The sequence below is a fragment of the Gymnogyps californianus genome, chromosome 10 (genome assembly GCF_018139145.2).
Source record: "Gymnogyps californianus isolate 813 chromosome 10, ASM1813914v2, whole genome shotgun sequence".
NCBI lineage: Eukaryota > Metazoa > Chordata > Aves > Accipitriformes > Cathartidae > Gymnogyps > Gymnogyps californianus.
The window spans coordinates 29,584,088-29,725,951 of NC_059480.1; the positions used below are offsets into that span (position 1 = coordinate 29,584,088).

Here is a 141,864-nt window from a genome sequence, read left to right on the forward strand (position 1 = left end):
CCGCAGCTGGAAAATACCCCCTGCTCCTGCACCCAGCCTGGCGCCAGCCCTCACAGAGCAGACACGTACCTGCGCTCGGCTTTACATAGCTCTGCGTCTGGCATTAAACATTCATGCTCCTTATACAGCGAACAGAAAAACACGGACTATGACCGGCTCTAATGAAAGTTTAATCACGGTGTGACGGTGGGAGCTGACTGTGAGCCCCGGGGGGTGACCGGCAGAGGGGACTCGGGTGCCTGGCAGAGGCGCGGGTCTGGGGGAGCCGCTCCCCGAGCAGTCCCAGTGCCTGCATCCCGCAGCATCGCCTGGAGTGCAGGCGGCTGCAGATGGGTGACAGGGAGGAGGCTGAGCACACCGTGCCACGGACAGAGCTAGAGGAGATTGCCAGAAAAATTTCAGATCTAAACAAATGGAGAGAAATTTTTAGTTTCCATGGGTAAGATTTTTATTCTGCTTCATTATCACGTGTTTTTAATTCCAGGTGCTTTTTTAACATCATTTTTTAAGTTATGTTTTATTACAATACTTATGTGACCATGGAAGAAGGTCTTCATGTACTCAGTAAAGCAAATACTACAGCTTTTACTCTTCCTTTCTTTGGGGGTTCTTTTCTGGCTGGTCTCCTGTTTCGTCATACGTTAGCAATGCCTCTGTAGGTTTTTTTTAATTTGTATTTTATTTCCCTTTTCAGTTTGGAAATCAGAAATACAACTCATCAGGTAACTGTTTCTCTAAAAGGTAACATTTTGTATTTGTCTAGTGGTTTTTGTGACTGTTCCACCAGGTTAGCGTGCTGAGGAAATCACACATCTATACATGCAGCACAGCAGACAGTTTTATGGAGATTTATTTCTTATGCTCCTCCTTTAAGAAACATGCATTTTCTTCAGCTATTTTAAAGGAATGTCTTCCTCATCTAAATCAAAGTGGCAGAGTAGTCCAACATAAAATAACCTTTCTGTCTAAAAGTAACGGTTTTCATGGTCAATTTTAGAACACAGGCAAAAAATGTAACAAATTAAGATCTCTTAAATATAAGTATTTGGAAAACCTGCTGTGTCCTTTGGTTGAAAAGCACTGAAGTTTATTCCCTGTAATTCAGACAAACACAACATTACTTTATACTCCAATCATTAGCTTGTAGGGATGTATTCGTAACGACTGAAAAAAGCTCGAAGTCAAACACACCAATGCTCCCTGACAGCATGTGTCCTGGTTTCGGCTGGGACAGAATTAACTTTCTTTTTAGTAGCTGGCACAGTGCTGTGTTTTGGATTTAGTGTGAGAATGATGTTGATAACACTCCGATGTTTTAGTTGTTGCTAAGTAGCGTTTATCCTAAGTCAAGGATTTTTTCAGTTTCCCATGCTCTGCCAGCAAGCAGGTGTGCAAGAAGCTGGGAGGGAGCACGGCCAGGAGAGCTGACCCCAACTAGCCAAAGGGGTATTCCATACCATGGAATGTCATGCCCAGTATATAAACTGGGGGGAGTTGGCCGGGAGGGGCGGATCGCTGCTGGGGCATCGCTCAGCGGGTGGCGAGCAATGGCATTGTGCATCACTGGGTTTTTTTTCTTTTTTTTTCCCCTCTTCTTTTTTCGTCTTGTTATATTCCTTTTTATTACTATTATTATTATTATCATATTTCATTATTATTATTATTGTTAGTATTATATTTTACTTTAGTTTACCACTGGGAGCAGGGGGGCAGTGAGGGAGCAGCTGCGTGGCGCTTAGCTGCCGGCTGGGGTTAAACCAGGACAGCATGCACCCTGCCTCCCCTGCCCCTCTGTAAGCTCATCACGGGGTCATTGCGCCCACCTCACTGGGAATACTGGGGCGGGCGGGGGGGTACCTTTCGGCGCAGGCGAGGCAGCAGCCGTGGGATGATGCACCATCTGCTCCTCTCTCCGTCCAGCGAGGCCAGGGCAGCGCTGGCGATGGACCACCTGGAGCCGGAGAGCCCCCGGGGCCGCAGCCGCCTCACCCCCCCTCCGCTGTCCCCAAACCCCTCCTGGTCCCTCCAGACACGGGCGGCCGGCCCATCTCCTTGGAAATGGCAATGGTGAGCAGGCCTGCTGAATTAAGCATGAGCTGTAATTTAATCTCGTTAAAAGAAGGAGACTCGGGGAACCTTACCTGGCGTTACGGGAAGCTCAGCGTATTGCTGGGCCGAAGGCTGCAGCCTGCTGTTAACTGTAACAGAAGGATATGATCGTAATGATTTATTTATGAGACTTTTAAAGAACATGGTTGCAACACAACCTTAAAACTGATATACTATAATTCTCATTAGATAATAGGTCAAATGACAAAGCATAATGTTTCCCCACTCTTCGGTGCTCTCCCAGCAAATAGCCTCAGAACAGGAGGCAGAAGTTCAGGAGATCCATAACATATTTCTACTCTCACCCAAATACCTGGTTTTGAGCGCACTGATGACGGGTGCCTGCTGCCCCTGCCCGTGTGAAGAGCCTTCGCCAGAAGCTCGGGGGGTTCTGCAGGTGATGGCAGAACGGTCTCCAGTGCCGGCCTTGCTGCCCGTACCTCCCGCACCAGACCAGTCCCCTGCCACTTCAGCACAAACTCAATGAAAAGCTCAAGGGCTTAATACCGGAGGTGAAAGCCTGGCCAGGGCTGCGCTACTGAACACACATCCAAAAAGGTCCTGTCCTGAAAAGATCTAGATACACAACCATGCTTACTGTCAGCTGCACACGTATCCGTCTGCTCCAGTTCATGACCCACTTGCACAAATCACCCACATCGGAGGCAAGCAATTTTTAACAGGAAGAGCCACGATGTCCGTTTGGTTTCCTTTGCTCAGCAAATACATCATTCACCAAAATTAAAATTAATTAGGAAAAATGTTCCAGGCGGGCCGAGGCAGCCTCCACAGGCTGGGGGTGGTGCGGGGCAGGTTCACCCCCCCGGGCACCCACGCCTGGGCAGGACCCTCACACCACCCAGCGAGAGAGGGAGCGGGGCAGCCGGGGCCATCACCCCCCGCAGCCGCCCTGGTGAACAGCACCCGCCTGCCCACCTAGCAATGCGCCGGCGTTAAAAGTTACCATAAACGAAACTCATCTGTATAGTTAGAGATTGCAAGCATATCTATTTTAGGCGGAAGCCACGTGATTTTTTGGGGCTTTCTCTTTTAATTCAGCTGCCAACCCAAAAGCTGGCTGTGCGTGCCAGGATGGGTCCTGGACACGGGACATGCGCAGCAACGGCCGTGCCTGCCCCCGGAGCGGGAGGGCACAGATGAACCCTCCTCTGCCTCCCACCAGCGCTGCGCTGCGCCGCGCCGCTCCGGCCGCTGCCGCACCGGCGCTTTATGGGGGGTTTGCAGGGGCAAACATCGGTGTTTAGTTCTGTCCCCAGAGGTGCCGCTGATGTCAGCGAGCGCCTTGCCCAGGTCTTCCCCCGAAAGGTGTAGCGTATCCAAATGCAAATTATTTACACACTGCAACTGTACTTCACAGGAGTGGTTGAATGCTGAGTGAAGTAAGTCGCTGAATTAACCACAAACATCACCTTCGCTTTGAAATTATGGGGCCTGATTCTCAGAAGACGATTTTACACTGCTCTGGCTGTGAGCACACACACTGAACCTGTATCCCGAGGCCCCTCTGACGTTAAAGATCCTCCATGACGCCGGGACATGAAGGGAGCTGAACCCAGCCCGTCTTTCTCCTTCTCCGCAGGGGCTGCGAAAGCTGCTATTTGGAAACGTGTTCCACGTCTTCACCTGTGAATGGGCAAAAGCGTACTTCAGGTTTCGCGAGCCGTACTCTGACCTTGCCTATGCTTTGGAGGCAGAAAAGGTAAATGTTTCAGCGCAGCGGCTGGCACTGTCTCCTCAGTGTCTCAGCCACTCACGGGAGCTGGCAGCCAGCGCTGGGTGCCTCAGCAGTGCACACGCCTGTACCCCGCACGCCTGCACCCCACGCTTGTACCCCATGCACTGCACGCCTGCACCCCACGCCTGTACCCTATGCTCTGCACGCCTCCACCCCACGCTCTGCAAGCCTGCACCCTGCGCTCTGCACACCTGCACCCCACGCCTGCACCCTGCACTCTGTATGCCTGCACCCCATGCTCTGCACGCCTGCACCCCATGCTCTGCACGCCTGTACCCCATGCTCTGCACGCCTGCACCCCATGCTTGTACCCCATGCTCTGCACGCCTGCACCCCACGCCTGTACCCTACGCTCTGCACGCCTCCACCCCACGCTCTGCAAGCCTGCACCCTGCGCTCTGCACACCTGCACCCCACGCCTGCACCCTGTGCTCTGTACGCCTGCACCCCATGCTCTGCACGCCTGCACCCCATGCTTGCACCTCGTGCTCTGCACGCCTGCACCCCATGCTTGCACCTCGCGCTCTGCACCCCTGCACCTTGAGCTCTGCACCCCATGCCTGCACCCCGCGCTCTGCACGCCTGCACCTTGAGCTCTGCACCCCATGCCTGCACCCCACACTCTGCATGCCTGCACAAATGCATGCACCCCATGTTCTGCACGCCTGCACCCTGCTCTCTGCATGCCTGCACCCCACGCTTGCACCTCGCGCTCTGCACGCCTGCACCCTGTGCTCTGCACCCCTGCACCCCATGCCTGCACCCCACACTTGCACCTCGCGCTCTGCAGGCCTGCCCGGCTGAGCTTTCTCCCCAGGGCAGGTTGCGGGGGCTTCCAACCGTGGCCACGCTCCGCAGCTGCCCTGAGCAAAGCTCCAGCTGCCCTCGCAGGGGAGATGCTGAAACGTGTCTGGAAGCGGGGTGAACTGTCCTGGTCCAGCAGCACGCTGCAGACACTAACTTTAAATACCACAGTATTAAATGCTTCCGAGGTGAAGGCTCAAGAGAGAAGCAGCAGGTTGTTGTAGGTGGGCACAAATAAGTGGTGCTTGCCTGGTTTTTTGGGGAAATTAGTTACCTACTTCTTACTGCCCCACCTGGAAATCAAATAGGTGAATTTACCTACATTTTCATTCACTGAAAGAGGGAGGTCTTCTTCTTCCTTATTTAATACTGCCCCCCAAAAAGCAGAAGACCAAGATACACACTTAAAATTGCAAATACCCTTAACCCACCAGGACGCTAAAATGCTTTTTACAAATGCAGGTGAAACTCTCTGAGTTCAGAGGCTCTGCGACTGCAGAGAGGACGACAGCCCTGACGTGTGCAGCCAGCACGGCGGGGAGCAGGCATGGTCACCCTTGTGCACGGCCCCACGTCAGCCCCACGCTGTCTCGAGACCCCGGTCCCCTTGCTGCGAGGCTGGCGGAGAGGACAAATAAGCCATGGTGCTTCTAGGCATACGTGGTACCCGGAGCTCGGAGCCCTTCCCTGCGGCTGCAGCGCCACAAGGGAGGGACCCCTGCCCAGGACCTCCCCTCCCCACGAGCACACAGCTGGGGCCGCCCTGGAGTCTCTTCTTGCGTAAAGGCTTCTTGGGTTTAGGCACACAGGATCTTTTTCAATTTACTTTTCCATTTGTCTCAGGAGTTGTCAGCAGCGCTTCTGAATTCCCATGGGAAAAAGAAAAATTAGGCTCCCGACACTGACAGCGGGATGGCTCACACTGGCCAGGGACTGCTGTGAGTTCCAGGAGATGGACGCAGCACGTGCTAGTTCAGGCTCCTTGGCACTGGGGAGTGTTGTCTTTCTGTTTCTAGGGGGGAACAAGAGCCATTCTGATGGCTGTACAAGCACACATCATCAAATACCTGCTCTTCGTAAGAAACACAGAATACACTCACCTGGAAAGGTAAGAAGCTGAGCCCTCCCATGGGACATACGGAAACTATTTCCTCACATTATTTGGACTAAGACAGACTATCACCAGCCTCTAGGTTTAACCAAACTAGACCCAAGTTCAGGCTTGCAGCTGCAGGTGGGGATCTGCACCCAGGAGAAAAGCCTTGTCTGACTCCCAGGCAAGGCTTTGTCCCACCACCAAAACATTTGTTTTGGTAACGGTGGTGCTTGCTCCCTCGTCCCACTCCCTGGCGCCGCGGTCACAGCCTGCGGCAGCACGTGGGCAGTGTCGGCGCTGCACGGCTGCTCGCCAGGCTGCCGGCCAACGCCGGCCCCGGGTGCCGAGCACACCGTGGGTGGCATTGGGAAGGGGAAGGCAGAGCTCAGCCCTCGGTGCCGGGGACACCCACGCGGCAGCCCCAGCCGGGATGAAAGCCCCCACGGCAGACACACCGCTCCCAGCGCACGGGAAGCACAGCCGCACCACCAGCCCAGCGAAAAGTGGAAATTTCAAGGACGATGGGCACAGCTCGACGGGCAGCTGCCTTCTCCACAAATCCCCTCGGGTCTTTGCGTTCCCACGTGTTGTGGCTGCACAGACCTCACAGCCACCCCGGGTAACTGAGGCGGGGCAGGACCCCTGGGGTCCCATCCAGCCCGCGCTGGGAAGGGGCCCGTGTCACACTCACATTCAGCCTCAGGGCTGGGGGGCTCTCAGCATCCCTGAGGACAGACCCTCGACACAGACCCCCCCAGCCCCCCGCCTCCCTGCCCCTGTCTCCTGCGCCGCAGGCTGTGCCGGGTAAGCCGGCAGGAGCAAGGGGAGGCGCTGGCCGCGGCCCTGGCAGACACCCTGTGGGCAGCAGGAGGAGGTGGGAGAGCCGTGATCTGCCTCGTCGCCGCGGCCGTCCACGTCGCGCCACGCGGAGACTACAAAGCCGACAACTTCACGGAAAGGGTGAGTACGAAAACGCCTTCTGCAAACAGGATTTTCTTTAAAGACACGTGTGGCCTGAAATTTTTAAAGGCAAGAAACGTGAAATCTCATAAACCTCTTCCCTAACTTGTGATGCACCATGAACTGTGAGCGCTTTAGACGCACGTCCCAGCTGCAGCCTGTAAGACACTTCTGCCTCCCCATAGAGGCTTCAGGTGAGTCCAGAGGCTGCTGTTCCCTCTCATTAAAGGCTGATCTTTCTTCTCCCGCAAAAAGGAGAAACCAGTTAATGTAAAGCTGTTCCTCCAACTCTTTGTATAGAGCTGAACACCTCGGTTTAGGAAGGGGCAGAGCAGACTCTTGCATTATTCTTTCATTTGTCTAAAGGAAACACTGGATTAAAAAGCTCAGCTTTTCAATAGAATTACTGTCTCCTTTACAACATCTTCCCCTATGCTCGTGCCTGACAGATCCAGCTGTTTGAGTTCTGTGAGAAAGCAGCAGCTCAGGAGTTCATCTTTGACCATATAAATTGTGTAAGTATGGGATATTTGCTTTATTCTGAGTTTTGTTGCTTGCTTACATCTTATCCCCCATTCAAAAGTGAACCTTACGGAGATCAACAGTATCACCTTCAGCGTGTTAACGTACAGTTAGTTCATGGATCATTTCTAACCTTTCCTACGGGAAGTGATCCTGCTCCCACTAAAATCCCCGGGACTTCACCCACCGATGTCAGCACTCTCAGTCCACAAACACTGGGTAAACAGGGGCAGCATTTTTTGTGCATTACTCAAATACAAAATACGGTTCCTTGCAACTTTAGCAAAAATCTGGGAAAAAAGTGTACAAAACCAGTTTAGCCAATAACTGGAAGTTTCTTCTTTCTTTTTTTTACCTGACCCTATTCAACAAAATTAGTTACAAAATCTTCCCGGAATGACACCTTATTCATTTGGCTCACCATACGCACCTAAGGTTGTATTAAAGCAGAGGAATTGTTTTAATTAAACATCATATACCTGCCATAATTCCTCCCCTGTGATTACTTATTTCTCTTTCCAGTTCAAAGGCGAAGGAAGTCATGGAGTGATCCTATTTTTATACAGTTTACTTTTCTCTAGGTCACTTGAAAGGTATGTTCCATTTTTTGAACATTTTCCTCTAGTTTAGTTACATCTTCTGAAACGGTCTTTTCCTTGTCTTACTTAAACGTCCATTCTTAGTCAAATGTGGAGAAGCAACTGTCCAAGAGGCAGATGCGGACCCGCTGGTGGTGTTGTACGGATACGGATATTGCATGCCCCGAGTATCCAGGCGCAGGCAGGAGGGGCAGCCACGAGGAGAGAAACCCTTTGCACACACAGCAAAAATAATGCACTGTATAAAACCAGGAGCTACCGCACTGACAGCAATAGCCACTGTCACAGTCAACTAAATTTCAACAGGAAAATCAGAAGAAGTTTATTTAAACACAGAAGAATTCTGCCCAGTGTGACTATGCTGGCAGAGGCAACTGATAGGGTCTTTCTAAACCCAATGTAGTTAGATTTGGGTAAAGATGCTTTAGAAAGGTACAGAGGCGTATTTACACCAATATAAAACGTATTTCATACTAAAGTGACGTTATGATAGCTACTTAGCAAAAAATTGCACCACTACTTCAAAAAGTTGTGTTCAGGCTACGCCTGGGTGTAACTGAGCCCTTTCAGCAGTAATCGCACCGAGGGAAATCCCGGCTCCGTCTGCAGGGGCTTTGAATCTGACCCGCAATGGGAAATCTAATAGGAACACATCTGAAGTGCAAGAGCTCCAGCTGAGCATAAACCTGCTGTCGGGATAGCACTGCTGTGCCAACAGCAAAGAGCAATAAATGAGTCTATGGAATTTCTTCCCGATTCCTGTTGATCAGACAGTGATGTACAACGATCACCCCAGGCACTGATCCGGACACTACCGTAACACTTTGTGCTTGGTCGTACAGGGTCCAAGAAGATTTAGACTGCACAGCAACTCCTCTGTTAAAATTCAGTTTTGGAAACATCACCTGTACGCAGGTAAGATTAGTCTCCTTTCTCAAGTTTTCTTTTTTTATTATTCCCACATTTGATTTAGGAAAAAATTCCCACTTGTTAATCCAATGAAAAAAAAAAAGCATAAGGCATAGAAAAATATTTTGCAAATTTTCATCATGACTGTCCATTTAAAAAACGGATGATGATGACGACGATGATAATAATAACAGTAACAATAATAACAAAGCCACAGGTAGTCTGGCGTTCCTCTGCTCACGCCAGGCACGGCACAGCTGGGAGCGGGACGCCAGCCGCCATTTCGCAAAGGGCTTTCGCTCCGCTGCCTCGTGGCGTGACCGTGGGCCGTTTCCCCGCAGGCCGTCCTCAGCCTCCTGCTAACGGGCCGAGCGAGCCCGCACGAGCTCGACGGCGGCCAGGAGCCGGAGCCCGGCGGCGGGGCATCGAGGCACGGCGGCGGCGGGGCCCGGTGGGCTACCTGCGCTGGGGCAGGGCGCAGGCGGAGCGGCAGGTGAGAGCTGGCAGGGCCCCGCGGCCGGGAGGCCCGTACCTGCTGTCCACACGCCAGGCGGCAAGGCTTCGGGGACGAAGGCGGCATTCGACGGCGAGGCTTCACCCCGCTCTCCTCCCCAGGCGTGCCCCAGGCTGCGGACACCCCGGCTGCCGGTCTGGCTGTGCAGCGTCGCCGGGAGGCACGGCGTTCTCTTCGGCACCGACGGCCTGCTCCTCTCCGACTGGAAAACGGAGAGAGTCTTCCACCTGTACTTCTACAACGGGCAGCGGGAGCAGACCAAAACAGCCCACCTAACGATAGGTATGCCCCCGAGCTTACCGGGGGAGGGCAGGAGGTACGGATGTCACATACAGACCACGCATAGAAATGTGTATGTGCATAGCTAGGTGGGTCTACTTACACATACAATTCAGTGTTCTGTATTTAATATACACATACGTACACTGTACATAATATTAACCTTTCACGGAATGTGAGGAGCCTACTCCAAACAACGGTGTAAAAAGACACAAACAAAAACCCGGCTCTGAAAGGACGGTGGCCATTTCGGAAGGGGTAACGCTCTCAAGCAGGTGGTCCCTTGCTGGGAAGAGCTATAGGAGTATTTTCTACAGAAGTAGTAACTCCTGAGTCCCTGCCTAAACTCCGGCTCACTGACACCCCCCCCCAGCCCACATCTGGTTCCTGGGCATGGGGGATGCTCAGCACCGGGTGAAGCCGAGGCCGTGCTGTTCCCCAGTGCCAGGGGGGCTAAGCAGGGCTCCGGTGGGCAAGCGCTGGGGGGCTGAGCGGGGCTCCGGTGGGCAAGCACCGGGTGAGCCGCCAGTGGGACAGAGCCCGTCCCACCCGCGGGGACGGCCACCGGGCTCACCTCCCCGGGCGCAGAGCCCACGGTCTCATCCCAGCACGGGGGCCACTCAGGGCTTCGCCACTTTTTGCCCTACTCCCAGATGTGGCCAAAGAGTTTTTGTTGGAGAAGTGACAGTTTTTCAGGATACAAGATGCAAGATGTGGCTTCTTCTCAGTACGGATGTACTGTTTAAAACCGTGTTTCACCTTCCATTCCTATTAAGCCCCCATCAGTCCAATATGAATGCCCTGCTGACTCAGTGTCCTAGAACAACTAGTAGGAGAAGGGAAACCCAGAGACACCCACCCCTCCCATGGGACAAATCCCAGGAGAGAACGTTCCTCTAAGGGCAAAGTTTAAATACAACAGGAAGCGGAATCATTTCATGATTCATTCAAAATTTTGAATAAACCTATTTCTAATGCAGCGATGCTGGCATGCACATGGGTTAACAGCCTATTTTCAGCATCTAACTTAGACTTAAGTTGATATTTTCCTGCCCAGCAGCCAGGTGCCACCGCGGCCCTCATGTTCCCTCTCAAGTTTTAAATCCACACCAGGAGGAGCAACAAGTTGCTCCTTGTAGCAACAAATGGGTTGCGAACCGGGCTGCGTGCTTAGGATGGAAGCTTCTTGTTTCTCCGTGCCACTGTGCACCGTTTACCTTCACTTTCTGAATGCCCAGCCCCTTTTCCTCGCTCTCCTTTCACTACGGCATTTAAAGTAAAGTAAGAAACTCAAAACCACCACACTAAAGGCTAAATTTGCAGGAAAGAATGGTGAACCGAGATTCACGGCCATGATACGCAGCGCGGCCGCAGATAAGGATGTGCGCATCTGTTCAGAAAAACAATATGCAAACGTACCCTGCGAGGAGTCGAGAGCTGCGTTTAGAGCGCCTGAATTTCCCAAGGCGGGGGCCCGCAGAGTGCGGTGGGCAGCCCCCACCGGCCCGGGGAGGCCGAGTCAGTGCTGCCCCGAGCTCCCTCCTGGGGCAGGGTGGGCAGCACACCTGCAGCAATGCGGCCGGTTCTGCTTTTAACCTTTTCTAAAACTTTTTTGAGGGGGGTTGGGTTTTTCAGACTTTTTTTTTTTAACTGCGCTTTCCCTTTCAGACACTCATTCGCATCCCTGGGAAGAGGACCGAAGTGGGGAGCCAAGCAGCCCAGGGAAGAGGCGTCCGTCCGTGGAGATGGCAATCAGGACCAAGTGGGCGGGCGCAACCGTCAGCTGGAACGGGACGGACCCCTTCTTCTGAGGAGTCTCTCTCTTCTGAGTCTCCCACTCGCTGCCAACTCCACCAGACACTGCAGTCTGGAGGAGAAAAAACGCTTTCACCAAAAAAACAGCCTTTGGCGCCTTGAGCGGACGCCCTGTTCGGCAAGGCATTACACCCACCGTGAAAGCCTGCGCCAGTGAGGAACAGTCGCTAGCGACAGTGCCTCACTGCACACATTTTCCAGGTGGTAGGATGCAGGTTCTTCTGCTTCCCACGACAGCTGGCAGCAAAAGGAAAGAGGGCGGCAATTTGCTTTCCTCCCATGCCAGGCAGAGATGTTAAAGAAATCAAGGTGTCTCTTAAGAGTGCAGTGGAAGTGAAATCAATATTAAGCGTTGACAATACTGTGTGCATCTAATTTATTTAACCCAGTGCGTGCAACTAATTTAGCTGTTTGCAACGAGTAAGGTTTCCTCCCAGCTCTCTGCAGCTGTGACTTCTGCAACCGGGTCTCTCTCCTGCTTCAGCGACAGCTCGAGCGCAGACCCCGGCCAGGTTGGCTCACAGAGCTACCCTGCATCCCGTGCACCAGCGGGAAGCACAGCTCGTACATGGGGACCAGGGCAAAAGAAAGTCTCATGAGGTGCTCCTTGCTGTGAATTCAGCGATTTTACTGACTCCAAGCGTGGCCAAGTCCTGGCACCCTGCGGCAGCTTGGCGAACACGGGCAGGGCGCATCGCTCCTCGCTCCCGTTAACCACTTTCCACTTCCTTTTTTATGGACATCACCCAAAAAAGACCAATTAGTCATACCAAAATGTGTATTGCTAATGACAACTGTACTGAGAACAATAAACCTTTCTGCAAGTGACCCAGAAGTTTGGTTTAAATGATTTAAATTTTACAAAAAAAAAAAAAAGAAGTGGTCACAACCAGCCTGAGATTCAGCCCAGCCGGGGCGAGGAGCCTGCTGGTTAGCAAGCTAATGTGGGATCTGCACTTCTCATTGCCCCCCTTCTTCAATTTCCGCTGAATCCAGAGCTCCCCCGAGCGCGTGGCATCCCCGCTGCAGAGCTGTGGGTCAGCCGAAGCGCTGCAGTCCCCGGGCGCCCGCAGCCCCGGTGACACCGTGACAGGCGTGCCACCGCCGCCCAGGCATGGGCACCGCACAGAAGGGCCTGGGGCAGGGCTGGGAGCACCCAAAACCCGGGGGACATCGGCGAGACGGTAGCCCTCCGTGCCGGCCGCAGAGCTGCCAGCACAAGCCAGAGCCAGAGGGTGCTGGCAGGTGACAGGCAGCCCGCCCGCAGGCAGGAGGGCACCCTGTGCCCCCACCCCACCAGAACCTCCTGCCAGCCCAGGGAGGCCACGCTGCCCACCCAGCAGCACCCAGGGCTGCCTGCGGCGGCTGCGCGTCAGAGCCGGGAACAAGAGGGTGGAGAAGAGCCCGCGCTACCGCAGGGGCCTTGCAACGGGACGCTGCCAGACAGCACTTATTTTAACTGGGGAATACCCAGCATGTGCTTATGCAAATAATGAATTAATAATGAATGAATGAAATTGTGCGGTAAATGCAAACGAAGCTCGTTCACCCAGCACAACGTGGTAGGTTGCAAGGCTACGTATGCCATATAGTAGCTAAATGGGTTACTACAGAGATAAAAGGGTGCCAAGCCTTCCAGAGCTGTTTTCCACGGCGAGGCGGCAGCGCCGGCCCTTCCTCTTGCTCCCGATGAGCCGTGGGGACGGTCAGCGCGTCTGGCCCTGCCTGCACCGGCTCTCGCTCGCGCTGCAGAGCAGGGCCCCAGGGCTGCCGGGTCTGCGCCAGCCCGTCACCCTGCCGTGACCACACCGGCGACTCCAGCCACCGGCGCAGGCCGGGGAACGGGGCATCAGGAGCAGGGTCCCCCGTGCCTTCGGCTGCGCCATCGCCCCCAGACCCCCCCCGGCTCCCACCCCGGCCCCTGCTCACCCACACCCCGCTGCTCCCTGTCCCGCTCACAAAACCGGGTGCAGCAAATGCCTGTCTGATTGCTAAAGACAGAAAAAGGAAGAGAAACCATGCTGCACCAGACTGCAGGAACACATGCCCTCGCTGCCTCCCTCGGGCTTTCATCCTTCTGCCCCCACATCTTCATGTCTTTTTAGAACCTTTGTGCAGTGCAGGGCTAAATTTAAGCTGCTAATTTCCCTCAGTGAGAACTACGCCCTTGCTCATGTCTGCGAGGTAACATCATGCTTATGGGTGCTTTAAAAATAAGAAGCAGTAATGACACAATCTGGCTATTAGTCAAACTTGTCTGAAAAACCCCCACAGCTCCGCCACCTCAGAAAGATCTGTCCTCGTGACAGGGACAACAGCTACAGATTTTCAGTTCTAGTCTGGAAATTTCATTGCAGAAGACAAATAAACCTTGCAAAACCCCCCCCACATCCCACAGATACTCAGGTGTGCTGTCATGCCCTGAAATACAGGAATAGTTGGGGGGATCAGGGGCTACCTGGCAAGGAACGCAAGCAACAAATCCCAACACACACAAACGAAACTCATGCCACGTTTTGGCACCTCGCATGAGTCGATCTCTAGGAGGAAACAGGTATCAGAGTCTCTGGTAGCTCGTGGACAAGCTGCAGGTTTTTACCTCCAAGGGAGCCGCACAGAAGGAAGAAACGGGATCAGCTGCATGAAAAGGCTTTTGAGGCCGCACATTACCTCCGGAGGTAAACTCTCCGTCAAATTTCCTGGCAGGTAGGGAAGGTGTCAGCTCTTCCCCGCGTGGACGTGTCAGCATCCGTAAGTCTCAGCTGGGCGCTGCCGCTTGCCTCCCACCGACAGGCGATGGGCTCTGAAGCTGCAGAGAAGACAAGCAGAGCTCATTTCTCTATTTACCACTGTTTTACAAATCATGTTTTTACTGCCAACAATTTATTCCTATGGCGTAGACACGGTAACCTACGGCGTTGCAGGGAGCCAGGCTACGGTTATCTCCAGAGACCGGTGTCTTTGTTAGCGGAGGATCAATAACCCGGGAAGCCAGTGGCAGCCTCAAACCTTTCCGGCACTTACTCGACCAGCTCAGAGTCTGGCTTGTGCTTTCCCATTTATCCCGAGCAGAAGAAATGGACTCTATTCAGAGTATCTTTAAACCAGACACCAACCTCCTAAGAACTATTTTGTACATTGTTTATTTAAGAGGAGTCTTTGGGGCTGCTAAAAAGAAGTGGGATAGTCACATTCTGACATTTAAAAAAATAATTATATATCTCTTAAAATAACATATTTTTAAATTACCCTGTATTACTGAAAGCACAGAAAAAACACATTTTATTTGTATAAACATCCACACCATGCCAGTCTGTTTGTGAAAAGGTTCTTATTTTTCCTCTTCCCTATACCACAGAATATATAATAAACCACAAATCAAGTAAGAGCTCTTCTCCAAGACCACAGGACTATTCTGGCCTTGTTTTCACACCAGGCCATGGGATCAGGGGGGGAAAGGACTCAGCACTCAAGGATGGAGACTAGAATCTCAGGGCCTATTAACTTCGATTCTCTCATCTCAAAAGACACACTCATATGCCTATGGCAGAGTTTCTCAACAGCTTTTACAACCCACGTTCTCTGTTTTGTTTTGATATAACCTATAGATAAGGTTATATAACCTATAGATAGAGGGAAATTTCTCAAAATCTTAATAACTCGGTAGCCTTTTTCAGTCTATATATTGTATGGCCATATGATTTCTAGAGAAAATGGTACAAACATCTCAATTATACCACGTCTGAATCTATTAAACTTTTTTTTTCCCAGCAGTTAGTTATCAAGAGTTTGGCTTTCTGTTATGAATTCAGTTTTAATTGGAACCGGTTTGGTAAGCCATTGGTGAAGATTTTAAGCATAATTTTATTCCCAGATGCCAAAATACTGTCATTCTTTGAGAGCGTGGGGTTTTTTTTAAACTACTCGGTGTAACTCACCAATCTTTCCTTAGTGCCGTCTAACTTCTAGGGCTCGTGGAGAGACGGCTGTCATAGGCTTCATTCAGTGCAGTGCTTGGTTCCTATAAAAATACAGCAAGAATCCGGGTGCTCATTCCCATTTGTGCTTTCCCGGGGAGGTCCACCCTATGATCCTGTTAATTTGCACCTTATGAAGTGCAAGGCCTTTTCATTACACCCAAATGCACGGTGCATTATTGAATGATCCCTCAAAACAGCAAAGGAAAACAACCTGTAAAACACTCTGTCAGGAGAACTGTATACAAAAGGATTTTTTCTCATTTCTTGGCCTGTGCCATCTTGCAAGGTCTAATGGAACTTTACAAACATCAGAAAAAAAATCAGACTTCGGCTAATAAGGCACCTCCTTTTTAATGGAAGTTGAGTGCAGATAGTTGCCTTAATTGAAAATTCCGCGAGGCCGGGAGTCAAGGATGAGTCACAGAGCTGCAGATCCCGATGGACCTCTGATACCAACACCACTCCAGCGCAGCGTTAAAAACGCTCACTGCGGGTATCTCGGAAGAAAGTATTGCTTGTTTGAGGACAAGCAGCCTCGGAGCCAAACTGCAAGGAGAACGCTTGGGAAAATAACGTACGTGAGAAAAACTCACCCATTTTGCTGGCAGGGGAAATAACCTTGTGTGAGGGGGCCCGTTGCCGGTCACCCCGACTGGACACGCTACACAGGGGCACCGGGCAGGGCTGCGTACGACAGAGGGGAGAATCGCGTCTGCGCCCAGAGCGAGGAGAGCCATGGCATCACAGGGGCCAGGGGAATACTGGACAATAAGCCGATATACACCTACCCCTTTTCTAACGATGACTCCACCGCCCACAAGCAAACACTCGTCTTTATTCCTCAATCTTGCTGTAATAGGAAAGGGATTGTGGAAGATTTCTGTCCTGAGACTTTGGCATCTTCGCCTCTCCAGTGTTACTGAAACAGAAGATGTTTAAAGTATCACATTTTTTCCCCAAACTTCTTTCACTTGGGGAATGAAAACGGCCCAACTTCTTTCCTTGTCTGGTCCCCGCATGTAAAACCAGAGCTAAGAAAATACCTCATTCTAAATAACATTCTAAATAACATTCTAAAACAGCCCAGAGCATCTCTTATTGCTCTTTCTCACGTTTTTACTCCTGCAACTCAAGTACGATGAACGCAAGTACAGCAAACCCAAGGAGGGGAGATGCCCCTCGCACCTTTCCAACCACGCTCGCAGGGCGCCCCGCCGGCACCTGCCTTTGGGGCTGCGTACGGAACCACACGTGCTTAATTACCGACAACGACGACACGTGCTTAATTACCGGCGACGACGACACGCGCTTAGCATCACCGCGGACAGCTCCGTTTACCCAGGGCAAGCCGCCCCCGCTCCGGTGTCGTGTCGTCCGTCCCCCCCCCCCCCGCAGCATCCCCGCCGCTCGGCGGAGGCCCCGCCCGCCCGGAGCATGCCGGGACCGGGGCGGAGGCCACGCGCAGCCGCCGCTTGCGTCAGCGCCGCCTCCCTCCCTCCTCTTCCTCCTCCTCCCTCCGGCGGCCCGATGGTGGTGGTGGTGCGGAGCGATGAGCCGCCAGTCCTCCGCCGGCCCCGGTGCTAGCAAGCCCTGCGGCAAGCAGCAACACGCCTCGTCCCCCGCCGTACCCGCCGCCGTCCTCCCGGGTCCCGGCGGGGCTTCTCCTCCCCGCCGCCGCCGCCTCCTCCTCCTCCTCCCCCGCCGCAGCAGCAGCAGCAGCAGCAGCAACAGCATCACGAGCTGACCTCGCTCTTCGAGTGCCCCGTCTGCTTCGACTATGTGCTGCCGCCCATCCTGCAGTGTCAGGCCGGGCATCTGGTCTGCAAACCATGCAGGGACAAGCTGAGCCTCTGCCCCACTTGCCGGGGTTCCCTCACCCCCAGCATCAGGAACTTGGCCATGGAGAAGGTGGCTTCGGCTGTGCTCTTCCCTTGCAAGGTAAGGGGCTTCGGCAGGGGGATGGGGATGGGGGGGGGGGGGGTCCGCCCGGACCCCCCCATCCCCATCCCCTCTATCTTAAGGCTTTTCCTCTAGGTCAAAAGAAAGGAGGAAAACTTTTCTTTTTTTCTCTCCTCGGTGGAAAAGTTTGGGTGGCAGCGGCGGCTTGCAGGCACGTTAGGTCCCCTGCGCGAGAAGCATGGTGGATAAGCTTACTCATTTGGGTGTTTTCCTGTAAACACGGCCTCGAAGCGCGTTGTGTTTTGTTTGGTTTTTTTTTTTTTTTTTAACGGCGAAGAACCGTGTGATCCTCTTTCAGCCCAAAATCTTTCACTCCCAAAACCCCGGGAAGCAGCTCGGGTAGGTAACAGGGTCGTGGTGGGCCGCGTCTGCGCTGGCCTCGGATTTGCACGCTGAGGGGAGAGCAGGCTGATGCAGAATTTGCCGGTGGGTTTATGTCTCGCCTTCGTTGCTAGTTTGATACAGAAGTATTGCAGCTTACGAGAAGACTTTAAGGAGCTTTCTAAGGTTCACCCGACGTGACCAATAGCAGGTTCACTTGGCAGTTCGTAGAAGGTGATTATTTGGCATTTACGGTAATGCCCACGCTGAAGATACCCTAGGAGTCCCCTCCCGCAACAGCACGTGGGACTCGTCCAGAGCCACTGCAGGCAGCAAAGCTGTAGCTCTGCAAAGTCTTCATTTTCTGCTGGTCCGTGTCCCCTTCCTCCCTTTCTTTTTTCCCCCGTCATAAACACAGAACAGAAAAGGAGGCGCTTGCTGGCCTCCATTAGCCTGTTTCATGGTTCTGTAGGTTTCTAAAGTAAAATTAGATGATGGGAGCGCCACCAGCCTTTAAAAGCAAAATTTCTAATGATTCTTTCTAATTCACTGAAAATCCTGCTCTAAATTTTGTCCTAGTATTTGGCATAATCAGTAGATACAAAGGTTAGACCTTCCTCCGCCCGCCCCCCCTAGTTATTTTAACCTATGTTGATGCTCGGTCTTAAAGTGTTTTATGGAGGTAGCAGAAATTCTGTTTCTGCCTCTCTCGTTAGTTCTCTGCAGCCCTCCTTTGGAAGGGCGGGGGCTGGTAAGCTGTCAGGTCCGTAATTACATCTGAATTATTCTTTTTTCAAGTCTGTTCTGTCTCAGCACTATTTTAAGTATTCAGATTAAACATTTAAGTCTCTTTTTTTTTTTTTTAAGTGAGTTTTCTATTTAAAAGAACTAGGTGAACCGCTCTAAAGTGCGTATCCTTTCTAATAGACATTTACCAGGATGGCAGATAGGTACACACAGGCAATGCTGAGCAGGTCCTTTTTATGTCCTGCTGGAGCCCCTTGATGCTCATACCTCCGTAATATCAAAAGCACTTTAAAACCACAGGCTGAAGCGATGGAGGGACAGATACAGGAACTGCTGGAGCCGTCGCTGATGTGGAATATCAGAAGAAAGTTTTAAAATACAGAGCTGTCCGTGGCGAGGTGGAGAGCCGTGGTTAGGTTGGCAGTTGGCAGTGGGACCGATGGAGCCGGAGCAGGCACTGCCGAGCTCCGGCGGCGCGTGGCGAGCTTTCTGGTGAGAGCTGCGAGCAGGCACTCGCCACCTCAGCCTGGAAGAGCCAGTCCCTAGCAGCAGCTTTCCCCGGCCAGCCCGCAGGAGCATCGTTAAGGGTGCACAGGGAGTAACGGCACCTCCAGAGCGAATCGCCTGTGCCCATTCCTGCAGCATGGCGTGGTCGGTGGCAAGAGCCCCGTCTGCCTCGGGGGGCTGGCTGGGTCACAGGAGGGGACGGTTGTCGGCGTCTCGCAGAGCTTTTGATAGCGTGGGGCTGTTCCACCGCTCACCCTCGAATGGGAGTTAACCTCACGGTGGCAATAACAGATGGAGCACAGTGGTGGGACACAGGTCTTCTCTGCCGAACACAGCAACACGTGCAGCGAGCCACACGCCCAGCTGTGACCCAGTCTGAGCCCAAGGGAATACAAACAGCCAGTGCGGGTTTTTCACTGAAATGCTGGCCTAGTTCTCATTTTCTGAGGTGTCTCGTCAGTCTCATCAGGGAAAACCAGTTGTCACAGCTTGTCCTAAATGAAACGGATGCATCCAGGCTGCAGCGGCTCCCCGGACCAGAGTCCTCACAGCCCTTCCTTGCACCGAGGTGCAGCTCTGCTGCCCTCAGGGTGCCAGTCTGTCCAGCAGCCGAACTGCCAGGCAGGACTCCCGCCGGCTCCTCCCCACGCATTGCGGGTAAACAAAGTGTGGGAGAAGGAAGACAAAGCCTACGGGCTCTTCCCCGTAAAGAGGAGAAGATAAGACGTTCCTAACTTTACCTGTTAGACGTTACTTTACTCACTTGGTAACAGAAAGGTTTCTTAAGCCCTTAATTGATGGGATTGGCTTCTTCACCCCTTGAGGTTTGCTTTCTCCATGGGTCGCGGAGTAAGCACCAACAAAGAGAAGGATGTCTAAGAACAGCCCCCACCCCATGTCCCCCTGGGAGAGCTGAATAGCGATCCCTGTGTCTGTTGGGCAAGTTCTGGTTCAGGTGTATCAGCTGTAAACACTTCTCCCCTTGGGCATTCTCTAAAGATAAATAATAAGGCGGTGGCTAGCACATGTCAACCAGCTAAGTAAAGAGCGTTTCCAAAAATTCCTCCAGGTATTACTCCTGTGGTTGACATTGTGCTCTTCAAAGCAGTGACTTGGAGGAGGAGGGATGCTGGTGAGGTTTGTAATGGCTGAAGCAAGTGCTGTGGACCAGGCAGCTCAGCATCTTGGTTACGGGGTTGTGAGTGTTTCGTTTCAACCCGGGGGTGTTTTGGTGGTCTCTGCAGTAACCCAAGGCATGGGTCTGTGCTGGTCAGCATGTCAGAGGCTGCCGCTGCGGCAGGCAGGAGGCCACGGACTGGGCTCGTGCCGGCTTGGGGCTTGGTTTGATTCCTTGGTACGGCGCCTGCAAGCCAGTTCAGAGCTGGGGGAGCTGGAGAGGGACTTTGAACCAGCAGTGGTTGGTGTGCCGCACCTTGCAGCTGCCCGGTGAGATGCTAGCGCAGGCAGGAGCCCCTCCGCGGCGCGTGGGAGGGGACGGCTGGGGCAGGGCAGGGGGTGGCAGCAGCCCCTGGCCCCAGCTGTGTGTACGGGGGGGAGCCGGGCGGCGCTGCCGGCCCGATGTCGAGCTCCCCCGCGCCACGCTGCTGCGGTCACACCTGTGAGTTGCCTAGCACGAACCCAAAAACGCGGCGCTTGCAGAGCCCCGCATCCCAGACCGTGCCGCAGCGTGACCCGTGCGGGAGCGTGCGTCCTCCCTGTGCACCAGCATCCACTCGCGAGCTCGCTGCCCCTCGCTCGTTGGGCACCCAGAAGCTCCTCGCAGAGGCGTAAATAAGTCTCTGCTCCTCTTCCCTCACACGCCCTCTCTTTTATGTGGATCTTTTCTGCCGCGAGCAATTCCTGCTCTGCTGCTTTCACTGTTCCCAAGAGCTGCGAAGTGAAACTGGCACACACGAATGCTTTTCACTCTTACTTCTTGGGCCTGGAAACAGCCACACGCCGTCGGGCTGTGATTCTCAGTCGGTGTTATGTAGGTCGCAGGCAGCCAGCGAGGAGGTGGCCCACCGTGCCCCTCGGCGGTGGGCGTCCATCGGGTGCTGCAGCGGCACCAGGGCTTTCGGCAAGAACCGCGCCGCTCTGCAGCCGGCGCGCAGCAGCTGACCGCGCGCCGGGGCCTGGCCCTGGTCTGACTCGCCTGTGGTTTCCACCGCGTTAAGGGAACCTGACGTCAGCTTTCAGAGAGCGGGGGGGGTGGAAAAATAGTCAGAGCTCCAGAAGAAGTGAAAGAACAAATAGAAATGGTGGTCTGTCCACAGGAGGTCCCTGCACTTCTAGAGACAACTGTGAATGGTACTCGAGATAAGTAGGACTGAGACACGACCGAGACGACAGAAAATGGGGATTTGGTGTTGCCCGTGGCTATAGCTGCTTTGAGGGTGGTTGTTCTTAAAATGCTTTAAGAAGGAATTACAGTTATTGCATCTCTGCGCTTTACAGGGCTTCTGGCAAAAAATCTATAGGAGGCTTTAAATCTTAAAGTCACAGTAAAGTTACTGAAAATATTAAATGCCTTTTAGTGCTTCAAGCAATGTGCAGAAGATAAAATGCACATCATAAACACTCAAACTCCTAATTAATGAGTCCCAAAAGGAACTAGTTGTTTTCTTTCATCTTTTAAATAAGTGCAAGTGGAAAATAATATAAAGGTGCTCTCTAGTGATGAAGCTGACTTAATTTGGATACAGGTTCTTTCGTAACTTTGGGTTTTTTGTCCAATACTGGCTATGAAAGAAAATAAATCTTATGAATTGGAAGCTTCCTGGACAGACACCAGAATCCATTTTCACAGCAGTTGTGTGAGGTACGCTGTGATCGTCAGCTGCTAAACTTGGAACTGTGACCTGGCTAACTGAGCAGCGTAGGGTGGGAGAGGCATTTCTCGATTTAACCGCTTCATCCAAAGTCTACGAGAAAACAAGTAGAGTTGTGAGTGTTCTCTGTCGTCATCGGCAGAACTGCCGTCCTCATGTAACCACGAGCACTAGCCAAGGTCTGTGCCCTGCCGTGTTTTGCTCGCCTTTCGTGGTGGGACTTGACAAACAAAGATGTTCATGCCTGAGTGGTCTTGGCGTGGCCATGGAAATGACGTGGGACCAGCACTCCTCATCTGCCCTGTGTAAAACTGTAGGCAGTTCCTGCTTGCGTTTCAGTGTATAGTAGCACTTACCTCCAACATACATGGGCAGAAACTCGCCCAGCACTAAGGAAAGACTATCCAATAGCAAATTCAGTGTTTGTTTACACAGTGAGAGGAGCCCGGTTGGGCAGCTATATGGATGGCATTGAGCAATGTATGATAGGGAAAAAGAAAAAACAACAACAACAACAAAAATACACCCCCACCCCCCCCAAAAAACTCCTGCATAGTTACACCAGTGAATTCTCACTGCTGTGATTTAATTCAACCGAACAATAAGTTTTACTTATAGTAAAGGAAATTACTTTTCTAGTTACTACATACATTAAAAAAATCTAAGTGTGCAGGGCTTAATTTCTCAGTGGACTGAAACCCCATTCTTACCGGCTTTCCTCGAAGCGGTGATGCTCTGCATCTTGGAAGCTAGGACAGATACCTCGCATGAAGAGAGTCTTCCAAGATCCTTGTACACAGCCATCTCTAACTGGAGATACTGCCGTGTTTCTGAGTCTCCAGATGGTTCTGGTCCTTTTGAAGAAAAGTGAATCCAGTAAATTCATTGTACTGTACTCTTACACTTTGCTTTGTGGAAAAGCCTTTCCGCATCTCACAACCAACACTTTGTATTTGAGAAGTGGAAGGCATAGTGAGACTGTATATAAACTAACAAGTCTGAGGTAATACCAGACTAATCACTATCTTTAATTTTCTTTAGACAGATGGTAGGAGGTAGGCAGAACCGCTCTGTGTCCTTAGACCACTGCTGCTACACCATCAGTTCAAGGGAAAGCATGACAGGTTTCCCATGGAAGCAAACAACTTGCAAACAGAAACTGCACACTCACGTTATTATCGTATACAAACTTACTCCTGTATATTGTCCAATGCTGCCTCTACAGCCTCGTCAGAGCTTTTCTTTAAGTTAAAAAAAATTATGTCATTTTAAAGATTTTAAGCAAGTATACTAAACCTAAATAAGGTCACACTTCCTATTTCCAAGACATAGTAGACTCTAATAAAGCGGTGGGTTTTTTTTGCTGATAAAAATGCAGTTTATTTTGTTTTTAATCGAACGGACATCCCTTACACACAGGAGTCTGCTTCCATCACCCTACCTGCGCATGTGCATAGAGCTTGCATGCTCTATGTGAAACGACACAACGTTCGCTGGTCCTTTCCCAGGTGAGCTGTAACAGCAGACCCAGCACTGCTGGCAGAGCAGAGTTTATAAATGCACTCTGCCGGGCAGCTGGCTGTGGCCCCAGCCGGTTTCCTCACTGGTGCGAGGCTCCGGAAGGCGCAGAGGCTTGCTCTTTTCTGGGCTGGACCTCACTGTGCATCCCTGGGGGAGCTCCCTAGGATCACTGCTAGACCGGGCTGAGCGTCTGTACCCAAGCTTCAGTGAATGCTTCGGAAGGCTGGGGGGATCTTAAAAGCAGGGACAGACGTTTTACAAAGCACTGGAGGAGGGAGAAGCGCGAGAGGATCTCAGTCCTTGTTGGGTCCCTGAACATTGCTGACACACATACAGAAGCAGGCAGGCCTCTTCTTCCCAGAAGCATTATTTGTATCTCAGGCTACTGAGGTATACTAGAGGGAGAGTCTGCTGGCTAGAGCAGGAGGGATTTGGACTTGGCAGTCTATTCCCAGCTCTGCCACTGATTTCCCACGTGGCTTCAGACAAGTTACTTTAATCCTCTGTCCCTGCCTGCCTTTGTTTACAGGGTTGATAATACTGGCCTGCCTCTGCTGAGCGCCTTCAAGCTTAACTGATGTTTTCTGAATGCTTTAGGACACTCGGAAAGCTATCCTGTCAAAGCAAAGTTCAGAGCAGCACACGCAGAGTGACACGTGGCAAAAACATGGCATGCTAAGTCTAGTATATAGTGATGAGCTCTGAGCTGACTGTTTCCTCTTAGGAAAGAGAATACAGTGCTACACAAACAACTATGAAAACAAGTACATAATATACGTTTCAGCACAGAATACTAGAAATGATGATAAGGGCGATGAAAAAGCAGAAAACAGGCACGCCAGCCCGGGCATTAGTGGCACGCCTGCACTGTTAACGCTGCGCGCAGCCCTGGCTCCCTGTCTCAAGGACACGGTAGAGGTGGAAAAGGTGCACAGGCCAAGTAGCTCAAAGGTACTGTATAACCTGTACACAGGGAGAGATGAAGCAGGCTTTTGAGGGGTATGATAAGGATCAATGACATTTGCCAAGCAGCACGAAGACAGCAAGTCAGCTTTTGCTGTTCACGGTCTCCCGCTGTTGGTAGGGCTCCTCACCAAACGAAACCCGCAGGGATGGGTTTGGGAGCACACAAACGCAGGTACTTCTCACAGCGAAGGGCAAAGCCACCACTATTTGCTCGTCTTGTTTTTACACGCTCACTTCTGTAGTCACCGCTGGTCGCTCTCGCGTCGACGCCTGGTTTCGCCCAATTAGCAGCTGGTATGTTCTTACTGGTTTTGTTAATGAGGTTGGGCCCGGAGCTGCTCTTCAACACCTTGCACGACTGAAGTGGTAACGGGGGTATGAACGTGGGAAACACCAGCAGGCTGGTGGGGCTGCAAGCCCACACGTACCTGGGCCGCTGCATTATGTGGCAGGGCAGCAGGCATGGCAGACCGCGTGTTTGCCGTGATGGGGCTTGTGCCTTTGGCAGGAGGACGCCTTGTTCCACCGCAGCGCCCTGCAATAAAGCACTTAGCAGAGGATTAAGCAGCAGGGGCAGACACAGTAAGTGAAGGTTCCCGTTAACTCTTTATGGCTTATAAAACAAGCTCCTCCAGAAGCGCAAGGTCGAGCTTCTGTCCCAGTATTCCCAGCGCTGTGTTCGCAGCATGGGTGATTTGCATCTTGGGCATTTAACCCTCTGAGCTGAAACTTCTTGCACACGTATAGCCCAGAAATCATCATTTATACCTTGGTTTTATCTGTCCTCAAGGAAGTGTCGTAGCATCTGTAAGCAGCCATGCACGCATGTTGTAACCTGCGTGACAGTGTTAGCAGTGGTGTCGGTATCGCTACAGATGATACCTACAGACTGGGGGAGCTGTGGTAGTTAGACGGTACTTATTTGTGTGCTAGCTTTATGCTCAGTGAAAAATCGTCCTCTCTCTTCCCGCTTCTCGCAATTGCGGTGTTGAAACTGTTCCAGTGTTTAAAAAAAGCTGTGGGGAATCTGCATTTGAATTTAATGGGAGTGCTTTTGCTCTGTGATGGTAATAAGGTACATCTATTAAAAATACTTCACTCTAGTAGCTGTTTGCTGAAACTAGAATCCTTTGTTCTTTTTAAAGAAAAGAAAAATCCAAACCAGGACTACTTCAGCTGATCTGGACCGATCAGATCTAACTACAACAGCAAATCTAACTACAACTCAGCCTTACAATCCATTTTATCTAAGTGCTTGCATTAGAAAAAAACAACCACAAAAGACAATAAGAATCCATTTTTAAGTGGAAACAAAAATAAGTAAAGCTCAGCTCTGAATCGAGGGCTAAATAGAAGTATCTAATGTAAAATTTGCAATGAGAACGAGAGTTCTGGTTGATCACCAGTGTTTCGAGTTGGCAGGTGGGAGCAGCGAATGCTAGTGCTGGTGCCTTTCCTGACGGCTTGTATTTGGTCTTTTTCCAGTACGCCACAACAGGCTGCTCTCTGACACTCCATCACACAGAAAAGCCAGAACACGAAAACATCTGTGAGTATCGTCCCTACTCCTGCCCATGCCCTGGTGCCTCCTGTAAATGGCAGGGATCCTTGGAAGCCGTGATGTCCCACCTCATGCACGCCCACAAAAGCATTACCACCCTTCAGGGAGAAGACATCGTTTTTCTTGCCACAGACATTAACCTCCCAGGGGCGGTTGACTGGGTGATGATGCAGTCGTGCTTCGGTCACCACTTCATGCTGGTGCTGGAGAAACAAGAGAAGTATGAAGGTCACCAGCAGTTTTTTGCCATCGTGCTGCTCATCGGCACCCGTAAGCAGGCGGAGAACTTTGCGTACAGACTGGAGCTGAACGGCAACCGCCGCCGGCTGACCTGGGAGGCAACGCCCGGCTCCATCCACGACGGGGTGTCCGCGGCCATTATGAACAGCGACTGCCTGGTTTTTGATACGGCTATAGCACACCTTTTTGCTGACAATGGAAACCTCGGCATTAACGTGACTATTTCCATGTGTTGACCGTGATGTATTTGCGTAGCTAGCGAAACCTAGGCTGTCTGGACATAGTGCTTTACATTCACCACGGGTTTTCTTTTTGTTCTGTTTTTTTTTAATGATATTCAACTATGTCGTCATGTATGCTAAGGTTCCTAGCTAGCCAACATTTTTAACTTTGGAGAGAAGAGGAACAAGCGTCTCCTGTAGGTAAAATGAGTGGGAAAAGGTCTTTTTAAATTCTTGGGTGCCTTAGGAAGATTCCACACACAGAGTCACCTTTTCTAATTTAATTATATTTTATTTAAAGAGTGCTTCCATTAGACATGTGGCTTAAGAGACTTGAAGGACTGCATTCCTGTTTAGAGCGCACCTAAAAGCCCTTTCAGCAGGAACACAGATGTGCTCTCTCACTGGTGAGCTTTCATAACAGTTTTTAGTAGGCGGGAAAGGAAAGAAATAATCCAAGCAACCTCTCACAAGAGAGGTTGTGACTCAAAGGGGAACAATAGGTCCTTCAGTGTTGATACTCCATTTCCTGCTACCTTACTAAAAAGGGATGGGCATTGGATCATTTGCTGTGTTTTTAAAAGAAAAACGGGGAGGAGGGGCTGGGGTAAAGCATGGCAGGTTTGAGAGAGCGTGGGAACTGCCGGCTCCTGTCCATTTTAGGGGGATCAGTGAGCCCAGCACACGCACAACCGCTCACAGCCGGGTACAGGTGAAGGCAGGAGGCACACATCTAACGTATCTCAGTCAGCTAGAGCCAATAATACAGAAATATACTCGAGCTGTCCACACGCAGCTTCCCTTGGAGACATACTTGACTATCGATTATTGTAAAAGACTAATAATATAGCAGGAGCTTTATGGCCAGTGTCGTGTCATTTGCTATTTAAGTTTTGTTGCCATATTTACTTTTATTTTGTAATAAATATTTTGCAAAAACTAGACTGCATAGCATGCTGTGCTGACACGCGCGTGCGTGGCAGCAGCTGTTGCTCCCCGGTTACTTTGCGCGCTCTGCCTCCCTGGATCTGCTGGGCTTCCCCTGGCACGGGCTAGCTCACCCAGCGAGCAGCAGGATGCCGCAGGGCCTGAGGGGGTGCTCGCCCCCGCTGCCGCCCAGCCCTGCTGCCGGAGAAGGCCACTTTGCGGCACGAGCAGGAGAACCGAGTGGGGATTTGAGTCCCAGGGGCAACAGTGACAGCCCGACCCGTGCAAACTGAAACCACAGTCTGTCACCAAAGCTGAATCTGCCTGCAGCTCCCCCGCTGCGACCAGAACCTTCTGTCTGAGTCACTCAAGAAAAATACTAGCTCCACATATGGCTTTGCTGAATATTAAGATGTTTGCCATTTGGAAGAGGGAATGAGTTGTGAGGTGATACAGCCTGCCGAGTTATTCAGCGGTAGGAAGCCTCACGGTAGTGGAAAACTACATGTAAAGTGATGGATGAAGCTTGGTGTGAATAAATACAATGCATAGGGAGGAAAAACAGTCCTAAGTGCATCCCTCCAGGGAAGAGCTCTTCGGAGTTACGACGGAGTCCTATGCAAACGTCACCCGATGCCTGGTAGCAGTCCCCAGAAAAGCACACGAGAGGATGACAAGGACCGCATCAGCGGAGGAAAGCTTGTTCCAGCCTTGAGAATTTGGAAGTGACCACAGAAAAAAACCTCCCAAGGAATTACTCTAATCTTTTCATATCCAATTCCTACAAAGATACTACATTTGATCTCATTTACACTGTGCTGGCAGAACTCCAGCAGCAGAGTGAACTAATTTACTCCTGCTTAAGCAGGATCAAAGCCAAGCTCTGGCTCTGACAGGCGTTAACACCCGTGCTTTCAGCAGAACTTGTTAAGCAAGAATTCCTAAGGATTTGATTCATTTTCCCATATTTCAGCAACATTTATAGTGGAAGATAATTTTTCTTACTGACAGTTGGGACATAAGAGCTTTTTTGTGTAAAACAAAACTCTGAAGTGTGTCTTTGATTATAGCAGGGTTAATGAAATTAATCACTCCAATGTTGCCTATAACCCACATTAGGTAAGTTAACCCACATTATTTCAGTAGGTCTTTCCACACCATTCAGTTCTGAAGGAATGGCAAACTTCTGTTCTATCTCACAGCAAAAAAAACCCCAACACCTGGTATCTTTTCTGACTGAAACTGAATTTAGGATAAGGAATACCTCAGCTGGTACTGCCAAAAAGTGGTGGTTTTCCCCTTCAGGTCAGTGAATGAGCAGGTGACGTTCGTTCCGGCACTCAATCAAAGCGTTTCAGGTTTTCTTCCCTACGCAGCTGGGTGCAACGCAGCTGGTACGACTTCCCAAGGGTGATGGCCGAGGGCCGGAGGCAGGAGAGGCTTGCAGGGCACCAGCACCTTGCCAAGGGACGTGGCATCATGTCAGTAAGTGTGTGAAAGTTCCTCAGAATATTCAGAAAAAAGTTACCGAGGCCAGCCTGGTTTTCTTAGCAGAACTCCTGACCACCAACAAAGCAACCTGACTTTGCAATGGACGGGGAAACATAGCCGGAGAAAACTCTGCCCCGGGGCCGGCAGCAGCAAGGGAGCCGCGGCAGGCCGACCTGCCTGCCGCGGGGAGCTCTCCCACCGCCCAGCCAGGCTGCAGCGAACAGCATGCGCCCAGCAGCCCCTCTCAGCTGCAGCCCAGCACCGCCCGGGAGCAGCTAGCTGCAAGCGGCGATGCAAGCGACCGAGAGCTGTGCCTATGAAGCGGTTTTTCTGTCGAGTTGCTACACTATATTGTTGACAGTTCTCCCTAAAAACAGTTTCCACTTTAAACACAAAAGGAAAGTGCCAAAACTCCTAGGGACTGCTGAATTTATAGCAAGAGTATGGCACAACGTGCGTGGTTCCCGCCTGCGGCTGTGCCAGCGTTGGGCCGTGTGCTGTTAGGACAGGCTCTCGCCTCCCCCCATGCCGCAGCACTGGCCGCACCGCGGCCACAAGCGAAAGCTGTGGCAATACCAGGATCTGCACCAACCGACCATGGAAGCAATCTTCCAGGGCCCCAGAGCTATGGGGAGCTATCAGCACCAACGCCAGCTGAGCAGCGTGTCCAAACGCTGCGCTAATACCACTGGCTGCACCTTAACGTATTCTTTCCATTTTTAAAAATGAGTAACTTACTTTGTGGTAGAACTCATGTGCTTGTAAGACAGCTGCAAATCCTTATATGAAGTCCAGATAATGTAGCACATATGCATTGTCCTCAGGTGAATCTAAAGCCCGTGTTTGTTTGCACGCGACTTATCTGAAGAAAATTGCTTTCTTTCGTTCTGCACGCTGTGAGTGCAGATTCCTTGGAGGGATTCAGCAGCGCCTAGTCCTACAGCAGGCAGCAGCAGCAGATGTATATCAAGCCTAATGACGCAAAGGTAAGCAAGCTGTACGGGCAGGTGTTTCAGGTGCCGTTAGGAGTTCACGTCCGAGCAGGCAAGCCATACCGGCTTTTGTAACCCGCGTTTCACCTTCAGCCCAGCGCCCATTTCACGCGGAAGGCTGCAGCGCAGCCCCGGCGTGCAGCAGGGTGCCGGCAGCGGCGGGAGGAAGGCCGGGCGCCTGCTCCGGCCGGCGGCAGGGCGGGAGCGCAGCCGCTCGACAGGCACCCTCACCGCGGGTTTCTGCAGCTCCCGCGCAGCTGGGGGCACCCCCAGCTCCCTCGGGGGGGGGGGGCCGGTTTCGGCTCTCCACGCCTGACCGCGGGCTCCCGGGGCGGCTCTCCCACCCGCCGCCCCTCTGCTCCGCCGTGGCGGGCACGCAGGGAGCCCCACCGACGCCCCAGACCCCCCAGCTTTACGAGGCGCCCACCGCTCAACACCTGCCCACGACCGCCGTGCAGAGCGGCCCGCGGAGGGAGCACCGGCCCAGCGCCCGGTCCCGGGGCGGGAGGGCCCCGGCGCCAGAGCCGGCCCGGCCGCGCTGCTCCCGCCCCTCAAGCGGAGCCGCCGCCGCCGCCCCCCGCCGCCCCGGCAGCCTCCGCGCCCGCCGCGTCGCCCTGGAGACGCCGCACGGGGCCGAGGCCGGGCCACGGACGGGGCGGACCGGTGCGGCGGGGCCGAGCGGCCGCCGGCCTCGCAGGGGCGCGGTGCGGGCGGGACAGCGCGGGAAGGCCCCGCCGCCCTTGGCTCTCTGAAGAGAGACCGGGCGGGCCGGTGGTGCGGGCTGCGGGGAGACCCGAGGTGAGGGAGATCGCCCGGCCGGCACGCAGGTCTCCAGGCGTTACACGTACCGGCCCGCTCACCCGAGCGGCTGCGGGAAGGAAAGCGGCCGTGAGACCGAGCGGCGGGCCGCGGCCGCCCCGGCGGAACGGCGCCTGGTGACGGCCGTGAGATAGATAGGATGCGGCAGCTGACCTGCGGCCAAGCCCCACTTACGATATCTAAAGTGTTCGGATTTTTAATTAAATACATTTGGGAAAGTCCCCTTCATTAGTGTTACCGTCACGGGCAGCTGCTTTGCAGCCATTGTGTGTGACTAATAGGTGGGTTTGTGTCTTCAGTTCAGGGAAATGGAAACGTCGGGCAGCGTCGAACCCCCTGCGACGCAGGAGCCGCCAGGAATTTCAGTGTCGATGCAGGCAGAAGCTAGCTGGCTTCATGAACACGCCTACAGAAAGTCAAGTAAGAAACAGCTTTGTTCAAGAAAGAGGTTGCTCACTTGTATTGTCTTTCACTCGGGCAGCCTCGTACCCCAGTGTCTTTCATGGAGGACGCGTGACTTCTTTTACTTCGCAATTTCCCAGAGATCCTTTTGCAACGTGGCGGCAGCCCCCGGGAATCCCTCTCTGCGGTCCCCTCGTTAACCTCTCTGCAGAGCCACTTCTAAATGAACCTCTGGGTCCCCGTTAAGCGTGCGGGAACGCTCTGCCAGGCAGCAGGCGTAGGAGTGCTCAGCAGATGGCAGAAATAGCATATTGTATTCCTCTGAGAGGTACTGGCAAAGCCTCCAAGGAGAGCTGAAAATATATCCACCTTTTTTCTCCTCCTGCTCAGCTGAGTCATCCCGGCACATGACCGAGTAACCAGCTCCTTCGGTTGCCCGTTCAAGTACAGCATTGTACCTTAGCACACAGCATATCAGTGGTAGTTGCTGCCTGATCCCATCCCTTTTGGGCACCACATCAGACAGCCTCTGTGCTTTGTTTTCAATGCCAGGCAGCCCTCCTCTGCAGGAGAATGTCTCCTGCATCTCACGTGCCTCTGAGAGCAGGGGGAGTGATTTGGGACACAAAACGCAGCACACCAACTGAAAGTACTGGGGAAAGCTGCGTGCAGATCCATCCCAATAGAAAGGGGACATGCACAGCCCACGACAGATAAGCATCGCTCTCTTCTAGCCTGTGGAGGACATTTGTTTGGAAATGCACTGTGAATGTGTTTGCCAGAGAGAAACATTGTAGGCTTTGTACTTTAGGTGGAGCTTCAGAAGTCCTTGAGATGACTGTCGCTCTAACGATCAAAGTACAGCATAACCCAGCTTGTGCCAGCGGTAAATCATCTGCCTGGGTTTGGATGCAGCAGCGGTAGATAGAGATGATACAAAAGCTGCAAAGCCCGTTAGAGAGGGCAGAGTAAGAACGTGGAGTGTCCACCTGCTCTGCGCACTGCGCCCCGGGTACCAGGCTTCCCTGCGTCCCGCCGTGCCACGGTGCACCCAGAGCCGTGCCCCGGCTGCGCAGTGCCACTGGTGCAGTTTGCACTCCCTGAAGTCACTTCTCAGGTGCGGTTTATGGTCCGTTACTCTCTGTGACACAGCTTGATTGCAGAGGGTGATAACTATGTGTCTTTGAACCGCAATTTAAAAAAAAACAAAATTCAAGCAAACCAGCAGCCACATCATTCAGCCTTCTAGAAGTATAAGCGACTCCCACAGCATCGCTTTCTGCTTTTCATCCTGTGTTGGTGCATTCACTTCCAGGCACATTCCTGAGCTGTGGTTCCCACTGCAGGCCTGGGAGCTGGGTGTTGACCTGTGGCTGTTGTGATTTTTACCCTGTCCTTTTTAAATACATGTTCTGACTTTTTCATGCTTTCCAAAGAGAAGGACTTAGAAAGGATTTGGTATTTCAGCCTGCCCAGAGTTTCATCTGGCTGAGTATTTTCTGGAAAGCAGGACAAGCTTACTTAGAAGGGCAAAACAAATTGTGTGGCGACAGGGGGAACTGACATTCGAGATTAAAAGAACTAGGAATGTGTTTAGTTTGCCTGAAGGGGAGGCTCTGGCAGCTGGCATGCTGGCCATGTCGATATTCAAATGGAAGGTGATGTATGTGGGACAGCACGCAGTTGTGCACCTGAGGCGGCTGGATGTCGGTAGCGCTGCCTGCCGAGAGGGAACCTGGGACTGCTGAGGACAGTGATAGGCACCCGGTGATTGAGATGTTTCCTGTCGCCCCAAAGGCCAAAAAACCCTTCGTTGCACTCACGCAGCATGGCCTGCACTTGGAAATGAGAAAAAACTTCAGTCGTCTCTACAGCTCTTTCTTCTTAGGGCAAGAGAGGCTGGAAATGCTTTAGAGGATAATGCAATATTAGATTAGTGCTACAAGTCACTGACCCTAAGCAATAAGCCGTCTCCATGACTTCAGTGGGACGATTCTGTAAAGCCCTGATCCAATGTCAGTGCCCAGTTCCAGTCCCTCAGGCGTTTGGGAGGGGTTACGCGCAGATCCAGAGCCGCCCTTCTGAAAGCGTAGGACCCAGTCTGGCAAGAAGGTCTCGGGCAGCCGATGTGGTTGGTGAGAAAAGGCTGGCATGCTGAAAAAGGAACAAAACGAATGTGTCTAGAAGATAAGCTTTCTGAGAACACAGCACCGCTGTTCAGTAATTCTCATTATCGCTATTACTTGCAGCCCTCTCAGAAGAGTTCAGCAGCTTAGATGTTTTGTGTGACATGGAGGTAAGGACTCACCCAGGTTGCATATATGCATTTTATGCTTAATGGTTTTACCCCTGAACAAAGATATGACTCCACATTGCTTTTGGTATTTTCCACTTTTGAGTTCAAAGAAGATTTTGTGAAGCTGTTCAAGAAATCGCTGCGCACGCTCCCCTCCGTTGGCCTGCCTCCCCTTCTGGCCTACAGACCCGAATCGTCACGAGAAAACATACAGATCGAGGTGAGTCAGTGGTGGGTGTTCCCTACTGTGTGGCTTTTTTTGTTTATTTTAATTCCTACGATTCCCATGCAGGAAAAATAAAAATAATGCCCTTTGCCAAGCCAATGCAGGATTTCCTTTATGAAAGGGTTTTTCTTTTGTGAGGCTGTTGAAACGATGCTTGTTGTGCACACCTGAACAGCAAGAGGCTGTGCAACTCCTCTCCCCACCGCTGCATGTTGAGAATTTCCTAGCAGAAGATTCTGCCCTTTGGCTAAAACAGGGATACAAAATTTATATAAATACCAGGTATACAGTCAAAGAATACAAGCAGGGCATAGAGTTCCCCGTAACCCTGAGAAGAGTAAAGTCATCAAAGAGAGTTAATCCTAGGCATGAGGTGGGGAGCAAGGGAATTTCCAGGAACTACGCTCGAGAGAAGCCAAGTATTTCAAATTAATATGTTCAGAAAAGGATTACAATGACAGTGCTAAACACGTAGTACAGTAAATGACATGTAAGGGAAGCGCACCAGCTAAGCGGCCCAGAGCAAGTCCCCTTCACCCCTTGCTGCTGCGGCTGGATGGCTGCCGTCTCTCCGAGGAGCGCCGAGCTAGGTGTGCTGCCCTTGGGAGCGGAGGCGTCAGACACGAAATTCAGCAGCGTGCTCTTGCCAGCTGCATCTTCTATAACTCAGTTTCAAAATGTGTTTTCAAAAAATAGATATTTCTTTCAGAATATGTAGTACCCATCCTCAAAATATATCCTGCAGCAGCCCTGATTTGCATGTGGTCAAATATGCTCAGCTCTTTTGTCAACAAATCTGCTGGTGGTTCCTCATAAAATTCCCCACAGATTTTCCTATGATCAACAGTGCAACAACATGGGAGCTTTTTCCCTCCAAAGCCCCAAGCAATGCATTTGAAAGGGTTAATGCATCAGAGTGCTTGACTACAGCGTTCTGCATGCTCTGAAGCTTTCCCTTGGAAGGAATGGGTCTCGTAAATACTACAGTCATTCCATTTCTTTGAGGGTTTTTATTTATTTGTTTACTACAGATCGGCTTTGCTTTTTGGTGTTTTCCTGAACCTAATGTTTTGAGTTAAATCATTCCAAGATTATCACAGACACAGAACTGTTTTAACTGCTCTTACACGCTTTATAACATTACATTTTGAGCGGAGCCCTCCTTCCCCAAGACAAAACGAGGATTTGCGTGCTGACACCATATTTCTGTCCTCCCCGTGTTCTCTCTCCCCACCTCCACTTCAGACAGAGGAGGACTCCGCTCCGAGCTGCGAGTACTGTGGCAGCCTGCTGAAGCCGTTCCCTTCCTTCCAAGACGTTTGCCCACCGTCACAGGATTATGAATCAGTAAGCTGGTGGGAAAGATTAGCAGAGGTTTGCTGTGGAAGGGCCCGCTCTCATGGCACCGCTCTTCTGCCTTTCAGAAATTCTGCTGCGAGCGTAATCGAGACCTCTACGAGTTCATCGTAAACGAGAGGAAGAACCACGAAGGCGCTTGCAGCGTTCCCGTTGCTGTCGGCCCCCATGAATCCCACGGCACCGAAGCTGACAGGCTGCTGTCAAAGGAGAGAGCATACCAGAGGTACCGTGAAATGACTACAGGGAGAACTGGGGATCAGGTCTGGGTAAGGAGCAACAGGCGACTCCAGAGGGAAAAGAAGCGTTAAGAAAATGAAACTGCAGCAAGAGGGAGTGAAAGAAGAAAAAAATTTGCTTTAGGCAACACAAGTTCATGTTCTATCTGGACCCTCTTGGCTTTTCTCTTATCAGGCTGTATTAGAAGGTGGCGAGGTATGTGCTAAGTAAAGCATTAATTCTACTGGTGACAGACGTAATATCTAGAGACAGGTAGAACCAAAAACGTAATTGCAGCTGTGGGAGGGATAATATTTGGGTCTAGCTTTCACCTCAAGTGCTGAAACAAAGCTTGAACTTGTATTTCTCTATTTTGCTGCATAAACTGTGACAAGCATTTGGATTCCAATTTCCAGAGTCACGAGAACTCTGCAAGTTTGACTTCTGCTGGGCTGTTCAGCAGGAGGCCCAAAGCTTATACAAATACCTAAGCCTATGGCATTGGCTTAAAGAAAAGTAAATCAGCATACCTGGAAGTAAACTGTTAGTTTCCTTGAAGATCCTTTGCAGTCTGATGGTGTGAGTACCTTGTATTATGTACAGAGCATAAACCAAAGCCGTTGTCAGATGCTGTCAAATTTATAGGAAGCTAGATAAGAAGAATAGTGGAAATATTCTTGGAGATTAGCTGTTTCCTTGATCTTGTGGGCAGCTCTCCTTCTCTTTTACATAAAATCTTGACACAAAATCCATTACAATGTTTAGCTCTGCTGTCAGTAGAGCTGATGCCATTGCAATCGTGGAGTCTGTTCGCTGGTATCTCTGTATGGGAGCAATTCCTTTTTGCTGAGGTATTATTATTTTGGTGATACTCCATTGCCTCTAACTGTTATTCGCAATTATGCGAGTGGAGAGAAAAACAGGTCCAGAAACTTGTGTTCCTACAGCAAGGATATCCAGTACTTCCAGCTTTCAAAACAGGATAAATGGAGTGTATATCAGGAATGCTTTCATTTTCCAGGCAGCAGGAGAGACAAATGGCCAGACAGTTAGCTTTCCTGGCAGCAGAGCCGACGAGTGTAGCTGAATGTGAGTTTGCATTTCCTTATGTATTTATTTGTCTATTTATTACAACAATGAATTCAATGGAATTGCTTGTCTCTAATGCTCTCTAATTGAACAGGGGAATTTATACAGCGACGTGTTAGTTCATTGTCAAGCGTGCAATCCCATTAAATTAGATACTGCCATATTAAATAATCCCTCACACGAAAAAACAAAAGCAGTTACATTCCCATTGCACAGAGAGGATCTCCTTGCTGTGACTTGCAGTATTTATATCTGAACATTTCAGCTGAGAGGCACAGAAATTGACCTTAGAGAATAGTAAGTTGGCAAAGCCGAGCCCTTGGAAGGTAGGAACTGCCAGAATCAGGGTGATCAGCATTTTGCCTCATCAGGTGAACACTCCACTAACTCCTAGCCCACGCTGTGGATGACTGAGCAGCCCTTTGGACCTAGCTATAAAATCAAAGGCATTTTGACTACGAACAGATGAACTAGACTTACAATATGGGCATATTTTCACAGAGGATGGCAGGGCACTGAGGCTTCTGCAGCACCAAGGATTTCAGATCGTCAGTCCTCCAGAGCACGGAGCTGTGAATGCTATCCAAAAAGTCATTCTTTACTCACACAGATGTGTATATATACATAATTGAAAAAACTACGTCTTTTGTCATAATCCTGTTCTCTGAAACAGCTGAACACTTCGGACTGTCCTTGTTAGATAGAAAATACCCCGAGACAGACTCCCAGGAGGGAGCATTTCAGCCAGAAATTCCCACTCCCCCAAGTTACAGCCTCCCTGCAGAGGTGCCAGGCAGCCCCCACCCGCTGCGCTCCCTTTGCTCTCTAGGTTCGAATCAAGCTGGCACGATTTCCTACCTGCTGTCCCGGGAGCCCCCATCGCCAACGGGCCGGACGCTGGTGCCTGGTGAGAGAGCGGCAGAGCCGGAGGAGGAGCCCGTCTCCTACAGCATCACCTGCTGCGATTTCACCCGTGTGGGTGGAAAGGCAGGTAGCTGCTGCCCGACAGCGAGGGGCTGCGCCTCGGCCGTGTCCACGCTCCGGAGCGGCTGGAGCCTGGCATCCGCCTGCCTTTAAAGGGCAGTTGGTGCAGGACTGCTCTCATCCATTTTATCGTTTCTGTTCCCATCTTAGGTAGTGAAGAATGAATTGTTGGAAAAATACTACAAACATGGAGGGAAATTCCTTACCGTGCTTCCAGATGGAACAGCGCAGTTATTGTATCCTTTACAGCGTTCATTTGCCTGCATTAATCCAGGGTTGTAACTGTAATGTTAAGTCTGTCCTAGTCTGCTTTGTCACCAAATAACCTGGTCCACCACTCAGACTCGCTTCCACAGTCCGAAAAAAAGCAGTAGTGAAACCGCATACATAGCTCTTGGTCTGAAGTTTTTCAGATCAGCCAGTAGCTTCGATGAAGGACGAGCACTTGTGTCTTTAATACCCAGCTTAAGAAGTGCGCTGGCCCAGTGTTCAGACCCACTCCCGAGCTCTGGCCACCCGTGGAAGGGCACTGCTGGCCTAGGTAATACGTCAATTTTTATACTCCAAAGTAGCGCTCTGAAATATTTAGTATGTAATAATAGACCAACCAGACAAACAAAGGGGTTATGAACGCCTTATCTGACGACAGCTATCCATCTGGAAATCTGGCAATCATTGTTGTACGAGAGAAAAACCGGCTCATTTGCATAGTACAGGAAGACAAGCCGAATAATGCCGAAATACAAGCAGTATTTAAGTCCAATGGCAGAGGTACTTGCTATTATCCGAACGGAGCTGTGTGGTAAGTTCATGTTGGCCAGAGCAGTTTTGCTCTCTGCCGTGCATTTTAAATTTCAAAGGTCATAAAGGGTATTTTTAATAACATTCAAAAATTAAAAGACAAATATAGCAGCTCGTGGGCCCTGCTTCAGGTGCCTCCCAGAAGAGCAAGGCTGTGTCTTGAGATGGAGGGTTAGATCCCAAATTAGCTGTGCCTCAGTCCCGTCCCTCTGGGGAACGAGGGGCATAGGCCGTGGGAGCTGCAGGGTGCAGAGCTCTGATTTTCCTCTCTTCTAGGATCAACATGAGTATTCAGGGAGGGCAGTATTTGGACCAAGCAGGCAGCAGGGTGAGAAGGTGGACGTGGCCGAACAGCGTCATGTCATCAGGACCCCAGGTCCCGCTGAGCCCCATCTTCATCTCCCTGAACCGGCACGTGGGGGTCAGGATCCTGGGCCAGGACAAGATCGCCGTTTCCTTCCTCGCCATGGGGCAACAAGCAAAATTCAACGTGGGAACCAAAGTGCAGGTATTTCTCAAGCGCACAGGCAGCTCCACACAAAGCTGCTCCCCACAGCAGGAGCGGGGCGGCCAGCGAAGCTCCCATCCATGGGGAAGCACGCTCATCCCACGGTGGGTGCTCTCCATGTTGCCCCATGGTCCTGCCCCCCAAAACAGCAAACAGCGAAGGCGTACCCGTCCTCAGTCCCATGCAGACGGGGGGCTCGCCAGCCCCGGCAGCCCTGCCTCTCTGCAAGGGGCTGCAGAGTGTGGGAAGCACTCCCAGGCAGGTCCCCAGTGTCCCTGGCTGCGTCCCCAAGGGTCACCCTGGCTCTGCCGCAGGGAGGAGAGCCGCGATCCATGTGGGCAGGGTGCGTGGCAGCTCCCTTCCTCCACGGGCTCCTGCCTCAGGGGCAGGTTTGTCTGCTGGGGAGAGACCAAAGCCCCGAAGCCCCATCCTGCGCTGCTGCGGCTCTGCTGACACCGTTCGCCTCCGATCCCCAGGTCAGTGATGTTGGCCGGCTGCCTCCTCCCGCCCGGCTGGGCGAAGATGAGCTCCTGCTGCTTGCCTTCAGGGTGAGGATTCTGCGCCTCTTTGACAGACTGCGTGGATGCTTAAACTTTCCTTCTAATGAGCAATGGGACAAAATTAAGCCTCCGGCGTACCTTATCACACAGACTTTAAAGATCTTACAGCTTTGCACAACTTCTGACATAAGCGATGAGCTACGCAGCTCGGTCAGGGCGATAGTAAATGCTGAAGTCTGACCTGCACGTGTGTGGTGTGAAGGCAAAATGAGCCAGAGATGCTCCCTGAGGCTGCAGCGCCTGCACACGCTCAGCAAGGTTTCGCCCGCAGCCCTGCCCTGCCGTGGCGCGGAGTGAAGGGCAGCCTGTGGCCGTTCTGCACGGCCCCTCTCCTGGCGCCATCCCACCCCAAGGGGGTCTCGCTCAGTGTGAGCGGGGCTGTGGAGCAGGGAGAACCAGACGATGTTTTCTTGTCAGCCCACACTGAAGTGTGTCTTGGGCATGGAGGCATGAAGAGGGGCTTTGCTCGGGGCAGAGTAAATCCGTGCTTGATGTTGGTGCATTGCTCCTGAGCAACCTCCCTTCTGTCTCCCGGCAGAAACCAGCCCAGGCTGACCAGTTGTTTCAGCCCGTGGATGTGGCACAAAGATAAAAGCAAACAGAGCACAGCTAAGTCACAGCCTGGGACGGGTATACGGGGAGGAGGTGTTTGCTCAGAAGTCACCCGCACAGGCACCGCTCTGCACAGCCAGTGCTTCTGCCAAGGACATGGCACCAGCGGGATGCCCAGACTTCCCTGGCGCAAGCGCTGGATGCCAGCTCAGCCTGCTGCAGGTACGAGACACAGCAGTTCCCCATGCAGAGAGAGGGACAAAAGCCCACAGTTTGTCCAAAGCAATCAAAGGACGTTTGTGCAGATGCCGGGGACAGAAGGCTGTTAACGCGGACAGCAGAGAGCGTGGATGAGCCGCAGCCTCTTGGCAGCAGCTCATAAACGGCTGATGCAGCGGGAAGGCTCTGCTGCACCGGGCACCCTGTGTTTCCCTCCCACTGTGGGTCGCGGGAGCAGCATGGGTGGAGGTGGTGGGGCACAGACCCCTCACGAACCGGTTGCCTCAGGACAACCCTTGCCCAGGTCCCAACGGTTCGGACGTTTGAGGCCAGGGGCTTCAGCTGGCCCTTCATCCTGCACCTGAGCAGCTTTGCGAGGTGGCTCCAGATGTCTGCTGTACGGGGCGTAGATGAGGGGGTTGATGAGGGAGTTGGTCTTGCCCAGCAGGAATAAGGCATCCTTGAGTGGGCCGGCCAGCTTGCAGGAGCTGCAGGTGGCCTGCATGGTGCCCCCCACCAGGTAGGGGCCCCAGGAGAGGCTGATGCCAACGAGGACGATGAGCACGGTCCGCAGCACCTTGAAGTGGTGCAGGCGGGCGCGGAGGGGCCCTGCCTGGGCGCAGGCGTGCCAGAGCCACATGTGCTGCACGTAGGCGATGCTGCCCACTGAGACCTGCAGGCACACCAGCACCAGCAGGGATGGAGCAAAGATGCTGAAGCAGATCGCGTAGAGGTACTCACTCTTGGCCGCGTACAGGATCCTGCAGTAACCTGCGTAGTTGCCTCGCTGGAGGGAGGGCAAGATCAGAGGCAAGTGCCCGAAAAGGAAGGAGAGCGTCCAGGGGACAACAAGGGAGAAGACCATGGGTGTTTTCTTCAGGAGGGAGGGGTAGGAGAGCGGCAGCATCACCGCCAGGTACCTGTCCAGGGAGATCAGGAGCAGGGTCAGGATGGAGCTGTTGCAGGCATCATGCTCATGGCGATGCGCAGGAGGCAGGAGGACTTGCTGTGGTCAAAATCGCCATCGAGGATGTCGTCCGGTGCCTCGGCGATGCACATCACACCCACCAGCAGGTCAGCGGTGGCCAGGTTGAGGATGTAGACGTAGCTGGTGCCTGGCTGCTTCCTCATCAGCTGGTAGACGGCCACGATCACCAGCAGGTTGGCCGGGGGGATGAGGCAGCTCAGGAGGGGGTGCAGCACTGCGTACAGGAGGTTGACCGTCTTCCCTGGCGAGGACGGTTGAAAGAGATGCCCAGGAAAACTTGGCCCCAGCATGGAAAAACCCGACCACGAGGAGACGTGTGGCTGAGCTGGAGGGGTGGGACAGAAACGCTTCAGACCCTCCAGCTGCAGCCCGAGGCCAGGAGCACCTAAGTCAGTCCTCTAAGGGGCATTCTGTCCATCCCAGGAGACCTCCGGGACCTTCCCAGCTGCCACGAGTCGCCAGTGGTTTTTCCAGGGCTCTTGGCCTCCTTCCTACCCATCTGATTTTGCTCCACGCCCGCAGGGGTGCTCTGAGATGCAGAGGAGCCAGAGTCCTCGCCTGCGCTCAGCACGAACTGTAGCAGAGTGAACGCGCCCAGGGCAGGAGCTCGCCGCACAGGCGCTGGCTGGGTCGGCCGGCTCCCGAGCGCGCCTGTGACGCAGAGCGATAAGGAGCAGCTTCGCCAAACAAAGCTGAGGCGAGCAGTCAGCGAGGACGGGAACGCGGGCGGTCCGTGCTCCTCCCAGCGAGCCAGCACCATCCCCTCCTAGCGCAGCGCCCGTGGCTGGGCGGCCAAGGCACCGGTTTCCTTGGGGCGCTGCCTCTTGGCAATCGGGAGGTGTGGGGCCACAGGAATACCTGCTGGGCCCAGCCTGCTGCGTACAGCATCTGCCACGGGGAAACCTCGCAGCCTCCAGACCCCGCTCGTGGATGAGAGCACATGGGGAAGGGGGAACGGCAAAGGAAGCGCCTCCTCGGGCCCCGGGCAGCCGGGGCATGGCTGGGCAGCCTGTCCATACGGCCAGGGTACGGCCGGGCAGTGCTGCCCTGGCTGGTGCAGAAAATCTTGAAGGTCGGTCTGCTAAGGGCATGGGAAATAAGGGCACGTGGGAGACACCAGGAGAGCGGGGCAATGCTTGGAGGGTTCCTCACTGTCCCACCTTTTATCACGTTCTCCTGGCCACAGGTCAGCAAACGCGTATGAAATGAGCTTTTACTCTATACAGCTGCAACCGCAACACTAGTAGAAAGTTGCACAGTAAAGGAATCCAAAAAAATTAAATCCAATTTATGTCAAATTAGGCTCTGGATAAACATACTATATTCATTAAGTTCACATTTATTACAGATTTGGAATTTAAGTCTACCAGTCCACGACAGATATTACTTGCAAGTTCTTGTTAACGAGCGGCATGATGGCTCTGCTAATAGCACTGCAAACGCCGTTTGGAAGGGGCTCGTGCTGCGCCGCCGTCGGCAGGCAGCCGCGCACAGCGCCTGCCGGACTCCTCCGCCTCGAGAAACACCCCATGCCCGGAGCGGGGCGGTGGAGGGGACCGCTCCACTCACTCACCCGGGCTCCCGCTGGTCTCATCACAGGGGTGTCGGTGGGGTGCAGGGCCTTTGGGAAAGGGCAGAAACCGGACGTTCAACAGAGTAACTGAGGCTTAGCTCCACGCCAAAGCCTGTAAACGCAGTCCCACTGGGCAAAATCACGTACTAAGGTTACCCGTTGCCAGCTGCCCCTCGCCTCTCCGTGCCCAGGCGATTTCAGAGCTTTCCCCAGAGACGGAGCAGCGTCCTGCTGCCGCACGGCCCGGCTCCCGTGAAACTCTGCAGGCTCGGGTGCAGTGGCTTGGGTGAAAATCTTTGATTGGCTTAAGTATCTTCTAGATTCTAAATCTTTGATTTAGAAAGATGAAGATCACCCCTGGAAGTTCGATTTTGACCTGTTATGCCATTGTAATTCCAGTTTTTAGCAGGGTTATGTCTGATTTACGCCAGCACGAGACGAGACCTGAACACAGATCTCTGCTGCAAACGGCTCACGTGTAACAGCCCGTTTTTCTGCACTCGCAGTGGGAAACGCGAGACCCGTTTTTTTGTCCTTGCCTAGTCTGCACCCAGCTCACAGCAGCTCCACCCGACCTGTATCCTCGACCCTTGTGCTTAACAAGCCAAGACCAACAAGCTTGAATTTGCCCCTCAGATTTATTATTTAATATCCATTCTGCACATGGGTGAAATCAATCAAGCGTTCAAGCAGGGCTTTTTTAGATAAACAGGTCTTTACACCTTCATTTTAAAATTACAAAGTAGCATTGTGCAGGAGGGGAGAGCAAAAAACTGCAATTTTAACACCAGAATACCACATGGGTATCCGGGCTTCCCGCTGCCCCCCAGCGATGCTGGGTGCCAGGCCCTTCTCCACAAAAGAAAGACGCATTTAGTAAGATGATTCAAGGAGGAGAAACCCTTTCAGGATCACTGAATACACAGAGAGCACGGAAAGCCCCGTGCAGAATAGTTCTGGAGGCGGGGAGGTGAGAGAGGGTGAACAGGACGCAGTGTATGCTCGCCCCAGGGTCTGCACCCCTGGGTGCTGCTGGAGGCAGGCTTCCAGGCTCGGGGCACCTGTGAGCCGAAAAGGCCCAGCTGGGCTTAAGCTTGACTTCAGGAAGCACCGATTCCAGACTAGAACAAGTTCTCCAGGTTAAAGCACCACACATACTGAGTGGTCAGTTGGTGCTTGGCAACTGGTTTATAGGAAGGCTAGCAGGTATCGCTGCCTTTAATGACTGTCAAGGGTCTTTATTTCCATTTTATTGTTCCATTTTTGCATTTGGAAGTGCTCTATGAACAGCAACCGTGGGACTTGGTCCAGCCCGTAAAAACAAGTCTGCTCTGCGCACCCTGCAACCCAGAGCAACTACAGACGCAACCAAAACCCTGCCCAGCCTGTGCCCCGCAATGGAAAAAACTTCCAGTGCATCTAAGGGCCATCAGCCAAGGTTCTCGCGTATCTAACTCCAACACATCGATAAACCACCTTGCTCAGATGGAAGAGAAGGAATGCTGGGGGCAGCAAGCAGATCGTGAGCAAATATCAGCAGGGTGATGCTGTGAACAGCTCATGGAAAATCTTAGCCGACCAACACATCTGTGCATTTATTTGTTTTCTGTCTGATGCCTGAAGTGTGTAACTAACGAGCAACTAAAACTCTATCCACACTAGAAAATTTTGGTTAATCTATTTCAGAAGAGAGGGCATGAATCACCGAAAGAGATGATTTCATCACAGAATCAAAGCAGCCTCGAGGCCATTGTGTTTAACGGCTGTGATGAGCAACACCTTTGTAACAAGTGGCATCGACTTTTCTCTCAGCTGGGTGGACAGAGCTTTGGTTACCTGAACCATTTCTTGCATCAGTCCCTAAAGCCTTGGGGGGGTCAAAGACAATTCTCACAAACCGTGACGGCTGCCTTCATCACGGCTCTGCAGATTCCCTTATCCGATTTCCTGTCCCAAGGGAGAAAACCTCCCTCCCCATCAGAGATAACGTTTGGCAGGAAGGACCCAGGAAGCATGTCAGCTGGTTTCACAAGGGGCACGAAACCCTGTAGCTCGGAGCAGGGACAGAAGACAGAGCAGGAGGCGGGCGCTGACGGACTGAGCCCCCCCGCACAGGCACCGCAGCCGCTCGGCCACCCAGCCTGGAGCAGACCGCGCTCAGCAGACGCAAGGGCGAAGAGGAACTGCAGCCTGCAGCTCACACCGACTCGACTCGGGAAGCCAGCCTGAGGGCAATTCCCGGCCCCACGCAAGAGAACCGCATCTGAGACCTGGCTTTAACCCAGGGAGCTTCCCCCGGTACAACAGCAGCCGAACTCTGATCGCAGCTGAATTTTGGCAGGCGCACGAAGGAGAAGACAAAGCTCTGTGTGTTCCTTCCAGAACACAGAGGTTGTTAGGGGCTTAGACAAGACACACACAAGATTAATGACTTTGGAAAGTAGGCTTTTTATGCATTTTTTCAATTGCAATTCTAAGAATATCCATCAGTGACTCAAACAAGGTACTTCACACAGTACATGAGAACTCTTTATTTAACTTAACTTTCTTGGTTTCTATTTAGGACAGTAGAAAGGCCCAGCTTTTCATCGCCTCAGAATGGTCAAGGAAAAACCTCTTCAGCTGGCCACCACAATTTAAAGAGCAGTCGATCTTAATTTTTACCGAAGTCACAAAATGATGTAACTACTCTGCATATAATTTTGTTTATATAATTTAGTATATAACGCACTGTTCAACTCTGCCATATATTTTGAAAAATATACAAACCTGCTTTAACCACATTAGAGATATTTGATAGACAGCTGTCAGTTACTTAACAGTTTAGGACAGTTATCAGACACTCCTATAACTTCATTTTAAACTACAAAAAGAACATAAATTCATATAAAATACAACAGATTAAACAAACTTTTTTTCCGAGGAAAAATTAGGTATCAACTCAATCTGCCATTGTGTGAAACATGAATATAAAATAAGTTACAATTAGTAATGCCTGCATTGTTGAGCTATGAACTGGTCGAATGAAATCTTAAAAAAACTATACAGTATTATTGCACTCCATGAATGTGCAGTATCTGGAAACACGCCAGCACTGAAAAGAGGTCTTTCATTAAGTTTTTTTTCAGGAGGCACAACGTGGCTGCGAGAGAAGCATCCAGTCTGCACTAACAGCGTGCTGTCTTCAGTACAGGCCTTCATGGGTCTGAGCCACGCTGCCTTTGGAAATCACCACTTAATGCCTGGAAACGGAGACACAAGCGTTACAGTCGGCAACTTCCCCTGCGTTAAACGAGCAAGCCACCTCCAACGCTGTCGGAACAGAGCGCCGAGGCTTTTTCCATAAGCTAGGGAGAACAGCGGGCTATGTATGCTTCGGATTATAAAACCTGAATTACAAGCACTGTCTCTTGGGAGGTCATAACTCACGGCAAGAGAGCACCATTATTATTTCATTCTGGGCGACTGCCTACAAGGATACCGTCAGAATGACATTACATCAGCATGAATTTAGATAAGGAGACCTTAAAACACAAAGTCACTAAGTCTATCAGACTCTCCTAACCTGTAGTGTTACTTCCCACATGGATGGAAATACAACTGAATGGGTTTTTTTGTTGCTCTTTTTCTAAACTCATATCCCATTAAATAAAACTCTACATAAGAACAGTCTTAGCATGCTTTGTCAGCTTAGAAGTGACATCAATCTACTCTGCAACAAAGAATACTGCCCAAGACCCTCCAAATCCATACATACAGGATGTTGGGCTTCAGCAAGCCCATCTGAAAAGTACAGAAAACACCAAACTTTAATACTAAATAATATTTTAAAGATACGAAACAACTTATTTCATGATTAAGATGAATTTTGCTAAATTACTAGGACAAGCCAGACTTAACTGAGCTAACAGGATATGCCTGCAGGAATCAAAAGTCAACTGGTTATCCTATTCCCTGCACAAGGACTTTGAGGTAGCGATCTCTCCGAACTGCTCTCCCTGCTTCAGGAAGCCGCAGGAGTTGGGCAGTCCGTGGAGGGAGGGATCGACAGGGCAAAAAAGCAGGCTTTGAAGTCTGAGCTCCGAAGCCACGAGCAACAGCAGAGCGAGCCCTGGTTACAGAGCGTGCCTTCCTGCAAGGAGTGAGGCTGCCGGCAGTGCTCCGAGCGAGCTCAGCTTTCTCTGAACGTACACCTCCACGCGCTACTTTCTTGCTTACATAAATACAAACTCGCAGAAGCCGAATCATGCTGAACAGAGCTCCCAAGGAGATCTGGGCAGGTGTCTGAACACAGCCAGGTCATTAACTGCCACAGCTGGGACCAACTGATCAGTTTAAGCTGGTGAGACGAGTTGCAACATGTCAGTCGACAGAAACGGCAGCACCGGGTCTGTCACTTGAGAGTGGGCTGGCTGTCGGCAAGGTAACGCCAAGAAACCAGTCTCTCAAACCAAAGCGTGCTTGTGCAGAACGCTGCACCACAGCAAATCAGGACTTCACTTCAGTGGTCTCCTAAGTGTCACCTGCCAATTTTTGCACCAAGATAGTCTTTTTGTAGCACATCAGTGTTCCTATGAAGAATCGTAAGCTAAATGTTTTGAAAGCCACAGGCGACACAGGAACATGGAATTGGTTTGTCATAAAATATATAAGCATGGATGCGAACCCTCTGCTCCTAACAGTCAAGGAGTATTTGCAAAAGGTTAAAACAGTATAGCATGCAAATGGGAGCAAGGAAATGTTCTACTTTCTAGGGTCATGCAATTCAACTAGGTTACAAGTTATAGAGAAATCCTCTGCACACAGCCTATTTTAAGGCACAAAATGCAGTGTGTTTTCTGATCTCTGCACAATACAGTTCACTAACTTAAGGCCTTCTGCACACAGTAACACGCCTTTTTCTGCCCAAAGGAATGCCAGCTTCCAGTTCTGAAACAGGCAGAACAAACCCCAAACCAAAACCTCCCACCCACCAAAACAGTACCTGTGAAATCATACATGTCAATTTACTTAAAGTCACTAGAGCTGGTTCTCCAGTAGAACACTTTTAAATGAACAAAGATACGCTTACAATGTTCAGTCTGCAACATGCGGTCCCTCATATCCGAGTCAACAGACAGCTGGTGACTGGAAGAAGACTTACAAGAAGTTTCAGTGCTGATAGATGGGGCTATGATCGATGATGAGGCATTGACTCCATGTGCACATTGAGCTTCATTTCGTTATCAAGAATTTCTACAAGCTGCTGCATGGAAGGAAGGTGGCCAGACTCTAGCTTAGACCACACTGGAACATCTACCGCAAAACACATGGAGGGGAGAAAAGCACCATTACATTGACAAAGTCAGAGAACACGTAGGGCTAGTTTAAACATAGAATTTAAAAGATCTAGGAAGCTAGGCAAGTTGGCACTATTTTATACTGAGGAAAATATCTGGATCAACAATGCTTCAAACCTCTGGCTATAATAAAAGCCCGTCCAACTAGGAGAACAAAGAGTCTAATGCTTCCATTTAGAAGTACATCATATGGATTTAGAGGTTCAAAATATCCATTGACAGAATGTCTAAAAATAGATTGGTGAGTGGCAGAATAGCATACCGAGTTTTTAAACCATTGCTAAATCTTTGAAACTTGCGGGTCTCATTAGTCTTCATCTCGCTCTGCCTAACGTCTAAGGCTGACCCTCAAAAGTTCTGCTTACCAAGATCTGGCTTGGAAGGTTCCACTCAAAGTAGCTGCAATCGTTATTTCCCCACCCCCGGAAATACAAAAGGCAGCACAGTCCATAAATACTTCAGGGTAAACACAACATTCATTTCTGATGTCGAAAAGTACTCACTCCCTCAAATATCCCTCACTGCTATAGCACTTCGTGAACCCACACCCAAAAAATACCATTGCTGTCGTCCACATAAAACAAAAGCCAGACTAGAACCACATTGTCCCAGACCGCAAACCAGACACTTACAGAAGTCCAGATGTGACTGTTCACGCCTAGGAAGGCTCTGCTGCCAATTCTAACCTGAGATTGAGGACTAGAAGTGCGTCGAGTTCAACTACTTTGACGCAGTACAGTCAGTCTTTAAAAGGTTCTGCAGTACATGACTTGACTTAGAAACTACTATATTGAAATGCATCCTGCACAATCATAAATTGAGATTATAAAGTACAGAGCTAGATTACACGCTTGTACCCAGAGCTTGAAAAATTCTGTACTCCATCAAGCTTACATAATCTTTAAAAATATAAAATTATTTGAAGGCAGAAGGTCCACAGACTCTTAACCTGAAAAATCAGCATTGCTGTCCACTGGTACCGAAAATCTGGGAATAGCAATGGATTCAATAGGACTCCGAGGCTACCACATTACAAAACAGGATAGGGAAAGCATCTAATTAACTGGAGAGTATGCTTCCCTAGTTGATCATTTCTTACTTAATGCACATCACATACAAAGAAAGAACACAATACAGTTACTCCAAGTGACTAAGCATTCCTCTAATAAGTTTTTACACAGCTATTCTAAAATATATGTAACTGACATCTGTATAAACTGCTTTATAAGATGTCTATGATTTTCATCATTTATTGTGATACATAACATCTGAAGTGTCAAAATGGACAGCAATTACCAGGTACCATCACAATTTGAAACACGCCACATTTCCTAACATCATCCCTCATTCTCCCAACACAACAGCTCTCACAAATCTGCGTGTACACGTGCAACACAATGCGACTCCCTTAAACAGAAAGTTCTCAGCTCACCATTCAAAGTTATTTCAAATGCACCTGTTGACATACACTGGTTCTCAATCATGTTGCTCAGGAAGAAGACCATCATACAAGCATAAACCTAGAAGAGAACAGAGAGAATCCCAGACACTTCACCCGTGTGAGCCACAGCTTATTTTACTCACTCTTAATAAGCGCTAGAAGTTTACAGGTGTCTTTGAATTCCCCTCTGCAATTTATCAAGTAATCTTCCAATCGCACAGACACCTTCCTTTCATCCTCTTTTTAAAAAGATTGTGCACATTGCCTTCCCTAGACAGGTACCAGAATAGTTCTGAAACCACCCAACTCACAATCCTGATTCAAACCAAGTTACATCTTCTCGTTCCTTTCCTCCGCAAATCGATGCGCATCTTAACAGCCAGTGTGCAGAAGTACATGGCTACGATGGCACTTGCAGGATGACAAGGGAACGCAACGGTTCCTACATATGGCCTGTCATTGTCAGAGTAATGCTTCAGATCAAAGAACCACAGGCCTAGACACAAATAGCAGAGCAAGTCAAATTGCATTTGTTCACAAGAATCGTCAACCCTCTAGCATTTCTTCGAGCTAATCATCAGGAATTTTTTGTGTCTCTTGGTGCCTCAGGACGAAATGATGCAATCTTCGGCAACGCAGCATCTCCCTCCGTCACCAGCACCTTTATAATTCCCTTTTCACGCACAAGGGCACGTTCACATGGGTTACTGCAATACCAAAGAATTTAGCACGGGAGAGAGAGAGTTGTTTACAACATCACAGATCACAGACGTACCGCAGCGCAGTAGTGTATTTGGCCCATTTAATTAAACGGGATATATTAGAGCTTCTGTACATTCAAACTGACCGGTGACAGAGACCCACTGTACTGGGTAGCTCAGTTTGAGGATCTGTGCACCAATAAAATATATAAAGGTTAATAAACTTATAAATTGCTTTTGTTTAGTAGAACAAATCTGGAATAAGGTTACTATAAATCAGAGTACAACAACATTAATCTGTTAGCATCATCAGTACTGACTCACATGGATATTCATCCCACAAGGTATAGTCTGTCATGCCCAAGTACGTTCTGCAAAAATACTCACAAAATTCCAACTTGATTTTTCTAACCACCATCTAATTGCGTGCCTAATCTATTAACAGTCTGATGAAAGCAACAACTGCAAAACAGTTATGAGACAACAGGAAAGGGAAGCTGTAATTTTAACACCAATGATACCGGCTTGAAACTCTACTCTTGAGCCCTAAAAAATAAAGAGATCTTTTATCATCTTTGTCAGTAACGTTAACCTCAGCTGTTCCTCCGCAGCATCATCAGCTTGGAAAGAGAGATGCTGAGAATCAAATCTGGGTCTGTCAAAAACACGAAGCACTACTATTAATAGTAATTACGCTACTGTAAAATTCTCAAGTATATTTAGTTACAGAAGCCTAAAGGTTCTGTTAAGGCTGCAGTGTATGAAAGTTAAATCAGTAACAATTGTGAAGTACTCCCAGAGCACTCTCATGAAGTCATTCTAAAACTGCTTTTTCAAAACAAAAGAAAGTATGCTGTTTACCTTATTTTCTTGGCCCCACTGCCAGATGCTTGGAGCTTGCATGCCAAAGAAAGCAAATGGATCCTTGCCAACGATTATTAAGCCTATTAATACTAGTTTGAAGACAGACAGGAAGGATGCTATGTGCCTATCAAAAGACAACACATAAAAGTGACTTAGAAGGTTCACAGTTACTACTTCAGCATTGTATAGCTGTCATTCACCTAATTAGAAGAATTTTGTTAGTGTACAATCAAGTGTTTCAGAGGAAATACCAAACTTTTCAACCAAGTTTATCTCGCTGAAAAAAAAATAAAAGCAACACACCTTAACAAAAACACGCATCCTCAGAAGGATACCGTTCTTGTACACCATGCATACAGATTTATTTTTTTTTCCTAAGCAGACCTCAAACAGAAATTTGCTTTCAACTTATACGTGTCTAAACTGGATAATACATTCAGTTGCTTAAAGAAGTTGTTCCATATTATAGAGACACGTTTAATCAACATGCACTACTTCCTTGTAAAGCATTTTCCCTGCAGATGCAGAAAATCCTACATTTTTTTGCAAGAATTAAACCTATAGCCAGACAGCAAATTAACACTGAGGTATTCAATCTTGTGGCATTCTTACCATTGTAACTATTACAGTAATTAGGTCAAGAAGCGGTTCAGAAGCCACCACAGTAACTATGGCATCACTCTCTAGCACATACACAATGGTTTAAATAATAGGCATAACACTGTTTTCGTTTTGTCTTTTTCCAAATTTCTTTGGGATTTCCAGCCCCCTTCCGCCCCAAACTGTGGCTAAGGACATCCCGGCAGTCCCTCTGATGAGGTTAGCTCTCCCCTGACATAGATGTTAGAAACAAACTCTTCCCTCCTCTGCAACCTTAACCTGTTACAGGAATTCGTCACTAAGTGTAGAAGCCTAAGCAACAAATGTGAATTTATGTCCAGATACACCATGAAGAAAAGCTGGAAAAATTCACTGTGAAAAAAGTTAATTACATAATTTACTTTAGATTGGAACACGACAGGCCTTATCATACAGGTATCCAGATGGTAATACTTGCACGGAAAACTAAGGTGGCTTCTGGAAGGGAGAAGATAACCGAGCTTGTATGTAATCATAATGGAAAAAAACCCCTTAAGTTTCCATTTTCAATATTATTTAAGTGTAAATGCGCATGTTCACCACTCACCCTGCTGAGCCTACATATTGGAAAAAAGACAATTAGTACTGCTAGTCATTTGCTTACCTATATATAGGTTGAGGAAGGTAGTTCTCCCCTTCAATTCGGATGTCTGGGTACCGCTGGCTAATAACCCGCATGTACTCCTCAAACACCCGCCTGTAGCCTCAGGAGACACTAAATGCAGACAGGGATTGTCACTGAAACTGGAGTGCTGTATGTTAAAGTCGCTGCTAAACTGGCAATGCCAGTACTTGCACTGTTCATAATCCGTTCAGTTTAAAATAGAACTAAAATTCTTCATGCCAAAGAAGAAAACTGATTTACAGCTAGGTTACACATCAAAAATCCCGACAGCTGGCTAGGCACTTGCTTTTACACAAATTTGTCTTCATGTACCAGCACAGACACAATGTTTTGGTAAAGTCAAGGAATTACTTGTTTCCCCCCTAAAAAGCTGTTAAGTTAGAAAGTCAGCATAAGTATCACCTTGATCTGTCTCCAAAAAAAAGAAAAAAAGAAAGTTTCACACAATGCCGTTTTAATTCCTCACCAGTTAAATCTAACTCTTTCTGGGACTGCCCACAGACAGGTAACATCGCTGCCAGTTATTTCTCTACGCGGATGACCAGATTAACTACAGAAGAGTTAAATATTACAGAGCTGTACTTTGGCTCGCATTTCTACCAGCTGCCTCTGTAATAACTGAAATAAAAATTATCCGGCCCCAGCTTACCGCAAAAGAAACCAAACAAAGCACTTTCTACTGAGCACGCCTTTTGCGGTGCCTCACAGATCCACATATCACAACCTGGACCAGACGCTGCTCCGGGAACGGCAGCGAATATTCTCGTTCCTCCCCGCCGAGGCACCCCGGGGCAGCGGCGGGTCCGGCCCAGCGCGGCGGAGGGAGGGAGCTCCGGCGGCGGCTGCAGCTCTGCCCGTCCTCAGAGCACCACGAAAACACGGCGACAAGCGTCGGGGGCTTCGGTTTTTTCCGCAAACAAGCTACACGTGCTAGAACTACCTCACCCCTTCCTACTCCTACTCGGTTTTGCTCTGGGCAGCTGACACCATCGATAATATTCTTAGAATGCTATAAAGGTGCCTGATCTTCCCGACTGCTAGCACTACAGTCATTAAAAAAACCCCAAAAACCCCAAACAGAAGACCTTCATTACAGTCTTTGCTAAAATCTCAATTCCTCCCAAGTCAGCAGAACGCCACATCTTATATAAAAATGGCCTGAACAGAGCGTTTTTATCGCGGGTCGCCATTTTTTCGGAGTCCTTTTCCCAAGCGCTGTTCGCCGAGCAGCAGCGCTCGACAGCCCGCCCAAGCCCCGGCGCGCAGGGGAGCCCTGCGGCCCCGGGAAGCGGGGGCCGGCACCCGCCGGAGGCTGCTCCCGCCTCCCCCGCGCTCCCCGTTCCCGCCGCCACCACCGCCAGCCTCGCCCGCGGAGCCAGGCCGGCCCCGGACGCTCCCCCGCGGCCGCGGCCTGAAGCACCCCCCCCCCCCCCCCCGCCCCGGGCACCAGGGGCCTTCCGCGGACGAGAGGAGCGAGCGGAGCCGCAGCCGGCCGCCGCTTCCCGCCGCCGCAGCGCTGAGGGAAGGATGGGGAGGGAGAGGGGAGGCGTAGGCCCGGCCGGCGCCGCCATCTTGCCGGGCACCCTCACCAGATCTGGAACTTGAGCAGCGGCCCGGTGGCGTAGGCCATGCGCAGCTTCCTGGCCGGCAGGCCGCCCTGCTCCGCCGAGCCGCCGCCCGGCCCCGCCGCCAGCGCCAGCAGCAGCACCGGCAGCGCCAGCAGCAGCACGGCCGCCCGCATGTCGCCTCCGCCGCCCCCCGCCCGCAGCCGCCGCGGAAGCGCGCGTGCCGCCGCACCAAGGTCACGCGAAGCGCCGCCCCGCTCCGGCGGCCACGTGACGCCCGCCAGGCCCCGCCCCCGTGTTTTAGTCAGAATTTTAGTGTTTTTTAAAAAAAAAAAAAAGAAAAATAATTTCTGGGTTTTTTAAATTAAATAAACGCGGAGGCAGCCTGCCTGCGCTCAATAACAGTACAAGTGGCCGCCGGGCGTTCTGCACCAGCGGTAAAGGCGCACCCGCCGCTCGCCGGGGAGCGCGGCACCATGGCGGGGGGCGCCGAGGGCCGGGGGCGCCAGCCAGGCCGAACCCCCGCCGGGGCTGGGGCCCGGCCGCATGAGGGGACGGAGCGAGGGACCCGCAGCGGCCGGCCGGCCGGCCGGCTCGTCCCCGCGCCTCTGCCGCGCGGAGCTGGGCCGAAGGCTGCCTGCAGGACGAGCGGAGCGGAGCCCGTTGCCGTCTTTCCCCCCGCGTACCCTGCTCTTTAACGGCCACAAATCAAGGGGCCAGAATAAAGGGAAGGGGAAAAGGAGAACTGGAAGACAAGGAAAATAAAAATCAGAGAGTAAAAAACTTGCAAGGGTCAGCACGGCAGCTGCAGTAGCTGAAGCTTCATTTATCCTCAGCGGTGAGTTATTTTTAACAGTGGTGGCACGGCCTCGTTATTTTAAAAACCCTGCCCTTGTAACAGAAGAACAGAAGTACTTTTATTATTAAATGCTCTTTATTTTTATCTACATCCCATTATTGCATAAAGATCACATCTTTTTAAATATAATAAAGCTATCAAACGGGTAAACCTCATCACCTTCCCTCCTCACACCCAAACAAGGAACAGATAAACCAACAGGCTTTCTGTTTTTTAGACAATATGCTTTAAGAACATAAGCACATTTCTGGTTTGAACAGCAGCAGAACTGGCTGATGCGATATTCGTTACTTGTTTACAGTTTCACATGTGCACAAATCTTTAGGAAAGCTTTTCAAAAGGCGAGTGTGCAGCAAACCTGTGGACTTCTGCATCCTCAGGTCATTTGCTGAAACATTTTATTATGTTCAAGTTAACAGAAATTATATTTGTCATGAACTTTGTGTTAACGCCGCACTGGACTTCCATGGAGTTTTAAAGACCCAGTTCTAGGTCTTCCAGTTCCTGAAGGAGAGCAGTTTCTTTCTGAATCTTCTCCAACTAGAACAAAAAAAGCACAAGATGTCACAGATGTAGCTTATTATAAAACAAAACTTGAATAAACTGCGTACATCTTAGCAGTACCTGATTTTTCTCTAGCTGTTTGCCAGCAGCTGCTTGTTCTTTCAGCTGCTCAATTGCCTTCAGTTTCTGTAAAAAAAACCAAACAAAAACACCACACTAACACAAAAATATTGGTGAACCAATAGAAAAAAAAGTCTTAAAAGTTCCTGCACTTGCAATTGCCTGATTTACCAGGAGGCAGGTCTCAATATGGAAGGCACATTTCATTTAAACATCTCCAGGTGCTCAGTCCAGAATTTCCCTCCAATAAAAGACATTTCTTTCAAGAAAAACACCTAGAGAATAGAAGCACTTCTTAGTCTCTGAAACAAACACCATGCATTCTCTCACTGAAGGGCTAGATCCAAATTCAGAAATTACTCCTCCACAATCACTATCCCTCTTCACTGCACATTTTCCTCAGAAAGCCTGGAATATTAATCCAAACAGAGACCACGAAAAGCAGGAGGCAGCCAAGAGAAAAAAGCCCTGATGGATTATGCAGAAACAGAAAAGATTCTCCAGCCTGAAACTAGCCTGCAGCTTCCATTCTGGAATTATTTAATCCAAGAATTTCCAAGATTGGCAGTAAACTTCACGCTCATACCATTCAGAAGTTAGGGAAGAAACCGAAACCACATAGCATGGCTCCTTTCTCAGATCCAGGATCCAATAAACAAGCGGCCCACACAGCCGCTTTCTAAGCACGAACACCTTTACGCTGCACCCCTGCCCCTCAGCTGCGAGGATCGGGCACGCGTGCGCAGCGTTCGTAACAGCAGACTGGAACACTCTTACACGCACCTGTAAGTGGCTCCTACGCTGCTACCCCTGGTAAGATCTTCAGGAGTCCGGGCAAGGGATGACCTCTACTCTTTTACACGATGGAAAAGCCAAGGAAGTTGGTTTACAAATTCAGGAAATTACCTTCTGTGTAAATGCTGTCCTACTGAGCTCAAGTCACCTTACAATCAGACTAGATCTCACAGACAATCTCTTAGAGAAATCTGCTGTTTGTTAGGAAGAAGAAAAAACAAACAACCAACCAACCAACCACCTCTCACCTTTTTTAAATTCTTTATCTTCTTGTCAACTTCAGGATCTCCTGATGTAACGGCAGGCACAGCACTCCGTGGTGCATTCTGTGATGCTGCGGACTGTGTAGATTCCTGGTTCGCATCAGCTTTGGCCTCCTGTAGACAAATAAACACATTATCTAGAAAATATCTTTGATGACAAAGGGACTGAAAAATGTCTTTAATCATTTTAAGGGATCCATTTAGTATTTCTTCTTTCACTAGTTTGCGGGTGTACTCCAAAATTTGTAAGTGACTTGCTTTGATGTATTGCATTACCTATATATATGCTTTCCACAGAAAAAAGGTTATCTACAACAACTCACATGCTGTTTCTTGTTTAATTTCTACTTCCTCAAGACACCAACCATACATAGCGTAGGGAAACACCAGTAATGGTGACATGACAAACACACACAAATATTTTAGAAAGTAGATATATTCATTGTCTCTGAAGAAAGGGCTCAAAACCAATGTAAGAAACTAAAAAATCTTATTTAAAGACATTATTGCTTCAGAAGTTTGTAGAAATTGGAAGGCTAATACCAAAAGCTGATTTTTATCTACCTAGCCAAAGAATGGCAAGCAAAGAGGTGACACAGAACAGGCTGTCTTTGGTCTGCCCTGATAACATGCCTCAGCCCTGACCCGCTGGGGGGACACATCAAAGCAGCAAGTCTGTTCTTACCTCTCACCTAACACTGAAAAAAATTGTGCGGATTGTCTGAAGGTGAAAAGTCAGAATTACTTAGTCTTAACATGGATTTCAGCTAACATTCGCAGCAACTAACCAAAGCTGTTATTTTTAAGTCATCCTTTTGTACCTGCTTTAGTCCGATTAAAAAGCCTACCACGCTCCCCGCAACTTAGCACGTGCAAGATGTGTGGAGGGCTCTCGGTGCAACTAACTAACGGTCACTGCTCTGAGACTGATCACTGCCGTTTGTGAAAACTGATTAACGTTATCCTTGAAAGAACTAGTTTTGCAGTACCTGTTTAGCAGCTTTCTTTGCTTCATGTTTCCTTTGATTTTTGAGAGCTGTTTTAGAGAGCGGCTTATCACTGCTTCCTGACTGTGGTTTCATATTCTGAGGTGGCTCGTCCTCATGCTGCAGGATATGCAAAATTAACAGTTACGAAACCTGTATTCCATGTCGGCAAGCGTGTTGGTACAAAAAACCCGACAGTGAACCCCCAGACCTACTTAAGACAACACCATATGCAAAGATGAACCATAAAGGAAGAGGAAGGAAAAACAAAGAAAGAAAAAAGAAAAAAAAAAAAGTATGTGCCCTTTCTCTTTCGAGTAGCAGAAGACAGTGTGAAAAGGGTTTCACATTCATCCATTCTCAAGTTTGGATGGGACTATTCTGTATGTCCTAAAGATTTCCTGGATTTCTGATAAAGTGACAAAATCATCATGTTTACTATCTCAGGGGGGAAATAAAATCAAAGAGGAATAAACCAGCACAAAATGACTGAAGCTTGGCATTTTGCTTTTGTTGACAGCTTTTTAACTCAAACTCCTAGTGACAAGAAAGGAAAAATGGGTTGCTGGGAGGGGAGATGGGGTGGGGGGTGAAAAGGGGGGGTTGTTTAGTCTGTTGGGTTTTTTAAGAGAACTCTCAATTGAGGAGCTGGATTGTTTTAATGCATATGACATGATTTCTTGCCCCTATAAGTAAACAGAATTATTTTATTTAACGCATCTTTTCTCTACTACCTCTGCTTGTTGATCATTTGCGAAATCAGACATTAGCATGATTAATAGATTCCTCACAAGCCGAGCAGCAGTCTTTCCTTCAAAAGCACAACGCTCAAAATCAAAGCTCTCCACGACTCAAACATCAAGGGTGCAATTGTTAAACGTAGTTAGTTGCTACTCAGCCCACTTTGAAAACTTGCAGAAAGAAACTAATTAGACAAGTAGGTCACTATACTGAAACCTGTTTAAACTGCAGCTGACTTGCTAACAATCAAATCTCTTTCTAGCAAGTAAGCTTACCTAAGGAAGGAGGAAAAAAAAAAAAAGCTGTTGGAGGACAGTCCACCTGTCTAGCAGGGTTTAGGCTGGTAAGTCAGGTCACCCAAATCAGAGGCTTCGATCTTAACTAGGGTATCCAGTTTCACTGTAAACCAAATTTGCAGTTTATTGTTCGCGAGCATGTTGTAGAGAGCGTTTTTAAAGTTTGCAAGTGACTTTGTAAAAGGAGAGTGTTTGGACCAAAGAAATTTCAGTTTTCTAGCATATATTCTGGCAAACAGCGAGCAAAATGTCAGAGGATTATCAAGAAAACCTCTCAAAAAACCCGCACTACTACTGTCAGTCTGATTACTCTTCTAATGTCCCTCATTAAAAATATACCCATACTTGAGGCCAAGCTTCAAAGACGGGCAAATCAATGAAACAGAACAATTTCGTTCATAGGTGAAACTGTCTACTTACGAGCTTGGAACTTGTTACAGGTTTGTTTCTCAGGGCTGGAGGTCTGTACGCTTGAGCAGGCTTTGGCTCAGCACTGGGCAACTCACTTGGAACTGCCTGGTATTTTACTGCTTTGGCTGGGAACACTCCATCCAAGAAGGGCTGCCAGGAAACTTGCCACATTTCTTCATTTGATGGAACTTTGTAGTTGTGTAGTAGAGAGCCAGTGTAGTGCCATATCTTGTAACCGTTACTGACTCGTAGCCTGGGAGCACATGTAGCTGTTACAATATGTTCCCCGTCAGGACACCAAGCGAGGTACGTGGAATCCGAGGCTACTGGTTTGGAAACGAGTTTGTAGTTTTTAACGTCCCACACTTCCATCTGTCCCCTGAGATTTCCAAATCCTGCTAGCACTAGGATATGTCCATGGGGGCTGTAGTAGGCAGCATTGCGAGGACCGGTTCCAAAATCAAACACAGGGTCACATTTCAGATTAAAAACTGTTGCTTTGGCAGGCATAAAACCATACACAGCACAAAACTCGACAGAATTGGGGTTCCAAACTACATCATAAATAGGACCATTTTTTGCTAAAGGAAAAGGAAAATGCAGCTGTTGTTAGGAGATTGTATCTTTTCAGTGCAAGCAAAAATAAAATCAATAGCGATTGTTAACTTCATGCTTGGCTAAAATGCTGTGATCTAATTACTGACAGTGAAAATGAATTCTACTAACAATAGAGGTAGAAACAACATTTTATCTTGTGATAATTTTAGTGAAGGTTTGCAACAATAACTGCAGCCATTCCAAATTACCTCTGTGGGGTCAGCATCAGCACTTTAACAGTAAGCATATTTTTTTCATGTAAAAAAAGTTCCTTTTTTTTTCCCCCCCTCGTTATTCAAGTATGATCTCTCAGGACCTTCTCAAACTGTCCCACTGGAAACCTGCAAACACAGGAGTTTTATACCAGCTGGATACCAGTTTCTCTTTTTTTAATCTAAGAAATATTGCATAGCTCAGCTTTCTAGAGCTAAGAAATATTGATCTAAGTAACCTTTGGACCGTGCTCATGCACGGTATAAGACAGATTTTAAAGTGAAAGAGCACACAAAAAATGGTTTTACACATAATGATTAAAACTTGATATTGTTAGAAGCTATTCTGGGGGTTAGAACATTAGGAGATGCTGCAGAATGATGAATTAGTGATGGAAACTCATGTAAAATATACAGGGGTATATAAAAACCATAGGTCATTATAACTTTTCATAATCTGCATATCTTTACCTGTATTTCAGATAAATGCCAAGTACATTACTGACAATTCTCAAATCCAGGCGTTGACCCAAAATATCAACCTGATTTAAATCATTAATTCCTGCTGTTATTCTAAAGCCTCATTATCTTTAGAAACTAGGCTGTATAATCACACTGTCTGTGTGTCTTCCCCTTTAAAACTTTTTAGATTACATTAACCAAATGCAACTGCAGGGACAAAGGTCTGACAGAAAATCACGTTTCTGCACGTTTCATGACAGGAGGCAGCTGGAGAGATGAGGGCAGCTTTATACGGGCTTCCACAGCTAAGGCAAAGGCTGCAGCATGAGGATGTGTTAGTCAAAAATGAAACACACACAAATGTAGTGTGAAAAAAAGCTTCAAAACTAGACCTCAAAAGTAACCAGAAGATACAAATCCACAGGAAATGAGGCACCACTCACTCCAAGTGCCCACCACTTGCTTTTGTTGGAAAAAACAGTTTTACAAAACAGACATCGGTTTGGTTTTTTCCTTGAAAAGGAATAGCTAAATTAAATGAAAATTGACGACAAACTTCCTGTTAAATAAAGATGGATTGGAAATAACTAACTTCAAAGGGCAAAGAAGGTTTTAATAAGCATGTAATTAAATAACTAGTGTTCTCAATCCAGGAAACTGCTCCCAGAGGGATTCTAGATACTGAGTTATAATCCTGATTATTTTTCCCCAGTGAAGTTAGCAACAAAGGGAAATGGGGCACAGTACTTGCTACAGAAGGCAAACTGGGTAAGTTCTCCCAGTCAGCACTAGTATTGAAGAGAATATATTCACAGTCTCTCTACAGTCACTTCAGCATAGATAGTCTGTTTTGAAGTATATTGGAAAATAGAAGTCCTTTATTCTGTACTGTAAAATGGAAAGTGTTCTAAGACATAAAAATGACGTGTTGGGGAGAAGCAAGTGGATGCGCTCAATTTCAGTGTCTTGTTTGAACTGGAAGTCCATTCATTCATTTCCCCTGTGTTGGTATTTTTTCATTATGTTAAGCTGTTGCTGTTTAACATAAACACCTGTCTTGTTTGGGATTACAGAGAGGCTAGTTTCTTGTGAGTATTTCAAAACACTGGGGATGGGGTGATGTAGACTATCTATGCTGAATATACTTCAAAAAATTGCTCTCACTCTGCCCCGGTTCCTTGAGTAATAGTATCAATTGCATGTCTAAAAGCGCAGGTAGGATTATTCTGTTTGGTAACATACCTTCCTGCCCATTTTGGATTCTCAGACACTAAGCTGGCTCCATTGTCCTGGTGTTTACTTAGTAAACATGCACAATTCCCTTCCTGTGCACATGAACACTCTCCCAAGCAAATTAATTGTATATATTAACTGAAAGTGTGTGCTCGCTGCCTCTCTGCCACTGACATTAAGACAAGTACACCAAAGTCAACACGATAATTCAGCTATTAAAAAAAAAAAAAACAACCAAAAACCAAACCACCTTACTCCAGAGTAAAAAAAAAAAAAAATTCTGGTGAAGGATTTTTTGTTTAGAGTACTTCATTATTTTTTTAAAGATTACTTCATTACACTAACAAAAAACCCCCTCATATATTAAACAAAAGCTGGTGAAACAGCAATTCCCACTACTGAGAGCTATAATACAATGAAAAAATGCCTGAGAGCTACTTACGCAGTTGTACGACCGCGCTTTCTCCATTTGTTGCAATGTAGTGCAGAGTTTGCTCTCCATAGTACGAAGCACCTGTTTTATCAACTTCTGTACTAGCTATTACTAGCACAGCAGTGGCTAATAGAGTAGACATACAGTTATTTCAATACAGTTATTGCAAATTGTATAAACTATTTCACAAACTACCATGAACAAAGAGAAATTAGTTCGATTATGAATTCTAGTTAGTTGCTTGCGTAACAGTGCTGTTATCATTCTCTTCTGAATTGAATTTTTCCTAAACGTCAACCCAAACAGAATTAATATCTTCCTTTCTCAGGTGAAAAGTGTAAGCTAAGTCTTTCATTCACCGTTGAATTATGAGAAAGCAGACATACTTTTGCAGCCATAAAAAAGATAACTCATCTGACTAAGGCAGAAACCAGGCATACTGATCAGTCCTTCAATAAAATGTTTCATCAACAGCTTTTGTATGTACATCTATTTTATCCAAAACTGTGTGCCCACATGTTGTTTCTACATATTTGTAATACCTTCCCTGTATTCCAGACAATGTGGGTTGAAGTAAAACGGTTTTTACAGAAATTATTCTGAAACAGCTCATCGCTAACAAACAGCAAAGCACACAAAGGACTGCGCAAGTCATCCCGACTGGGTATATACAATTTTACACATTAAGAACAGTTTATGCTCTGGTATAATCTTATGTTTACAGTATAAATACATTATTACCACAGAATGCAAAATTAAATTTGAATTTGCTATTCAACTGCAAAATTTACCAACATGTAGAATATTCTCAATTACAATATACAAAATCATGGAAGTCAACACAGGAAAGTTATGAGCACTTCAGGGCTTTCAGAATTGTAACCTTAACACGGCATTGGCATTAATGGCTATCTTCAGTATTTATCTGCACACACAAATTAAACACAAACAACACACAGTAAACAAATAATTAAATCCAAAATGGGTGGAATACAAAAGTTTAAAAATACAGCTGTTATACCTTTTTTGTTCCATAGCATTGTCACCTTGTCAGCTTTAAAGAAACTTTTATTGGCTAGTGCAGACTGAGGGCCACCAAAGTTGGGATACTGATAGAGTCTAACAAATGATGGTGCACCTTTACTGCCCGGAACATACACAGCAACCTAAAACAAAGCCATGAGATTTTATTGCAGATGATATTCTTGGTAGCACAGGGTCTATTCACTACTAGTACGCTGTACTAAAAATCACACCACTTTTTTGAAGAAAACCAAGAAAAAAATTGGGAACAACATCAGAAGTACCTTGGTTGGCTGTGCTCCTGGAGATAACACGAAATCATTAACTTTTTGCAAATGCAGTTTATTTGCAATAGTATCTGCAAAAAAAAGTCACAGATGTGACGATGTTAATGACAAACCATGTTAGCCTGGATTACTTAACTATACCTTTTTATGAGTCTGTATCATGGATAATAAAGAACAGTATATAAAATGATAAAGGATTTATTTTACTAGGCAAACAACCATTGCCTTCCCATTTCATCACACATTTTTATTTACAAAACCAACTTGAACTGAGCCTAGGTTTAAAATCCAGTATTTAGTATTTGGAAGTTCAAACAGCAAGGAAGTTTCTGAACCCCATGTGAACACAGCTCGTGTTTTAAGCAAGAGACAGTGTTCTTCATCTTATCTGTGCTCACTTCAGAGGAAGCAGCATCAGTCACGTCCAGATAACACGCACCATTACACAGAGCCAGGGGTTCTCCCCTTGCAGCTTTACCGGATGATTCCTCCGGATAGGAGGCGTTCATAAAGGCCTGTTCTGTGCTGAACATTGCCCCTTTACACAAACAACTTACGGGAAATGTATCTTTAAAAAGTAAACGAACAGCAGCAACCCACAACCTTACTCCAGCAAGGAAGTCTGCACTGAGCAGCAGACCTCAGGCTGGAACAGACATTCCATGCTTCCCTAGTATAGCTTTGTTAACATCAGCAGGGGTAATTCTCAGGAAACTGCATCTCATGGGCCGTATTTTTAGCTCCCAGAATAAATTCTTGTATCAGCCTTGTATTTAAAAAACAAACAAACAAAAACCCCACCAAACCCACACACCACTGTTCTCCCCACAGCAGTTTTCTTGTATTCCTTTAAATTTTTGTTCTAATTCATTTTTAATCTTCCTGCTTTTTTCTTCCCCTTTCCCTTTTTGACCTCTACTGACTCCAAATATTCTACCACTAGTAGTAAATTTCCTTGGAAAAAAATGCTCTAGCTTCGCAACTTCATTTTTGCCATCAATTTTCATTTTTTAATAGCTCATTGACAGAATAGCCAAAGAAGTAATCATAGATCACGTTCTCTATTGACAATTTCCTGGATGTCATTAAATGAGAAACAATACAGAATCAGGCCTCTTTAATTGAAATTAGATGCATTTCATACTAGATAAGTCACTGAAAAGATAAAGAAAGTGAAAACATACTTCATTAAAACATAATGATTCTGAATTCCAAATTCAAATAGAATGTCGGCAATATTTAAAATAAAAAGCAAGCAAAAGAAGAAATGAGAAAAAAATTTGAAAACAAAAAAAAAAACACCCAAAAGACGATGCCTACATAGACTGCAATGAAACATAGAGAAATACTTGCGTACTAAAGTTGTTGTTTTCAAAGAAGTGCACTTCATTGTTTACATTTCTGGCACAAATGCTTTCATCATCTGCCCAGCAAGGACACCTACATTTAAAGAAAAAAAAATTAGAAACACTGAATGATGCTCATCTTTAGCAGTCTAGGATTTTTTTTCCTCCATTTTTAAAGCCAAGCAAATTCAAACACGATACATGTTTCAAAGGGACAAATGACATCTGCATAGTAAAAAATATACAACTAGACTTAGTTACCGTCTCCCCAGCTTTCTCTGTGGTGCAAAATGATAGTGAATTTATACTAAGAAACAAAGAATTATAACTACGTACAAAGATACTTAGAAGCACAGATACTTGCTTTCAGCTAGTAGCAGGCAGTATTTTGAAAGCCAACACCACACTAAAAGCTCTATTTACCTGGACCAGATTTTGGAAACCAGATTTCTTTGCAAACAATTAGCATCTAGAAATGTTATTTACCAGTTCTGCATCTTTTTCTGGATGAAAGATTTTAAACATTTTCCAGTTTTCACATCATGAAGCTGTAGGTTGGGCACCCCCGCTGTGCCATCTTTAGCAGCTGCAACAAAAACAGGGATTACAGTAGTGGTCTCTGGGGGTTAAATCTGCTTCACCATGACGACATTCCATCTCATGATTCTACAAGCAACCAAACATGCGTAAACTTCTTACAAGAAGCATCCCACCCCCTGAAGGACTAAAACCTAGACTGCTAATGGCTTTACCTATTAACATAAGTCTTTCAGTCTGCAGAAAGAACTAACATTTGGAAGTGTAGGGTTTCTACTCCCATTACAAGACTAGGACCACCACACTAGGACAGCTTTTTTAATGCGTGCTTTTTAATCAAAATCAAAAGCTGTCCTCTTGGCAAATAATGAAGGTATGTTCTCCACTCCTACATTTTGTTCTCACAAGCATGCAATGCATTTTGTCCATCACGCTGCAGTCACAGCTTTATCTGCAAGCCATACAAAATGGTTCTACTGGTTTTAAACTCTCCGTACCGTCCTACTTATTCTGGGTACTACAGCCTGCCTATTTCTACCAATGATTCGAAACAGACCTCCTAACAGTTCTCTAACAGTCCACAGTTGGTGTCAGTGCTGTCACCTGTGCTGCCTTGTCTTATCCTACAACCTGTCCCAGACCACTTCCCGCACGCTCAGCCTACGGCCAGCTCTTTCTGTCTAAGGAAGCATTTACACCGTCTACTTCAGACACGCAACTTAGATGAGACTGAGGCTAGCTAAATCAGGAACATAAACTCCACAGAGAGGCAGAGGAGAGAATAAAGCCCTCTGGACAACGGAGAACACTCAAGTCAGCTATGCCCAGTGGAGGACGTGACTACTCTGAGACAGCTTACAATTTTCCTTGTCTATGCATGAATATAAACGGCTTGAACAGCATATTATGCAAACACGCTCTTTGCACTAAGATCAGTTGGCAATTTTTAGAAACATGTGATTTACTTAATAGAGTAATTGTTAGTATGTGCACTCTGATTTAGTGTTTGTAGGAACGGTCGATACCAGATGCTTTCAGAAGATGGCATCCCTCCCTCCTCCACTATATACTTGATTACCCATATAATTTTCTGTACACTTTCTATACTGCTCATTTAGCCAAGAAATATGCTACAGTGACAAATCAGGTAATTGAAAGCCTGCAAACCGAATTAAAATATGCAGTTACCCCATGTACTTTTACAGCTGGTAAAATACTCACTTGTATAGGTCTGCCATGTTGCTAGGACATTATTCTTTGGTGAGAATTCAAGGCAAACTGCCTTTGGAAGATCAAAGGAACGCAGTAACTCAGCACTGGTGACATTAACAATATTTACTCTGGAACCAAAAGATGCTATTTCAATAAAACATGCTTAGAATAGTTAATTAATAGCCAAGGTAACTTTTCATGTATTTGACTCTTCTAGATCAGTCCCAAATTTGGCCAATGTAAAAAAATTAGAAGAGCTTTTTTCCTCTCCTGCTTTTACTAAATTTTTGCAAGAACACATTTTAAAACCAGATACCCAAGCATAACAGAAACTAAGTAAAAGCACTGGTCAAAACGTGTCACATATTTTTATCTGCAACATTTAAACTGTGAACCAGAGACAAGATACACGCTATCCGTAGAGAGCCCATCCACACTTCCACCGTGCTAAAGTTGAGCAACAGCCAGCAGAAAGATTCTAACTGAATTAAAACACGCATTATCCCACGTATTTTGAAAGGTCTTCTATCTGTAAGGATACAACATTTAAGATTTGGGCTTTTTAAGGTTGGGGGATGCAGGGAGACATGGACAATAAAAAGCAAAGGTCAGACAGCTGACAAACAAGGTCAAGCGGCACCCCTGAACGCTGTATGTTAAAGATCTGCCACGTACGGAATCCAAAGAAACAAAAAAGATCTCATCAAGATGCGTCCAAGCCACTGTTGTTCTCAGAAGCTGCATTAGGAGCCTGTTCCTCACCATCTCACTAACTGCTCCCCCTCTAAGATGAAGGAAGATGGACAGCCCCCAAAACAAAGAGGTACGGCAGGACTGGGAAGATTTGCCATTTGGAATGTTCTTATTTAAAGTATGGGTACTCGGATATACAACCTGGTTGTTTGAAAAACATTTTTCCCCACAAACATTTTCTGGAAATGGACCTTTCCAATTGACAAAAATAAAGTTTTTAATGAAAAATGAAGAGTCTGAATATTTTGAGAACCAGAAACAACAGTGAAAGTAATGAATCCTACATCTAAGTTACCTACTTTAAAAGAAATGGTTAAATGGTATTACTAAATACTTTTGCAGATTTTTTTAACCTGTTAGTAAGAATACTGATATTTCAGAAGAAGCCTTATCACCTCTTTACAGCAGCAACCCCATGATGCACTCTTACGTAAAGGATGATCTCTAGTGAACTCTATAATGCACCTGGTCTATAAAAAAAAGAAACCTTATGATGTTTGTACATAAGGTGCATAGACTCTTCATTTTCTGTGAGCTTTACTAATAGATTAATCCCAGAAAACCAGGTACAATTGTACTGGGAACTATGAACAAAAAAACCAAATAAAGCACGTGCAGGTTCCATGGGAATGGGTGCGTTATAAATATGAGAAAAACAGTAAATATTTCATCTGATATTCAGGAAACAAAGCCACTACTGCGAATAATGCAAAAATAAACTGCATTTAAAGCACGTATGCAAACACTTGCATTAATAGCAATAGCCTTTACACAGACAAGAGCAAATGGGGCACAACTGATCCAGTTTATTTAATACAAACTAAACGATTAGTATCATAAAATGCACCAACTTTTCTCCATTGCACCAGGCAAAGAGGGAACCGTCCTTGCTAAAAGCAACAGCTTTGCAATTTTTTCCAGAGTCCCTAAAGAAATAAGAAACGCACGTTAGTATTCAAACATACTGCATAAGTTAAGGTATTCTTAAAAAAAAATAAAAAGCCACACACCAATTTTCCTGCTGCGCTCCCGAGTAGCACTTTGTAACAGTGCAATCTACTCTGCAATTGTTCAGTGATTATTACCTGGGCAATGAGAAGTCAGGCAAGCATAAAGCCTTCAAAACCATCAATTTTCTGAACTACTGACAATAAGAAAAAATTCACTTATATTTATACATTTTTCAATTCTACAGTCTACCTTTAGTTTTTAGAAAATTATTTCTTTTGTGCAAAAGATCAAAAATAGTGATAATAACAGTACCTTTGAAACGCTGTGCTCTCTGTGAAACTAGGTGGCCCATTCACCATATAAAGCCCTTCGGATCCTCTCACTGGAAGAGTAAACAAATAACTACTCATTTCAAATTCAGAAAATCGTCCAAAGCAAAGGCTTTTTCTAATTTGTGAACCCTGAGACCTGCACGTGCTCTTCCCCTGCTTGCATTTTAGAGTAAACAAGAGAGGGGGTTGTAAAGGAAATTCAGAACGTAACGCGTGCCGAGACACCCGGCTTCATCCAAGGCAGGATTAAAACACAGGACAGAGGCAGCGAAGGGGCCGAGCTGAGCTGAGCTATCGGCCCCAGCACCAGAAGCTCTGACACAACGCACAGGCAACCGAGGCGCCAGTTTGCCGTACACCTCTGCAGACGAAACAGCAACCAGCCAGCACTTCTCCGGAGCCGAGGACTGAAGTGGGACAACTGCCACCGGTCCCAGCCTTCCCGCACCCACAGCCGTGCGATCCGCTCCCCGCTTCGACCGGCACAGCCCTTCCAGTGCAGCCTTCCCAACGGGGTCGGGCTACGAACCGGTTCGTCCCTCTGCCACGGGAGCACTGGTGCCAGAGCAAAGAAAGGAGCAGAAGCGCTGCGGAGGGCAGCGGGGCAGGGCGGGACAGACCCAAACCAGGTGCGTGGCAGCGGGGCCGAGGCGGGGGGCACCCCTGGAACCCCCACCTCTCCCCTGCTCCGGCAGGGCCAGCAACACCGGGCTGCGGGGCTGTGCCCGGCTGGGAGGTGAGTATCCCCAAGGATGGAGATCCGCACTCTCTGGGCAGCCTGCGCCCGCATTCAGTCTCGCAGTAAAATAGTTTTTCTTACGTTTAAGTGCAATTTCCTGGATTTCAATTTGAGCCCATTGCCCATCATCCCCTCACTGGACACCACAAAACAAGAGTCTGGCTTCATCTCGCAGGATGACCTCACGCTACAAAAGAGCTGCACCTGCATAAGGAAGGAGCGTGGGACAACATCTCATCCTGAAGCAGCCGACGGCCCTCAGCTCTCAACCCTGCCGCAGGAGGCACTTTCATGAAGGCTAACTTGCAGAAGCTGAAAATTCTCCACCACTGCAAGAGCCGCACGGGAGTCCTACACAGTGGAGCTCAACAGGGCTGCCTAGATATTCCCCAAGGCGAGGATTAGCTGCCTAAACACAGGAACAGCATTTGCCAAAGAAAGACTGATATTTTTGCTGACACGAGACAGGATTTGCCCTATTGTTGGTCTCAACACGGAAGTTCAACTTGGAGAACAGAAGGCATGAAAGAAGTATCAATATAAAATGCATTTTAAATTTCATTTTTTCAGAGACACTGCCATGCTTACGGCACCACAAAACAAACAAGAAATAAAGACAGATTCATGCAAAATCACGCAGTTGGAATTGTTATATAGTGAATAAACCACAATTTTTTAAGGTAGTTCTATTAGAAGCATATCAGAATTCAAAGTTAAACCACAAAATGGGCAATGGTTACGTAGGCATTAGCTGTGTTTTATGTATTTTCTTGGGACACAAAAGATGCCTACTGAGGTGACTTTTTTTTACTGTCAAACATGACTCAAGAAAGCAAGACCTGTATTAACTTAAGCTGCAGGTGCTGCAGGTGTATTATTTCAAGGAAGCGTTAGGGACAGCGGTGCACGGGAGGTCTGACAGCAGCACTCCCACTCGGCCGGGTCAGTCCATACACGAACCACGTGATGGAATCCACGTGCAGACGCGGCAACGCCTGGACGACAGTAACGTCTGCCACCAAACATCCTTACACTGCTCTTCAGAGCTGCTCTTTTAACTGCCAAGTATCCTTACTTCACCTCTCTCATAGTACTTTAGAGATTAACAAGTGGGAAACATTTTAAGCAATAGTTTATTAGAGTGGAGAAAATACTGTTTTGATAGATTCCAAACCTCCGCCTGCTCTATAGCCCTGTACTTCGCTGGGGGCACACCACGCCCCTAACATACCTCACGGGTACGTTTGAACACTTTAAATATGATCCACTAGCTTCGCAACCCTGCCTTCAGTCTGTCCTCCAGGTCCTCCGTCAGACTCCCAAGAAAAATTAAGAATGAAATTTACAGCAGATTATAGACAGTAGCAAGCAGTCCAAAATCCACCCTGAACAAATACAGCCCCCGCCCCCCCGACACACCCAAGCGGGGATAAATATGCTGGCATTTAAAGCTTAGAAACACAGGAAGGGAAAAATACCCTTCTGTTACAGACAGCTTAGAAAGTAGAAGAGGAAGAAGAGGAAGAAGGACTCTTAAAAAGAACTCCACAAAACGCAGCGATAAGCCCACAAAATGCAGCGAAGATGCTTCGGTCAGCTGCGAGCCCCTGCGAGCTGTGAAGCAGCCCGCAGAGGCCCCGCTAGGCCGGTGCCCGCGTCCTGCGAGTCCCCGGGGCTGCCACCATCCGCTCCGAGCCCCGGGGAAGCAGGGCTGGGCGAACGGGCCTGCCCTGCTCTCGCCCACTCGCCCCGTCTGCTCTCGCACAGCATCTCCGGGAGCGTCTCATCAGGTACCCGTTAGCCGCACGAGAGAAACAGCCCAGGAAAAAGAACAAGCACGTTTTAAAAAACATGCTTTGACGTCCCCGAGCAGCTCCCCGCGGCGGAGCAGGGGGAGACCCGCCGGCGGACCAGCGGCTGCTCAGGCGAGGAAGGGACAGGGACGAGCAGCCGGCAGCCCCAGGGGAAGGCCCGGCCGCGGGGCCCGCCCGTGCCCCGGGCTGAGCGTGCCCACGAGGCAAGAACACGGCCCGGCGAGGCCCGCTCCGGCCCGCCGGGAGCGAAGCGGGGGCCCGGCCCGGCTGGACCCTGGGCCGGGCCCGGCCGCGCCAGAGCGGCGCGCCCTAGGGACGGGACCGGCGGAGGGCACTGGGCCGCCCCGGCCCGGCCCGCCTCCCTCCTCCCGCCACCAGCCCCAGCCGGTCCCCGCGGCCCCGCGCTCGCCCCGCCACCGTCCGGGCCCGACGCACCTGCCAGCAGCGGCACGGGGGGCGCCATCTTGGCGCGTGCGGCCCGGCGGGTTCAGTCTTCCGCTTCCGGGTGAGCGGCGGCGCGGCCGCCCCAGAGACGTCCACGTCTCCGCGGGGTCGGGGGCGGGGGCGCCGGCACGTGACGCGTGGGCGGCCCGCTTCCGCCCGCCGCGGCGCGCGCTGCCCCGGAAGCGTTGACCGCCGGGCGTGCGGGTTGGCGGCGGGAAGGCGGCCCCGCCCGCGGCGGCGCGTGTTTCCGGCGGGCGGCGCCGCGCGGTGCTGACGCTGGCAGCGGGCGGCGCGCGGAGCCGAGCGAGCGGAGCGGCGGCGGCGGCGGCGGCCCGGGCCGGCCGGCGGTCGCACCATGGTGGCCAAGCAGCGCATCCGCATGGCCAACGAGAAGCACAGCAAGAACATCACGCAGCGCGGGAACGTCGCCAAGACCTCGGTGCGCGGCGGGGCACGGGCAGGGGCCGGGGCGGCGGGGCGGGGGCCGGGGGGCCGGGGTGACGGCGGTGCTGTCCCCGCAGAGGACGGCCCCGGAGGAGAAGGCGTCGGTCGGGCCCTGGCTGCTGGCGCTGTTCATCTTCGTGGTCTGCGGATCAGGTAAGCGGGTGCGGGCGGGGCGGCAGGCCCCGGCGGCGGGCAGGCCCCGGCCCGGCGGCTCGGGGCCCCGCGCAGTGCCCGCTGCGGCCCGCCCGCCTCCCCCTGCGGGCGCTGCCCGGCGAGCGCTCCCCTCCTCTGCTCTCTTGCAGCCATCTTCCAGATCATCCAGAGCATCCGGATGGGGATGTGAGGGGCCCGTCGCCGGGCCGGGCCCGTCCGCGCCCCCCCCCCCAGCGCTGCCATGAACTGTCCCCCCCGGCCGGCGCCCCGTCAGCCCCGGTTCGTCGCAGCAGCTGGCGAGGAGCGGTGCTCGGCATCGGCCGCGTCGCATTCCAGGTCCCTTCACGAGTCATTCCGAGTTTTCTAGCCCGTGCCACAGTGCCTTGAACAGCACCACATGTATAAAGCAATAAAATTATATTGTTGATCTACAATGGTGGACCTACTTATTCAGTGAAGTATGCAGTCATGTTCTCTGTAGATATGTTAAACTGTATGCGATGTAGATACTTAGGAATTGACATCTGTTGTAAACACGGGTCTTGAGATCTGTTTAAGTCTCTGTATAGCTGGAAATGGTTTTATTTAAAGTCGGAAGCCAGGATTTTTATAGTAGCCGGAGTACGAATTTGAAGCATGTTCGTAATGAAGCCGCTGGGCCGTGCAGCGTTCTGTAGCTTACCTAAGTGCGTCGTCCTCTCTGTACGCGTAGAGTAGTCCTACTGCAGCATGTGGCAGTGCGCTAGCGCTCAAACGCTTATCGCGACGGAAAACTTTATCCTATACCTCTTGTCCTAATAAATACGAAACGCTTGTTTGTATAGAGTTAGTGGGTGTTACTTAATTAGAAACCGGCATGACCGAGCAGCAGCTGTTTCTGACATAACCCGATGCTGAAGTTTCACAAGCTGCTGAGCGGCTCGGGCCAGAGCTGCTGGCTTACCGAGCCTCTCCTGGCCGCGGGCCGTGACTCTGCTGTAAATACTTCTTGGACAACTTTCAACAAGTGGTGATAGTTTTAAATTTTATGATGTTGTACGGGAATGTTTCGTGCAGGCAGGGGACCCTGCCCCTCCTGCCCACAGTTCTGCTTTTACGTGCGGCATCTGCAGAGTGTGGCATGCCTTGCAATATATATATTTAATCCTATTTAAGGTAAATCCTGCTTTCAACTCGATTTCATCTAACGATGGATCCAGTACTTAACTGCTTCCCTGTGGATGATCACAGTTCCTCCTTAGTGATCCTGAAGAAAAAAAGAAAAGGAAAAAAAAGCCCTCCTTACATCTGGAGAAGGCTGTAACTTGAGATCACAGTGGAAAATGCTGCTATTGATCATATTTTATTGCTGGTGGCCAGGCTTTGCGTTGGCCTCTTGCTGTCTGTTGTGGTAACGAGGGCAGCCTGAAATCGGTCTGCTGTTGTACGCCGTTGCTAAAGGAAGATTTTCTTTTTTCAGGTTTCTTAGCAGAAGACAAATTTAAGATCTGGTTACACTAGGAGTAATAGAAAAAAGTTTCTGTAGAGATTAATTAAATGCCTGTTAGCTGTGAAGGAGCAGATCTTTTGTATGAGTTGTATTTCCGTATGAAATCATTGGGACTGGTGTAAACCAGCGCGGTCAAGAGCATGCCCCAGAACCGAGCCATACAAGGTAACACGCGTTCCTTGTTCTTGGACACTCGTATTTTGTAAGTGGTGGTGGTGGGGGGAAGTATGTATAATCTCTGATTTTAAATAAAGTTCTTTTCAAATGCGAGTTGTCTTCGTTTTGAGGTTGGCAAAATGGTGCCTTACCGAGTGTTGAAACTAGGCCGCTTCACCCTGAGCGCAGCTTAAGTAGCTGCTTCCCCGCGAGGAGCCCCTTTGCTGCAGGAAAACCCCGCGTTCGGCTCTTCGGGGGCCTGGGCCGTGCCGGTGCCGCGGTGCCGGTGCCGCGGTGCCTCTGAGCTGTCGGCTGCAGGGGCTCCGGCCAGGGATGCGACTCGGTGCTGCTCCCCGTCCCCTCGGGGACCGGCCCGTCTCCCCGCAGGGGTTCGGCAGGTGGCTGCTCCCCTGCGTCTCTGTTCTCCCGTCTCTGGAGATGCAGCGGAGGCCTGGGGGGGGGTCTGACCGGTTCCTGCTTCTACAGGAGATGTTTACTTTCACAGCGTAGTAAACATACGGCACAGTGCTGTAGGAGCTGGGTGATGAGGGGCGTCTGCTTTGTCTGCACCCGGCGGCCAAAGCCCCTCTGCTTCCAGGCATCTTCTCACAGTCCTCACAAAAGGGGACTCTGCCCCAGCAGCCAGGGCAGGAAAGGGCAGCTCAGTCATTTCTTGGGACAAGGAGAGGAAACAGCGGTGGGTCATTGAGATCTGAGGCATGAATAGCTTATCTTTAGAAACTGCCTTGAGCGGTGCTCGCTCTAAGGTAACACTGAGGGACGTTGATATCCTAGGTTATTCCTTCCAGGCAATGGGTCTTTATTTTACAACAACTTTGCATTACGCTGGAAAAGCGACTTGATTTGAGCATGTGAAACTACTACAAAATTTCCTTTGCCCCGTAGACTCTACGTGCTTAGAAAGATCCAACTGTGTGTGACACGACACAACTTGAAAAGACAAAAAAAGAAAGAGAATAACCCCCTGCTTGTTTCTAGGCTCCTGTGAGCGGCGGGTGCTCCTTGTGTAGCAAGGAAGACGAGCCATCGGTGGAGAAGGCTCAGGTTAGGGAACATTTAAACAAACTGGGTGTACGCAAGTCCACGGGACCCAACAGGATGCACCCACGGGAGAGATTCCTGAGGACTGGAAGAAAGCGTATGTCACGCCTGTCTTCACGAAGGGCGAGGAGGAGGATCTGGGGAACTGCAGGCTGGTCCGCCTCACCTCATCACCCCGAGGTGATGGAGCAAAGCCTCCTGGAAACCACTTCCAGGTACAGGGAGGGCAAGAAGGTGATCGGGAGCAGTCATGGATTTGTGAACGGGAAAAAGCGCTCAATTAACCCGCCAGCCTTCTGCCAGGAGATGACTGGCTCGGTGGAGGATGGGACAGCAGCAGATGCTGCTTATCTTCACTTTGGCATGGCTTTCGACACGGCCTCCCGTCACAGCCTCGCAGACAAGCTGGTGAAGCAGGGGCTGGGGAAGTGGACTGTGAGGACTGAGCCCCGGCTGACCCGCCAGGCTCGCAGGGCTGCCGCCGGCAGCGTGAAATCCCACTGGAGGCCGGTCACTGGTGGAAGTGGCTCCGCAGGGAAGGGCCTGGGGTTGGAAAGAGCATCACCAGCGGGTGGAGGTCTCCTTCCCCTCTGCTCAGCACTGCTGAGCACATCTGCAGTGCTGCACTTGCTGCTGCTGGGCTCCCAGTGTAACATGGACGGGGACGCGCTGGAGCCCAGCACAGGCCTGCAAAGTCAATCTGATGTACTGGGGGGCTGAGAGAGCCTGGAGGAGAGGAGGCTCGGTGGGATCTGACAAGGGACAGGACAAGCAGCAATGGGCACACACTGAAATACGAGAAATTGCATTTAAACATAGGGAAAAACCCTTATTTTACCGTGAGGGTGATCAGACCCTGGAAGAGGTTGCCGAGGGAAATGGTGGCGTCTCCAACCTCGGAGACAGTCACCACCCGACTGGACAGAGGGCCCTGGGCAGCCCGCCGTGCCGGAGCAGTCCCCTCTCATGAGACTGCAACTTCTCATTTCCAGGAACTGATAGAGCATCTTTTTCAATACGATGGCCTGCAGCGGTACGCTGACCCGGCAAAGTAACGCAGTGCCGCAATTGAGAGAAACGGTCAGGTTCGTCAGTAGAGCTGAACTCGCTGTCCTGTTGAGGTGATGTAATTAACCACGCGCAACTCACTTTTATCTCAAATCCTTGTCTTTTTTTTTTTTTTTCCTGTGAAGCCTTCTCCAGGCTGGCTGCGAGACTGCACTTCAGTAACACGCATCGGGATCGGCGTATGTTTTGCTTCACAAGGCAAGCGGTCCCTCTTCCCCTGCCAAGTCTTTCCTAGCTCGCTGTCGCTGCATGACTTGAACCGCAGCTGCAGTCGGTGCCGCACAGGGGCTGCAGCCGCCGCTCTGGCATTTTACATGCCCCCCCCCAGCATCACATCGTGCAGCACCCGCTGCAGCGGGGACTGCGCTGCAAGGCTCCCTTCGCCTCAATACAGCACGCACTGAACAGTGATTGACCCACTGCTGGCATGAAAAATGTCCAGGGATAAAACTGATCTTGCGAGCCGACGTCAACCATGTATATCCACTCGGCTATAAACACGTGGGGCACACGGAGCTTGCCTGATAGCGCCAGATGTCGCACATTGTCTTAGAACAGCCGCGAGGGAATCAAATAATGCACAGAAAGGGAATAATCCCCCCTTTTGCAACCATTATTACTCGGAAGCCTAACGGCTGTTACTTGGGCAGTCTAAAATAATCGGTTAACGCAGATTGCAGGGGAGGTGGTTCGGATACGTAACGGCAATCCCCCGCAGGAAAGGAGGACGAGCGAGGGGTCTGCTCTGCCAGCCGAGCAAGGCCGGCGTCAGCACATCTGAGCAACAGGGAAGCGACCGCGGGGAAGAGCGCTGGGGCCCGGGGACCCCGCAGAGCTCCAGCGGCGGGAGGCCGGGCAGGCCGGCGGCCAGGGGCCGGGAGAGGGGAGGGCGCGGGCCCCGGCACCGAGGGGGCCGCAGGACCCGGAGCTCCGGAGAGAGGCCCCCGGAGAAGCGGCGCGGCCTCCCGCAAGGCCTCGCCTCCGGCCGGGCGGCACCGCGGGGCAGGGCCGCAGGCCCGAGCGCCCGCTCCTCCTCCTCCGCCCGCTGCGCCGTCCCGTGGCCGGCGGCCGCCATGGCCGGGCGGCTCCGCGCCACAGCGGCGCCCGGCGGCCGCGGAGCGCTTGCGGGCCCGGCGCCGTGCTCGGTGCCGACCGACCCCGGCCCGGCCCCGGCGCCCGCACCGCCTCGCAGGCCGCGGAGAGCGCCGGGCGAGCGGCCCGGGCCAGCCTGGCGGTGGGCAGACGGCAGCCCGCGGGCGGGCCGGGCCGGGAGGCCGCTGCCGTCTCCCCCCCCCTCCCCCGCCGCCGAGGGGTCCGCGGCCCCGGCCAGGCCGCGGGCTGCTGCCGGGAGACGCCGCCAGCCGGAGGCGGGTACCGGCTCGCAGGGCGGCCGGGCCGGGCCGGGCCGGGCGCCTCGTCCCTTGCCGGGCAGCAGCCGCTCCGGGCCCGACCTCCCGTTCAGAGCCGGGCGTGTCATCCTCTCCACCCCGGAGCAGCCGCAGGTCCCCGACCCCTTGGTCGTGCATCCGAGGAGGAACTTTGTCTTAAATAGGAAACCAGTGCTGAGAAAGCACGACAACCACCCAACAGCTGCTTGGGCTGGAGCTGGGGTGCCCAGCAAGCTCGGGCTCCTGCTCATGGATGACAATGCCCACAGCTGGGGCAGGCGTGGGCGCGCAGCTCTCGCCATCGGCTAGCAAAGCAGCATCCTGCTCGGGTCTGGCTCCGACAGATGAACGAGAGAAGACATGGCCTTACCACCCCAGCCACCACGCGACAGAGCCTCACAGCCGGTCGGCCTCGACGCCGCAGAAAGACAGAGAGCCTGGGATTGCACCAAATGTCACTTCTCTAGTGGGCTTCAGACAGGAAAGGGAAAACTTGTGGTCCTTTAACACGAACACAGAGTGTCCACAAGGAGAAAAGCACTTGTTAATCACAGAAGCAGCATATCACATGGTGTGAACAGAAATAAATGCCCTTGCATGCTCATAGGAGAAAAAAAAAAAAAAAAAAAAATCAAGGAAGGACAGCTGTACTGGCTACTGGAACTCAGGAATTCCATCTCAGGGATCCAGGTGACTTGCCTTTCTGGGGCATGTTAATAGAAATGCAATGAAACTTGCTCAAACTAAAATTCGAGGGGGCTGATTTGCTAAACTGTTGCTCAACTGAAATCTTACCTTAGACCACAAAACGGCGTGGATTTGTTACTGAAGAGCAAAAGCTCTTTTTCAGAAGAGACAGGCCCCAACTAGCCCAGGGCTTTGTCTCCAGCAGTGGCAGTAGGCAATGCAATGAAGGAGGACAGGCAAGTTTAGCCACCCTTTACAGTTCATTCCCCTCCTGCTCCTCTCCTCACGTCCAGAAGCACTGTGTAGGGGTGGTAAGAGGGTACATCCCTTTTCATCAACCTGCTGTCCAAGAATTTGCCAAACCCCGTTTAGAAGATCCTACCTGCCTCCACAACAGCCTGTGGCAACCAGCTCTGAAGTTCACTTTCTGCTACATAAAAAAAACATGCACTGCCTGTAGGTGAGATCTGGTGAATAACAGTTCTGTGCTCACCTCAGCCATCACCTTCTCTGGAGACTCTCCGAGCTGCTTGTGTCAGCCTTCCCGCAGCCTACTCCCCTTCAAGCCAGAGTCACAGCCTTCTCAGGCTCTCCTCATTAAGCATTTCCTCCGCATCCTCCATTGTTTCTGTAGCCTCTCCCTGCATGTTCTGTCACATCCTCTTTGAGATGCAGGGGCTAATTCAGAGCCACCACAAAGCTAAGCATTGTTGCTGTAAGACCTTTCTGCTCTAGTGTGCTTTCGGCCGCAGACACACCACGATTGCGCTCTCCCTCCCACCCGTGCCAAGCGTGCACGCAGTCGTAAGGTCAACCCCATTTCAAAGCACTGCAAGTCCGGTAGCTGAATTAATTACTTCTCTATTCGTTACACTGAAAACTATGGAATAATTTCAAAAGACATGTATAACAGGAATATGCAACAGCACTGCTTCCCACACACGGCAGCATCACATCTTAAGAGGCCACTTTCACACGCAGCTCCCTAACACAGTCATTTCCCTAAAAGAGCACCCGAAAGCAATTAGCTGACACCGAGCAGCAGGGAGCAGTGGGCACGGCTGCCGGCGCCCACTCGCAGGGCCAGCCGGACCCCCGAGCGGGGGGAGCGCAGATCTCTTTGTCGCCCAGCCTCACGCGATGCAAACACTGACGGGCACTTGATCGACGTCGCTGGTGCCGTCACACGTAAGGACAACAAAGAAAGGCTTTACAGCGGCGGGAGGCTGGCGGACACCGTGTGCACAAAGCGGCGCAGCAGCCGATACAGCCTGACAGGAACACGATCGTTTGTCAACAAGCCTTTCTTCCCCCCTCTCTGAAATCAAACATTTAATAACATCAAGATGATCTTCTCACGTTGAGGAACTGCTGTTCCTTTCTCTCCCCAGGCAGCAGCCTCAGACTGCCTCTCGGGAAGAGACAGCAGCAATTCAAAGACCCTTTTCTGCCATTTTATAGTGTTCTCGCACAGCGAGCCGAGTTGGCATTTAGAGCCGAATACAACCTACCACTAGGAGAAAGCTAAAACCAAAAACCAAAACCAAACCTGACAGGAGTGGAGCGAAGCAAACAAAGGATTTCTAACAGGATCAGTTTAATCTTTGTTTCATCCCCTATTTTCAGCAGATTTACTAAATGCTGTTTTCTTTCTGAGAAAAAAACCTCTCCAGAACACCTGTGTGTAAGCAGATCTAACTGTCGCTGTGCGGCAGAGCTCGCACAAAAGACAGCTCCACACAACGAGGTCACAAGCGTTACACGAGAGGGAGAGGCGATGCACAGACACCAGCTCCACGGGAACGCAGAAGTCCTTAGGACTGTCTTATCGGCTTGATTCTCTACTTCTACCATCAGCAGGACATTAACAACTTCAGTCATGTTTCAGATGTCTCCTATTTCACTCCTTGAAAATGAAGTGACAGTTACAGTCTTCCCTCCATAAAAGTTTTAATCAACTATTCATCTGAAGGACTTCTGTTCCGAGGAGTCCCCCAGTTTGTCCCTTTTTACTTACTTTACCAGCTACATCCTTACAGCATAGCTGGAGTGAGCTACTGATCACATTGGAGGAAAATACACTTAGCTACTGAAATATTTTGTTTTCCAATTTGCATGCAATGCTCGTTTCACTAAAGGATTTACAGCAGTATACATGCACGCTTACAGCAGGCCAAGAGCACCAAGCTACAACTGCAGTGAAGATCATTTTAGTGTATTACTTCAATAAGTACTTTTTTATATATATATATATATATATACACACACACACACACACACACACACGTGGCTTTCTTGAACAGTGCTGTGAACTGATGCTTACCAGGAAGGTGTGATGCTCTAAGTTTCTGCAACACGGGACAAGGATGCTTCCTTCAGATCTGAAGACACCAAAACTTGCAGTTTCCAGTGCTGCTTCTTTTGTTTTGTTTTACCTAACACACAAACCTGACCAGAGTTAGACATACACAAGGATAAGATACAGCAGCAAACATTTGCAGGCAACCTGACAAAACAGGTACAGGCTCAAGAGTGAACTGGGCTCCAGCACGCTGGGATGACGACTCAGAGCTGCGCCCATGACGCCTGCCTGGGAAGGCACGCTGTGCAGTTTGCTCTTGTAGGTGTTTCTCAGAAGTAAATTCTTGGTTTCAACACCCCAGCACACAGCCAAATGTTAATTTATATATACCAGTGCAAAACCAAAACCAATAGGGTCACTGACAGCATCAGAATTATGCTTTTCCTAGAATAAAAAAAGTCTGTTGCAAGAGAAGCAGTTATAATTTTGGCATTATTCTATTACTGGCTCACTGAAGTTACCTTTCTCCATTTTGTTAAGGAAAAAAAGTGCTACTGAATTTAGTTACACTGTAACAACATCTACAGCCAAAAAAAATTCAACAAAACTGCATTTAATTTCAGAAAATGTGTTAAAATATATATATTTATACATCAATTTGACACACTGCGTTAGTTTACACAAATGATGGTCTCTCTTGAAACTGTATTTATGAAATGTACATTTTTAATTTAAATACTCAGTATACACTGCACTTAATCTGCATGTTGCATTTATTAAATACATTAAAATCTGCAATGTAACAAAACGTTTTCTGCATACGAAATTCAAAACACCATTTTAAATGAACAAAAGATGGCTCACTTCATTTATTTTTTTGTTTTAAACAACTAGTGCATAGCACACTAGCTCAGCTCCACCAACACCAGCTGTTCTTTCTTTTTTATTTGACATTGTTCACAGACTATTACATATTACAATAAGAGTGCTGGATAAAAACATGAGGTACGAAAGTGGTTCAAAGATTATAGGTCATGCAGATCATGCTAGACAGCAAAGAAAGTTGTGAATGAGAAAACACTAAATAAAAATACATAAAGAATGTGCATTATAAAATAAAAAAACAACCTCAATTACACAGCTTTGCTTCTTTGGTTACAAAGTAGGTTGAACAATTTCACAGCTTTTTATTCCCACCCAAAAAAAAAAATTATACGAAATGTCAAAAAGCAGAGGAATCATGGCAATTTCTCTCTATTAGAAAGTAGAAACAGAAATGAGCAAAGTTTTCTTCATCAAAATAGCCCATCAATTATTTATTATATCACAATAACTGGTGACTACCTGTACAGATGCACTATGGTCTTCATACTTACACTCTATACAAAATTTACATTCAAGCTGGATCTTTACTACTGTAAATAAATACCAAAGGTAAATTGCCATTAGTGTTAGAAATATGCCAGGATTCTTTTGTTCAATTATTGCCTAAACATTTTATCTATGAAACGCAATCCCATCTATCATTTTACTGATACATACATTTATTAAAAAAAAAATTAAAAAAGTTCTGTGACATTGTTCATGTACATTATGAAAATAGCAGCCCTGTAATAAATAAAACAAATAAATGAAACTAATGTAGGCAAATGTTACTTATATCGAAAGAACAGTGGCTCTTAAGATGAATTGTTACTTCTTACCAGATAGCAAGGCTCAAAGTAATCCACGGGAAATGGAAACCTTGGAGAGCCACCAAAGCTCCTAAAGACCTCACTCCTGCACACCAAGCAAATGCATTCTTTGCATTAATAACTCCTTCTACGACTTCCCCTGTGCACTGATGACTTAACGGACACCAACTGCACTTCATGATATACCAGTGAGGGACAGCTCTTGCAGAATGATTGTCTAATACTGAAAAGGCCAAACACACAACAGAAGCATGGCTACTCGCTTTCATATAAAGTGGAAAGAACATCAGTGGCACACAAGGACAGACTGCTCTCAGGTTTTTGTTTTCAAAGGAGGCAAGAAAGCTTTACGCTGAGGAGACATTCGGCTGCTGTGGAGGTTGCGTTGGCTGCGGAGGCTGTGCTATCACTGTTTGCGCTTGTGAAGTGCTACTAGGATTGGCCTGTTGGGTTGAAAGTTGGGATAACTGATCATTGTTTGAAAGAGATTTTAACAGTGCGTTTTCTCGTTCAAGTAAAGAGTTTCTTTCAACTAATTCTTTTATTTGTTCCTTCAGGACTTCCACTTCTTCTCTTACTGCATACATCAAATGGCTTTTCACTAGATCCTGTGAAGAACAAGCTTGTTACACCAAGTGAAAGAACAGTTTCATTCCACTCCAACCCCAGGATTTACTATTTTACTGCTTTCACTGAAGTGGTAAGCCTGGAAAACTAAAGCACTCATCACTAAAAATATATGACTAAATGAGCCTTCAAGAGCAAATAACCTAGCCCTTCTATTCACTGTAAAGCAGCCCTTACATCAAAAGCTTTGTTTCCAGTCACCTCAGTTACACTAAAGACAAGGACTAGAATTGCGTTCCAGCTACTCAGAATGAAAGAATCACCTCTGAAGCTTTGAGCTGGAGGTAGGAGTCTGTGTTACACAATCCCAAGCACTGAGGTGTACGAAAACCAAGAAATAAGAAAGCCTTTAAATCAGCAGAAGCAAAAATCAAACAGATATAACTGAAGCTGAACAAAATGTCAAGGATGGCATAGCATAAGTGCCAATTAAGAAAAACTAGCGATGAACTTTGCTGAAGTAAGATACTTTAAATGCGCTATTTATTTTTAGCACCCCTTTAAGTTCAATCAGCTTGTTCACAGAAATGTGTAGGAAAATTCATTTAAGAACATTTCTGGGCCAACAGTAAAGGCAATCATGGTTTGTGGTCATCCCATAGTTGATACAGAGAATCCTTTTTTCAAATGATGGTCTCAGTCTGACCAAAGGGATGTTACAGACTCACAAAAACACAATACAGTTGGAAACTTATGCTCAATGACGAACCACTAATCCTATTAGAAATAACAACTTATTTTTTTACTTACCATTGCCTGTTCTATTTTGTTGTCAATGGCAACAACACTTGCACCAGATGCACTGTAAATATAAGGAGAAAACTTTGTGAGCATTACTGTATCATTCAATTAAAACTATGCACCCATTGGCACCCGCAGGACTCCTAGAACATGCTTTCACTGAGAGGCTAAAGCTTCAGATTCAAGAATTCAGTACACAATCATGGGGTCGTGTCCCCAACCCTGTATTGCCCGGCACAGAGCCCTTAAGAGACACTGCTCCTTCAGTTTATAATTCCTCAGGCTATGCTTATGACACCCATAACCAGAAAAATGCATCAGAATAAACAGTACATGAACTGCTTTGATTCCTTGCCTCATTTTTCAGCTTTCTTCACTGGGGAAAACAGGGATTCATGGGATATTCATGGGGTCCTTACCCCTAGTTTTATTTCTGCTAAATTGCTTTTATAAAGCATCGAAGAAAAAACTGTTATAATGTTTGTTCTCTGGCTTTACTTGAAGACTACTTTCCAGTTAAAAAGTTCCAGGATCAGCACTGTACTTACAACTTTGCAACTGAGTGGCAGCAGTCAATAGAAGAGCAAGACACGACCAAAGCCCTGAACTCCACGAGCGCAGTTACTTGGTTTCAATGAATTCTCACTGGATCATGTTTAACACCCGAGAAATGCACTGCAGTTAGCTGGTTACAGTTAGGGTCAGTCTCGTCCCAAAGACATACTGGTGCAGAACAGTCCAACCAAACATCTCAGTCATCACTACAAGAACGTGTACTTACTGTGCGAAACAAGATGTTGAACTACATCTTTAAATCCCAGGTTACGGCAATCCAGGCCTTAATATTTTTGGTCTGTTTTCAAGTCACAATACAGGAGCACAAGCCAGTCACTCGCTCGTAACTCTCTGGAGTCGGGCGGCTGGGGGTGTCCCTGTTCTCTCGCAGGCTCTGATCTCCCCGTTTGGAGAGGAGCTGTAGCTCTCCCCAGGAGGTCAGACAGGGCAGCCCGCACTGCCGACTCCAGCAGAGGAACACCCCTACAGCAGCCACAGAATGCTCCAGCCACACACACGCTCTGTCGGTCCCGTCCTCTCCACGTCTGCCCTCCCATACTAGGTCTCGGTGGTCCAATTTTACTCTACAGCTCCGTGTCTGACATAAGACGGCAGTTCTTGGACTATTTACCAGGCCGGCCAGTGATAACTACTGATAATGCTCCCCCAGAGATGGAAGTTGCTATCAGCGGTGTGCAGCTATGTTTAAAAAAGTTAACATACGGGAAAAATGCAAGGTTTGCAGTCTTGCTTGGAAACTCGCCTCTCTGAAAATACATAACACTCACTGAAACCAAGTGTTAAGCAAAAACTACTTAAGGCTTTTTAAAAGAGTACTGGCGATATGCTCAGCAGTATTAGTTACACACGTGAAACAAAGCTAAACTATTGAAAGAATATGACACTATTTAGAGAAATCCATTTTAACAAGTCTCACAAGAATTGGCAGTACCTAGCACCAAGCATTTAGAAGTAGAAGGAATCAGCTTTTCGGACTGAGGGAGTAACAGCCTCTATTTCTAAATTGAACAAAGCCTGTAATCTAAAACAAAAGTGCTAAACACCCATTTCACAAGAAAATTGTTCCAGTGTCTTACTGTCTTCTAAGCCTCTTTCAAGCCATATTCGTGGTAAACCTCCTCAGAATAAAAAGTATTTATAATTCATGACAAGGTTAAGTATTCCTTTCCATCTTGAATTAACATGTTTCAGATCTATCTGAAACTGTCAAAAACATCTGTGTTCAAGAGTCATTGAAATCCCCAACACTGCTCCATGTCCCCGACACAGCCTTTCATGAACACCACTCTAGAAGTCAGGTGAGGCAGCTCTGAAGAGATAAAGAGGAGCAAAATTAAAGGAAACAGCACACTTTGTAGTGGGATCTGCTTCTGCATCTTTACAGCTTAACTATACACCTTTTGTCAATACCTTTCTAGTTAAAACTTGAGACTGGGCCTTTGTTCCTCTATTCCTGTTTCAACTATTTTGCAGTGTGATTATTTAAAAAAATAAAGTCCACTACACCACTCAAAGTTAAGGCATTCGATCAGTTCCATGAAAAAGCCTCTCAAGCAGAAGACAGGCAGTCTTCCCCTTAATCACCTGAAACACTCGTACCTGCATGGCATGCTGCAGAAGCACCTTTCCCATGCTGTACCTTGTGCTCCAAATTCTTGCCTGCCTTTCAAATGAGTGCAGTGTTCACAATGTGGGTGTAAGAACTGTCCCTCCCTGTAACTGTGATCTGAATGCAGCCAGAGAAACTATTCGTCTCCCACCCGTATTTTACACTTAAAGTGATACTAATAGACAGTGCTGAAAGCCATAAGTAGTTTAGACGCTACTTCAATATTCTTCTTGCTCTTATCCCCAGAGCAGCTTGCGCTATTATCAAAGCACTGAGTCAGGATTCCAGACCTGCTCCTTGCACAAATCCTGGTGTCCATCCTGCTCGCCTCCGGCAGACAGAGTCCGGGACCACGCAGACCACCACCCGCCCACCCCAGCAGAATTTCCACGCTGACAGAGCAGCCTTCAGTTAGTCAGATGTGGTTTTATCCTGATGACAGTATTTCACTTCGCTTTCTAAAAGCATATGAGAATTAGATTTTATGCTAGCACAATTCCCATATGTTTCTGTCCTTTATTCATTTCATAGTGCTCCCCTCAACAAATAGCTCCTGTGAGACATTCAGAAGCAGAGTGCTCCAGTGCCAGCTATTCTTATGGTACAGTCCAAATATGCTGCCAAATCTTAAGATTTCATATTTTTCTCAAATCCTTGGCTGTTGATATCAAATATCAGTTTGCATAAAAATATTTTATCCCATGGCTGCAGAATGACATTTATAGATACAATCCAGTCCTTATGAAAAGGCCAGGAAAAAAGAAATCTGTTAAATAAGTCTTTTTGGATGTCATAAGCATTCATCACACTGGAAAGAGTTTGATACATTCTGTGAGTGCACCATCCACTGTATATCCAATGTCTCAACTAGCAAATTCTTGAGTTAGAAGTGGAAAGACACTATCTAGCTCTTATAAAGAAAGACTAACTACTATGCTGTGCTTTTAGACAAAGTTGATTGCTCCAGGAACTACAGAAGTCTGACAATTATTGTCAAAGCTGTAATACATAAACAAAAATCCACATCAAGTAACACAGGACAGTTAAAGAGATGCATTAGGCATATAATACTTTTTTTTGTAACTGCAAACTTCCCGCCCTCCCTTCAAGCTGAGCTTTTGCAGCCAACTAGCTACCATACATACACACTGTAATTTAAGAGAACAATTCAGTTTGACTTGGACCTCCAAGTTAAGGCTACGTAAATGAAGGCTCTGACCAAAAAGGTTATACTGGTATACCAAGATCACTCTGAAGCCCATCAAGTACAAGGCAAGGTTTATAGTCAGCAAAAATGACAAAGATTGCCAAGTACAATTTGCCATTTCCAGGTATGGATGGTAAACCTAACAGTTTTCTACCTTACACACCAGATAGGCAAAACCCTATTTAGTCTGAGAAATCCTCATTTTGATTATTCAAAAAAAATCCTAGTGGCTTAAATGTAATTTTTTCACATTTTACTTTGAAAGATCAAGGGGAAAACTAGATTTTGACTGCTAATAATGCTGCTTAGCTATAGCTCACAAGCAGGTATGCAGTGTTTGGAACAAAGTGTTTTATCAAATACTTGCAGCTTGCACCTCAGAATTCTTTGTGTTGTATTTTAGGTGTATTTCTCCTATACGCCTACAACTCAAGAATAGCATTGTAATTTTTTGTTTCAAATGTCTTGCAAACAGAATGACAGAACTGTCTTGGACAATCATGTACATACAGATTAAGAAAGTGGGAAGAGAACTGGTAAGTCTAAGTACACATTTGATTTCTAATGCATGTTACACAATATACAGCAATGACACTTTCCACAATGCAGCACATTCTTAAAAGCCTCGGTATAATTCTGACTTCATTGCTGCAAAAACCTTTTCCTATGGAGACGTGGTACCCCAAGAGTATGGTAAGATATTATTGGAAAGATATTTCAGTATCATCAACAAGCTGTAATATTTTTGAAGAAGTGTTTCATAGCCCTTTTAGCACAATGTATATCAGTGTACAACTTCATTGAAAATACAGATATTATATAATGACCAAACAAGTGTTCTTTGTAAAGCTTAATTTTGCAGTTCAAGAAAGCTTATTTACTATAGACTATTCCAAAACTTGAACAACACTGTTCACAGAACGGGAAAGTGATTAAAGTGATTAATGGAAAAAAATGAGGATGAGTGGATCAGAAGACAGCAAAAAAGGTTAATGTCTTAACGTTAACTCGTTAATGGTTGGAAGAAAATTTAACCATCAACATCACCTCACATTTGTAGGCACCAAGATCTATTTCAATGGTGAATTCAACCAGCGCCACTGTACTCAGCTTCGTGTTTTCACAATTAATGTCTTTAGATATAACAATCATACTTCTAAGAGACATGTTCTCAACTTCAAAATTGACTTTGAAATCTAGGTAGAAAGACTAGGAATCAAACTTCAAAATAAAGGCATTTGCAGCTTAATTCACTCTGTATGCTTAAAAAAAAAAGTGGTTTATTTTTAAAGATTCCACAGTCCTCAGCAATGTGTGTATTTTATGCCAACATTGGATGCATTAGGAATGAGAGTTATAAACAGCCCTACTTTGGCACTGTCAAGTACTAGACTAGGTAATAGTGTTTCACATTTAAATGAGACTGCAAATCCTACTGACTGGATGATGTAAAGCAATTTTGAAGCTTCAGTCAGTAACAAAAAACATGTTTTGGATTTAGCTGTATTACTGATTATCTGTATACTACTTTCCCAAGGAATTTCTTAGCAGCAAGTCACTCCCCAAGACTGCCAGAATACATGAGTTTTCTTGTTTTTTCTTGCTCTTGGTATTTTAAATTTTATCATCAAGAGTTACTGTACTATTCACCTCGTGCTTTTAGATACGTAAAACCTATCACGCAACATTGCTAATCCTGCAAGAGTGGAAAAGATTGACTGCAGAACAGACTACAAAAGGGTACACCGATGCTAGCAAGAGTCTTGTACCGCAGCCTCTATAAGACAACTCTTCCTTTAAAGCACCATATCTACTTTGCTTTAGGTGAAAGTGGAAAAGATGTTATACACTGCAGCCTCAGACAGACAGCCCTGAACCAAGCGATCTCCCCATGGCTCTTCCAGCTCTTTTCGTTGCTAGTGCTTTAAACCAAACTATCAAGCAACCTTTCTGGAAGGAACAGTAAGATACCTTAAAGTGTTCCCACATTTGTTTTGCTTGCAAGTGAGCTACAAACTAAAACAGTGTGTTAATTTATCCTTTCCCCTCATTGGTTTACTCATTCATGAGCTACTGTAATCACTTAAACAGCCACTCTTCATGTCTTACCACTAGTTGAGCTATTTAGTCCATCCAGAGAAACTTTATCTATTCTTGAAACAGTTAAGACACCTTTAATTAGCCTCCATCCAATTATGAGATTTTATAACAATAGCTTCCCAATACGATCAATTATTTACCCTTGAAAGAGTATCTACACAAGTATTTCAGATTTTCATCCTTGTTCTTTGTCAAAGCCATGTGAGAAAGTTTGAGGCAGTGACTTCGCAGCCTCAGGATTACTGGCAGGTGCCTGGCTTTCCCTGCCATGTCTACTTAAGCTCCACATTAGTCAGCTCCTCTGTCAAACAGAGAAGTACTTGCTTCCATAGGACATTTAAGTTTTCTTCAGTTTTACATGAAACTCTGAAGATCAATTATTCAACACAACATCATAATTGATCTTAGAAGCAACGCATGAGTTCTATAAAAGGCAGAATACGTCTGGGAAAAACCAAGACGTTGTTTGAGTTGAATTGTTTTAGGTTTGCGGGTTTTTTTGACACTGAAGAAAAATGTGGCTCCTTCATAGTTTTGGTATGTTACACTAATGAACCAAACACTCTTCCCTATGCATGAAGACAGTCACATTGCGCACCACTTCCATGAGAATGAAGCATCAAGAAGAAACATGTTAACCACAATACTGACTGGATCAGTGTTACATGAAACGTCAGCCTCGTCCTAAGACTCTTTTTACATTTCACATGGAGTTTTAGACTTTTAATTTCACATCAGAAAAGTTTTACCCCTAAAAGAACCTCCAGATAAGGCTATAATCAAAAAGTGAGATGTGTAACTCTTGACTTTCTCCTGTCTACAGGAAGAGCACCTCATTTAATAGAAAGCCACTGAATAGGGAAATAGAAGTTCGGCAAAATCCATCACATGAAGAGATGCTGTCTAATTCATCACATATTTACATAAGAAGAAAGATGTTTACCAGCAACACTTAGAATACATTTATCTGGGTGCTAATGTGGGGAGAAAATCCACATTTTATGAGTTAATTTATATTGTGAAGGTTTAATGCTTCACACAAAAATGCAATGGAAATTTATGCTTTAAATGCTTTAAATTCAAGTTTACCAACAATGGCTATGTTTTAGGCAAACCCATCTAAAGCTCCTATGGCACTATTACCATACAAAGGCAATCCAGGCACAGAAGAGCAGTCACCCAGACTCACATGAGTATGCCAAGAAGCCATTATTCCCCTTCTTAATCTTCTCAGTAACCGTGCCAGTTGAAAAGAAAGACCCATGAGACTTGTGCCCTTAGCAACACCTATGTGAACACCATGCAGAAAAACATTTGCAGGCTTCCCGCAAATGTGTCAGTAACAACTAGTATTTCACTAATATTTAATGGTTTGAATGTTACCAGCACTCTTCCCTGCCATGGTTAGGGAAAAATAAACAAGTCTCTATTTCACTGGAGCAATTTAGCAATCTTTTACTGTCTATTGCAATAGCATGTGGTTAGCTTTGCTGACTTCAAATGGTCCCAAGAGATGGCTGCTCATAGGAGAACAATCCAGATTTGTTAGAAAAAAAATACTGAAATTACACAGGAAGATTTTCTATTACGTCGACACTAAAGTCTCCTAACTCAAGCCCCTGAGATTCACAAACTACTTCTGAAGGAGCTGCAAAATGTAATTAAAGAGTCTACTGCCAGGAGGCCTAAGATCCTTATGTTTTGCAGTGTGTTAAACCCCCCATTTTGGGTTGGGGAAACAAAGGTATTCTGAGGAAATCAGATGAGCTTATTGTTTTCACAGGAGAGATTTCGCTTTCACAAACCAGAGATCACAAAAAAAAAGCCCCAAACCACTTTATTGTTACCAAGCTACTCAAATCTGAGAACAGATTCCCACCTGGATCAGAGGCCGTCCTGCCTACGCAAAGCGGAGCTACCAGGGCGCCGTCCATCTCCCGTCCTGCTGCTGCCAGGACACACGTCGCTGGCAGAGCCGCACAACTGAGCTCCGCCATACCGCTACCCTGTGAAATGCTCCCCAGAATGGGCTTTACTGGCTATGACCTTGAAGTTCTCTCCATTAGGTTTTCATTGGAAGTTTATTGTTGAAAGCTTTTCAGTTTCAGTTATCTAGTAAAGCAAAACTACATAACGGGATCTTAAGAAAATCTAATAACTGGGGTATAAATGCAAAACCTGCTAAACCATGTCAAAGACTCTGGAATTTGAACCGATTAGAAGTTTAAAACTTGCATCAATCCTGATGAATTTGATTCTATGTTTTTACAAATACTTGTTTTTGCCACAAAGTGTTCAACAGCAAAGATGCAAGATTATTTTAAAAGAAGCCATTTACATTCTTCTACCTGAATTTAATGTTTTTCTATATCCCACGCTTCCAGTGCTTGCTTCAGACACTGTACATAAACCTCAGATTTGTGAAGCCTCAATCTTAATTGTTAATTATTTGATTTTAGTTTTTTTTTTGAATCAGCTTCCTCATCTTAAGAATTATTTCAAGTTGAGGCATGAAAATAGAGAAACAGATGAAGGCTAGACCTTAAAGTGAGCTTTTGGTCTACGTATCAAATTTGTATTCAAAGCTCTGAGGTTTTTTTCAGTTAAATAATGAAGTCCTTGGAACCTAAATACCAACTCTGTCCTATAAATACAGGAAAGTGGCATCATCCAGAGCTTAAAGCAAAAATGCAAATTTGTCCAAGTTTCCGCTAGAAAAGGAAGACGTGCTTTTGAAACTTAGCCTAATGCTAGCACTTCAGCAATAATAATAATAAAAAAGAGCAGGATGCATTAGCATTACTTTTAACCATCAGTGTTGTACAGTACACAAATTGTTGCCAAGCAAACTTTAAAGGATTCAGTTAAGCTTTGCAAGTTGAAAAGCCTCTCAAGTCAAATACAGCCAGTACAATGATGAAATAGTTATCAATACTTCAGTAGCCAAACAAAATTTATATTCTACAGAGCTTGTTAAGCAGAAGTATTGTGACAAGCCAGAGCATCACAAGGCATGAAGTCACATAATCACTAGGACTTCAACTTAATGCTGACAAAAAACCCCCTTCAAAATCATTACCGTGCGGGAAATAAACAGTTTGCAGCTACTGATGAATTAGTAATGCATCTCTGACAAGTCATAGCCGTAGCAGATATGACTTTGTTGCACTTCATTGCAGTTTCTCGCCATGAGTTCAATGCTAACTTAGATCATCTTCGTCCTCATATCTTGTCACGGTTCACGTTTGTTCCTCATCTAGCTTTACTTAAGCAGAATGAAAGCAAGCCAGAAAGCTTCCTTTCCTGGTTTTGAGACCAAAAGATTTTAACTTTGTTATATTTAAACACAATTTTGGCATTCTCACAACTTTTCTGATATAGGACTCAATAGCCACAATGCCAAAAAGTTTCCTTTTTTGGAAAAGGAAGCTGTAAATATTTTAGTGAAGGTCAGCTAGTAGCTGACTAGCATTAAACTCTTTCAGCTTACACATTATGTACAATACATGCATAATGGAAGGAGGAAGAAAAAAAATGTCATGTTATGTATTTTAGACTTATTTAGTTTTAAGTTTCAGTGTGAATACTTCACTTCCATGACTGCTTTCAGACCTTCAGGCTGCAGAAGCCCAATATGAAGCTCTAAACACAAGCAGCAGTTCTGTGCAAACAAAAATGCCGAGAAACTCGCATAGAGCAAAGCTGTTCATGCATACCTCAGCACGTATGCATTCCATACTTAAGCATTCATACCTATCCCAGAAGGTCTTTGACTCACGTAACTTGTTGAAATGGAACGCTTGGTAGAATGCAGTTGACGGATTCCTATGAGATCCAAGAATCAAACAGACATATTGAAAATGGGTACGTAATAAAAATACTAACTCTCTTATTCAACCTGCATTACAAAGTACATTAGCTGTCCAGACAGGTTAAGTTTATGTCCAAAAGTTTACAGACTTCACAGAATGCCTAAAGAATAGTTTAATGACTGAAAGGCCTTACTGTTTCTATGGGTTTCCATTAAGGACATACTGATTCAAAAAGAAAAAGTAATCCTCGAGCCCCATAGATTTTCATGCTACTTCAAGTTGCTACTGTAAAAAGACGACTGTAAAGCTATTAATGAAACATCTCATGTCATGCTGACAATCTTGTATAGGTAAGCTGTATACCACTCTAATGCTATACATACCCAAATTCAAAAGATACCTTTCACATTTTTCATATTTTACAAAATGTCTCTGCAAACAGCACCCACTATTTCTAGTCTACTTAGCACCCTACTTTATATTCAAAACACACGAGTTCTCCAAGGGGACCTAGAAGTCGGAGCTAAATATGCCACATTCAAGCTATGACAGATTAAGTTACAACTGAAAACCGGATCAAGTTAAAGTTGAAAAGTGGAATCTAAAATATTGCTAACTTTGTATGTGGTTGTCAGTCATCCTCATGCTTCCCCTTCTTGATGTCCGATAGGGCAACTGTTGTTTGGAGGTGCTTTGCCAAGCAGTAAATCGGAATGCTCTAGCTACCACCCTGGGTCTCACAAGCCTTCAGCACAGGCTCCAGTAACCTTGCTGAAAACCGGACACTACGGCACAAATTCCGTCATCAGTGCCAAACCCCTGAGACAGCCTGACCCTCCTCATTCAGCGCGCATTTGCCCCACAGATAGCAACTATACCAAGAGTGTAATTTGAAGATCTTAATTCTCCAAAGTCTCATCTGAACACTTACTGTTTATAAGATACTGGAAAAAGCACAAAGTCAAAATTCTCTACTGCTAGTGGCTGTATCAGAGCATTATACTTAAGCTTAGAAACTCCTTTTATCAACACCGCAGTTCAACCTTACATTGGTATAGCTATACCAGCCCTAGAAGAGAATGCAACAGCTTAGCTGAAAAATCTTCAGAAAAGCTAGTATTAGTTCAAATTCCTTTTAAAGCTAGTTTTAAAACTAGAAGTTTATACTAACATTAGAAGCACAGCCGCCCATCTCTTTTCTAAGTTTACAGCAAGAATACTTCTTAAAACAAATGTCTTCAAGTTATTTAATTATTTCCATTTAAGTACAATTACTGTATAGTTGAAATCATAGAACAAAACAAACAAACAAAAAAATCACAGAAGCAGCACCATAACAAAACACTATCTAAAGTAATTTGATTCCCATGGCAGGTGTATACCAAAAGCCTCACAAGGATAACGATATTTGTGCATCAGCAACGATCAGGAATCACTTGTTTGAAGTCTTTGTCACTCCTTCTCCCACCTTCACAGCTCTACCCCTCAAAAAAAATATTCCATGTGAGTCTGGAATTTAGCTTAAAACCTGCTACAGAAGTTGCTTGATCAAGCTGATAAATATCATGCTCTTATGTTGGTACTATTTATGTTTTCATAAGAAGTACTGCACACTTGAGCGACAACTAAATACAACTAATTATAGGAAGAGCAACACAATAGCTAAAGGACATTTGAGGGATACAGGGACTTAACATATGGAAAGCAATTGGCATGTGCTGATCAAGAGAGCATTCCTTTGTTGAAGGGAAGGACGGGGCCCAAGTTCTTCTTTCTAGTTTAGTCGTCTGTGAGGAGTATGTAAAAAGTCTCTTCCTCAGAAAGTGACTGTAAATAGAAAGCCATTTAACTTCCAAGATAAATTTACTTGCAGCATATAAAACCCTGTTGCTATTGTTAGGTATAAAAAGTTATGGTTTATAACCACACAGCATGTATTTCATACGGTCTATTTTTATACTGATACCCTATATGCTATATATTCTTGTACTATTCTTAAGCAAGTATCTGGAAAGGTATGAAAAAGTTTTCCTTGTTAAATTCCCATTTGTACCCCCCGCTGTTGAAATTGCTTTTGCATTACTTCAGACAATTAAGAGAACATCTTCTACTCCATAGCTATGTTTTAGCAAGATGTTAATTGGGGGGGTGCTACCTAAACAGGAAAAGCAAATCTACAAAGGTAACATTAATGCTGCCTAACGCGCAGGTCTGAACTAATACCACTGAGTTTCAGACTGTTGAGGCATCTATTTTTAACCACAGTCAAAGGTTAGAGAATTACCAAAAACTCCTTTCAGTTTGCAGAAACAATTGAGGAAACAGCTTACAGAAGTAGTATAATCTAGCCTGTTGCTGCTGTGTCATAGCCGAAACACCAGAATTCCTTCTGACACTGCCTTAACTGAATGTAGGGACAGCCTGGACCAGAAAAGCAGATTCCTCAGGTCCCCTCCCCAGCAGACAGCCGGGTCCGAGAGGTCAAGACTCAGTCCCAGTTGTTGGCCGATTGACACAGCGGAGCCAACAACCAGCCTGAAAGGGGATGTCCCTGATGCTGAACCAGAGAACGAGAGCCCCCCTCCTCTTCCACAGGAGGTACTTCCACACCAGGCACTTCTCTTCCTCAGTCTCTGGTGAAAGAGAACAGGTATTCCCAAGGATAGAGAGGCTCGATTCAGTCCCAGAGACCATGACAGACAACTAGCTTCGCACGTTTCAACATTCAAACTGTACCTCGATTGGTAAAAAATGCCTCCATGTCTCTATAAAGAAGTCCTACAACACATACCGTATTTATTTCCTCTAAAAGCTCACAAACTTCAATATTCACAACACACTCTGATGTTGTGGTTTCTAACAACGGTTTTCATGCAATAGAAATTTGATCTAAAGGATGAGAATTTACACAGTTCTCTGAATATTTGAAACTTCAACCTGTCCCTTTAAAAGGGAAGTGCAAACCACATCCAAAGTCTCACCTCATATTCAAAAGAGTATCCTCCCACTGCCACTAATCAGGACAAGCATATGCCAAATACAAACTTTATTCTAGAGAGCTCTGCTTCGCTAGAAATCATGCCCATGAAAGTTGGCAAGTTTTCAAGCATACAGATAAACGCCTTTTAGTTTAAATAATGATCCTGGCTTTGGAAGTGCTGGGTATCAGTTTGGCATACAGAGGCTGCTGAACAGATGCCTTTTTTCCAGCTACTGCCTTTGAAGGAGGAATAGTAACATCGTTGTTCGTGACATAGCTGAAGCTAGTTTCAATCTTCAAACTACTGACCAACATCAGCAATTAAGGGCAACAAGAAGAGGAACACATGAAGAATACCACACTTTCCCCCCCGCCCCAAGGTGGCAAAATAAAAAATTCACACTAGACCACCTCAGACAGTTCTCTCTCAATATCACTGACTATTGTTTTCATTACCTTTGAGAAAAGGAATGATTCAGAAGATTAATAAGGCCTAAGCACCTGTCTTTGAAGAACATGAAAATAACAGGTCAGACAACCCATGCTCCATACCTCAGAGGAAAACCAAAGCAAAGCAGAACCACCTATTTATTATTACCTAGACAGCAGCAAGCCAACATAGATGGCCTTTTCAGAAGCTTACGTCAGAGAAAAATTCCTTCTGAGAAAAATTAACAGGCCTCATATACAAAAACACAGAAGATGTGATCATGTTATAAAATTAGTAGAGCTTTTAATGCCATCTTGCATGACACTTTTGTAAGTAAGAGCACAGCTTATACAAAGCGGGTCCACCATCGATAACTACTCTGTACACGTGGCTCTCCAATGGTTCAGTGGAAGAGTGGAAGGATGCATCAAACAGAGCTCTCCAGGGGTCTCCTCCGAGTGTGTTATAGGATACTTTAGTCCATGACTTGGACAGTGGAGTATAGACTATCTTTACACCTGCAGATGATCTGCAAGCACTCTGGACAGCAGGAATAGAATTCAGGAAGATCTTGCCCAATTGGAGCAATGGTCTGAAATAAAAAGGATGCAATTCAATAAGGATAAGCATGAAGTATTATGCTCTGGTAGCAATAATCAGCTGCACAAGTACAAAACATGGAATGAGTAGCTGATTGCAATTCCACAGAAGAGAATCTAAACAGAAGTTGAAAAACAAAAAATCTTGTAAAGGTGTCAAAACTAGCAATACTCCTCTTACACAGGATGCACACATACTAAATGAAGTCTTGTTTTATTTGGCCTTTCTGAGCCCTTAACTTAGATTTTATGGCCAGTTTTGGATACCAGCTCTCCAGAAGGATATAAGCCTACCAAAGTCCAGGTAAGACCACTAGAAGACACGTCATATTTCAATTTTTTTTTCCACGGAATCACTAAGTAGGAAAACTAAGCATTTAAAAGAGATGAAAGAGACAGTTACAGGCTTCACATAGTTTAAAGTATCTGCAAAGGAGAAGAGAACTTGTTCTCATACCTGTTAGGTATAAGCACAACACAAACATTACAGGGTTTAATTGCAGCAAAGAAAGTTTAAACTACACGTCAGAATTGTTTTCCACACAAACAGCAAGGAATAGAAAAGACTTCTTATGGAAGTGGTGGGATTCCCATACTTGTCATTCTAGAAGAGATCAAGCCATTATTGCTCCAAAAGATTTCAGGCCCTTAAGTCTCCAGATCAGCCCACGGGCCCATCTTTCACAATTCTTTGAGAATTCAGGACATTGCTAGCAAGAACTTTAAAGCGGAAGTTCTGCCTTTGAATAGGATCAACTCCTATAGGAATCAAATTCAACTATGAAATAGAACAGAAGTAAAGAAAGGCTAGTCTATACCTTGAAATCAAACTGCCTTTCCGTTCAACTGTAAAGTTCATGGGTTTTTTTGGTGGAAAGTGAGAAATGATGTTTCTGAAACAAAATAATTCTTAGTTGCAGACAAAGCTTATACTGAAGCACCAAGTTTAAGATTAGAAAGTATCAGTAAAACATCCATTATTGTTGTGTTTCTAGTCTTAGAAGTAAGGTCATTAATCATACAGTGATGCATCAATAGGACTGGGAATTCAACAGCAAGCTTCTAGCTTCCTATCCTTTGCACAGAACGTTATAGGAGCCTGACAATACGCCTGTAAATAAAACTGTGTTCTTCAGCCACGTTTATCACAGAAAAGATGCTAGTATGTTACTTTGTACATCTACATTATTTCTACAGTGCCAAAAGTGAACTCAACACTTTGAGAAAGAAGTGACTCAAAAATAGCCTAAAGATGAAGTGAGCAAATAAAAGTAGCCTTTATGCAACGTCAGAATTATTAAACAATCAAGAGACCTGATGGTAAGCACACAGTCTGAGCTTACTTAAGAGAACTATCAGCATACACGGATGTGTTTTTACTACAGTGATCAACAAGGAATCAAGGCATCAAAAAAAAAAAAGGGAAGGTAGAGCCATCAACTGCCCAATTTGATGTGAACTAAAGGACAACAAATTAATCCCTCCTTAGTTTCTAAAGTTTATAAAAGACTGGATGTATTATTACCCAGAAGCATTTCAAACCCAAGTTAGTTTTTAGTTATATGTCTTACTGGTCACCAATAAAAGGCTGTGTTTAACTAGGTTACTAGCTATGACCTGCAATGAAGACTGATTACAGTTGATCTCCAAATTAAAACACTTAGCGTGGTTTATTTAGGATCTGAACCAGGGGTTTTGCAATCACTTGATCATAGCTTATCAGGAAACTCCCAGTAAAGTTTATGGCTTTTCGAGATTATGTTTACATGAGCAACAGAATTCCTTCTCTATCCCTCTTCTTTTAAAAGACATTTCACTTTATTTATATCACCTTCTATTTAAAGCAACTGCACATTTGAATCAGCTTTATTTCATAAGACTTCACCTACAAAACAGAGTAACTGGAGTACAAAGCTTTGCAGGGGAGAACTGACAAAGACTAAGTGTGGGGAAGTCAATGTGGAATTAAGGAAAAAAAAATCTCAAGATTAAAGGTCTTAAGTTTTGTGTTTAATTACATATTCTGTTCACGTAGTTCCTTAAAGCCATTATACTTGAAATATATACGCTGAAAAACAAATAAAAATTAGACGCTGTTACATTCAGTTTTAGGTGCATTCTAGCTACAGATGACAGGAAAGGCTGACTAAATTAACAGCCTGCATGACAGCTTTTGGGACAGCAGCTCTCAACCACCATGATGGACTTTAAAGGGGTTCACAGGGTACTTCCAAATGAAAATATCCTAACAGTGGAGAGAAAGCATACTGCATGGATCTGATCTCCACTGGAAAAATCAAGACAGACACAAATTTAAGTGCTAAAAATCACCAAACTAGAACATGCTTAACAGCAGTTTTGTAACTGAATTCAAGAGGAAGGGGAGGAAAGAACACCCAGATGTACTACACAGTCATTAGCAAGACAGTGCCAGTAGCACCAGCACTCAGTTTCAGCTGCTTTCAAACAAACTATACACTCCCTCCCAACACTTTCAGAAATGATGAAAGTCACCTTCAGGTAACTTTACTCAGAGAACTAAAGAAGCACATATCACCTGGAATAAGACAGGGAAGTCTGACATCAGCAGCTCCATTTCAGCTAGCTGCATCTCAAACTCCTGATGTTTGGATTTCAAGTATCAGAAGAGAAAGAACTAGACTTTGCTACCAGAGTTGCATCCTCCTTTCCATAGCAAAGATCAGAGCAGTAGCCCATACTTTCTTTGCCTTGCTCTCAAAAGAGGATTTTGGAAAAATAATCTTCTGCACTGACTAGAAGTCTCTAAGGAGAACTAAATGAGAGATGACTGTCTCAAATGCACAGGATAAGAAAGTCCAGTAGAGGGATTTCATTAATCGCTTGCTCTGTTGAGATGCTGGCATCAGCTTTCCCCTGCTCTGGGGGCTTGGCTCTCTAAAAAAAGACACCAGTAACATTTTTCAGTCCCTATGAATGCTAGGGAAAAGAATAATAAAACCACTTTTACAAAAAATGGTAATGAGAATGCAGCATGGACAGAGCAGGTTAGATCAACATTAATAATCGTCAGACCAGAGGGATGTAGCAAGTAATCTGAGTATTTAGTGAGCAACAGTTGGAAGCTTCTCAAATGTTCCAGCCCACCCCGAACAAAGAGCAGTCACCGGTATCACCGCATGCCCCCACCTGAGGACAATCACCATTCTCCTTAGTTATACAGGAGAGATGCCAACAGTTTCTTCTCTTGTCCCAGCTGTCTACAACTGAATAGTTGTAGAAAACACTTTTATACTTGACTCACCACTGCGTTTTAAAACATACTCAAAGCCTTTAACAGTCTTGTACCAAATTAGAGCAGATACATTATACCATTTCATATCTTTACGGCACTGACAGACCTGAGGCGATACTGATTTGTGAGACAAAAGGTGATCTAGCTTCACTTCTACACTTTATTATTAGCTGATAAAATAGCAGCAAGTTTTCTCCCCCCCCCCCCCCCCAAAGGATTCAACTATTGACTATGAATATCTGGTCTAAAAAACCAAGAAGCATTTTGACATAATATTAAATTCAAACTCACTTAACAGGTTACAGTAATTTAGTATCAACAAGTCGTCTGCAAATACAAAGTTCCTAGCTGTAAAATCGGGATAGTTTCTTCTACTATGTTCTCCAGAGAACAGCTAGTACAAAACATTCTTTAGCACAGGCATTTCATAAAAATTTGCTTTACAGAAGCTAACCAGCCTACATGTTTCAGGTGGAGCTGCACCTGGTTATTCACTTAAGTCTACCAAGTTTTGCTACTAGTAATTCAAAGCCTTCTCCGATTAACATAACTTTGTAGTTTCTGCCTTTCAAGTGTCTGGTAGACACTAAATCAGTACAGCATTGGAACATGAAAAATGAGAATTCATTCACCACTTCCCATGGCAGGCAGGTGTTCAGCCATCTCCAGGAAAGCAGGGCTCCATCACACTTAACAGTGACTTGGGAAGACAAACACCATCACTCCCAACGTCCCCCCCCGTTCCTTCTTCTTCCCCCAGCTTTATATGCTGAGCATGACGTCCTATGGTATGGAATGTCCCTTTGGGCAGTCGGGGTCAGCTGTCCCGGCTGTGTCCCCTCCCAACTCCTTGTGCACCCCCAGCCTACTCGCTGGTGGGGTGGGGTGAGAAGCAGAAAAGGCCTTGACTCTGTGCAAGCACTGCTCAGCAATAACGAAAACATCCCTGAATTATCAACACTGTTTTCAGCACAAATCCAAAACACAGCCCCATACTAGCTACTATGAAGGAAATTAACTCTATCTGAGCCAAAACAGCACAATTAATTAATTAAAATAAAATTACCTGTGTTAGGTAGTAATCATTCAGCATTTCTGAAGGAGCTTTGCTGAAGAGTTCAAATAGTAAATTCTGATATGACTATTTGATACTAATCATGGAAAGAACAATGCAAGTGCTTATCTTCTAAATCTCTTCTTACTTCTTTCTGATTTCAACAGCTGCAACTCAAAACTCTAGGGTCCAATTCTCTCAGGTCCCAGAAACTGGTCCCCAAACCTCCAGAGTCCTGTATAGCAGACAATCCTGTAACCGTAACAGCTTTAAGGTCGTTCAGGACTCACTGATCATCTTTTCCATCCTCTACATCCTGTCTTCCCACTTTCCAAAGCCACTCGGTGCACTCTTAGTTCACTCCTGACTAGTACTTCTGTTCCAGCCAGGTAACCAATGCTCTTGTGCTCTTCCTCCCTGCAGACAGCATCATCACGGATACGCTTATTAAAACACTGCTTGCTAATAAAGCAAGGCTGTTTTGCGAAGGCTGTCATGGTTGTCAGTCAGGCTGAATTTTAATTACATAATCTTACAGACTGTGTAAGGACTAATCTGAGTGATTCTGTTCTCGAATCAAAACGCATAGCAAGTGTAAGATTCCTCGTACTAATGACTTGTCTTCTCACTGGATAACGTTAACTTTCAGTTCTTGTAGGGAGGATATAAGACAATGTAGCTCACATGATGCACAGCTTAGCTTCAAGAAAAAAACAACACATAGTAGATCACATCTTCAAAGAGAAATAACTATAGATTAGAAGTTGATAAACTTAATGGCAATGCAGAAGGTCTTTGCCTGACCCAGTCAGGGATTCTTGCCACTATTAAGAAGCTTTCAAGAAAAGCCACAGAAAGGCCCATCAATATTATCCATGTTTGGATGAATTGAGACAAGCTTAAAAAAAAAAAGACGACTTCTTGAAAATAACTTACGTGGTCTCAACAACCATCTTGAACTTCACCTCACAAGGGACGGAGTCCTTCAGCATCTATTGTAATTTGCCAGTTAACATCACTATGCCATATTATTCTTTTGGAAATTATCCCATTCAAGAGAGCAAGCTTGGAATGCATTTAAAAAGCAGACCCCAATACGCTGGATGAAAGGAGGTAGTAAAAAAACAACATAAATTCCGTATTTCTGAAGTAAAAAGATCCACATTTGCTCATATTGCATTATACATACAAAAATCTGGAAGAGATGTCAAAAACTCTTAAAAATATTGACTTTTACACAACTTGGCTGGTAAAGAAAAAGGCATTTATTAATATGAATGAACATGTTATTGTAGAGGATTAGGCTCCTACTGCCTGCTCTGCCCACAAAGCTAGATTCCCTCAAACCTATTGATGAAAGGGAAAGCTGCTTGTGATTATTGGTGAAAGCGGCCTTGCATAGTGAAACAGCTGGCTTGAGTATTCATCTTCAAAGAAAACAGCCCAAAAATGAGATTTTTTTTTCCCCCACTAAGTTGCAGTACAGCAGTTTCAGATATTTCAGTTATCTATAAATACTAGTGGTTCCTGTTTTTTTGACAACAAAATATTTCAATATCTGTGGGGAAAAAAGCAAGTGGAGAAAACAGATTCAGACAGACTCAGCCAAATCCTACCTGTCCTTACTTACATGACATTAGTGAAGAATGCATCTATTAGCAAACATTTTAAATTAAATATTTAGCTTTTGAAAAAGTATTGGAACCTAGACCATGTATGGCATAGTTTATTACATAGTGTATTATGAATATATTTGTCTGCCTTTCCACACCATTTACAAGTTCTTTACTACTCTTCAAGTTTCACGCCAATTTGCACTCAGCTGAAGTCCTAACCAAAGCACTGTCAGTATGAGAGCTTACTACTTGGCTTAAAGAAACATTATTTTCAAAAAGGCATTTGTAGGGTTGGTCAAGGTATTTATGGTCCTTGCACCCACCAAACAGTGTTCTACATAGGAGACATTCCCAGGAGTTGTCATCTACACCCCTATAAAAATAGCTGAAATAACTTAACAGAGAAGCAAGCAGGGTTTTTTTTAAACGCACATTTTTGATCACCCCATCCTCCAATAAACCAGACAAGCTAAACTTGCTCTAGATGGATACAAAATCTTCAGATACTTCACTGAAATCAGTATCTCATTTCTTATCCATTCTGCACTTCTCCATTGCCACCTCACATACACACCACACTCATCCCATCCCAGAAATAAAAGGGTTAGGACTGTGCCCTTGCTGCAGAGAAGGTGAATGGTATCCTGGGCTGCATGAGGCAAAGTATTGCCAGCAGGTCGAGGGAGGGGATCCTTCCCCTCTGCTCAGCACTGGTGAGGCCACGCCTGGACTGTGTCCAGTGCTGGGCTCCCCAGTACAAGAGAGACATGGATGTACTGGAGAGAGTCCAACAAAGGGCCACAAGGATGGTGAAGGGACAAGAAAGCATCTCTCCTACGAGGAAAGGCTGAGAGAGCTGGGACGGTTCAGCCTGGGCAAGAGAAGGCTCAGGGGGATCTCACCCAAGTATATGTACACCTGCAGGGAGGGGGCGAAGAGGACGGAGCCAGGCTCTTTCCAGCGGTGCCCAGTGACAGGACCAGAGGCGATGGGCACAAGCTGACACACAGGAGGTTCCCTCTGAACACCAGGAAACACGCTGTCACTGTGAGGGTGACCGAGCACGGGCACAGGCTGCCCAGGGAGGTGGTGGAGTCTCCGTCCTCGGAGGTACTCAGAAGCCATCCGGACATGGTCCTGGGCAACCGGCTGTGGGTGACCCTGCTTGAACAGGGGGGCTGGAGACGATGACCTCCACAGGTCCCTTCCAACCTCAACCAGCCTGCGATTCTGTGACTGGTTTCTGCTATTGACATAGATCCCTATTTCAGTTTGTAATCTTTAATGAGTACTAGACAAACATGCCAGTTGTCATTGTGATAGACAGCTGACACCTCTCTATGGTATAATTAATATTTCTACCTTCTCTCTGCACTGTTAAAAGCATTCAAGCAAGCTGTCATCATACAAATGCATTACTCTTAGCTTCAGAGGGAGAACAGATATATACCAAAAACCTCTTGGAATAATTTTATTTTGCATGACAAAAAAATTAAAACAATCATCCAGCTGTCCTTCATGTAGCTGAGTAACTCACCTGCCCTGCATGAGTAAAAATAGATTATCCCATAATGCAAAGAATTTACTAGCACTCAATACACATTTGTATTTACAAAGCATGAAGTTTAAAGATAGAGGAATTTTCAAGAAGAGGAATGAAGATACAACCTTCCACTGCACTTCAAGTGACCTTTTATGTCTGGAGAACCTTCTCAGAAGACAGAAGCTTTAGCAGTCACTATAAATACTTCTATCTTTACACTTTGTCAAATATAGGAATAAAAGCAGACACCTGTGGCTGACAATCTAGATTTATCTACCAGAACTATACCAGTTGTACTTTAGCAGGAGGAGTCTCCTCACAGGAGCTTCTCATGGAATCTTTGTCGACACACAGAAAGCACAAACAAGATTTCCATTTTCTATGAGCAACAGAAGCTGCTAATCACCAGCTTTAAAACTGAAAAATTGATATATAGCCTCAACATGCAACAGGCCAATATTCAAATATCCAGTACAGTAACAGGGAACAATTCCTTTTTACTATAGCGTCACCTGAAGTCATAAAAGATTATCATCACCTTCTGTAAAAATACACAGCCTGAGAGAAATTTCAGCTCTTCAGTAGTTTTATAGCAGTTTGGTAGTCCTGCCTGCTCAAAAACCCTAAATACTTGAATATTCAGCTTTTAACAAGAAGTTTTAAAAAGCTTCCATGAAACATATGCTGTTATTTCTACCATACAAGACAGCATTCAGAAATAAGCTGACTATGGAACACTCGCACTCTTCTATAGGGGAGCAGAAAAAAATTAACCCACGGCAGCTGAGCAGAATACTTAGGAGTACGAGGTACAGAGAACCATTTATGTCAGAGCTGGTACACTACAGTCTTTAAAACAAATTGAACTGTTTCACTTTGTGCATTTCTTTCAAGTATTTTCCCCCTTTCGTCCTTTTAATAACCATCTCATCTGAAACACTTATAGCTCATTAATTTTAAGAATGTATTGACTCCTCCTTAATGAAGGCATTTGAATGTTCAAACTGGGAAACAGCACTGTCAAATGAGCAACCACATTTTTCTGTTTAGATATCTTATAACAGTCAAAAACTGAATGCATGGCAGGATAGGTTTTCCATAATCTAGAAACTGGTGTGGTGCTGGAGTTACCTTATATAATTTTTGTTATAGAAAGTACAGCAAAAAGTGAACACAACTAACTGGAGTTTTGTTTGCATTAACCATCATTTGATATCACCAACTGTAATGTTCACCTCGGAAGTCCAATCTCAACTGTTTTTATCAAAGGCTGTAGTTTTGGCTGTCGAACTGAAGGCACTCATGACTCTAGAGTATGTCTGTCCATGTTTCATTCTCACCTGCTTCTACAAACTCTTGTAAACACAATCCTTCAGGAGGAGATCTGAAAACATTCAGGTCTGCAGCTGCAGTAGAGCTCAAATCTCTAGTAAGGTTACGAGCAAAGTGAAGAACAGGACAGTATTCAATAATAATGCAATTCAAGTATTGCTTACTGGTGCATATTTGCAGAATACTTTCTTTTTTCTTTAGGAGTACAACAAAATATGCATTTAGGGCAATACATAAGGAAACCCTTATTAAAGTTACGTTAATGCCCATGCCCAGTTTTGTCCTTATGAACATGGTCTCAAGAGCTCAGTTTTATCAACAGTTAGTACACTATACAAATACGTGATTTAGCTGAGCTGAGAGATACATGCGGTGAAGAGGTCTGCACAATCAGGTTTTCAACAGTTTAACTGCTGTAGTTGACAGTTCACAATTGCAGCCATTCATTAGCGTTCCTGGAATACAGCCTGCACAGTTCAAGCTGGTCAGCTATCTCTGGAAAATGATCTATACTCTGCTCCTTTTCCAACATGCCTGGTAATATTTTGCCCCAAAAGTCTGCCAAACATGTAGGAGGTTTGAACAAGCTTTCTCAGTAACATTCCTTTAACAGAGGCAACATATTTCTTTTCCCCCAAGAGCCAAAATAAAGTTATTAAGCCAGCTGGAATATTATGCTTGTCAACTACAAATTTGTGTATACATGGGCACAAAGGTGAGTAGAGAAACTGACATACACTGATCCTGAAATCCTCTCAGGTACTCTAACTGCCCTCCATCCAAAACAATTAGTACCACTGCTAAAGTCCAGCAAATGAAGAGTCAGGGCAATTCTGTGATCCAGTTCTACGTGTGTTTTTACAGTATTTGTCAGACTCCAAATTCAAAGTGGACTGCAATATTCACATCTGCCTCAGTAAGAGTACTATTTCCTCGTCCTTGAATACTGTTGCAGTTTATTCTACTTGTAGCCACATTTAGAGAGGAAAAGAAAACTATGTTACGCTGTAGATCTTTCATAACTTGCACAGAACATATTTCTCTCTTTAAGAGCTTAGCAATTTAGACACATCAACTGAAAAAAACAGCTTTGCTTTTTAAAGGAAGGTGTGACATACCAAAGGCTTCCTTTTTTTTTTTTTTTTTTTTTTTATTCTTTGGCCCACCTACCTGCCCTCTCTTCCCCCCCAGATAAGATTTCTTGGTTAATTGATTCTTCATTATTCACCAGGTCAATGCAATAAACCACAGTTTTGTCTAGACTACTGTAAAAGTGTACTGGACTATGAGAATAGGAAATTAGAGGTTTTCAGGCAAGGTCTTGCAAAAAAGTCAGTTCTACATCTATAGATACAGTTCTATGTCTATCTATATATCAGGCTATATAACCTTACACCTCCACCTCTATCTTAGACGTAGTTTGATTTAAAACAGCAGACCACAAGATAGGAATAATACAAAGAACTTTTTTCAGAAAGATGGGAACTGATCAGCTTTTTATATCAGACCTCTCTGCCTCATACTTACTGTATTTCTCACATTCTGTTTTCAGAGAATTCCCATCCTAAAGTATTTTACATTTAAAACAGTTCCTCTTCATATTCAGAATGGTGAATGACTTGCTAGATAAATCCAGGATATCTACAGCTATACAGTATTTCCTGATGAATCACTATTTTAGAAGATGACTATAGGAGAATGATCTACACAAGTTTGTCAAGCTTCAAGTATGTACAAATATTTAAATATAATTGAAGGTGTCAGAAGAAATGTAGATACCTGCCTACACACTGACACCGCCCGACACCCCCCCCCCCCCCCCTTCCTGGGTATGTTACACATTAATATTAAGATAAAAGAGAAAAAGCTCTCCACAAATTTCTAGCTCTTAGGATCACAAAGTAAACTCTCTAAACAAAACCAAGCGTTAACTTCCTGAACCTGCAGGCAGCCTGAAACAGTGATTCATGATGTGTGAACTCCCTTTGCGCCCTATTAGTTTTATCAGTATCAACCCTCAGCCTACTAATGACACTTGAAGGTCTTCATTAACTATTTCACCACTGATTTCAGTAGATAAAGCAGCTGGGCATAAGCCCATGGGAGTAGCAGCGCAATTTAAATGGCTGGAAAGAGGAAAAAAGCAGGAGCAAGAAGAGAACAGCAGACAAGCAGGAGACAGTTTTATAATAAAGCCTTCTCAGTGAGTAAAGCAAACAAAAACAAAGTGGTAAAACAGCCCTAACAAGCTGCCAGGTCTTTATATTCTCCTTTCTCTGTCTGAAACCAGTGGAAGTCAGGCTACTGTTTGAGGGGAGCAAAGAATAAACTTAGATCTACTAGCTCTGTATGTATCTCCTACTTGGTATGAAGTCTAGGCCTGTTTAAAGTAAGCTTTTATTGCTTATCAGTACCACTACTAGAGAAAGCCATTCCCAGCCAGGAGAGACTCTCACATACCTTGTGAGGTATAGCTCCTTGCTTAGTGTACCACTTCAGCAAGCGACAAGGTTTTATCACCCAGTGCAGAAGCGGACAACTGAGAAGCACACGTTTCTTTTCAGATAACCACAAGTTAGTTTCTCTACCGAACATCATGATGGGGCACGTCAAAAAGAGCGCTCTGCATTTACAGTTCCTTCCTATTTCTTACTCATAGTTCTCATAGCCAAGCTTCTGAAGAAGTTTCTAAAGAAATGAACGTGTGAAGCAATGCTGCAAGGTGGCTCAAGTTCAAAGAAAAAACTACAAAAACAACTTTAAAAATCACTGTTCAGGGTAAGAGTACCAAGAACTGTCTAGCTAGTGTGCGACACAAAGTTAGCAGCCTACAGGTTTGAATAAGTAGGACAAGTTTTTCCTTATCATTATATAAAGTGATTCATTTGTCACAGACAATCATGTCTGTTACTACAATTTATATAAATATTAAGTATTAGAAGCTATGCAAAACGAATGCAAAATACATTCCTTTCTTTCTGACTTCTTAATCGTCAGAATGATTAAACACAAGACAAATCATCTTCTGATAATACACTGAGCTATGAAAAAAACCTACCAGCTTGAAATCTAACCTTATTTGCACAAAGAAGAGTTTGTCAGCTGGGTCAGCAATCCTCTTAAGGTAGGCACAACTGCTAGAAAATTTTAACTGTTTAACTTTTTCTTTTAAGACCTCTACCACTTTAATCAGAACTAGCACAACTCTCCAAAATATGGCTTTTGCTTCCATAAAGGCATTAGCAGAGCTACAATCTCAAACTGGAGCTAGTCAAAGCTCCAGTGAGCACAAGGCCTCCATCACTGCCGATTTAACTCTCCAAACACTAACTTCTCTTTCAGGTACCCTCTCCATCCACCACACCCTAACCCCACATACGCAGCTGCTTTACTTAAAGGTGCTCCAAGCAACACTGACTATGTTAAAAGTCTGGTACTCTCCCAAGATGAGGGAAGGCTTACAGGATAATTCAGCACATCAGACCTTCTCATAATGCTGTTACTCCTATTTCAAAAAATACAAATACGTATAACCCACATGTATTTCATTCCTCCCAATTGCAGTAATCCCAACAGTAAACACTAGTGACGTTAATTCAGTGCTCAAACACTACTTTCCCTGAAAGCCTTCTCTCAGAGAAGTCAATTAAGAACAGTTTCAGCCATCACACTACCCTTCAGAGCAGTCTGACAAGTCTATGGGAGTAAGTCACACACAAGCTTCCTCTCTCAGGCCCTCTGATGAGTCTGCTCATACTACACACCTTTGTTACAACTTATAGTTCCAAATTACTTTCCTATAAAGAAAACTCATTGTAAGGTTGTACTTTCCACTGTGTCTGCATCTTTGCCCAAGTAACTGGTGTCTGTTTTTTTTCCAACGCAAAGGACCACTATCTGTAGAGCTTTCACTGTGTAAGGGCATACCAATTCATATCCAGATGCAAGTACTTTCCTTACTGATACTATAAAGTGCAAACTCAACAGCAGGATAAAAATCAAGAATCTGTGTTATAAGCCTTGAAGTTTTCCAAGATACCTCACCTCACGGCCCTGAGTAGCACTACACTTCCATTTTTAACAACACCGCAATATAGTCGTGCTGATAAACCCATTTTAACCTGGCTGTCATTCGAGTGTTTTATGATGCATTCAGGGGAAAGAACAGACTTCCCTCCATAGTGAGCAACTGGATGCAGAAGGACAGCTTTCAGTCTTTGATTTGGAAGAGGTCATATTATTTATGCATTAAGCAGCTTTCCGGCTGCTTTCTGCTCTGTTTTGTGAGAAAAGTCATCACACTCACAGCCTGAGAACAAGTACAGTTCACTACTCGCCTAAACACTTTGCTATGTTTTGTACTCTTAAAAAAAAAAAAAAGTAGCCCAGGTAAATCTCAGTATGACTTTCTGAAAATATGAACTTACAAAAAACACTTAACACTAACTTCAAAGTTGATTTTTTTCCCTTAAGAAAAGGTATTTTTATGGTATTATAAGATAATTCATACCTGTCTTCATCACCATCAACAGGAATAGATATGCCAAACACAGAGCTGGCAAGACTGTTCATAGGAGTACTTGCAGGTAACTGAAGAGGATTTGCTAGAGTGTCTGGAATGGGAGGCTTCACAAGAGGTTTATTTTCAGCTGTAAGAGAAAGTGGTGGCTGAGGTAGGGGTTCCGATTTTCTTCTCGTATCATCAATCTGGCCTGCTAAGGATTGAGCTTGAGTCTGAAACTGTCCGAGGTTTGACTGTGGCAGATTCGCAGGTACATTAGGCGTGCCTTGCATTAATGAGTGTCCGACATGCTGTGGCTGGACAACGCCGGTACTTCTGCTGACAGAAGTGTGGCTAGTTAGCTGGGACTGGACTAGCGTAACAGGGACATTTGGCATAGTAACAGAAGTGGTGGTAGACACACTAGGCACACTTGTACCGGGCACGACCGCAGGCACGTTCTGAACTCCAGAGACCACAGCATGGGGAGCACCAGGCATTCCGGACACTTGACTGCTTCCACCCATTTGATGCTGAGTCACAGATTTCTGTTGCACAACCCCTGTATGTCCAATGCCTTGCTGCACCACACCTCCTGGTTGCGGAACGGCAGTCTGACTAGCTTGTGTCTGGCCACTCTGCATTAATCCCGATCCCTGTCCGACTGCTTCGCTGGGCTGCGCGGACACCCCCATCGCTGGCGCTCCCACAGGTGAGGGATTTTGGCCGGTCACCTGCCCCACAGGAAGGCTGGAAGCCACAGTACTTGGAACAGAGCCCGTAGTAGCCTGTTGAATAGCTCCTTGAGACTGCATAATTGTCATGTGCTGCATGTATTCGGTCTGACCAGAAGGTTGCGTCGGCAGTAGATGCACTGGTGGAATCTGGGACTGAGAATAAGCAAATTGTTGAGGCTGAGTCACTGGTATGTTTGCCTGCTGCACCTGCTGCTGTGCCACAGGAATGCTTGGCTGCCCTATTGTCACGTTTGGAGGTGCCATGCCTTTTCCGTTGGGTCCAGCCTGTGCAACACCCTGCGTGTTGACCTGTGGCTGCGACTGCTGCGCACCATCATTTGCTGATTTGCTACTGAAGCCCCAGAAAACATAGGCTGAGCAGTACTTTGAGGCATGGCCCCACCTATGGGTTGTTGCGGCTGCTGTTGTTGCCCAATGACAAAATTAGGTTGCTGTAGAGAGGACTGGTTCATTTTCTCTGTCTGGAGCAGCTGTGACACAGCAGTCAGGGAACTGTCAGCTATAGAATCAGGGCCATGGGCCGACGCTTGCACAGCCGAGACCACGACAGAACCTCCTGTGGCACCGAGGCCACTGTCCCTGTCTTGAGCAGCCTGCTCGAAGGTGCTGCTGTGCCTAATGCAATCTCCAGTCCTGCCCAGGACGCCACCACCATCTGAATCCCGGTCATAATACTCCATGCACGTCCATCGTCCTCGCCTGTAGGGCTCCCCTGTACCATGGTCCAGCTTGATCACCCTGAAGCGCGAGCTGCACGCAGCAGCCACTGTCTGAGACATCGTCCCAGGAGCAGCAGATGCAGAAGGCCCTGTGGAAGGCAAGGCGCTTTGAGCACTGCTGCCTCCTGCCACGGCAGTGCCAGGGGCGGCAGCTGGCAGGGGCACAGCGGAGCTCTTGGGCACAGCCCCCCCATTGGGGGCCACGGCTGGCGCAGCCGCAGCTACCCCACCAGCAGCCACAGCCAGCTGCCCGTCCAAAAGGAGGTTGGGAGAGACGCTGCCAGGAGTTTCGGCCTCGCCCACGTTGTTGAGAGTCTCCTCGGAGGAGCTCCGCTCGCAGACATCCTCAGGGCCGTAGTCGGTGGCTCGGGAAACATCAAAGATTTCAGAAGACACGTCCTCGGTGCGGGACTCATCCGGGTCGTCCAGGCTCTCCGTGTCCTCGGTGATGCTGCTGGCCACCTGAGCCGTGGTCACGCTGGTGATCTGGAAGCAGCTCTTCTTCTTGGCCGGCATCTTGGACATGTTTCCTCCGCGGGGAGGGGCTCCGCCAGCCGGGGCGAGGCGAGCGCGGTGCCGGGGCGGGCTGTCACGGCGTGCCGGCCGGGCCCCGGCGCTACCGCACATCCTCCGGCTGCTTCCTGCGGCGGGCGGGCGGGCCGCGGCGCTCCCGCTGGCGGGCCGCGGGCCGCGCGGGGGGCGGCGGGGCTCCTCCTCTTCCTCCCCGTCCGCCGCCCTCCTCCCGCCGTCGGGACGCGGGCCTCTTTCTCCCCGCCGCAGCCTCCGCTCCGAGCGCGGCGGGACCGCCCGAGCGCCCCGCTCTTTCCTGCCGACCTCGGCGCGGCGCGGGACCCGGGCGGCCGCGGCGGCCGCAAAAGCGGGCCCGCGGCCCGCCCCACGCGAGGGGCCCCGCGGCGGCCGGCTGAGGCCCAGGCGGCCCCGTCGCTTTCCCTTCCCTTCCCTCCCCCCCCCCCCCCGCGCCGCCCTGTCTCCGCGCTCTACCTGGAGACCAGCGCCAGGCGCATCCTGCTCGGAACCAGCCCGCGGGCCAGCCCCACGGGCAATCCCCCCCTCCCCGCCTCCGGGGCGGAGGGCCGGCGCGGCGGCGGCGGCGGAGGAGGAGGAGGAGGAGGAAGGAGGAGGGGGGGAGGAAGAGGGAGAGGCGGCCCTGGAGCGGGAGCGGGCGGCCCCGCTGCGCTGCGCCGGCCCCGGGAGCGCGGGCTCCGATCTGCGGCTCCCTTCGCCCAAGATGGGGCTCAACTTCTCCTGCGCTGCACCCTGGGATAGGGCGCCGGCCACGCCCCCCTCCCGCCCTCCAGCCGACGCTGCGGCGCGATGACGTCACGCGCACGACCGACCTCGGGGGGGCGTGGGGGGGGGAAAGGAGCGGTGGCCGTTTGGAATGTGCCACCGCCCGCCAAACCCACACCCCCTCTCCCCGGCTTTGGTCCCGCCCGGCCGGGCGCGGGCCAGCGTTGGCGGTTGGGCGCGTGCGTTGCGCGCCGCCGCGCAGCCCCGGCGTGAGGAGAGCGGGCGTCCCCTCGCCCGCGCTCCTGAGGGGACGCCCGCTCTCCTCAGGCCGGGGCTGCCCGTGGAGTCTTCTGACTACGGAGGCATTCCTTTCGTCTTGCCGCATTAATTTTCTAGTGCGCCGTTCCGCCGGGAGACCTGTTAATGGAGGCATCAAGGCCAGCCCCCCTCCGTAAATTGATCAAGCGGCGGGTGACGGTATTTAAGCTCTTTGAACGGCAATTGCCCCGGCACAATAGGGAGTTATTTCAGAAACTCACTCCTCTAATTATTAAAATCACTGTGTTTTCCAGCCGAAATTTATTTACGGCCGATTTCTAGTCATGGTTTTATATTCGTAAAGGTAACCAATTCCTAATCCTTTGTCGTAATTCCCGTGGTCGTTCTCACAGCCCGACTCTGCATGATTTGCAGTTTGAATCCATCCCTCTTACACACCAATGAGCAGAACTGCACACAGACTTGCCGATGAGGCGCTGCTGGTATCGCATCATAGCGCTGGTTTCTCACTGTGCCTCCTTCCACTGTGTTTCCTGCCAGATCCTCTTTTGTTGGTTTTTTTTTTTTTTTTCCACAGCTACATCGTACTGGTGGTTCATACCCAAACCATAAGGAGCCTACCTTTGGTGTCTTCAGGTGCTCACCTCTCATAAATCCCTGATATCATACGTAAGTCAACTTTTTATTGTGTCTCATTTCTGTTATTCCACCCGCCAGCGTCATTAAGCTTTTCCTGTATGATCATCTGGTCCCGGTTTGAACCAGTTCTAAAATATGGAAGATCCCCACTACTAGCTTCCCTTCAGTTCAACTGTTCCCTGTAAATGCAACAGTTCAGCCAAGTTCTGATTTATTTTGCAATTTTACATGCTAATCCGTCTCTTCTGTATCTCTTTTCAGTAATATTTTCCAATGTGATATCATACCGAATACTTCTCTAGCTTCAATGGTGATTAAACCTACTGCATTAACAATGTAAGAACTCATTTATGTTAGAAAAGAGTTTTGAGTTAATCTGGCATGAGCCGTCTTGGTAAATTTATCCATTAAAATCAGGCATGCCGATGACACGAGTCTTTGGCAAATGCCTTTCCACTTTTTTATTTTCTTTTTCAACTTTAATTTGAAGTTCTTATCAACCGTGCTAGCCCCAATTCCAGAAGACTTCTGCAAGAGGTGTTTGGGTAAGTGTCCATTCATGTTATTAGCGTCTTCCATTAATCAGATACTTCAAATGATCAGAGCCTCCATCCTTGAACTTCCTGTCTTTGTTATCCTGTCACACCTTCTCGTTTCTTCGCAGGGAGGAAAGAATTCTGATGATCACCCAAGTCTCCATTTCTTTGAGCATTGCCATCATTTTCACCAGCCTGGTGAAGATGCTCTGGTATAATTCAGTGGGAATCTGGTAGTGTTGTTTGACCAAATGTAGAAGATAACCACTGGGGTTTTCTCCATTAGCCTCAGGTCAATGTTCTACAGTTCATGTCCTGCCAAGTAACAAACCCCAGCTTTTCTGGCTGTACTCTGAGTAGAGGACTGTCCCTTCATCTGTCGCCATACACACTGGGTCGTCTCTTTCGAGTCCTGAATCTCCGGTTATACCCCATTCGTTCTGCTTTCGGTGAAGCATTCTGTTCTGTGGTGCCTTGTGAATTCTCCTTATGTGTGTAACATCCTTGGTTTCTATGTCTGTGTGCACACAGTGTGCCAAGACTTGCTTTTCTTCTCATCTTCCTTGGCACTTTGTCTTCTGCCTACTTCTTTTTACGCTAGTATGAACCTTATTTTCGATTCTGTTTCTCTTTGTACTAGCTCATCCCTTATTATTTCCTGTCCTCATATTCTTCAAAGTCTGCCTTCTAGAGTTTCTTCTTTCTGCATATGTTAGGAGATGATGAACTGTCTGTGCGGCATCCTTTTTCCTCCTTAATGATTTTGAATTCCCATCTGAACTCCATTTGTAATTCTTGGATTTCCTCCTGGTATACAGGGGTTTTCGCTCCTGATATGACATGAGCTCTGTCAGGCAACACTTTCTGGAGTAGCTTCTACCAGGTGCCCACTGGAGGATAAAGCATATCCTTTCTCTTCTGTTTACTGCCATCTCTTAGCCCTCTGATCGAATCTGCATTCTTAGAATTCATCTTTTCTGTCCAGCCCTGACTTTGAAGAGTTTGAATAAAGACAATCCCCCAAACTTCCTCCCAAACAAATTCCCTCCAACATGCAGTCCTGTGTTTCCTGCACCCTCTTCACTGCATGATTTCAAATATGCAAGTGTTAGAGAGGAAATGTAATGTACACAGTACAAGATCTCTAAAAATGAGTAATATCATCTTAATACCAAACTGCAATGTTAAAACTTTGTATTTCAATCTAAGAAATGTCTTATGTCCATGAGAAAGTGTATTTTTGGCATGGGATGTGAGGCGTTAGGCCTTAAACCTGCCATTAGCCCAGGAACTATTACTCCTTGTTCTGCAAGTCAACCAAGTATAATTTGATAAAAGAATGGAACTCTGTATTTGAGCAGAGAGGGCGATGCTGCTTTGGCAAGTTAAGTTTCATTTTAACAGGCAGCATGTGGATGTGTCTGGGAGTTTTTAAATTAGTCACAACAATGGTGGATTAAATAGCCAAGGGAAAGTCATATGGCCGAAGATGTATAATAATGCAATATATTATACAGCACTACTGTCTATACCATGGATACCAATGAGGTCAGCAGGAGTTCTGGGGTTTTTTTCAGGTTAGTATGAAAGCTGTAGGGAGGTAAAGCAGCTGGGATTGTACGTGGCATAGATCTTATATAAATGGTGATAATAATCTTAGGAGAAAATTTCATGAGGGTGAGGAATAGCTAGCTGCAGGAAATAGTAAAGACTTGAGATAACTTTTGTATATGGATTTTTAAAAATTTCTTCATTTTTGAACGGAAAGCATGTGGGCATATTAATCCAATACGTTCAGGACAACATATGATAAAACCGTTCTGGATAGGAATACATTTTAAAAACACTGTCCCCACACAGATAAGTAATAGACGTATCAGTGGAAAGATGCAGGATGGCAGAACATAAGAGTGAGTCAATCCAACAAATACTTTTCAGTCAATAAGGCAGTCTGTGGAGGACTGTTTATCGTGAGCAAAGGTGGCACCATCTCCCCCAAACTGTAACATTTTCTTTGCTTTAAAATAGTACATTTTACATATACAATGATATAAGGTGTGAAGATTCTTATTGATCGACTGTTGGATTTGTGTGTGGTATTTCATCTCAGTAAAACGTGAAATCAAAAAAGTCTCTGTCACAAAGTGACATTTTAAAAACATGCAAGGAAGCCTTAAAAACAGAGGCAGAAGTTATTCTACTAGACCTACCCCTGTAAGTGATCTTTCAAAATTATTATAGGAAGGAGACTGATACATAATTAGTGGGATGAAGTTCTTTGCCACCACGTAGGTACACAGACCCGTAACAGGTAGGGCAACACTTTTTTTGACATTGAACAACTACCAGTAGGCTGTTGAACAGTAGGCTGCTAAGCTGTAAGAACAGATGTTTTTCCTGACAGTGCAGTAAACCAAAATGAAAAGTTATTTTCTTCTCATTTTTATGCAACTACTATATTACTTTAGTGTATGATAATATGTGTTGGTCGAGTGGTCTTCTAATTTAGATACGTCTGAAATTTAAAATAGCAAAGGTGCTATTTTAGAATCCATTAATTTGTCACTACTGTTGTTCAGAATAAATTAACGTTTGAAATTATAAAATTCTAAATCCCAGATTGAAACAGTCATTTGCCAAACCCTCCATTCATGAACCCTGTATATATGAATATTTTAACGTAACCTAAGATGTGATGAGGAATGGGCTATTTGGCTGAAATTTAGTGTGGTCTAGCAAAGGAGAAAGGGAAATTAATAAAAGGTAAAATAGGGAAAGGATGAGGAACAAGAATGAACAAGATAAAATGATTCACTAGCAAACCTGAAAGGTTTCTGAAAAGTCAAGTATAAAAATTGCTACAGCCCATGGCCAGGTTAGCCAAGATATACACAAATAATCCACACAATGGCCTTGGCAGCATTACACTGATAATGTTTTTGCAAGGTTGAATTAGTGCTGAACAATATTCTACTTGTTGGGCACAAACATACTGATATTTTTATTAAGTGTCAAGCATGTATGTATTCCTTTTTTGCCTTCAAGAAAAACATCTGCCACAGTTAGTTAAAAGAAATTCCCACATGACTCCTGTTTGAGTTCCTGTGAGCGTCAACTGTATGGGACTCTCGTGGTTTCTGTGTGTATGTGCGCGTGTTCCTGTTTTTTCGAGATCTGGCAAGGACAGATTTAGCAGGCAGTGGTGAGGGCAGCAGACTCCTTTTCAGTGCTCCTGTGTCGTGTGACAGAGAGTTTTGTGCAATTCTTCCACACTCTCTCCATCACCTTCTACCACTGCACGTTTCACTAGGAGGATCTCTTGACAGAGTTTCAGTAGCAATGAGAGCTATGAGCGGCTTTCCACGCTTGTGGTTCTAGTGTTCGGGGACTGCAGGTGAATTCACATATTTCGGCATCTAAGGATCATGCGCCAGTCACGCAAAAGATGTGTTATCTTTCACAAAATCTCTCAGCCTCGGAGACTGAGAGAGCAGAAATGCTATCATCACAGTTGCTAGAAGACCAAAAAAGAAGCTCCTCTAGAGTGTAAGCTATAAAGACTCAAACACTGACCGCGTGTATGTATCCAGTGAAAATGGTACTAAAATGTTCTGTTTGTTTGTTTATGTGATTTTAAATGGGCAAAAGGTGGTCCTCCCCACTGATCATAGCTTAAATCTGTATATCATTCAGACAGGGATAAAAGCTGTGCATTAAAAACCCTAAACACTTACGGAGTTTACACAGCCACACGTGTCATCTAAATTACCACAAATGATCTCAAACCAGACTGAGATGCAATGGTAATTTGAATTTCAAGTCCTTTTGAATTTCAAGCTGCAAGACATTGACTGCAAGACCTGGAAGACAAATTCCAGGTTACAGACTGCTGGAGGGAAGAAGGGAGTAGAAAAGGGCAAATGAGTTACTTGAATGTCTAAGTAGGATTTTTGCATTTATAAAGGCCACTAACTATCAGGAGAACCAGTGAACAGTAGCTGCAGTATTTAGCTTTAGGCTCTTCTTAGAGTCTCATGTGACAAATGGAAATTTCCTCTTCCCTGACCCTAACAAAATTGCTCTTTTTTGTCTTTGCAGTGTTCATTGTCTTCTATATGGAAAATAATAGGCACTAAATCCAACAACTAATGAAAAAAAAATTAATATGACCAACAATGGAGAACAAATGGAAACTGTTACACACATGGAAGCACATTTAGAGTGCAAACAGAAATGAATAAATGTTATGAAATCTCATCAGTTGTTGTTAGCCTGATCCTGACCCCTTTCAGGTCAATGGCAAAACCCATTAAATGTCAGTGGGAGCTGTGTTTTACTTAACTGAGATATGTTAGAATCTAAGATGAACATTTGTATAGATCAACGGACAGGTCTTTAGCCTAATACACTCTTCTTCATGATGGGTACCTTTACTTTTCCCATGCTATCTTGTGCTGCACCTGATTGTGCTGTTTGACTGGGAGCAGTCCAGGGCGGGCCTTTTCCTCTATTCAGCATAACGTGTCAAAGACCATTGTACATGCCTAAAGAATTACGTGAATAATTTAGGGAAATTACAGCATTATATGGAATGGTTGCCTGAAGAGTGCTGTTTTGCCAGGGGAGTCTGAGGTTCTCTGTTAATAGACTAGTTATTGACAATTACTTCTGGGCTGTGTAAGCCCCTGTGTGGTTTTCATCTGTTTGATTTTGCTGTTCTCATTCACATAGTTGTTCTCAGCCTTGCTCTCTGCTGTATTTTGAATCTTTTGTGGTTTAGAGGCAGAAAGAAGAAGAGAAGTGTAAGTCAAATCTGAGCTGCAAATCCAGTTTGGGATTGTAGTACGTTCTTGGTGCTGAAAAAAAGTATGTATTTTGAAGTCATTATAAGGCAACTACCATGTGTTGGCACTAGCAATGAATTATTGCTGCAGGAACAACCCTTTTAGGGCAGGCATAGAGCAGACCTGGGTTTGGTCTGTAGTTTAAAAGCCAGGAAATAAATCCTGGCTTTAGGATAAATAAGTCAGGTTGGTCTGTCTTTTCTTTCTCAGTTTGAACATGAAACAGTTTGTAAACTGTCGATATTTAGTTAATACACTGGAATGCAGTGAAATTTAAAGACACATAAAATTTCTTCAATTTGATGTATAAATAGATTACAGCATTTTCAGCATTCCAGTCTTATGATCAAGTGGAATCCAGATCAGGTTTCATTTAACCTAGTTAAAAGAGCAATGTGAATCGTTTCAGATATCTTACATGGAGTTCAGCAGCATATTTTCTCATATATTTCAAACTCATATTGAGTAAAGACTAATATCAATAGCGGAGAAAATCCACATCTCTTCGATAGACTTTGTATGTCTTAAATATTTCTGTTTGGCATGAATGTATTTTAATAGGACATTTCCATAATTCACTGCTGGTTTTCCTGGAATCTAGGTTGCTCGTTTTCTTGAATGATTCTTCTTTGAACAGTAAGTAATCACTTTACTTTGTGTATAAACAATTATTCAGGTTTTTTACCAGCTATATCAATTATCTCTTGGTGTTAAAAGCATGAATAATGGCAGGGCATTTATTTTTTTTAATTAACATTGGATGTTGTCTAAGCAAAAAGGCAATGTACACAAATTTCAGCTAGCTAGTCAGGTACTTTAAATAGCCTGTGGCATGACTTGATGTATAGTTATAGATCAGTTTGCAGTACTGAGTTCCTAAAGTGTAGTATTTGTAGCGTGAGAGTAAGAGGAAATGTGGAGTAGAAAGATCGTCTATTTTTAAGATGAGAGAGCAGTTACAGAGTAGACTTTAAAGCAATTGCAACTCTGTAATAATAATAATTAGAGGGCCTATTTAAATAGACTTTCCAGGGAGTCCTGATTGTTTGGAATGGTGATGTCTGTGCTCTGTAACTAGCTGAGACAACATTCATTTGGTTCAAGTATGTGAGATACTCAGGTTCAAAGGTGAACCTGTATCTATGCCCCTCACATTTCACTTCAACAAGCGCAATGCCTTTTCTTCCCCTTTTTACTGGTTAAGCATGCATTCAAGAGCAAAGATTAGAGCTAGATAAATAAAGGTGTGTGGGAACTTCTACATATTTAGGTTCTGAGTAATTTTTGACAGATCTATTGCTACCATATCATGTGGGATACCGATTAGCCCAAACTGGTTCCCTGGCCTTTTTTGCATACATAAAACTTACATTCTGCAATAGCTATAACTTTTCTACAAAAGCACAAATATTGGTTTTGTAGTGGATAGTGGATTGATGGATACTCTGGCTCCAAATGGAAGTTGTATACAAAATATATACAAAAAAGTAATACTTCTGTGGCTCATTCCTGCTTTTCTCGTCAGACTGTACAGGTGCTATAAAAGCCTGTGACTTTGCACCTACTGAAATACTCATGCTGTCAGACACTAAAATGATGTGGCGAATATAAACCTAAATTCTGTTCACATAAGTCTCAGTTTTTCTGCTGTTGATTTTGTTTTAAAACTTACATAAGTAGTTCCACTGAAATCCACTGAAATAGAATTGTCGGTGAATGAAGAGATTACTCAGCAAAAATAAAAGTGTTAGAAGTAGATAAGCTATAGTTGTTTATGATGATCTGCATTTTGTATTGTAATTATTATTATTTTATAATGGAACACTTCAATTACAAACTTGATTAAAAGAACAGGCACGATTTGTTGTCCTTCATCATTAATGCCGAAGAAGTGATCTCAGTATATATCCGTGTGTGCAAATTCAAAACACTTTCAGAGTTCTGTCTCGGTAGCCTGAGACAAATGAGAAAACAGGACATTTGGGGAAGTGAATATTCTGAAGCTTGTTGGAGTAAACTGATGGAAGTGGTACAAACTTACTTCTGGGTTAAATGAAAAATATCACAATACTTAAAAAAAAAATCACTACTAGGATTTCCATAATAATCACCGATTTCATGGCAAGCCCTAACAGATTCTGCATTAGGAGTCTGATGAGTGGAATTGTCCTGAAGGTGTTAAATAGTGTGGAAACTCATCAGTAATACATTGCAAAAGCAGTGATATACTAAGCATTTTCATTTGGAGGAGGATTTTTTTCCTCAGTTGCACTATAAATAAGTCATTCTGTGTGGACAAAAATTAGCTTGTAAATTTTGCAAGTTAAGACCATAGGGTATTTTTCTTCGGGCGCTTATATTCAGTTAAGGCATCTGAAAATCATCGAAGGCTGGCGATACGCAGTGGTCTCCAAGAAGAGGAGCCGTGGTCTCTGTGGGGAGTAGTCAGGCCTTAGTGACTGCCTCTTATAGAAAGAGAGGGGTGGTGGCTGGTTCTTCTTCCAACTGCAGTCACACTCTCGCTGATGTTTGAATGATTTTGACAGCATCTGAAGCGAACTAGTAGATGGGTTGCACAATGTTAGCATTGCTCTGCAGCAAATGTGGCATCACAGCAGCCAAGTTTAAGTGTGGAAGGATATAGACAATATATGCAGTAGATACAAAACAGATAGAGGAAGAGCGGAGTTAGGTCTTTGGCTTTATCCCAAGGGAAGTCTTGTGGTAGTGTTGCCGTTAGTGGCGCTGACCTGTGCAACGCACACCCAGTCACGCAGACACCCATGTCCCGTCCCCCAGTGCTGCAGCTGACCAAATGTCCTTGTAACATCAGTACAGAGGCCAGAAAGTAAAGAACAGCGGCGGTATCAGAGACATGAGGTTAGTGTAATTGGGATGGGTCCAGCACTACGTGTGCGCGGCTTAGGCAACAGACGAGGCTTCTTGAACACGCAGGGCCAGGGAGGTTGCACTTGGGGGCCGCGGGGAGCCTTCCCCTTCTTGACACACTGCCCTGCTCTTACTGCCACTGCTGTTGTTCCTAACACTCTTCCTTTTGTGTGTAATGCAGTAAAAAACCCTATTTCTGTTAGCTATTGCCATTCCCAAAATAGTAGTTGTGAATCTCAGAAGCTCAGTTGGAAGGTCACAGAGAGAGCTTGTAACAGGCTTTTATCAGGAACCCAATCAAAGGGCAGGCAGAAAAGCACTGTCTGGTGCAGCGTTGTCAAGAAGTATCCCATAAGAAAACAGTATTTCACCTTTACACTAGCAGAACTAGTCCCCTAATTTAGTACTCTCTCTGTTTCCCCACCCATTGGCAGTTACAGTAGTTCTAAAACAGATTTATATATAAAGTGCTAGTTGGAAAAGTGGTAACTGGCTTTCTTTCGCAGCTGGTGTCAACAAGACAGGAGCATATGAGTCCATTTTACGCTGGCTTTTGTGATCATCAGCAAGTACATTATACGAGGGAATGGAGAAAATACTTGTCAGAAAGAAACATTTGTTCCCCACTCATGAGAGTAATCCTAACAAGAAAACCATGGATTCACCTTCAGAGCTTGTTAATGTTGTAGACCATGCTATTCTATTGCAAAAAGGCAGACATCTTCTTTTAGTTTACTCTAACAAGCAACTATTGTTTCCCCTTCTGCTTAACAAGGTTTATTTAATCATGCAGTGAGTCTCAGGTACAGCTGTTAATTCTGTATTCTATTTATATCAACAGAATTTACCTTACATTAATGGTTGCAAAAAGTAAATAGTAACATGCTGAGAACATGAAAATCAAAATATGGTTCCTGGCTTCCCAAATCTTCATCACTGAGCATATTTTTCCTTAGTGGTTGCCTTGCTGTAGTAAACAAAGTTAAGGGCTAGGCCATTTTATTAGTAACAATTCTGTATTGATGCATAAGAAAATTAATTGCTGTCTTTCCTTTTCAAAAGAGGAGGTTGCTGTTTTGCTGTAGCATGACATACAAAGCCATAAAAAAGAAACAAACAAATTTTGGTTAGGAAAAACAAATACATTTGTTGATACTACAAAAAAAAGTAGTTCTGTGGCATCAAAAAGTGCAGTTCTTACATGGTTCTTTAGTTAGTGATAGAATTAGAAGCAACACTATGACTTTGTGGATAAATTTACTGAACGGTGCAACTATCATGTGGAACTAAGTCTTGAAGTTGTGTTGCTCTCTACTAAAAATGTACAGAGTTGGGTTAACTGAAATTAATACCAGCAGGCATACAGGAAATGCAGGAATCAAGCTTGAAATCCTTGTTCAAGCAGAATTCCCATCAAAATCCAGTTTGGAAATAGGTGTCAGCAAGCACTTAGCAAGTTTTAGCAATGTCTGTTATCATGAAGAAGCTGTTCCTAAACGCTTTGCACTCTGTGATGCATAGATTCATGTTTTTTTCTTTCATTAAAATGCTAGTCAAGTGCAGGCACTGCTGATGATTTAACTTAAACCTGAATTGGTGACAAAGCCTGTGGAATTCTCAAGAAGTTTTTAATTGGATCTGAAATTGAGATGAATACAAAACCAGAGCGTTCAAACATAACGTATGTAATAACAGTTGCTGGAACTGCAGCGAGGATAATGGATTCTTATTGCCTTTCCCATACTACGGCATTGTGCTGTGGTTTGGTTTTGGCAGGAGATGACGCAGAGATTAAATATCAGTCTGAACGCTGCCTGAAGTTGCAGGCATCAAATTGTTATGACTGCTTCTTTTAATACTCTTCCAAATACTAGAAAAAGTGTCAGATGCATCTATATTAAAACCAAGCACGGTTTGGAAAAATAGTAGAAAATATAGAGGTGAATCCCTCTCTAGCTGAAGTGAACTGCAAGATTTCCTTTTACTTCAACATTGTGGTCACAAACCTGTAAAGATAATATGCATTCATTTGAGAATGGGCCACCCTAATAAAATGAGATATTTGGCAATTATTATGCGACATATTATCCAATAGCTCCAATTTCTCTCTGAATTAGTAAATCTTGCACTTGTCTATCCACGTCTTTTTTTTGTTCACTTTTTCTCCCTTCCTCTTAGAGACAATAACAATTTCAGCTGACATAAGTGTGGTTCCCTTGACAATGGTTCTAAAATGCTTTTGGAGTTATTCTACCACTTGAATAACCCTATTCTAGGTCAGCACAAATTTGGCCTGTATTTTTCATTTGTTTTCTTTTTCAGTTTTTATATAATGTTTGAAAATGGAAAAAAAAAATCATCTGCTGTACTTAAGTAGTAGACAGACAAGGTTTGATTACTGAATACCATGAGTGATGTAGATTTCCCTCCTTGGACAATAGTATTTGTTTGCACTGGCTGATACTCACACTCTACAGATAACTCACTTGAACAGCACATAGTAATGTATATTATGACTAATTCAGCTTATAAGCGGTTTTATTGTGGTCTCTCCAGTATAGGAGGTTTTGGCTTTTTTTCAACATTAAGTCATACACAATTTTTAGATGATATAGTCATACAAAGAGAAGATCAGTTGAAGGAAAAGGGAAAAGATTTTTCTGGATTTCCTAGTCTTTCAGCATTAGCACCTTCAGTTTGCATTATGACGACCGTATAAAAGCCATTCAGTTTCTCACTTCGTTCCCTTCAGTGAGGCACTCAGAAGATTACATATCTTACTGTGAATCGGACACTGTCTAGATCAAAGATCCCCTGGGTTTTTGAAGTTTTAGGACATTTCTCCCTCTAATTAGCTTGGAGCTGATTTTTTTTCTTCTCATCTGGTGCCAATAACAAAGGGCAGAGACGATAAGTGAGATCAATATTGTTCTCTGTTACAGAATTGCAGGTTGCACAATGCTATACAGTGGATCAAACAAAATTCTGAAAGAAGGCCTGCGGCGATCCTCCAGATCTCAAGCACCTTGATGGGAAAGTTTGCCTGCAAGTTGCATGGCCCTTACCCGATAGTCCTTGCTATTTAGAGATGCTAACTGAATGCTGGTAGGTGTAAACCAATGCAAAACAAGCTGAGCACAAGATGTGAACTATAAATGGAAGTTTTCTGAAGGAAAACAGGCTATGAGAAAATGTTACTGTCAGGGTGTGGGTGGCCCCTGTGCTGTTTCAGCACGGGGGCTCGCCTTGCTGGCAATGACGGGGAGATGGTGGGCATGCTCCTGCTCTCTTCTGCCCTGGCTGAGGGTGACTGTGGCAAGCAGTTCCCTTCCGTGAAAGACACGCAGGGCGTAACTCTTGGTCTGATGGCTATATTGTGCTTCAGTGAATCAGAGTTTCTTCCCAGGCTGATACTAGGGGTGACTCTGTCCCGTCATAGTCTGCTTCGGTTGGAGGATTATCATATCATCAAGGTCTTTACGAGTACACATAGGTCAGAACAAACTGGAGGAGACAAAGATGATGGTGGAAGTATGATGCTGAAATACAGAACAACAGTGCAGTGGAACTGTATTTTTGTTCTGTGTAGACCAACATCACGGTTAACCTGTGTAAATATTTGAGTATTTACTCATACGGTAAAAGACTTTTATAATGGTAAGTAAATATATAGTATGATAGATTTACCATGTGGGAGAGTTCATGGTGAGCTCTGTAAGAATATGAAGGTTAAGCGATATCAATGCATACACAAGTAGCAGAAATGGGGGTCAGATTTTTTTAAAGTCAAAATGTGCATGCAGGCATGCTGTTCAAATTAGGATGACAGTATACACATAATAATTTATTTGAAATGACTCTTTTCAAGAATGCTGACGTATTCAAATTTCTTAGTCTGTAGCTCAACGCCTAAGAAAATACCCACTTTTCTTCCAGTGTACTTTGCAGAACCAGGCCTCCAACACCATCATACACCCAGTTGTTAAATATGCCGTATCTTCTGTATCATGTACTGTCTGGTTCTGTAGTGCTGCTTCTGTGAATGGTATGCAGAGACATTTCAGCTTCTGTTGAAATGTAATTAACAGGTGGATTTTAGGGGAATTTCCTGGAAGTTCTAGAAGGCTTATAAATAATATCTCCCATTTTTTTCAGGTAATAAAACTGAAACCTAAATTGCAAATGACTCACTCAAAGCTGCAGACCAGGTCAGTGCCCAAAGTAAAATTAAAGTCTAAGATTTCTTGATCTCCTGCCTACTACTGTGAACAATAAACAGTGCATTGTGCAAACTATCTTGAGCATATATGTGCATTGTATAATACATGTTGCACCAGTCTGTTGTTTCTGCATCTGTATTTTTGCAGATGCATTGACACCACATAGTATATGGGGGGAAAAGTGATTTTGAGTGTTAAATTACTACAGGATTTTTGAGCCTATACTTCTTTGTGTCTTCTCAGACAAGAAGGGAAACAAGGTTCCGCTTATAACAGAGGTGATGCAGAGCAGAAACTTGGAAAGCTGGAGATAAAGTTGTGCAAGGAGAAGGGAGATACTTTCAGTTCCCTCCCACATTTTCTGTTTATCTCTTTCCCTATCGCTTTTGCTTTCTCATTCCTGCGTCCCCCTTTGCACGTGTGGCAGCAGGAGGAAATTTGCTAGGTTCACAGTGTAAGATTCTCCACGGGTAGTCAGTGCTGCTGACTTCCATGGAGCTGCAGTGGCTTCCCAGAGCCGGTGGTCTAGTGCTTCGTCATCAACGTTCTTGAGCACAGCGCTTTGAGGACTGCAAGCAAAGTCGTCTGTCTTCCTAGCAGATTGCTAGAGATTTTACATAAGAATGTGCATTTAGGTCACGTCAGCATAACTGGAAAGAGTAGTTAGACCTGGGATTTTGCTTTGGCCAGTATTCACAAAGACAAGCTGTGGGACGTGAAACAAAGTCAGTAACAGAAACCTGACAAACCTTGCGTTATGTACAAAGAAACGCCAAGTGACAAGTTTGTATGACTTTACCCTGTAGAATGTGTAAATGTATTACTTCCTTCCATGACTCATATACAGTTGCATGTAGATAGGAACCCTGTAACCCTGTTTTCGCTTTGTAAATCGTTAGACTTAATACCTTTCAGCCTCGTCTTGCTGAAATACTAAAATGAAAAACCACACCCTCACAGCCCGCGCTGGCCCTCATTCCAGCCTGGATGAATTCCTCTCTGCAGTAGTTACTGGCATTAGCCCACTCAACCATAAAAGGAAAAGCTTTATGACAGAGTGCTGATGGCAGGATCATGGCTGCAGGACAATCCTTCTTCCTTTATTTTGAAGTTACGTTTATAGGGAATAACACATGGTAAATTAAGCCATTCGGGGATCTACACATGCAGAGCAGAAAAAGCTGGGTAACACATAGCATAGCAACTTTCTGCTCTGTAAGGGATCTATCCAGACAGTATGCTAATTCAAATAATAACAAAAAGTTTTAATGATTAAAGCGATCAGAATCTCATACCACATCTGGGTGGGTGCAGGGGGCAGAGATGAGAATTCTACAGTTTTTCCCAGACGACACAGAACCTGAATTACAAGCTCACATCACAGCACTGATAATGAGTAAACTTGAAAGCATTTGTCTGCAGTCTTCTCCATGCTGTGTTGCAAAGAAAAAGTACCAGAATATCTTGGAAGGCATGGAAGTTAGAGTTTTATGAGCTTATTTTCACAGGTTATAAAACAAGAAGAAAAGAGTAATTCAGCAATGTTTTTCTTCATAAATTTTATGAGTATTAGAGTTTTTTAAAAATTTACAATACTGCATTGTATATGTGCTTAGAAGAAAACAAGAGGCAAAGAAATTTGATGTCAAGTTTGCTTCCAAAGTCACTAAATATAATGCAGGACAAACCTTGTTCTTAATTGTTTCCAGTTTTTTTCCATTTCCTACGTCCCTAGGTGCAAATCAGAAAAACAATGCCAGGCATTGCTCTGTCTCTGGTGGCTGTGTTGGTGGCAAGAGCAACAGTGGTGGTGGTAAAGTCACGCAGATCAAACTGGAGCCTGTGGCTCCTCATGGGTCTGTGAGCCAGAGAAATGCCTTGTATCAATCACGGCTGTGCTGGCTACGTGCTGTGTTCCTGCGAGGGTCAAGAACTGCAAAAGTCTGTCATAGCAATGTCACTGCAGGCCTTAGCGCTTGGTTGGACTCACGGTTCTTCAGGAGCATGGAGTGAGGGAACGGAGAGGTAGACCTGTGAGAGGAACTGTATGGTGAAAGAGCGCACATCGTGGGCTTTCTTCTGCAGCTGCTGAAGCCCTCTTTTTAGTCATAACAGAGTTTCTTAAAAAAAAAAACGTGAAAAGTGAAGAAGATTTAATGCCTAGTCCTTCGATGCCCTAGTCTGTTGAAACCTGGTGAATGGCAATAAGAAGTGGTTTTGGCGTTCTTGTGCGGTGGATTACAAATGGCACCAGGAATAAGGAAATGTGTTCTAATCCTTGTATGGACACTAATTCATTCAATGATATCAAGCGAATTTCTTCATCTCATTACATCACAGTTACTCCATTTTCGAAATAAGGTAGATGAATATCCAGCGTTGTTAATTGTCTTGAGATCCGCAGTTATAAAATAACAACAGCATAGGCAGATTCAGGATGACAAATGACCCACATGTAGTTTCGTGATCCTGGCCTATGGCAAAAGCTGTATGTTGCCGTGATAGTTTATTCAACAGCCTGTAGCAGTTGCTAAGTAAGCACTGTAGGTTATGAAATAACTAATACTTAGAATTAAAAACTGTGGAAAGATTTATCAAGTTCACCACAAGACCTCTCTAAAGACTTCCTCAGTTTCTTGTTTGGAGAGCATTTTCAATTCATCACCATCATCATTATTTTTATGTTGCTAATTCCCAGAGCCCTATTCAAGTTTTATGCATTGAAAAGAATAATTGCGTTATCCAAGTAGGTCTTCAGAAATTGACTTCTTCGTTTGTTTGTTACTCAATATGTATGGTCATTTTGTGGGTGTTAGGGTCTGGCCATAAATACAAAAAACTGATTATCATGTATTCATCACTGTCTTATCTAGGTACTATCTAGCTTAGCTTTTCACTAGTACTTACAAAATATGATTCCATAAAAGCTTTTTCTCATGGCATGAGAATGTTCATGAATAAGACTTATTCATGGGAGCAAGATTTACAGGGCTGGGCCCAAAAGTAGCAAGTATATTGAAGTTCTGCAGCTTTTGAAAAAAAGAAGTAGGAAGCTTTATCTCTGAGCATGGAAAATAGGCCCTGAACATATAATCAGCGGCAGTCTCTACAAAGACAATCCTTTTGCAATGAAACGTGATCCAAATGGGTGTCAGAGGCATGTCTGCCATTCACCGACATTAACTTCAACTCTCACATGTGGTGTGCTTAAGGCGAGTCCAATGTTTTTGTATTAAATTGGAGGAGAATGGATGCATTCCTGTTTCTAGGATCAAGACCATCCGGGCCTTTAAGACATTGTCCAGTGGCTTTGCATTCCAGTAAAGGCGACAACTCAGTCCTGACAGTGCCGGTGTTACAGCCCCTCTTGTCTGTTGCCTACTCTTGCCTCCCACAGCCCCGTGCAGATGGTGGCCTCACAGTGTGCTTGCAGCAGAAAAATCTCTCCATTCTCTGTTACAGCGTGGCTGTCCATGCAGGTACACACAGCAGAGTCCGCTGCTGGGGACAAGCTCCCTGCCAACATCAGCTTGCCAGTTTGCTGCCCGTCAGAGCTGGATGCGCCCTGCCCAGACTCAGAGCTAGGTGCAGGGCTGTTTCCACTCCAGACAGATTATGTTGCAGCAAGCTTGCTTACAGAGAGCAAAGGTGTGCAGGATGGAGTCTGACCCTTTGGATATTGCCAAAGTGAATAAAATTTAAAGGTGTGCTTTACCCTTACCAATTCTGAGCAATTCCCATCCTTAATGTAAACCTCTGTATGATACAATGTTTGTTTCCTTAACCCAGGACATGCCTTTATAACCATAACTTTGTTTTGCACACATATGTATGCCTCTAAAATTGTCTAGTTCTGTCTAAGAAACATACAAACCCCATCAGAATGATATTCATTTTGGGGACATGTACTTATACCTTGGACCAGACCAAATTTATAAGCCTTAGGGGTATACAGTGTAGCTTTCATCCAAAGCTTAATTTTATTTTCAATTCCGTTGATGAATTTATTGTACTGATTTCAAAGTCATAGGGCATGTTAGCTGGATGGCTAAAATTTCTTCAGAAAGGGGATTGTGTATTTATACGGATAACAGTGATATTCAGAGTGACATCAGTAAGGGTTATAAAAATAATCAAAAGAGTTTAGTTAAGGAATTAATACATTACCACACAGAATAACAAACGAGGAGTGAGAAAATACGATTCCTCTGTGGAGGTTTTGCATAGCTGTCTCCCACTATTCTGCTTTCCTCTCCCTCGCTGATCATCAGGGCTGGACACTAGCTTGTATACATCACTTCAAATGGGTAGACCTCCTTTGCCCACCAGGTGGGCAAACACCAAGCAAATGTGGCCACTAAGATCTTGCAGTCCCTCATAAATACGGTGTGGTTTTACTAAGGAGCACGAATGACTATAGTAAAAATATAGTAAAGACCGCATTTGAGTTTTTTTGGAGGTATATACTGTGAGCTCGGCTGTTTCATGCTGTGGGAAAACCAGTGTGCTTGTTCTCCGCTGCATTCTTACGTTGAGAATGCTTGTGCATGTTTGTTCCTTCCAGTTTGTTCTTCCAAGCAGCACAGACAAGCCCTCAGTCCCATGCTCCCGGAGCAGGAACAATGTGTTGTCACGTCTTGCGGTGACTTTGTAATGTGGAGAAACTGGCATGGGGGTGAGATCACGCTTGTTCTGTTTCCTGACCTGAAGGAATGTAAACCCACTGACCTCATATATATGCAGACGTTGGCAGATGCTCTTATTCACGCCACTTTGTAATTCAACATTATACGTTGCCCTTACACTGCATCGTGCAGTGCAGAAATTAACCACAAGTGGTCTTACGAGATGCCACCATTGCATCAGGAGTAAAAGCAAGCTCCTCAGGTAGGCTGACCCTGACATGAGAGGTGGTCCAAAGGTGGACCAGAGTCCCTCATTCCTTGGGCAGGCCCCTGAGAAGGGACCAAGAACAGAAAACCTGGCTACCACGTTAGTTACTGCAGAGGACACCTCAGAGGAAAAAGTGTGACGGGCAATGGAGTCTCTACAGACTACCCCCTGAATCCAGCTGAGCTGCGGGAAAATCCTCTGGAACGTCCGAGACGCCAGTTACCTGCCTCCATAGCTGCCTCCGCGCAGCCGTGGGAGGTGCTGTATGAATTCCCTGTGGAACCCATTCATTCCTGGTGTGACTTCCACATGCAAGCCTGCAGTCAACAACCTCACGAGTGTGCAAGCTGCAGGTGCTGTCTTACCTGAAACCAGCCTTCTCCATGCTCTGCTGCAGCTCAGGTTGGCCCCAGAGGCAAATCTGTGGCATCCCAGTTGAACAGGGTCACTCCTGAAGAAGATGACATAGCCCTTTGTTCTGTTTGGGCAGGGAATAGGTTTCTGAAGAGGATCCATCTCTGAACAATACATGGAAGGAACAAGCTGTCCATACAAAATAATTGCTGTTGCAGTCTAGGACAGTGAGAAGTTGGTATTAGCCTCTAATCTTATATCCTCATTTTCTCCTATAAAATTGGGTGCTCAGGCAGCATAAACTGGACTTGAAAGGTAGAATTTACTTGACTTTAGCTTGTCTAACTCTAGTTGTCTACAGCGTAGGCAGTTGAGGGAAGGGTGCTGAGCTTCCTAGCGTGCTCAAAGGATACCTTCAATGGCATTTAGGGTAGGGGCATTGAGGTGTAGACTCCTTGGTGGCAATCACTTATACTATATAAGAAGATTACGATCCCTGAGTAATCCTATTAATTAATATAATTCTAATGTGCAGAGAGAGCTTCCGCCAAGTATGTGCCAGAGAGAGCTCCCTGCTCCTGGTGCACAGAGGATGTTCCAGGATGGGATAGAGGCAGGGGAGGCACATGGGAAAGCCGGTTGTGTTGCACCACCTTCTGCAGGAGTGCGCAGTGGTGAAACACCACTCGTCTGAGCTGAGCTGGCAGAAGGGCTGCGTGCTCCCAGCTGGGGCTGAGCTGGGCTGGAACAGTCTGCCTCACTATGGGTTGTGGTGATAGCTTGATGATGGTGTGCCCCCCAGATATTCTTTTCCAGTTGAAGCAATATCTTATTCTGGATTTTCTTTAAATCAGTTTCCTTCCTCTGGTGGGGCTGGGTAAAAAGCTCTACAAGCAAATAAATAAACAGAATTATAATATGTACACATTGTGCTTAAATACAGATTATTTATTAGTATTACTTCAGCTACAATAAATAAAATAATCTCCTACAGAAAAATAAAATCTATAAAATTACTATGGTGTAGCTACAGGGAAGGAAAAGTTGTTTCTGCTCCAGCAACAGAGTTTTTGTATTTCCATAAGAATCCACTTACTAACCCAGTTCAGTCCCTGCTGACTAGAGAAGTCTAGGGAGCGGAGGGGAGCAGAGATAATGAAACGTTTAAGGAAAAGCTCTGATAAGGATAATTTAGAAAGTAACCAGCATAATAAAAGACCTGTCCATTACAACTACAGGTTATTATCTCATGCTAAACCAGTCTCTCAACCCAAACAATTTTATTTTCAAGTGCCTTTGAAACAATGAAAAAACATTATAAGGTCCATCCATTTGCATGCTATGGATTCATGAGCGATACTTCTATATCTTTACAGGGTATGTTTGTGCTATGCTATAAATTATCTAGCTTTACTTTGATTTCAGAAGCTGTAACAAGATGGCTCATGGTTCAAATCTGTATTAGGCTGTAGTAGTGAGAAAAAACAAACAACTGTTCTTGTGTTTGACATTTTAAGTGCCTAAACCAACATTACTTTGAAAGCTACTGTGGAAAATCATCCATGATAATATGGCCAGAGACAATTATAAACATGTAAAATAAACAAAACTGGCATTTTCTAAATATGCCTCTAAGGTCTGATCACTTGCTCTGCATCACATGCATTTCAAAGGATCCACAGACGTGCTACGAAGAGTAATTTGTATATATAGCGAAATTTTAAAAATAGGTCATCGTTACATGCAAAAATAACACTTCTCCTTTAAGAATGAATAGCTAAGAGTCGTTATACCAGGTCGTAAGTCCACACGAGCGGAGTTACTGACTCCAGTGAGGATAGCTGTGGGAGCAGAGGGATGTGAAATCAGGTCCAATTTTTGTTTGCTTATTCTAGCATAGATCCTCCTTAGAAAAGCAAGAAAAAGGCTCTTTATTCCTGCAAAACTTGTGGCATTATCCTCTGTAACCTTCATGAGGGTGGGGAGTTAGTTAATACCAGAACCTTTGCACAGCTGCTCCCAGGCTGGCTGCCCGGGGCTGCTCTCCCCAGCAGCCAGTGCAGACCCGGGCACCCCTTCACGCAGCACTGAGTTACGCTGACCCCCCCCAAAATGCAAAGGGTCTCACTGCGGGGATAAATCCTTTTTCTTAGAAAGAGAGGCATAGAATTTAGGGGGGAAATGAAAAGGTTTGGTCATGTTCCCACTGAAGCCGCTTGAAATGCACGAGACTGAATTATCTGGGGAGTATGACAAAAGTCTGACAAAACCTGGCAGTTTTAATTAATGGCCTCTATTCAGCTGTCAGAATCCAGTGGGTCTACTGACAAGACAGAGAGATGACAGATCAGCCTCTACTAACATCCTGTGTAGATGCCTTTAAGGTAGTAAAATACATGTTTAAAAACATATACTTAGTCATCTGCACAAATCTTGAAGTCTTTCACAGATGCCCAGATGCACAGATTTGTATCTCAATTACAGATTTCCTTGAATGAGACACTCAATTTAAGTCCCTAAAACAAGTCAAACCTGACACAAAAATGATTAATTATTGAACAAAAAGGTATCATCATGACCATCTGTGAATAAAAAGAAGGAGGGAGTTTCACCATTGGAAATACGAAATTCACAGTTGTAAGGTCTAATGCGTGGTGTTTTTTTTTTTTAATTAGCCAGATGAATAATAGATTTTGGAATGGCTAAAATGACCGCTTAGCATGGTTTTGGGTGCTGCTGTTTTGTTTTGCAGTGACAGAGATTTCCGCAGCCTAAAATCTCACATTGCAGAGGTAATGTCTTCATCCTCATATTGTGCCAGAACTGGCCGCCTGCTAGGGAATGCCACTGAAATGCTTGCAGCCGCCAGTGAAAGCACATCAGCCCCTTTCACTAACTGCAGGTATGACAACAGGGATTTCTACACGGTCTTTTCTGACGGTGAGTGCTCAGCTGCTCAGCGGAGCTCCCTTTTATAAGAAACCACGCTATTTCTTGTGAGACACGTGCAGTGTCACGGGCAGGATAACGATTATGTCTGACCAGACTAAACCTCGCGGCATTAGCATTATCTCAAAGTTAGCAGTTGAATTACCGTGGGTATGTTCCTGCTTCATAACGGAGTGGTGCGGAGCGGAGCTGCACCCGAGAGCAGCGTCGGGTCATGGGGGGAGCTCCGAGCTGTCGGTGCCCCTCAGGGCATCCTTACTGCAACTGCCTTCTTGCTATGGAGGAGGTTCTTGTTTGGAGAAGGTCCCCTCAGTGTTGGAGCCCCTAAAAGAGCTTTTCTTTGTGGTAGAAAGCGGATCTGTGAAAATCCTCAGGCCAGCCTGGGGATCCCTCATTTCGGGAAGAAGCCGTAGAGCCTTTGGGAAACAGCCTACGCCTGTCTTCTGCAGGCTGCGGAGGAAAGTTCATCTGTGCCTCCTGACTGTGTACCGAGTGATGTGTGCTAACCGTGTTGGTGGGTAAACACAGCAGAGAGTGCCCTTCCAGCTTAAAGGAGGTACGGTCAGCACAGCAGGCTGAGGAAGCAGAGCTGAGCTTTAGCTTACAGCTGAAAAGGTCTGGTCTCCACTGCTCACGCACAAGGACAGTGACCACGCGTGACTTGCACCGCAGCTGAGAATTCAGCCCGTGGGAAGCACGCTCTTGGCAGCAAAGAGAAAGGAAGAAAGTGAAAAGGGACAGAAATAGGCCTTCAGGTTAGTACTTCAGTCTCCATATCATCCCTGTGGGTGAATTCATATACCCTCAGCCGATCAATTTTATTTCATCTGCATAGCTGTGTTGAGATGCACAGGGTAATACAGGGTCTCCCTGCGCGCACACCTGCCCTGCAAGAACGCCTCTTGTGTGGCTGCTGGGAGATTTTGGAGGCTGTGAGCCTATGGCAAAAAAATAGGTGGGTCTGGTTTCCCTAGTCATCGTGTTCAGTATTACACATGCCATGATGATGAAGCACTGTAAATCATGAGTCTGCTCGCATTCACTGATAAACCAGTCATGCAAAAGGCTCTTTGGAGTAGGAATTCAGCAGAAGGCATTTTACATCTGTCAGAAATAATTCAAGGGTGTGGAGTGACTCATTGGGAACTGCATGAATAATCAAGACTTCATTTTCAGTAAGACAAAGCCATGAACTTTTGTCTGGCACATCAGTGGGGAACATGTTCCCTGTGTCAGGGATTGTGTTCGGGGGACTGATGCTAGCAAAAATACCAGAAGGAGGGATTTTTTTCAATGAAAACAGACTGGCCACTTTTAAAGTGCAGTTTTGTGTATGCCAATATAGCATGGATGTAAGACTGCAAAGCTCAGAGCAGAGAATAAAACTGAGAAAGCAGGCAAGCCCTGCACTGGTGTGCGGTCAGAAGAGTTTCTGCTGTAATCAGACAAGCGATACCGCATCTCAAGGTGTGTCAGCTTCCTAAATCAAAAGAGTATTGCAGTGAACCAACAAAAGAAATCCACGGCCTCAGCGCAGGCGTGGGTTGGGATCAGTCCCAGAGAAAAGCCCTTTCCCACCACCTTCCCTCGGGAAGGCTTCCAGAGCACCTGCCCTGCAGCACGACTGCAAACCTGCACGTAGACGACAACAGGGGCTTCTCTGCCCGAACAGCCTCCGACTCCTGTGTGTGTCTCCGTCCCTCTTCCCGGGCATCTCTCCTAAACGACGCTCTTTTGCAAAGGGCTTGAAGTGAATCTGTCAGCAACGTCTCACTTACCATAAACAAGTTCTCAAAATATATACCTTAACCTGTCGTGACCCTCGTATCTAATGGTCAGCAGGACCTGCATGTGCAGAAAGGTGACTGGAAGAAAACGACGGTAATCAGTGAGACATCTTTCCCACCCAGAGCCCAGGGACATCTTCTCTACCGTACAAATCTACAAACTCTTCTTGAGATATCACTTCTTAGGTTTTTTTTCCAGCACAGAATACCATTTTAATTATCATCAGGTAACATATTAGGTAAACAGCTAATAAGTCTAATTAACGGACAGAATGAATAGTTTTGAGAAGCAGTTGATGCCAGGTAAACCTTAAAAATAAAGGATTAAATTAAAAATCAAGGCATAAAATTTGAGACTAGAACAGAAAAATGGAACATGAAATCAGCCTAAGCTGAGTGTTTTAATATTAGTCAAGGACTCAGATCTTTCCCTTGCCTCGGTAAGAAGCAGAGAGATTTGTGTTTCAAAGGAGTGATAGATTAACTATTTCCTTTGCCCTTGGCCAAGGCTAGAAGTTGCCAGCCACTGCTGGTTCCCACTTGCTGTATGGAAATGAGGAGCTTGGGGTTTTTTTATTTTTTTTTCTAGACTGCAAATCAAGCAACACTAGGAGTTGTGCCGATCTGAGGTTTTGATTTGTCTGACAAGAAGTGGGGGAAGGTGGGTTCATTTTTCGGCTGGCCTGTGCCAAGGTCCAGAGCCAAGGCACCCCCCAGGGTAGGTGCTGTGACCCCCAGCTTGTTCCATCAGAGCTAACAGGTACTGCTGCCCCTGGAAGACAGAGCTCGCGCTCTCTCAGAAACTCTCAGAGCTGGAAATACCAACAGCGCTTGGGAACTGGAGACTTGGTAAACGTAAGAGATGGTAGAAAAAGCTTTATAAGCTGAGAAAAGGCTGGGAGAAAGCTTGCAAGTTCTGGTCACAGATCGGAGAACAGATGAAAATGCATCAAGTGATGGGCATTAGCTGGTGTTAAGTGTGTAGTAAGGTCCAGAGTTGTCACTGCAGATCAGGTATTTCCAGCACTCATTTTCTTCATGCAAGTTGTAAAATACTTCCCAAAAGTACTGGTTAGGCGACAGGATAATCTGCCCTTGATCTGTTCTTGCAAGGACAGGGCTAAATTCATCATGACCGCAACTTACCAGCGCTTCATAGGACAACTTGAGCCCACATGAATAGGACAGACAGTGAATGTGAGCTGTGAGAGCGCAAGTCCATGAAGAAGGCATGTCTTGGAGCAGGGCGAGGAATGCGGAGGCGTGTGCTGGAAGGTGTGGCAGGTATGTGTGAGCTGTTAATGACTGTGCTGAAGAAATCCTGGTGATACAGAGGTGAAGGAGTCCAAGAACTGGAGCACAGCCCATGCTTTGGTATCAACTGATCTGCGGCCGTAGCAGCTGGTGCAGGTTCCTGGCATGGAAATGCTGTTCAGCACCAGCGATTCTGAATCTCACACGCTAGCAAAAGATACGGGCCTGCCTTGTTATTATCTTAATTTTCAAAGACTTTATAATGCTTTGCACAGCCGTCCTGTCTTTCATTTGAGACTTCACCGGACAGGGCACTTCACCGCTGTTACCACCCTCCTCTTCACAAGGCCTCTCTGAAGCTGACCTCCTTGTCACCCACTTACAGGCGAGGAGAGGCAGCAAAATTAGGGGTTTAATTTACTCTGGAAAATTTACTGATGGAAAGTGGGTAAAACTGAGAAATCTGATAGATGAAATGTGGCAAAAACGCTGTCTCGCATTCGTAAAGCTGAAATGCGAAAAGCTTAAGTCCTGCAACTTGAAATGTATGGAGTCTGTCAGATTGTGAGTCAGAGCTGTGGCAGGACCTGAACCTGCCTTTTCAGCCCTGCGACTGAGTTGCGAGTTTCTCCTTCCTCACTTCATGTGCTTCAGCTGTGGCATACCAAAGGGACCTACACAATCCATACGGGAACGCTGCTCTGCCTGCCCACATCGCCTTCCTGCAAAGAATGACTCTGACGTGTGAGTGGTCCACATCGCACCAAAATTGCTTCCCCCCCCGAAAGTTTGGTGCCGTTCACCTTGTTTGCTTCATTGGCTTTCACAGCCCGCCTCGGTGGTCCCACGCCGCTGTGAAGGGCTGTAGCACACCCCGAGGACAGTCGCAGCGCGGCGGCAGTCAGTGCTTCGCACCTGGGAACAAGGTGTGCCTTGCCTGGGACATGAACCGCAGGCCTAAGTGGTCTTTCCTAACGCCTGGCAGTTGTCCCACCCCGGTGTTGCCTGCTTCTCCCGCAGCCAGGAGGAGGGACAGGGATCACGCAGCCGGCAGGTCCTCGGCTGCGGGCTTGGCCCCGCGTCCGACCGGCAGTACACGGTCAGGCGTGCTACCAACAAACGCTGCCAGGTATTCCAGGCAGGAGACATGCCGCGTCCATCTCATCTAGATTTTGGAGATTTTCCATCCCAAAGACTTGGCTAGGTGATTGTTGTTTGGCGTTTTTTTCTTTTTCTGTGCGGTAACTTAAGAAGTTTACTACCAGACAGGATTTTGGGTTCCTTAAGAAAGGCAGCCAGACTCAGCTAGTGAAAGCAGACATCTTCAGTGGTTGCATGGGTGTCTGCTGACTTCGGGCCTTATTCTTTTATCTGTCTTGTCACTAACCCAGGTCTGCTGATGTGGAGGGACTGAATATACGGCGGGATGTGTTCCCCTGCTGCAGTACCCGGAGTCACTGTAAGCGCCTGCCCTGCACTGCACAGTGTGCTGGGAAATGGGCGCATCAGGAGGAAGGGGAAGCACAGGCTGCACTCTGTTCTGGGGTAATGCAACGAGGGCTTTTTGTTAGAAATGTGAGGCATGTGCCAGATGTTATCATTGCCATTCAAAAAAAAAGGGCTGCTCTGGTACAGTCATCTATGTTTTAATGTCTGGTTATTGTGAAAGCTAAGAAATGCCATCCTGTCCACAATAAGAGGCCATCTCTGAATCATATCCTTCAGTAGATGTGCCAGAAGGAATGCAAAGGAGGTTCTCATCACTTTGTATGTCAGTAATAAAGTTTCCTGGGAATAAATGAGGGGTCTAGAGGCTCATGTTATTTGTCTCATGAGTTCTTTTGTTCACATGGGTTGATCCTTGGAAAGCTGCTGTAACACACCAGGAGGAGATCATGTTATTCACTCCTTTACAGGCGCTTTGCATATCCCTACCCCAGAGGAAAATGGATGTCATCACAGCAGTTGTCTGCCGCGTCCCCGGCTTTTCGGAGCTGAACAGATTTGTGTGAACTGAGAAGAGTGAAGTTGACCTTGTATGTGGACAGTGCTGTAACACCGCAATTCAACTCTGCTTTAAATGTATGCACTTGGGGGTATTCTTTTGGTAAAAGCTAGTACATCCTGTGCTACTGATTTCTTCCAGGTTGACTCATATTTAAATCTAATTGTTGCAAGAGAAGAAGAACAAACCTAGTCAGCTAAAATGGTTATAGGAGGAAGAGAGAAATCAATTTAGGAAATATGAATCACTTGAACTTCACAGAATTCCTGAATGGGGAAGCTGGGGCTCAAAGATAATATGAAAAATCTGTTCAGTACCGGAAACAAGCCAAGTCCTGTGGCTCCTAAGTGGGTGTCTAACCACAAGACTTCCCGTCTTTATCTAACTCAAGATGCTTGCTCATCATTCTTGAAAAAGATGCTACTCTAATCTTTTTTGTTCGTGTAACAATGCAAAGAAACTTAGCTTTGTATGTTACGTGTCAGTGCAGTTTGTGATGTGAGAATGAAGTGAACTAACAACTCCATCATGTATTCTAGCAAAGTCCCAAGTAAATTTAGTGTTGCTGCTAACGTTATAGAATAATGATTTCCTGGTGGGATCTAGTATATACAGTGATTACAAAATCACCTGCTTTGGTGAAAAAGGGGATTATAGTGACTGGTTTAAAATTGGCTCCTTGGCCTGACCAAACAGCTTTATCCACTGCAGAGATCATAAAGATTTTTATCACAGTGGGATTAAGGCATTGATTTACATCTGACAGTAAATTAAAATGAGATGAGTGATGCTGTAACCATCTCCAGTTTCCTGCCTTGACTCTCTTGGATGTTGCTAACCCTGGAGGGAAAATGCTGAACAGGACTTCTAGCAGCTCCTGACTCAGCGCAGCTTACAGCCCAGCACCTTAAAGATTACTAGCACTTGTTTCAATATATTGCAGTAGTAAGAGTTACTACGAAGAAATGCGTAAGACCCTAGCAAAACTGAGTACAGGGCAATACAACAGCAAATTATATTTAATGTATTTAACTGTAAAGTGATGTAACTAGAAAAAATTATAGCTTCACCTATAAAAAATGAGCTGACCATTACCAGGCAGGAGTGAGGCCTTGAGCTTGTGCTAGGTAGTGTGAAAACGTCAGCTCAGTGCTCTGCGGTGGTCAAAAAAACCCAACAGATTTAACACTGGCAATTATTAGGGGACCAAAACAGAAGACATAATTGTGGTAGGGTACAAATCCAGGGTTCAGACACACACTGAGCCCTGTTCACAGTTCTGGTCACCTCATCTCCAACAGATACATCAGACCTGGAAAAGAGTCAGAGAAAGGCAACGTGCTAGAGGCCATCGAGCAGGGTGGATAAGGGTGCCTACAAAGAGTGAAGGATCATAAGAGCCAGGCTCAAAGCACATCAGAGGAGGTCATTCCTCGTACAGCAGCACTAGCCCTGCAGAACGCTTTGCAAAGGGCATTTGCAAAAACATGCAAAAATTTCTCAGGGACTCAAGGGGAAAATGGACAAGTACATGGAACAGAGCCAGTGGGAATTACCAAAGAGGCCACAACCCGCTCATAAAATCCCCTGAACTGGAAATATTAAAGGCTGGGGAAAAATAGGAGATATGTTTGCCATTTTCTTACTGTTTTGTAAGTATCTGCTTGCAGCTGGGTTGGGAGAGAGGACACCGGACTAACAGGGGCCTTGGTCTGGTGCAGCATGGTCTGTGTTACATCGTACACCAGACCATAAAGTGTGGCTTTTCAGAGGCTGCTGTGTGTCCTACTTGTCTTTTCTTGCTTTAGGTCCAGCAGCCTCCAAGACAGTGATGTGGAAGGCCGCCTGTGGTCATAAGAGCTTTGGGCATGCAGTTGAGTCCACCACTGCACATGAATCACCATCCAGCTGCACCATGATAGATTCACTAAGGAACTGAATGCCGTCCTTCACAAGAGTCAGTGTGAACCGCCCTGCCTCTGCCTGCATGTCTTCAGCACAGGGAATTGGCCAGCAGCAATCCTGCATCCCATTTACCGGCTTCACGCTCTATAATTACAGAGAAGCCAGGAAAGAAAAACAAGACTCATCTCTAGCAGGGACCCAGTGAGGATCAGGCAGCAAAAAATGTCTCTAGGTTGGGTTCAAAGTATGTGTGAAGAGGGAAGAAGCATGTTAGAGCGATCCAGCTCTTCACCACGTGGCCTTGCTGTTACTGAGATGATAGCTACAGTCGCTACCCCAAGACTGAACCTGTAGGTACACAGCCATTGAAACATACCCAGCCTCTAGGCCTTCTGCCTGCAGAAATGTAGCTGAGACTCCGTTAAGAGCACGATAAATCTCTGATATGCAGCTGAACATTCAGGTAGTCTGCCCCTTCCACCGTGGCTTGCTTTTTTCTAATTTCGTGTTGCTATTCCCCTTCTGATAATTGTCGCTCCTTGCTGAAAAGCCTGGATGAGTGTTTCAAAACACTTCTCTGAAAGAGGGATGTGGTGTTGGTTGTGGATATTTAGAGCCGCTGCTCCGAGTGATCACTGACGCTCACGGATGTGCGAGTCTGTGTAAATAAGCAGGGAGACAGATCTGCTTTCATTCGCTGACTCTAACGTCATGGGTCTCTGGTCTCAGGAATAGCATCAGAAAAGACGTCCTGCTGAACAGTATCCTTATTTAAGCAGTGACTGCCTTAGCACGTTGGGTTCACGCCTGCACCTTCACTGTGTTACTGTGCGCTGGTATTCTGTGTGTTTTTCATGCTAGTTTCACAAAGTTATAACTAGAGATTCAGCTGTCCTCTAACGGCACAGATTTTAGCCCGTGACAGAGTCACACAGTGACTGTTCTCGCGCCTGGTGCAATGTGCACAGAGCTCTGCTGAAAGCTGCTGTGGTGAGCAAAGGAAACACCAGATATTTTGATTCGTGATTGTCTCTGTTTACATACTGTCTTGGAAATTCAGTGATTGGTGTTCAGGCATGAAATGAAGTGATTGTTTGGAAGGTGTCAGGAAAATCCTCACATTTCAGGTGTGAGTCATCTTTCTGGGTTTTGTCTAGCAAAGAGGCAATGTGGTTCAAAGGACTTTTTCTCCCTATAGCCTGAGGTGATCCTGGCGTCGCTTTCAAGCCATAAGCAGCGAGACAGCAGGGCTGTGAACGCCTCCGAGCTGTGAGTGCAACCCGTGTGACACAGACCGGCACAGCTCCGCACCCACCTGGAACTGGCCCGGATCTGCCGCAATAGCCCATGGCTTTTCCAGGTGGCAGGACTGCCCCAACTGAAGACCCCGACAAC

General features: G+C 46.3%; 7 protein-coding genes, 1 long non-coding RNA gene and 1 pseudogene across 10 annotated transcripts; 4 read left to right on the forward strand and 5 right to left on the reverse strand.

Annotated features, from left to right (window-relative positions):
- The first annotated feature begins 329 nt into the window (after positions 1-329).
- MINDY4B (MINDY family member 4B) lies at positions 330-11,359 on the forward strand. Its single transcript, XM_050902686.1, has 12 exons — positions 330-439; positions 695-722; positions 3,710-3,829; positions 5,686-5,777; positions 6,560-6,725; positions 7,175-7,240; positions 7,770-7,840; positions 8,689-8,761; positions 9,097-9,140; positions 9,197-9,248; positions 9,371-9,551; positions 11,217-11,359. The coding sequence occupies exons 1-12, from the start codon at positions 330-332 to the stop codon at positions 11,357-11,359; spliced, it is 1,146 nt and encodes a 381-aa protein (XP_050758643.1).
- Positions 11,360-13,311: 1,952 nt separating this feature from the next.
- LOC127020103 (uncharacterized) lies at positions 13,312-16,256 on the reverse strand. The gene is made up of 3 exons (XR_007767010.1): positions 16,132-16,256; positions 15,302-15,384; positions 13,312-14,172 (listed from the first exon to the last, which is right to left on the reverse strand). It is a non-coding gene; the product is annotated as an uncharacterized LOC127020103 (long non-coding RNA).
- Positions 16,257-16,892: 636 nt separating this feature from the next.
- On the forward strand, positions 16,893-26,807 carry SIAH2 (siah E3 ubiquitin protein ligase 2). Its single transcript, XM_050902494.1, is given in 3 exon segments — positions 16,893-17,003; positions 17,006-17,281; positions 25,681-26,807. Coding segments are annotated over 3 exon segments (939 nt in total). The 3' UTR covers positions 26,233-26,807.
- Positions 26,808-30,367: 3,560 nt separating this feature from the next.
- Positions 30,368-39,151, forward strand: ERICH6 (glutamate rich 6). Its single transcript, XM_050902419.1, has 12 exons — positions 30,368-30,425; positions 30,746-30,866; positions 33,098-33,144; positions 33,248-33,364; positions 34,616-34,717; positions 34,795-34,952; positions 35,967-36,034; positions 36,864-37,025; positions 37,173-37,254; positions 37,668-37,820; positions 38,096-38,327; positions 38,804-39,151. The coding sequence occupies exons 2-12, from the start codon at positions 30,755-30,757 to the stop codon at positions 39,065-39,067; spliced, it is 1,497 nt and encodes a 498-aa protein (XP_050758376.1). The 5' UTR covers positions 30,368-30,425; positions 30,746-30,754; the 3' UTR covers positions 39,068-39,151.
- A 574-nt stretch (positions 39,152-39,725) lies between these two features.
- On the reverse strand, positions 39,726-40,936 carry LOC127020214 (glucose-dependent insulinotropic receptor-like; annotated as a pseudogene).
- A 3,711-nt stretch (positions 40,937-44,647) lies between these two features.
- On the reverse strand, positions 44,648-53,608 carry SELENOT (selenoprotein T). The gene is made up of 6 exons (XM_050902393.1): positions 53,418-53,608; positions 51,808-51,918; positions 50,562-50,688; positions 48,991-49,078; positions 47,363-47,514; positions 44,648-45,461 (listed from the first exon to the last, which is right to left on the reverse strand). Exons 1-5 carry the CDS (start codon positions 53,567-53,569, stop codon positions 47,390-47,392), a joined length of 603 nt encoding a protein of 200 aa, XP_050758350.1. The 5' UTR covers positions 53,570-53,608; the 3' UTR covers positions 44,648-45,461; positions 47,363-47,389.
- A 706-nt stretch (positions 53,609-54,314) lies between these two features.
- EIF2A (eukaryotic translation initiation factor 2A) lies at positions 54,315-70,769 on the reverse strand. 3 transcript variants are annotated; one of them, XM_050902762.1, is made up of 14 exons: positions 70,735-70,769; positions 67,727-67,796; positions 67,315-67,389; positions 65,720-65,838; positions 64,448-64,547; positions 63,973-64,055; positions 62,613-62,686; positions 62,327-62,471; positions 61,315-61,431; positions 58,378-58,949; positions 56,924-57,040; positions 55,920-56,048; positions 54,877-54,942; positions 54,315-54,792 (listed from the first exon to the last, which is right to left on the reverse strand). In XM_050902762.1, the coding sequence occupies exons 1-14, from the start codon at positions 70,760-70,762 to the stop codon at positions 54,727-54,729; spliced, it is 1,761 nt and encodes a 586-aa protein (XP_050758719.1). In that variant the 5' UTR covers positions 70,763-70,769; the 3' UTR covers positions 54,315-54,726. The 3 variants fall into 3 exon arrangements, with proteins under 3 accessions (XP_050758719.1, XP_050758720.1, XP_050758721.1); XM_050902763.1 differs by lacking the exon at positions 67,315-67,389; XM_050902764.1 differs by lacking the exons at positions 63,973-64,055; positions 64,448-64,547.
- A 272-nt stretch (positions 70,770-71,041) lies between these two features.
- SERP1 (stress associated endoplasmic reticulum protein 1) lies at positions 71,042-71,774 on the forward strand. Its single transcript, XM_050902765.1, has 3 exons — positions 71,042-71,182; positions 71,265-71,340; positions 71,490-71,774. The coding sequence occupies exons 1-3, from the start codon at positions 71,099-71,101 to the stop codon at positions 71,528-71,530; spliced, it is 201 nt and encodes a 66-aa protein (XP_050758722.1). The 5' UTR covers positions 71,042-71,098; the 3' UTR covers positions 71,531-71,774.
- Positions 71,775-80,247: 8,473 nt separating this feature from the next.
- TSC22D2 (TSC22 domain family member 2) lies at positions 80,248-111,543 on the reverse strand. Its single transcript, XM_050902761.1, is given in 5 exon segments — positions 80,248-81,794; positions 82,564-82,615; positions 91,800-91,871; positions 109,197-110,256; positions 110,259-111,543. Coding segments are annotated over 5 exon segments (2,478 nt in total). The 5' UTR covers positions 111,292-111,543; the 3' UTR covers positions 80,248-81,533.
- Between the last annotated feature and the right edge of the window lie 30,321 nt (positions 111,544-141,864).

What these genes read in the sequence shown, in the direction of transcription:
- SERP1 (XM_050902765.1), top strand. Translation starts at nt 71,099, where the DNA reads ATGGTGGCCAAGCAGCGCATCCGCATGGCCAACGAGAAGCACAGCAAG. An exon ending in GGAACGTCGCCAAGACCTCG is followed by an intron (nt 71,183 to 71,264) that starts GTGCGCGGCGGG and finishes CTGTCCCCGCAG; the next exon opens with AGGACGGCCCCGGAGGAGAA. An exon ending in CTTCGTGGTCTGCGGATCAG is followed by an intron (nt 71,341 to 71,489) that starts GTAAGCGGGTGC and finishes GCTCTCTTGCAG; the next exon opens with CCATCTTCCAGATCATCCAG.
- MINDY4B (XM_050902686.1), top strand. Translation starts at nt 330, where the DNA reads ATGGGTGACAGGGAGGAGGCTGAGCACACCGTGCCACGGACAGAGCTA. An exon ending in GAAATTTTTAGTTTCCATGG is followed by an intron (nt 440 to 694) that starts GTAAGATTTTTA and finishes TTCCCTTTTCAG; the next exon opens with TTTGGAAATCAGAAATACAA. An exon ending in AACAGCCCACCTAACGATAG is followed by an intron (nt 9,552 to 11,216) that starts GTATGCCCCCGA and finishes TTTCCCTTTCAG; the next exon opens with ACACTCATTCGCATCCCTGG.
- ERICH6 (XM_050902419.1), top strand. Translation starts at nt 30,755, where the DNA reads ATGGAAACGTCGGGCAGCGTCGAACCCCCTGCGACGCAGGAGCCGCCA. An exon ending in CGTCACAGGATTATGAATCA is followed by an intron (nt 34,718 to 34,794) that starts GTAAGCTGGTGG and finishes TCTGCCTTTCAG; the next exon opens with AAATTCTGCTGCGAGCGTAA. An exon ending in TATCCGAACGGAGCTGTGTG is followed by an intron (nt 37,821 to 38,095) that starts GTAAGTTCATGT and finishes CCTCTCTTCTAG; the next exon opens with GATCAACATGAGTATTCAGG.
- EIF2A (XM_050902762.1), bottom strand. Translation starts at nt 70,762, where the DNA reads ATGGCGCCCCCCGTGCCGCTGCTGGCAG. An exon ending in AAGCGCGGTCGTACAACTGC is followed by an intron (nt 58,950 to 61,314) that starts GTAAGTAGCTCT and finishes CTTTTCCTTTAG; the next exon opens with CAAAAAATGGTCCTATTTAT. An exon ending in AGATAAAGAATTTAAAAAAG is followed by an intron (nt 54,943 to 55,919) that starts GTGAGAGGTGGT and finishes TTTTTTTTACAG; the next exon opens with AAACTGAAGGCAATTGAGCA.